The 136,889-nt window shown below is 43.8% G+C and overlaps 6 protein-coding genes, 1 long non-coding RNA gene and 1 other non-coding gene across 14 annotated transcripts; 5 read left to right on the forward strand and 3 right to left on the reverse strand.

Annotated features, from left to right (window-relative positions):
• Positions 1-299: 299 nt before the first annotated feature.
• On the forward strand, positions 300-8,650 carry GPR61 (G protein-coupled receptor 61). 2 transcript variants are annotated; one of them, XM_032487271.1, is made up of 4 exons: positions 300-609; positions 3,392-3,509; positions 3,745-6,113; positions 6,612-8,650. In XM_032487271.1, exon 3 carries the CDS (start codon positions 4,331-4,333, stop codon positions 5,684-5,686), a length of 1,356 nt encoding a protein of 451 aa, XP_032343162.1. In that variant the 5' UTR covers positions 300-609; positions 3,392-3,509; positions 3,745-4,330; the 3' UTR covers positions 5,687-6,113; positions 6,612-8,650. The 2 variants fall into 2 exon arrangements, with proteins under 2 accessions (XP_032343162.1, XP_014410781.2); XM_014555295.2 differs by having other exon boundaries at positions 3,745-5,937.
• A 1,370-nt stretch (positions 8,651-10,020) lies between these two features.
• GNAI3 (G protein subunit alpha i3) lies at positions 10,021-48,340 on the forward strand. The gene is made up of 9 exons (XM_006179955.3): positions 10,021-10,276; positions 31,324-31,366; positions 31,477-31,618; positions 35,502-35,659; positions 37,586-37,714; positions 41,618-41,747; positions 42,164-42,317; positions 45,956-46,168; positions 46,259-48,340. The coding sequence occupies exons 1-8, from the start codon at positions 10,159-10,161 to the stop codon at positions 46,144-46,146; spliced, it is 1,065 nt and encodes a 354-aa protein (XP_006180017.1). The 5' UTR covers positions 10,021-10,158; the 3' UTR covers positions 46,147-46,168; positions 46,259-48,340.
• Positions 48,341-55,476: 7,136 nt separating this feature from the next.
• Positions 55,477-63,578, reverse strand: GNAT2 (G protein subunit alpha transducin 2). The gene is made up of 8 exons (XM_006179956.3): positions 63,461-63,578; positions 61,708-61,750; positions 61,263-61,404; positions 60,388-60,545; positions 58,420-58,548; positions 58,032-58,161; positions 56,208-56,361; positions 55,477-55,667 (listed from the first exon to the last, which is right to left on the reverse strand). Exons 1-8 carry the CDS (start codon positions 63,576-63,578, stop codon positions 55,477-55,479), a joined length of 1,065 nt encoding a protein of 354 aa, XP_006180018.1.
• A 6,520-nt stretch (positions 63,579-70,098) lies between these two features.
• AMPD2 (adenosine monophosphate deaminase 2) lies at positions 70,099-82,057 on the forward strand. Of its 5 annotated transcripts, XM_014555296.2 has the most exons (19): positions 71,169-71,516; positions 74,010-74,171; positions 75,379-75,509; positions 75,719-75,849; positions 76,492-76,560; positions 76,650-76,761; positions 77,001-77,187; positions 77,435-77,576; positions 77,688-77,777; positions 77,994-78,123; positions 78,290-78,484; positions 78,573-78,704; positions 78,928-79,091; positions 79,331-79,457; positions 79,548-79,711; positions 79,969-80,089; positions 80,376-80,549; positions 80,743-80,853; positions 80,976-82,057. In XM_014555296.2, the coding sequence occupies exons 1-19, from the start codon at positions 71,426-71,428 to the stop codon at positions 81,183-81,185; spliced, it is 2,643 nt and encodes an 880-aa protein (XP_014410782.1). In that variant the 5' UTR covers positions 71,169-71,425; the 3' UTR covers positions 81,186-82,057. The 5 variants fall into 5 exon arrangements, with proteins under 5 accessions (XP_032343160.1, XP_006180020.1, XP_014410782.1 ...); XM_006179958.2 differs by lacking the exons at positions 71,169-71,516; positions 74,010-74,171 and adding an exon at positions 70,152-70,572; XM_032487270.1 differs by lacking the exon at positions 74,010-74,171.
• Positions 82,058-104,826: 22,769 nt separating this feature from the next.
• On the reverse strand, positions 104,827-104,898 carry TRNAD-AUC. The gene has a single exon. It is a non-coding gene; the product is annotated as a tRNA-Asp (tRNA).
• Positions 104,899-113,330: 8,432 nt separating this feature from the next.
• Positions 113,331-119,117, forward strand: GSTM4 (glutathione S-transferase mu 4). Its single transcript, XM_006195809.3, is given in 9 exon segments — positions 113,331-113,894; positions 114,161-114,192; positions 114,194-114,231; positions 114,665-114,729; positions 115,031-115,112; positions 115,212-115,312; positions 116,099-116,202; positions 116,282-116,390; positions 118,921-119,117. Coding segments are annotated over 9 exon segments (657 nt in total). The 5' UTR covers positions 113,331-113,858; the 3' UTR covers positions 119,011-119,117.
• A 969-nt stretch (positions 119,118-120,086) lies between these two features.
• On the reverse strand, positions 120,087-124,235 carry LOC116665921. Its single transcript, XR_004322759.1, has 4 exons — positions 123,685-124,235; positions 121,720-121,836; positions 121,090-121,244; positions 120,087-120,208 (listed from the first exon to the last, which is right to left on the reverse strand). It is a non-coding gene; the product is annotated as an uncharacterized LOC116665921 (long non-coding RNA).
• Positions 124,236-125,905: 1,670 nt separating this feature from the next.
• On the forward strand, positions 125,906-134,720 carry LOC102506036 (glutathione S-transferase Mu 1). 2 transcript variants are annotated; one of them, XM_032487277.1, is made up of 9 exons: positions 125,906-125,911; positions 129,031-129,097; positions 129,359-129,434; positions 129,870-129,934; positions 130,237-130,318; positions 130,419-130,519; positions 131,314-131,409; positions 131,497-131,607; positions 134,187-134,720. In XM_032487277.1, exons 2-9 carry the CDS (start codon positions 129,062-129,064, stop codon positions 134,274-134,276), a joined length of 657 nt encoding a protein of 218 aa, XP_032343168.1. In that variant the 5' UTR covers positions 125,906-125,911; positions 129,031-129,061; the 3' UTR covers positions 134,277-134,720. The 2 variants fall into 2 exon arrangements, with proteins under 2 accessions (XP_032343168.1, XP_006180023.1); XM_006179961.3 differs by lacking the exon at positions 125,906-125,911 and having other exon boundaries at positions 128,822-129,097.
• Positions 134,721-136,889: the final 2,169 nt, after the last annotated feature.

The following is a 136,889-nucleotide window of genomic DNA, read 5'->3' on the forward strand; positions in this document are numbered from 1 at the left end:
TTGGATCACACCCTGGAGGCCAGGGCGCTGCCAGACCCAACCCTGTGGCTCTGTGTCTGCACTGACTGGCCTACTAAAAAAGCACCTTGGTTCTGATGTCCCAGGACCATGCAATGGCAGGGCTGTCTGGAACTTCAGGGATCATCTATGCTATCTCTATCCCTGAACAAATAAGAAACCAAGGCCAGAAGTGGCAAGTGACTTGCCCGAAGACACACAGCAGGAAAGTACCAGGGCCAGGCCTCAGACCTGGATTTTTTGACTCTGAGTGCTCTTTTTATGTCATCAGGCTGGCCAGGACGGTCTCCCCTGCCTACCGTCACCTGCCCCCTCTAGGCTTTTGAGCTATCACTCCAGCAACCTGAGAGAAGTGGAGGGGCTGGGCCCACTCCTGGGCACCTTGTCTGGGGGTGCCAGTGCCTGGCTCCTGACTCCAGAAGTGGCTCCAAGGGGCTGGGTGGGAAGCAGGAGGCCATTAGGACCCAGAAGCTCTCAGAGCATCCTGCTCTGCCTCTCACCGATCACTGCAGTGGTTCAGGCTTCAGCAGCCTTGGAGAAGCATCAGCTGAGAGGAGCTATCACATGGGAGCCGGGAGCTGCTCAGCAAAGGTAGGAGTTGCCGACTAGGCCAGGACCGGGGCCAGACCCAGGCCTGGTGGTGAATGCTGAGGTACCCTACAGAAGGGTACAGCCCACCCAAACTTACGGTGGGCAGTTTTGTCAGGGGATGGGTTCCCAGGTATCCCAAAGGTGGTATTGGGGTGTGAGCATCTCTGAAGCCTAGAGATGGGGGTTGATCTCCCACCAGCAGGAGTACTCACATCCCGCACACAGACAGGGTTTCCCATCTCTCTTGCTCCATGTCATAGAAATGGATCCTATATCCTAGGAATGGGTCCTTTGGCATCCAGGCTGACAGGCAACTCTGCTGGGGAGAGGTGCTCTAGCCCCCTGGAAATCTTACCTGGCTTAAGAGGGGCACACTGTTGTCTGAAGAGGGGCCCGGCTTGGGGCCTTGGCCTAGAAGCTCTGTATCTGGGAAACAGGTGCATGTGAATCCCAACAACACCTCTGTGGCCTTGGGCTGGGCGCTTCTGTACATCTTGCATCCTGAAGCAAGGCTATTTGTAACTTGACCATTCCCCTGCTGGAGACCCAGACCTCAGCCCCCAGGGTGGCAAAGCCTTCCAGGTACTGAGAGGTCCCGGAGGTGAGGGAAGGGTTGTTGGAAGGAAGCGGTGGAGGACATGAGCATTTGAGAAGGCCCAGTGATATTATCTGGGAGTGGAGTGAGGCTCCCTGGGCTTCCCCTATGAAATCATCATACCACCACCCTCCCCTCCTTTACCCTGGTCCATCAGTGAGGAAGTTCTGGGGAGAAGGTATATTGGCCCATTGTCAGTAGGTAAATGGGAGTCCTGGAATTTAGGAATCAGTGTGGAGATACTGGCAAGGCTGAGAGGGCTGTGCAAAAGAGAAATGTCCAATGCCTTCTTGCCTAGGGCTCCGTCGTGGCTGCAGAGCGCCCCTCCATCTCTATGTGGAAATCACTTCTGCTTCCCTGTCTGGGACCCTGGGTGCGCCCTGCAGTTACACTCCTGCTGTCCATGCAGACATGATGGGTCTTTACTCCTTTAGCTCCTAGGGCCCCAGAGCCATGTCTTCTGGGCCCCACTCCCAGGCAGAAGGGGTGCGGGTAGTCATGGTATAGAGTAAGGGGCACGGATGCCTCCCCTGGTTTTTCTTTCCACGTCTTTTTCTGACAGATCATCTTATGAGAAGAGATGGCCCCAGTTCTGGGCCTTCTCTTTACCTTCTCTGCAGACCCTGAGTCTATGTGGTCATGTTAACTGCGAAATGAACTGTCTGCTATCTCTGGGTAGAGGTATGTCCCTAGGTAGTTGTCCAAAGTTAGGGCTGCCTCAAGTCCAGAAGAGAGGCCCCTAGCTGGCACACAACTGATGAACTGAGTGTTCCTGGAGTGTGTACTATGGGGCAGGGATTCAGTTGATCAATTTGAGTTTGATTCAATTCACAAAGTTGTATTGAGCACTATTGTATGCATGGCATGCTGGAAGTTAAATTAGCGAGGTTGGTTGTAATGCCAAAAACCAAGGGTAATTGTAAGACAAACTATGGAGGGGGACGGGGGCCCATCTGCCCAACATGTGCCTCTTTGTTGCAGTCAGAGAATTAAAAGGTTTTTAATTGAGCCACCACCAGGCCCTCCGTAACCCAGAAACTCACTGAGCCATCAATTGTCATCATATATGGAAACTCTGGAGGTCTGCCAGTCCAACCTTCCCATTTTACAGATAAGGAAACTGACTCAGGAAACTGACTTGTCTGCAGAAAGCCCATCAGACTTGGCATGTCCGTAGTTTGCTTCTAATTTTGATACCTTAGCACACTGTAGTGAGGGAATCTGGACTGCAAAAATAGCAAATGGAAATTTAAAAAATTAAAATTACAGCTGACCCTTGAACAATGCTGGGATGAGGGGCATTGGCCCCTCCAAGCAGTGGAAAATCCAGGTGTAATCTATAGTAGACCCTCTGTATCACAGTTCCTCCAAACCCACGTTCCACATCTGTGCATTCAACCAACCACTGATCAGATAGTGTAACACTGTAATATTTACTACTGAAAAAAAAATCTGCATGTTAAGTGGACCCCTGCAGTTTAAACCCATGTTGTTCAGGGGTCAGCTGTACATTGGGCAGCTTATTTCAATTCCATGCAAACTCAGCATGGATGAGACACATCAAACAGCTTTGATCTGCCATTTGATCAGGTAGAAATGAGAGACCCTGAACCCCTAGATGTCTTCCTTTGCCAGTTTCTTCCAATTTTCCTCTCTGCTTTATGCTCATCCCCTTCTACCCCCACCTCCACCCCACATACCTACCCTGCTCTTACACACATGCCTACTCCTCCCTCCTTGTTCTGGGACTGTGGTAACAGACCAGGAACAGGAGGGTTTTGGCCAGGGGTCCTTTGATGGTCAACTCATGACCAGAGATCTGGGGCCCTGGGGAGTGGGAGGATAGAAGCAGCTCCTCTCCCACCTGTGGGGACACAGTGACTTGGGAAGTTAACGAGTACATGGGGAAGGGCAGCCTTCATGTGACTTATGCCCTTGTGGCTTCGAGAGCAATGGAGGCTGGATGAGTTTCCTTCCAGCTGGGACGTTTTGTTCTCACTGCTCCTTCTCAACACTCCCCAAGTGGAAGCTCTTTGTCCAGGGGGTGGTGGTGTCACAGCAAACTAAAGTGCAGTCCTTCCACTTTTCAGATGATCTCTCCCTAGTGGTAGCCCCAGTGCAGTGAGAGACATGTTTAGAGATGGTTCAAATTCAACAACTATTTACTGAATATCTATTATGTTCCAGCCAAGGTGGAGGGCACCAGCAAGTGCAGCACGGCATGGTGGGCTGGAGTGCTGGCCCTGGAGCCAGGCCACCTGGCTGAGGACCTGGACCTTGCTACTAACTAACTGTGTGAATTTTGGTAAGTTATTTAATCTCTGTAGGCCCCAGTTTTATCAACTGCAAAATGAGGATAAGAATTGTATCTACCTCATAGGGTTGTATATGGATTAAAGTGAGTTGAGAGCCTAGAACAGGGCCTGGCATGTGGAAAGCACCATATACTTCATTGTTCATTATTAGTACTTTTATTAATAAATCTCACATCATCTTCCAAACACAGTTGTGAAGTAGGCATTATTCCCTTTATTTTACAGATGGCTTTATGAGGAAACTACAGTTCAGAAGCATCACAGAGTTAATAACTCCCAGACCTGGGACTGGAAACCAAACCTTATGCTCCTTCTCCCCAACAGCTCCTGCCATTCTGAGGAGACCAGAAACTAGGAAATTTACATAAGCAATCTTAAACTGGGGCACTATCCTGAAGCTCAGCTGGACCCTGGGAAAAGGAAATCGTGGATTTAGAATCTCTGGATAACAGTCCTTGAAAGGGGAGAAGGGTGTGGAGAACAGAGGAAAGAAAGTGGAAAAGAAGGGGCTGGGCACCACTCAGAAGGTGGAGTGTTGAGTGGGCGAGGCTCCTGCATCTCTCACTTTCCTGCTTCTTTGAAGTCACCAGGGTGGACTGGGAGCTAACTCCTGAGCCCTCAGTCACTGGCCTTGAAGGCTGGCTATAAGAGCCTGCCCAAGAGGCTCCAGCAGGAGGCGCTCTCCCCTCCCTCCTCAACACACACAGAAAACTGGGAAGCCTGGGCCTGGGCTTGCCAACCCAGGGTCACTGGACTAGGATGGGGGATGGGCCTGTGATAGGAGGTGCCCTGGGTGTCCTCTTTCGGCCCCATGGAGTCCTCACCCATCCCCCAGTCATCAGGGAACTCTTCCACTCTAGGGAGGGTCCCTCAAACCCCAGGTCCTTCTACTGCCAGTGGAGTCCCAGAGGTGGGGCTGCGGGACGTGGCTTCAGAATCCGTGGCCCTCTTCTTCATGCTCCTGCTGGACTTGACCGCTGTGGCTGGCAATGCTGCTGTGATGGCTGTTATCGCCAAGACACCCGCTCTCCGAAAATTTGTCTTTGTCTTCCACCTCTGCCTGGTGGACCTGCTGGCCGCCCTGACCCTCATGCCCCTGGCTATGCTCTCCAGCTCTGCCCTCTTTGACCATGACCTCTTTGGGGAGGTCGCCTGCCGCCTCTACTTGTTCCTGAGCGTATGTTTTGTCAGCCTGGCCATTCTCTCGGTGTCGGCCATCAACGTGGAGCGCTACTATTATGTGGTCCACCCCATGCGCTATGAGGTGCGCATGACACTAGGGCTGGTGGCCTCTGTTCTGGTGGGTGTGTGGGTAAAGGCCTTGGCCATGGCTTCTGTGCCAGTGTTAGGAAGGGTCTCCCAGGAGGAAGGAGCTCCCAGTGTACCCCTAGGCTGCTCACTCCAATGGAGCCACAGTGCCTACTGCCAGCTTTTTGTGGTGGTCTTTGCTGTCCTTTACTTCTTGTTGCCCCTGCTCCTCATCCTTGTGGTCTACTGCAGCATGTTCCGAGTAGCCCGTGTGGCTGCCATGCAGCACGGACCGCTGCCCACGTGGATGGAGACGCCCCGGCAACGCTCTGAGTCTCTCAGCAGCCGCTCCACTATGGTCACCAGCTCGGGGGCGCCCCAGACCACCCCGCACCGGACGTTTGGGGGAGGGAAGGCAGCGGTGGTCCTCCTGGCCGTGGGAGGACAGTTCCTGCTCTGTTGGTTGCCCTACTTTTCCTTTCACCTCTATGTTGCCCTAAGTGCTCAGCCCATGTCGACTGGGCAGGTGGAGAATGTGGTGACCTGGATCGGCTACTTCTGCTTCACTTCTAACCCTTTCTTCTATGGATGTCTCAATCGGCAGATTCGGGGGGAGCTCAGCAAGCAGTTTGTCTGCTTTTTCAAGCAGGCTCCAGAGGAGGAGCTGAGGCTGCCGAGCCGGGAGGGCTCCATTGAGGAGAACTTCCTGCAGTTTCTTCAGGCGACTGGCTGTCCCACGGAGTCCTGGGTTTCCCGACCCGTACCCAGCCCCAAGCAGGAGCCACCTGCTGTTGACTTTCGAATTCCAGGCCAGATAGCCGAGGAGACCTCTGAGTTTCTGGAGCAACAGCTCACCAGCGACATCATCATGTCGGACAGCTACCTCCGTCCTGCCCCCTCACCGCGACTGGAGTCATGATGGGCTGATGGACACTTGGAGGGAGATGGGGCTGGGGGCTGGTTATGACTGCAAGGAACTCCTTGTGGGACCACCTTTTCCCAGCTAGCCGGGGCTGGGGTCTCTGCACACAGCTTTTGCTTAGTGTTTTCTGGGTCAGGAGCAGAGCCAACAGGATGGATGAGTGGCAAAAGCCTTGGACACAGCTTTGACCCTTGACTACTGGGGGAGGGAACCTGGTGAGATGGTGACGAGAATAAAGGGTCGTGAAGGTGAGATGATGCCTTTCAACCAGTGAACTTTCCATGCCCCAGAAAACAGGGAAACTCTAAGGGTAGGAGTTGGAAGATACAGGACAGCAGGCCAGGCTTGGAGTTATTCTGGGGACCCCTTAGGATATTTCATTTTTCAGTGTAATTGTCCAGGGCAGAAACTGCACCTAAGCAAGGTAAGAAAATGACCCATCTTCTCATTTCCTTGCTAGGTTTAAACAGAACTAAATTATAGCCAAGTGTTTCCATTTGAATTAATACATCTTTTTCTAGTTTTAGACCTGAGATTTCCTTAAAGTGAGAGGACTAGCTGGGAATATTCCTTTCTTCAGTTTGGCCAGAAGCAAGGGGAACTAGCATTCAGGGCACACAGAGTAGAAGGTAGGAAAGCTGACTGCAGCTCTCTTCTACTTTCCAGGAACAGCCCTTCTGTTCTATTTTTCCACCTCTCTTGCACATGGGAGATCAAGTTTGGGGCTTAATCTTAGCAGAGGCAAGAATAAAGCAGGATGGCTCTTTCTCCTTGTCTTTTAGGATAAAGAAGTAGAGAAAGATTGGGGGTTGCATGGCTGAAGGTGGGAGTTAGCATTTGAATTGGTAAGGTGGTTGGATACAGACAGGGCCCTAATCACCCTGACCAATAATACTGTAAATCTTTTTTTTTTTTTTTCCAGAACTGGCCTCCCTGATCTCTCTCCTCATGGCAGTGATCCATCGCCAATCCCCTGGACAATCGGGTACAAGAGACTAACGTTGGGAACTGGAAAGGTGGGGTTTCCATGGTCCATTAAATGCCTCCCCTACTCCCATTCATCGCTCTCAAAATTAGCTTCAGTGACAAAGACCTAAATCTCTCTCCTATCTGTAGCCCAGGGTTGGAGAGGCAGAGGAGTTGGGCTCAACTGTTCACTGATTGATACTGTAGGCACTGTGTTGGTTGTTACTGGTGGGGGTATATTCAAGGGAGAGGGAATAACTGCAAACTGGACAGGATTCCCATCTGGGACTACCTGTCCATCCACTTCCCTCAATTCAATCAGGTAACATTAAAGGGGTCGAGGCAGGACCAGACGGTGGTGTGACCTGTATTTGAAAAAATTCCGGGCTCACTGAGCATCAAAGGGGATGATGGGCTGGTGGGAATGGGATAGTTTCCCCTTTGAACAGCCAATAAATAATTTTTATTATAAAAAGTTATGCTGATATCAACATTGACTCCTTTAGTTCAACTCAGTGCATAATAGTTGAATACTCTATTCTGTGAGACTCACAGAGGATGTGGAGTCACTGCCTTCCAGGAGTTCATAGTCTAATTTGATCAGGTACCTTGTATTTTGACAGAGCATTTACATCTGGTGAAGTACTATAGGATGTGTTTAAGAAATATATTGAAGAATATGTTCATGGCTCTAACTTCTGAGAGTTCAGCCCATTGCAGCAAGATGCCTATATGGAGGCTTCCTGCAGAATGGAAGGTGTGCGGGTTGTCAATGAAACTCTGGTTGAAGAAAATAATTTACTAAATGAAACTGGGCAGCTTTCCTCCTTTAGATCTAGGAAAATCTCCAGGTTTCTTTCTTCCTACGACTGGACTTCCTCTAGTCCAGTGCCTATTATACTGAGGAAATCCTTTAAATAGTATATACATCGAGCAGAGTCTTTTGTGATTGAAAAACATTTTCTCTCCCTTTCTCTCCTCCCTTTTAAGATACACTTACAAGGGAGGAATCTCATTTTCAGACAGAGGGAAAACTTTCAATCACTGATGAGCAAGCATTGCCAGCAGGTGGCAGTGTGAGTCCAGTGGAAATAGGAAAGAGGTGTGTAAGGGGGGAGGGGCATTAAAAATTGCCTAGCAGCCATTTTGTTAATTTATTTTGTCTTTTCCTTTGACTTTGCCCTCCAACCCTTTCTTCACATACATCAAAGGAGAAAATTTTAAGTGCAAGGATATCGCTAATTCAGGCTGAAATTTCCTGACACTGTGATCTCACTGGCGTTTATTACAGAATTTGACACATGCTGATTCATTTACCATTTATTTTACCCTAAGTTGATCATGAAGGAAATAAAATTTTCTCTTCTATTATGCTGAGAACTTGCCCAACAATTTCTGTCATGACCACCTTCTGGAGTTCTCTAGTCACCAAGGTCTCTTGATAAAGTTCCATATGTAATTCCTAGCTGTGAAAGCTGTTCCTGGATAAAAATTTGATCTCTCAACCACTAAAGAAATCAACAGGTTGAGAACACCATGCTCTCAAGTTATTTTTTTCCTGCACCCTGTGATGCTAGGGAAACCCTCAGTCCTATAGGAAAACCTTCTGTTGGTCAGGTCTCCCAGGTAACATCTTATAGTGGCATGGTAGAAAAGGGGTAAATTTGGAGTTATACCTTCTTACTCACTGTGTGAACTTGGAAAAGATGCTTAATTTCTCTGAGCCTATTTCCTCATCTGTAAAAATGGGGATAACATTACCTACCTCACAGGGTTGTTGTGAGGAATAAGAGATGACACTTGGAAGCACCTAGCCATGCCTGGCAAATAGGTACTCAATAAATATTGGTTTTTCTTCCCTTTCCTCTTGCCCTTTTCCCCCATAAGTATTGACTATGGGAAAGCAGTCCCTTTTATTCTAACAGTCACTTGAGAAAGAGTAGGAGACTTTGAACTTTGAAGAACTGGAATTGTAAGTTTTGTTGGACAAGTCTGTTTAAGGTGGCTCTCAAGAAATCCCTCTAATGACCATCAATCATCATATAGAGCTTTCTGATCAGACCTTATATTCTAAGGTTTAGATTCTATTAGGAAAATAATTTTTAAAATATTTTTATTTATTATTGTATTACTTAATTATTTTTATCTTGTTGGGGGGGGATAGGTTTATTTCTTTTTAGAAGTACTGGGGATTGAACCCAGGACCTTATGCATGCTAAGCATGCACTTACCACTTGAACTATACCCTCCCTGTTAGGAAAATAATTTTTAATCACAGGGAAAGGTCTTGGGGGCTACAAGAGTTCCCCTCCCTAGACTATATGGTGAGAGTATCTGTGGGGCTATATGGAAGTAAAGATAATTTAGGGCCACCTTCACCCTAGTATCTAGGATTCAGAGTGAAAAAGGCTATCAGTCTGAGGCTTTCAGAGGGTATGTCAACTTTCAGGCACTGCTATAGATGAAAGGCAAATTTTACTAGAACTTCCCTTTTCGTGTGATACTGCAACAGGAAATTTTAGAAGGAGATTCACAGGATGCACTGCTTTGTTTTGGGGTGTGGGACCTTGGTTGGCTGTTCTTGGTGTAAGTCCTAAGCCCCTGAAGCAGGACGATCTGTGAGCACTAAAACTGGCTTGTGTTGGAGAAAGGGAGCATGGAAATTTTATGGAGGGATTACATGCTTACCTTTCAGGTAATACAGGATCTGTTAGCGACTTCAAGTGGTCTTTTGCCAACGTAGGGGCTGGGCAACTCTCAAGCACACAAGGTACCTCTTGAGAGCAGGAGGCGGTAGGACAGAGGAGAGGGCAGAAAGAGATCGATAAAGACGTAGGCATGGTCTTCGGTCTTCAAATATCTCAAATGTGGAGGGTGGCCGGGGCCCAGGCTTCATAATTGTCATTCCATAGATCTGGCTGAGACTACCCCGCCAAAGAAGTGTCCTACACTTGGGCAAGGGCCCCGGGTCTCCATAGCCAGAGATCTAAGGAGCTTTACTGGCCAGGGAGAAACTCCCAGCAGAAACACCGGAGCAGGCTGTGGGCTTTTATTTGAGAATCCCTACTTCCTACCTCCAACTAAAGCTGGCTGTATAACCTCGGGAGGGTGCCATGAATTGGAGAAACAAGTCGCTGGTTTTTCTACATTTATCCAAATAAAGTAGCCGAAAAGGTGGAAAGGGGACAAAGTTCGAACCGCGCAAGGCGAGCTCAACACGGCCTCTCTACTTCAAGGAACCGCCGCTCAGCCTCACCTTCCCTCTTTCCGTACTTCCGCTTTCGGTTGCACCTCCCCTACCTCAGCTAACGAGGCCCGAGCCGTAATAGCCGCCGGGCGTTGCCGGAAGTGTCGTAAAACGACGGATATCCGGTTCCTTCGGGTGCTCCGGGAGCTGACGGAGAGGGCCGCCGCCCAGCAGTAGACGGTATCTCAGCCGGCCGAGCCGCAGTCTCCGTGGTGTGTGAGTGAGCCCGGGCCCAGTCCGCTCTTCCGCCGCCGCCATGGGCTGCACGTTGAGCGCCGAAGACAAGGCGGCGGTGGAGCGGAGCAAGATGATCGACCGCAACTTGCGGGAGGACGGAGAGAAAGCGGCCAAAGAAGTGAAGCTGCTGCTGCTTGGTGAGGGGCTGCGGGCGGGGCTGGCGGGGTGTCCCGGAGGGCCCAGGCCTTGGGGAGCTCTGAGGGGGGTCGGGGCGGGTGGTAAGGACCCCGAAGGGTCTGGAGGGCGTGACGGGCATGAGGCGGGGTGTGAGGTTGGTGGCTGAGGCCCCGAAGGGCGTGATGAGGGGTGGGGTTTTGGGTTTGTAAGAATTAGGTTGGAGAGAGGGTGTGACTCCATGCTGGAATTGCGATTAACGAAGAGAGATTGAGAGTGTGGTCCAGTAGGACGTTGAGACTGTTAGGAACATGGGAAGAGCTCATAAAGGATGAGCTGATATTAGGGAAGGTTTTGCACGGGAGGGGTTGGAGTGAGTTGGTATGGAGATTGTATAATGGTTTGTGAGTTTGGAGCGTGGTGATAACTTTATGACAGAATAGAGCTGGGAGGCTTGAATGATTAATATAAATAGAGAGGGGCTGGGACAGAGCGGTCACTTAGGACCCTGTCGTTTATTGGAGAATGGGCATTTTGAACTGTCGGTAAGGCGGAGGAACCCTGAGTTATCCAGGAACACGAAGGTGTGTGGTCGAGATAAATGACAGGGTCTCAGGTATAAAGGAAAAGAGCTTGGGTGCAGAGCCTGTGTGTACTTATCCAGTCTTCTATTATTTTTATTCTCTTAAGATTTTATAACTTCTTCCCTTGTTTTTATAAGGAGGAGGTGGTGTGAGCTGAGGAAATATAAGGACTGGCTTGTTTGAGGTTTGTGGCATAAGATGTAATGGACAGTAGATTTACACAGTGGGAGTTGCTGGAGGTTGCTGGGGATGATGTGCAGTGGGAATGCAGTTATCTTAGGATAAATTATGGAATTGGACATATTTGCTATAAAAAGTGTGAGAATGACAGGCTTCTGGTAAGCTGTTTTATGTTTTTTCATTTCTTCAAACTAAAAATATTGGCTTCAGGAATTGCTGTTTATTTTACTTGACATTCATTTTTAAGTAGCTTTTATGTACAGTCAGATGCATTTTACTCAGCATGATTAGTTTTAGAATTTTTGAGAGACTGGTTTTTAGAGGCTCAGTAAACCATATAAAATACCCCGGTATCAGCTTACCAATAAATCAAGCCTCATTTCTTCACTATTAGTATTTTCTAGGGATCTGTTAGGGAAGAATAAGTAAGAGTAATGGTTTCTATAAACAGTAGAACTTTACTTTTTAAAACAATTGATTTTTGAGAAAAAGAAGTTGCTTTAGGAGAAGTGCCAAATTTTTATGGTGTAAAGCTCCAGAGAACAGAATGCACCACCGTAACCCGAGGTTTATTTTGTAGTCCAGGATGGTCTCAGGGCCCATGCTAGTCTCTTAATGTTAACATGTTTGATGATTTGTAGATTGCAGAAGCCCTGGTAACAGCTTTCTGGATAAAGGGAGAAAGTTATGCTTTGGAGCTTGAGCTTTCAGTTTAAATACCAGATCTTAGAAAATGTATGAATTCAAATTGAAGTTCCAGACTGCCTCTCTCTGTGTAATAGCTGTCATTTGTGAATGAGCATGATCACTAGCAGACAGTAGGTGCTTCTTAAATATATGCTATTAACCAGCATGAACTAGCTGGTGTTGAACTTTGCTCCTTGGGGGTCTTTCAGATGTTCGATATAAACCATAATACTCAAGGCATTAGCATTATCTCTGTTGATCTATTGGTTATGAAAGTAAAGGTGTATTTTCATCTTCTGTGATTGTTTTGATTGACGTTCACCATCAGAGATCCCCTCAGGACATTAGTTAGCCTATTGTGGTATAGTCATAAACTGTGAGGCTTTCTTCCAAATGGCAGGATTTGGCAGGCAGAACTTAGGCAAACAGAACTTGTCCAAATGTCTAGAAAAATCTTTATTTAAAAAAACTTTATAAATATTGCATTTAATTAAAAACAAAATTAAACACGTGGTCACTTAGGGAACTTCAAAAGCAGTAAGTAAAAAAGTACAGAAGCATTTGCTTTTAATTTTTATCAATTTTGTTTTAAGTAAGATTTTTTTCACTATTCTTGAATAAGTTAAATTAACAAATTCAAATAGGTTGCAGAGACAGATGCTCTTGGTTAAACCATATCATAACACACATGAAATTAAAGTTACCTTCCCTGCTGTTTCTGTGACCAAAATGCACCTATCACAGCAAACAAATAATTTTCTCTTTACTGTAGAATACCTCCTTTGATGTACACGCAAGTCATTTTTACTTCATCACTGCAGAACTATCAAATTTACTCTTAAGTTGAGATCTGTTTACTTACTCTTGTCTCTCCTAGCACATAATAGTTACTCACTTAATATTACAGTATTTCCTTCCTTGCAAGGATGTGGTTTAGCTTAGTGATTAACAACATTAGCTCTGAAGTCAGACTGTTTCAAATTCTAACTTCCATTTATCAGCTATAAGCTTGGTAAAGTTATTTACTCAATTTCCCTCTGCCTCAGTTTCCTCATCTTTAAAGTGGAGAAAATAGAGGTACTTCTTAGAATTGGTGAGGATTGAATATGATAATAATGTGAAGTAGAACACAGCCTGGCACAAAGTATTAGTGTAATGAATATTAGCTATAATTATTAATATATCAAAATCAATGTTACAGATTAAAGGTGCTATAGAAATTCAGATTAGTTATGGAAGAATACTGTATTATAATTCTTTGGTTACCTTTGGTTTAAATTTCTTTTAGATGCGTTATTGAGAAGCTCTTGATATACCAAATTAGTGTTTAATCATAACATTCTATAGAAAGACAAAAGTATATTATGCAGGGCTTCCTAACCAGAGTGCTGTACATAAGAAGGCATACAAGTATGCTGTTTGCAAGTTTTTTATGGTTTTGAAATTTTAAATCATTTTTATAACTTCTTAAAATTTTACAGCAGTTGAAATGATACTTGAACATTTTGGTATGCTTGCATCAGTAAACTTTCTGAATTTGGCAATTGAAAATATTTGGCTTGGAAGGTTTATACCGATTAGTATTTAAATCACTTGTAATATTTTGTATTTTATTTTTCATGTCATAAAAATATATATTCACCAAGTCCCTCCAGCTTACTTCAGTAAGCCTTATAAGTATTATCATTTTCAGTGTGTGACATGATACTATAAAAGTTGAGAGACATTGGTATAATGGATAAGAGCACTGCTTTTGGAGTCACGTAAAACTGAGTTCAGTTCCCACCTCCATTTACTAGTTGTGAGACCCAGAGCATGTAACTTAACCATATGAATATTAATTTTCACATATATAAAGTGGGGATGTGATGCCTATTTCAAAATATGAAGTGAGATAACATGTAAAATAATTAGTAGATAAGTATTCAGTAAATGATGACTTTTGTTATGATGTTTGTAGAACATCATACAATTACAATTTTAGCTTTCTTTTTCAAGGTTTTTTAGGCAGATACTTGATTGTTTTCAGATATTAATGTACCCTTTTCAAAGATCATCAGAGAACTTTAATACCACTCTTGTGGTAAGAGGAATTAAACATTATAATTTAGTTTTATAAGTTGTTATCTAGTCCTGCGCTTTGTCTAGTTCTCCATTTCTTGATAGTTCCCCTAGTAGATCTTGAGAAAACACTGTTATACAAAATGAGATTAATGCTCTGTTCTTTAGGATTTGCTGGTAGTGGTATGGCAAAATTAAGTTGCTTGCGAAGAACTGGAACCATATAATTTACTTAAGCCCTATATTTTATAACTGATTATTTATATTTAAATATCTGCATATTACTGCCTGAATATGCCTGTTATTGAAAATCAGACTGCCCTTTGATAAATACACTATTACATTATACTTCATAGGATGCTGTTCGTTAATAATGTTTGCCATTTATTTGGCATAAGATTCATAGATAGTTGTTAGATTTCTCGTGAAGATGCATCTTGTGCCTAGGCAAAGGAAACTGGCATAAAAAATAGAAATTCACATTGCAGAAATAGCTTTTGTTTCTTATAAGTACTTATTATTCTTTGTGTCTTTTATTTATTTGTATTCCTCATTCTGCAGTCTGAAAGTGTGGTATTCTTTTCAGGATTATAATATTGTAATCTTGCCTGAGTATGCTAATTCTGTAGTAAGTACTGTGATGACCATAGAGTTGACTGCTCAGTACTTAATAGGTTTGAAAGAGCATGTGACTTTTTAATCAGGCAGCAACTATGTTTCTTTAAAAATAATTTTTAGCACTTTAAACTTATTTGTACTACTGCAAAAAAGTCTTAGTTTTGGGGTACTTGTCTTTGACAAAAGCAGTTCCTCTTTTAGAGAAGGTTGGTAAAGCCTGAAGCAGTGTGCTCTTTACTCTGTCCCTTCCCCGTGATGCTGAGCTGCTTCATCCTCTGGTTTCTTGGAAAGAAAAAGGGAGTGAATGAGTCTCTGCAGATATTTCCCCCTTCCCCCCAGCTCTCTTCTTTAACAGTTTCTTTCACAGCATGCTTTTTTTTTTTTAAATCTGAGGTGTGTGTACCCCTTAGGGCTTCAGAAAATACAGGAACTTCCTAAAATTGTTAGCAAAATTTGTGATTATATGCATTTTTTTCTGGGGAGCCATATTTTTCAAGTTCTTCCGTAATACTGCCTTATCTCCCTAAAGTTCCTCATCTTTGGACCAGGAAAATCAGTAGCTGGTCAAAAATCGAATGTTCAAAATGCAAAAGAAAAAAAAACCTAGACATTGTGAAAAATCTTTTATTTCCTCTTCTAGAGGACAGTTTTTTGCTTGGAATTTTTGAGAAATCTGTTTTCTGTACTTGAGATAGCTCCTCTTTCTCCATTTCCCCTAGTGAATTAATGAACTACTCACTTCCACTTACCTCAAGTCAATATATCCAGTACAGAACTTGCCTCCTCTCTTCTTTCTCCTAAAACCACCTGTTGTGAACTTTTCTGTTCCAGCATTGTCATTTTCAAAAATCATCCTTGCTGAAAACTGAACCCATTTTTTAAAGTTCTTGCTTGCTCTCATCCTTATAACCAGTCAATTACCAAGTTCTATGACTCAGTTGTTACCAGATTTGTGGATTTCGTGGACCATTAAAATTAATTTTTTTCATTGTTGACTGACTTAGGATTCCTACATTTTATTTTTCTTAATAAATACATCTTAAAAATTCCCAAACTTCATCTATTATGATTACTATTTTAGTCTGTTTCCTCCATGAAACCTTTCGATGTTCTGAATTGGGTATGATCTGTCCCTCTTTAAAACTTCATAATAATTTTTATGCTTCTTACAGTCTGCCTTTATATTATGGTTATTTGTATACTTAGTTGATCCTAACTGTATGGTCCTTGAGGGCCCTGAGAGCTAGGCATTTCTCATCTTTAGATCTTCTGTGCAGCACCTAATATAACACTAAGTTGTTTTGCCTGTAAAGAATAGAAACTCATTCATACTTGTTCCAGTCAAGGAGAGTTTTAGTGAAAGGACACAGTAGGCAACTTCATAGGTGTCAGACATCCAAGGATAGATAAGAAATGAAATAACAACCAGGTTGCATACACGTGGATTGTGATACATGCTCCCTCCCCCCATTTCTCCTAGTGTAGAATGGTCACTTGCTCTGCTTTGTTGGTAAGTCACCTCTTCAGATCAGCTTTCTTTGCATACTTTTTTGCCCCTACTCCCTCTCCCCCAGTCTTCAGCTTTGGCTTACTTTGGCATCTTCTCTGGCTTACACACTGCCTAACCTGGTAGTTCAGGTAATTCATGTCATCTGACTCAAGTTCCCAGGATTTCCATTCCAGGTTCCTGGAAAGAATATCATATTAGCTTATCTTTTTCAGCTGCCCACCACAATCTAGTCAGCTGTGATCGGAATATGGCAGAGTTGATGGGGTATCATGAGTGTGATAAGGCTGGCCCCTTCAGGGACTGAGTGGGTCAAATTCGCTATTAAGAAGGCATGGCTAGAAAGTTAAATGATTAATAGATGACAGTGGCTACCACCTAGTAGACACTCATTAAATATAAGTTGAGCATAATGGAATGAGATGGAAATATTGAGGAACTAAACATATCATTGCTTTAGTTTTTCTTTAAGTCACAAGAGCATGCCTGCTAATTCTCAGTATTGTCATTTTATATGATTGGGAGATGTAATTAAATTCAACTTGAGATAGGGTGCAGGATTTTAAACTCCCATTATCAACACAACCAACTCAGAATAGTTAATGTCACCTGCATTTAATTACCTTTGATTTTAATTCAGGAATTAGTTTTATTAAATGCATATAATCAGTTCAGGGTCTATGCTTCATCATCGCTGCTTTTTTCTCACTAATTTTCCCACCTACCTATTTTTATGAGCACCAGAAAATTGTCCAAAGCTAAGGGAAGAGGTAAAGTGGATAATTTTGCTCCTTGTTAGTAACCTTGATTAGAGATTTTTGTTAAGGAATAGTTAAAAACATTTGGCAAAGAGATTGCTCACAGATTTTAGTTACCCATGCTCTGTCTTCTCCTTATGTTTAGTTAGTTTAGTTTTATTGGGGGTGGTGGGGCTTGTCATGGGAAATGGGGAATAAGAGATAATTTAAGAATTCAGGAGCTAGAATAACAGCAGTAAAGACCAAAAAATTAAAATGTGGGTATCATAAGAAATGTCTAGAGCAGTGGACACTAAATTTGTTCAGATTACTAGTTTGTTTTAAATTTTGTTTTAACAAAAAATTATTAACAGAATACAGTAGACTAGCACCATGAAAATCCATATATTTAAACTAATAACTCAGTTCAGAAATAGGAGATACCACATAATGTAGGGCAAAAAGCAGAGACTGAATATGGGAGGAGCAGTCCTAATCTCTGAGCTTCACATTCCTTTTTCTGTACAATGAGGCCCGATCTCTGGGGTCCCTGTCTGTGAAGGTAATATTATCAACCTGATGGAGTATTTTAGCAAGTTATAAAGAGGGCTATTTTATTATTTCTCTTTTTCTTGAGTTTGATTAAAAGTAGTTTTACATAATAAAGCTGTTTAGGATAGTTAAAACTGAAGTTAAAAGCCTGAAAGACAAATTCATAAAGTGCCCATAATGTAAATAAGTGTTGAAGAGAATATAAAAAAATTGTTCTAGTATTTGATTTCCCCACTAATTTTAATTGTCTTTATTTTAGTATAATTCTTTATTGGTGTTGAGCAAGTTAGAGTTATCTTTAAGCCTTTATCTATCCAGGCTATCCTGTTACCTGCTTAACAATCGTCAGTATCATTTCTGTAATTCAAGTTGCTTGAACTGAATAGCATTGTGTTAGGATCACTGTTAAATTGTTCTAGTTTTGATGCAGTGCTGTATGTAAATGAAATATACTATTTTCCATGTCTAGCTATTAAATGGTAACAGAAATGAATGTATCTGATAAGAACCAAGCAGAGGATACCAAAAAGACCAAATTTGTTTGACTGTACCTGACTAATGGAGTAGGTGATCTTACAAGAAACAATTTTCAGAGGATATGATCTTTAGACCTGAATTTCCTTTGATTTCTAAATTAGACTGGGAAGATACTTAAAATTTAAGACTGTTAAGGATTAGCTGAGATGTTATTGTATACATTGTTCCATTACTATATTGCTGCTGTGGCCCTCTTTTGGTTACCAAGTCTAATTCTCAAATGAGTGGATGTTTTAATATTCATACAAAAGTCTTTTAGTTTTTTGATTGATGTTAGTATTTTTCATCTAAAAACTTTTTTGTTGCTTAACTTCAAAGTAGATGGTATTCTAAATTTTTTTGTAGCTGCTCATGTAAATCTATAGCTGTAGAGTAAGTCATGTATCACCATGATCAAAACATACACTTTAGGTATATTTAAATTGTTCTTGTATCTCCTGCTTTTATTCATGTGGCCTACTGTTAACGCTTATTACCCTGGTGATATAGGGACCATTTAAATCAGACCTCTTTAAAATTAGCAAGGTAGCTTGATTCTTGTCATCTTGTAACTAATGTTCCTGTAATGGTTGATTGTGCAACCTATTTAAACCGGGTTAAATAATCAAAATTTCCTTTATCCTTTCAAGTTGGATTTTATTTTCTTGTTTTTTGGGGTTTTTATTTGTTTGTTTGTTTTTTAACTTTTTTTTTAAGAGAGGGAGGTAATTAGGTTTATTTATTTATTTTTAAAGGAGGTGCTGGGATGAACCCAGGACCTCATGCATGCTAAGCATGCGCTCTACCACTTGAGGTATACCCTCCCCTCTCAAGTTGAATTTTAAAATTCATATACTATTCCATTGAATTTGAAGAACTTATGGAAATATTACATTGTATTTGGATTTCTGTTTTAGTTATGTATTGATAGCCCTAGTTTTTATATTTTTTAATTTAATGTATAGTGTATATTATGATATGACTTTGAAACTTACCAGTATGATTTTGGAATCATTAGTTTAAAAATATTTTAAAGGCAGTTGAGAAACAGCAGAACTCCTCTTTATTCACTGCTCTTGATCTAATGTGGAAATGAATTTTGCCCAGGACCTTGGAAGTTACATTTTACAAATGACTAAATTATAGAAAGATTGTTTTAGAGTGACATTTCTTTCATAGAACCTCTCCCCTCTATTTCCTGAAGACAGAACATGGGAATCATTAACTTCAAAACAGGACTTTGATGTAATAACAAATACTATAATGATATATGTAGGTATGTAGGTCTGATGTATATGATGTAATAGCATAGTCTTAACATTTCTATGAAAGTGATTTTGATGTTATGTATTTCTGAAAATAAAAATTGAACTATTTCAGTTTAATGATGTAAATTTTTTCCACCATTTTGCAGCATTAATAAATCTTCAAATATTTTGGTTCATCTCAGGTTATTAAAATGTAATTTCCTTCCTTCCTCTTCTTCCAAAAGAAGTATATTTCTTATTCTTTTATTTTTGTTATTATGGTTGCAGTTAAAAGCCACATTCATGGCCTCATTGATATTTGTAGTTCTTTCAGCTTTTTCTAGACTACTTAAAAGTTTTTTTAGTAAACTTTTGTTTTGAGATAATTTTAGGTTTTTAGGAAATCCGCAAGGATAATGCATAGAGTTTCTTACATTGTTCACCTGATTTCCCTTAATGTCGACAACTTACATAGCTGTGGTACATTTGTCCAGACTAAGAGATTAGTATTAGTGTATTAATGTTAACTAAACTTAATACTTTATTTGGATTTCACCAGTTTTCCCACTAGTATTCTCTTTCTGCTCTAGGATCCAATCCAGGACACTGCATTGCATCGAGTCAAGGCTACTTTTTATTAAGCTTTTTGGTTTTCAGTGTTGCACTGCTCAGAAAGAGTCTCATTTATTAACTTATTTGTGATTAGGTGTCTCTGTCACACACACACACACACACACACACACACAGACACTCTCCCTCTCTCTCTCTCTCTCTCTCTCTCTCTCTCTCTTACTTTCCTAGCCTGGAGATATAAATGAGAAATAGACAAAACTCTTAAGCAGTTTAAGTTGTGGAGATACACAAATAAAGAATGGTAATATATGTGGAATGTGGTTAGAGAAAGAGTAGCCAAGTTTGGAAGGAGGAAGTGGAGAAAGGAGAAAGACGTATCAGGGAAGTCCTCTCAGAGAAGGTGACATTTGAAATGGACCTTGGATGGTAAATAGGAACTTTTAAGGCAGAGATTGAAGAGAATCACATCCAGAGGGAATAGTATAGACAAAGGCTTAGAAATATGGGCCAGCAAATAGATTTGCCCTGGAATGAAGAGTTGGTACGGAAAGAGTGTAGAAAATAAGGCTGGAAAGGTGGATTTGGAGAGTGTTGATTTGAACTTTTAGTAGCCGTATTTTAAGTCACATTTTAGATATATAGAAAGAAAGAGAAATATAGATGTAATTTGGGAGAAATCATCTAGAGACTTTGCATTCTCTTCCCTCTTATAACCTGCCTTTTTTTTTTTTTTTTTTTGGCCATTCCATTACTAATTCATGCTGTAATAATGGTTGGTAAAAGGAAATACATATATGAAACCCAGGCTTTTTTGGGTTTTAACTTAGAGCATTGGTGAGCATTTATATGGTAAAGGGAATAGAAATTTTAGGCATCCTTATGGATGTAAGAACTGAATTTGAATTGAAACTGAATTGAAATTATAGCCAACTGAATTTATAATAGTTTGTTGTTAGTGAATTTTTAAAGTTGGTACTAATTTATGTTCAATTAAATAGGCATGTAGAAAACCGCTGTATGCTGCCATCAGTGTTTGAGACTTAGGTAGGGATGAGATTCTAACATTTTTTAATGTAAAAATTTGGGATATTTGGGTTTTGATGAATGGATTTAAATTTACAGGTAATTTTGTAGGACATCTCCACTATATATGAATCATTATTTGTATGGGTTAAATGTGTGTTTTACATTTCTGTCTCAGAAGAAAATTTTAAATTAGAGCTAGTTAGAAACTTACCTATGCAAAAATAGTCTTCAGTCAGGTTACATGTACATACCATATAATTTGGCATTAGCATCACAGTGGCTTTTTGTTGCTCAGCTTTCAAGGAAGTAAAAGGAAACTTACTCACTAGAGGTCAAAATTAGAACATTGCAGCAGCCAGAGGATAATCCCCCTTCTTGCTCACAAATGACTGATCCCTTAAGCGTTCTTTTTATATTTCACAAAAGTGAGGAAGAAACCCTACTTCTCCCTCTTAATTGGCCGATTGCCTAAAGAGAACACATGATCCTTAGCAACACTTGAGTTACCTTGTTCATATTCTCAAAGTGAAAAGATTTTGAAGAGAGCTTCTTGGCTAAGTGAGCTGCCTCTTTTTTCCCCCCTTAATCAAACCAACATCTTCTTTAGGTGATTTATGAGCCTTAAAATGGCTATTAGCTTTCTACTTTATGATTTATAAGGCTTGTAAAATGATAGGATCATGTCCATGAAAGATGTGAAACTGAATAAACCATGCACTACTGTGTAACCTGGACATATTTTAGTGTTAGGGCTTTTTTTATATCACCCCTTCTCTCATTGCATATTTACCTTCTAGAAATATTTAATGAAAAAGTAATTGCTGTCAGGGAGGGACACATAGATGACTTCAGAAATAACTGGTAATGTTTCATTTTTTATGCTGGGAGATAGGTACACAGATGTTTGTTTTGTTACACAAATAGCCCTATTGTATTCAGTGTTTAAAAAGTTTTAAAGGCTGAAAAAGGGGGAAATTGATTCTAATTAACTTGAAGCTAGTTCCATTCAAAGTTTTTTTGTTTTTGGTTTTTTTTTTGGTTTTTGTGTTTGGTCACAGGGAACAGAAAACTCATTCAGACTAGCTCATAGAGTTGGAGAGAGTGCAGCAAAGTGGTTCGGTTATACACACACACACACATATATATATTATATATATGTATTTTTTTTCAGGTTCTTTTCCATTATAGGTTGTTACAAGATATTGAATATAGTTGCCTGTGCTCTACAGTAGGTCCTTGTTGTTTATCTGTTTTATATATAGTAGTATGTATCTCTTAATACCAAATTCCTAATTATCCCTCCCCTCCTTCCCCTTTGGTAACCATGTTTGTTTTCCATGTCTGTGCGTCCCATTTCTGTTTTGTAAATAAGCTCATTTGTATCATTTTTTAAAGATTCCACATATAAGTGATACCACGTGATATTTGTCTTCCTCTTTTCCTGTGTCTTCTAGTGCAGATTTCCTCAGATAAGCTGACTGGTCCTGCTCATCTTTTGGAGCTAGGTCACACGGGGTGTAGGTCCTCTGTCAGCCTGTGCCAGGTATTTACTCATGGTCCAATAATCACACAGAGCAGGTGTAGCCTAGATTCTGTAGGCCATTGCCTGCTAAGGAAGTGAAATAGGAATTTCTCCAGAAGAGGTTATGGTCAGGCAGATACTCTGAAGTTCTAATATATCAGTTAAGTTTTATCAAAAATTTCTTAGTGCATTTTAAGCCTCTTTGGTGATTGGTATGTGAATGCTTCCTAGAAAAATCTTTTTCAGAGAAGAGATGCATTATCTCTGTCCCAATCACAACTCAGTGCCATCTTTTATTCTTAAGATATTCATTCATTTCGCTCATTTACTGAACAAATTTTTAATGAGCACTCACAATACTTCTTGCGCTCTTTCAGATATTGGGGTATAGGATGGGCAGGACAGATTCATAGCAGTTAATTTCACTGATGTGGATGATGGGTAGAAGGGAGCTGGGACAGGGTTTGAGAGTAAGGTTTAGAGGAATAGGGAGAATAGGAGGTTTGTGAATGAGTCTAAATTTATTCTCAGATATAGTTGTGGGGTGAGAATTGAAAGCTTAGCCAGGAATAGGTGTGGGGCTGAGTAAAGATAGTAGAGGAATGGAAATCATCTGTTTCTGTTAACTGCCCACATTGAAAATTCCATCTATTACCATATGACCCAGGAATCCCACTCCTGGGCTTGTATCCAGAAGGAAATCTACTTCAGGATGACACCTGCACCCCAATGTTCATAGCAGCACTATTTACAATAGCCAAAACATGGAAACAACCTAAATGTCCATCAACAGGTGACTGGATAAAGAAGATGTGGTGTATTTATACAATGGAATACTACTCAGCCATAAAAACTGACAACATAATGCCATTAGCAGCAACATGGATGCTCCTGGAGAATGTCATTCTAAGTGAAGTAAGCCAGAAAGAGAAAGAAAAATACCATATGAGATCGCTCATATGTGGAATCTAAAAAACAAAAACAAAAACAAAAACAAACAAACAAACAAAACAAAGCGTAAATACAGGACAGAAATAGACTCACAGACAGAGAATACAGACTTGTGGTTACCAGGGGGGTGGAGGGTGGGAAGGGATAGACTGGGATTTCAGAATTGTAGAATAGATAAACAAGATTACACTGTATAGCACAGGGAAATATACACAAAATGTTATGATAACTCTCAGAGAAAAAAATGTGACAATGAGTGTGTATATGTCCATGAATGACTGAAAAATTGTGCTGAACACTGGAATTTGACACAGCGTTGTAAAATGATTATAAATCAATAAAAAATGTTAAAAAAATTAAAAAAATAAAAAAAAAATTCCATCTATTGCAACTGGCATTTGCAAAATGTGATTAGGCAACCACTGAATCTCATAGAAACTCAAGCCATTCATCCCACAGTTATTATGTGTATACTCTGTCCTGGATGGTGCTGTAGATTTAGGGTAGAAAGACACAAAAAGAAGGCACTGTTTTGTGCTTTTGAGGAGTGTGCTTTTGAGTTTAGGACCAGTGGAACCCTAAACAGGAGCCAACTCAAATAATTAAAATAATTTGACCAAGTAATAGTGTTACAGTGTTTGACACTAGCATGTAGGTTGGGCCTGGTCAGAGTCACCTTGAGGAAGAATTACAAAGATGTGAAAGCGTTTTCAGATTCTATCAGAAAGAGTTTCATTACCATTTTAATCAAAATCAAGAAAACCCATTTGTAGCTTATAAGATTAGGAGCTGTCAAGTTAGTCAATTTTTTTTTTTTCCCCGAGTAGCTAGAGTTGGCGAGAGATAAAATGAGGTGAAGTGGCTGGCAAGGACAGTTTGGGACTTAATTTTGGAAATTAACCTCTGGGACTGATGCTGAAAGGGAATAATCTGTGCCAGCCAACAGAGGTGAAATAATAATTGTGTTCAGAGGGAATGGGGGAGGCTTCAGCAAAGAGTTGAAGTTTGAATAGGATTTTCAAGAATGTTTAAATGCAGAGGCTTGGCATGTTTAGAGAGACACTGGGTGGGTGAAAAAAATTATTCTTATATTTTAGGTTAAGGAAACTTGCTCATTTCACAAGAAAAATAGATCTAACTTTTCCCATGAGACCATAATTTCTAAACTTACTTGTGTTTGAAGTCTTGGTGTCTAGCAGTTCCAGGCACATACAAGACAAGGTTTCTGTTATTTGTTTTGTTTTGTTTTTTTAAAGATTGAATAACCATTTTTATTTGCTCTGTGACATTTCCCATCTGTATTTCTGCTAACCATTTCTTTTACTGAATTAGGAATCTGGGAGCTGGTTATTGTATTAAGTATGGCACTTTGAAAAGCATTTTGGATGAAATGTAGTTTTTACCTTAACCTGAATTTTTATTCTGTTAGCTCCTTATGCCTCAAGAATAGAAAGGAATCAGTGGGAACAATAGATAATCTCATTATTGGAAGTAGCATGAATGGTGCTCCTGTTATCTTTAGTTATAGATATTCACATTTTTTTAAAAGGACAGCAATCCAACTTGATTGTTCTGCTGATTTGAGACTCTGTAACTATAGAATATCCTTGAGGATAGGAGCTTGGCTGCCGGACAGCTCTTACTTCCTTACTGTTGCTGCACTCTTTAGTTCTTTCTGCCCTTTGTCCCTTCTTGATCAGGAGTGCATAATTAGAGAACATGCTGATCACTGTATTATGGTAGTGTTGTGAATTGTTAGGTTAATAGGAAGATGTGAATCCATGGTTTGATTTGAAGCCTCTTTGTGTCAGAATTAGAGATTTAGTCTGCTTTTAGCATTATAATTATTATAGACTATTGGAGTGTAGCCATAAAACCCATCTAGGCCAAAGCCCTTCACATTTTATGTATAAGGAGATGGCATTAAGTTAGGTGACTTGCCCGAGGTAACACAGCTAGTCGTGGCAGAGTTAGGACCAGTCTCCTCTTCTCCTTCTCTTTATTACTACACAGTATCCTTTTTTTTTTTAATTTAAAAAATTTTTATTGAAGTAGTTTACAATGTTGTGTCAACTTCTGGTGTACAGCATAATGTTTCAGTCATATATATACATACATATATTTGTTTTCATATTGTTTTTCATCATAGGTTCCTATAGGATATTGAATATAGTTCCCTGTGTTATACAGAAGAAACTTACTGTTTGTCTATACAGTATCCTTAACTAAAAGAATTTTTTAAGTGCCTGAGTTGTGAATGAAAGTTGAGAATAACTTAGAAAGAAAAATCAAATTTACTGACTAAGCTTTCAATCTGCTGAGATAGAGAGGCTGTCTATGCCTGTTCCAATCACATGTTCTCATATGTCTGATTGTGGAGGCCTGTAGAGAAACCATGAGAGTGCCTTGGTCTAGCACTGGCTAGAGAGTTAACCAACAATAGTGGCATATTGGGATTTAGCTGTGCAGACCTCTAGAAAAGGGACTGTGCTCTAGTTACAACCCTGGCCTTTAAAAGTTTCACAGTTTCTCCACAGAAACAAGTATTTAAAAGGAAAAGGAGGTGTTTCAGGTGCCACTGGAATAACTGCTAGTACACGCTGGTAGTGGTACAAAGACCTGTAAGGAAGCTTCAAAGGAAAGCTGTAGAGACACAGATGGGTGAGAAGTGTGGGGAAAGAGGTAGTAGACAGGAGTATCTAGGGCTGAAATTACATTTAAGGAAGAAAGTGTTTATGTTCTTCTGGGTGGGGCAGAGAAAATGAATAATGCTTTGATGTAGTTTACTGTAGCTTTTAGGTTATAAGTTGCTGCTTAAGTGTATGAATCAGGTTCCATCTGTGGTTTTCTTATTGTGAAACAGCAGCTAAGTATAGATACCATTTCTACTGAGATTTTGAACCATCGGTATCCAAGGAGTTTTTCTTAAATTACACTCTTTGGCCCTTAACTGGTATGTACTGGTAAATTTGGGTCTTAAATTACTTGGTGGTACTCAGAACGGAGAAAACAGCATTCATGAATAATGGCCAGTTAACATTTATTGAATACCTAGTATGTGCCAGGCACTGCTCTAAACATCTTCTATTGATCCTTGTTTTACAGATGAGGAAATTCATTGTGCCTGAAGGCACAGAAATGTAAAAGAGCATCATATACTCATGTACCTTCTTTGGACTAGCTCTAAGTTTTCTTTGAGTCAAAATGAAAGAGAAAAAAGAGAAAGTATCAGGTGACACAGTGTTCTTGAGTATCAGCCATCCTTTAGAGTTAATTTTTAAAATCGGTGTGTTTGTGAGCTGAATGTGTTTACTCATATAATGATTTATATTAGCAATTCACTGGCCTTTACAAAAAATCTTGCAAAGAAATCATCACCATCTCTTATTTTTCACACCCATACTGTAATATATGTTATGGGAAGAAATAGGGAGACATGTGATATGGTAACTGCTTCCAAGGAGCTTCTTGAAAATAAAATTTAGAACGTATTTAGGTAAATACAGTGATTCCACTGTAGAGTATGTGCTGGTAAATTGTTTTCTGTCTAATAGTATTGGAGATTATGCGTGCTGACCTGTACACACACTTCTTACTTGTTTTGATTGTTTATAACCTGATTTTCTAAATTAATTCTACCACTTTATTCTCTGCAGATTGCCTTGCTTCTTTTATTGAGAACAAGACCATCTAACAGCCACTTGTCTCCCTTTTCTCTCGAAAATCTCTGTAGCTTCAACCTTCATCCTTTCTTCCTGTTTATATAGGTTGTCCTTTAGGTGTATATCATTTTAAGGATAAATCTTTTAAGTTAAATGGATCCCATTCCTTCTTGTCTCTGGAACCTTTCAGGCTTTTCTCCTCTATGTATCGTACTCCCTACCCAGTTGCATCCCTTCTGCCTACAGAGTCATCTTCAGTTCCTCCCTCTCCAAGCCATAGATCTGTCTTTGCAATTGTGTTACATCTGTCCCATTCTTTATATCCTTACTATTGAAGATTGAAGATGGGCAAATGAATCTCTCCTTAAACTTGTGACGAATTTTGAAGAAAGATAGGTAGAAAGATGTAGATAAAATTAGGAAGTTTCAAACACCGCATATGTATTGGGAGAGGAAGGTGAGACAAGGGAAGCTGTTTGGGAAAAACCTAAGAGTGAGATGATATTAGAGAAAACTTCCTACTGAAGCAATGGAGCACAGAGTACTGAGGTAAAAATGAACTCCAATCTATTAAGAAAGGGTTATAGGAAATGTTAGAAGAATTTGGAGAATTGCTAGATAAACTGATGATTTTTTTAACACCTTTATTGTGGTATGGTTCCTGTACAGTAAACTACACATATTTCAAATGTACAGTTTGATTACTTTTGATAGATGTATACACCAGTGATACCACTACCGCAATCAAGATAGAAGATAGCTAACCTTTCCATCACTCTCCAAGAGGTGCAGAATAAATTCATGATTTTTCAATAGTGCCACTTGGAGATGATGAGAAAGAAGAGGGACTTTGAGCTAGAAGTTTGAGAAAATTACAGCAGTAACATACAGTAGGTGTAATGTCAGGCTCAGACATGTTAGTAGAAAGGATTAATTTGAGAAATGTATAAGAAGATTTTGTTACAGCTTGATGTAAGGAGAGAAGACTGAGTGAGTTCCAGATGACTCTTAGATTTCCTACTTGGAAGAAAGGTAAGGTGGTGGCACTTTTCATGGTGACCTAGAAACTCAGTGGGTCAAAGACTTGGTGTCAAGCGGTTCATTCTTTATTTGTATGAAATGCCATGGAACACCCACTGAGACAGATCCTGTAATCAGTTCTGTGCTGTGGTCAGTAAGAGATGCCTTCTTTTAAGAGATGGCACTGGATGCCTAATAAAAGCTGAGTAAATACATGTTGTGTGATAATAAAGAGAAGGACAAACTGGCATTTTATGAGGGAGCCTTGGGGAAAAAAGAGGGAGAGGTAGGGCAACTTTTTTTTTTTTTTAATCAGCAACTTCATAGGGTAGAACTTAATGAGATGGGTAGAAATCAATTCTGAGATTAATAAACTTATAATTTCACTCAAAATAATCCAACGTCAGTGGTAGAAATGCTGTTTTCAGTGTTTAAAAAGTGGTGCACATTAATTACTTCATCAGTCTCTACTTCTTGTAGTTAATTTTGTAGTTGTTGCTAATGTGGGATAATTTGAGAATTCTGTGTTTTAAAGTATTTAAAATATAACTGGTATGCTTTTGTATTCTCTTCCTCAGAATTGAATCATTAATTGTTTCAAGATATGCATAGATGAAATCACTTCTTTCTAATAATGTCATTAGAAAGTTCTTTGTGTGCTACTTGAATGAATGTTAACTATTTTAGTGCTACCCTTGATTATCAATTAAGTGGTAAGAACAGAGATAAAATCATATATAAATGTCTCTTGATTCTGTAAAAATGTAGATGTCTGGAATTTTAAAATTATTTGAACTTTATTTTAACTAACATTTTTAGTTGATAGAGTTGAGAAATACTAGTAAAGGATCATGCTTATTAAACATCAGTCATTCATCTGTTCAACAGTGTTTATCTGCATAACCAGTTTATGTCAGGCCCAGTTCTGGGCCCTGGGAATACTAGCATGAATAAACCTTCATGGAGCTTATGTTTTGTGGAGAAGACGGGAAATGAACGAATCTGTAATAAGAAGAAGTGATAAGTGCTTTGAAAAAATATAACAGAATGTGATCGAGAAGGGGCTATTTAGGTAGATTAGTCAAGAAAGACTGTTCTGAGGGAAGCGGAAACTGGGTAAAGAAGATCTTACAAAAACTTATTTCGGATAGGGGGAATAGTAAATGCAGAGACCATGCATGAGTCAGAATCTAGCTCATAGAGAACCAGTTCGGTATGTTGGAGGAAAAGCAAGAAAGCTGGTCTGACAAGAGCAGAGAAAACAAAGTGGAGAATAATAGAGGTTGAGGGTGCAGAGGTAGGCAGGGTACCAAGCATATTGGGCCTTATTATTACCAATGGATTTTGTTTTGAGTGTACTTGGACACCATAGGAGAGTTTTAGGGCAGAATTGTGTGACAGAATCTTTATTTACATTTTGCAAAGTTCATTCCAGCTACCAGGTGGAAAACTGACCATGGGAAAGGCAAAGTCTGAAGCACTGGACCATTTAAAAAACTTTTGCAATGATCTAAGGTGCTTGTGATCCAAGGTGCTTGTGATCATCCATTGTGGTGCAGGAAGAAACTGTTAGAACTACATTCATATTTATTTTTAAAACTTAAGCTTTACTAATATTCAATATACGTATTAGTCCTGGCACCCACATTCCATCTGTCTGTTAGCTACATGTCACTTACTAGTTTTGACCTGAGAACTAGGTGAGTGCTGGTGTCATTTACTGAGATGAGAAAACAGGGTTGGAGCAGGGTTTGTTTGAGGGTTAAGGGTGAAGTGGGGAAGCAGTAACTCAATTTGGGGCATTTTAAGTTTGAGATGCCTGCTAGAAATCTAATGAGATTTATCAGGTAAGTGGTTTAGATGAGTCTGGAGCCAAGGTTAGAAGCTGTGGTTTAGATTAGAGATCTAAATTTGGAAATCATTAGCATAGAGGCAGTGTACAAGAACTTTGGAGCCAAACTGTGTGAATGCAAATTTCAGCTTTGCCGCTTACTCACTGTGTAATGAAGGGCAAGTTAACTGGACATCTCTATAAAATGGGAATAGTGATAACATATACCTCACTGGGTTATTGTGAGGATTAAATGAGTTAACACTAGCAAAGTGTTTAGAACAGTGTCTGGCGTGCAGTACTCACTAGATACTAACTGTTGTTATCAGTTTGTAAGATTGGATGAGATTTTGTGGAGAATGAATGTAGATAGAGGAAAGGTCCCAGGAAGGAGCCCTGAAGCAATATAACGTTTAGAATTCAGAGAGGGAGGAAGTTGAGAAGGAGTAGGCTAGAAGTTAGACCAGTAGTATATGGGATCTAGGAGCTTGCCTAGTGAAGAAGATATTTCAAGGGGAGAGGTCATTAATTTGGACAAATTATGCTTGAGAGATTGAGTAAGATGAGAACTGAGAATCGACCATTGCATTTGTTGAGATAGAAGTTATTGGATACCTTGAGAACTGGGTTCAGTAGAGTGGTGAGTATGAATACTTGGTTGGAGTTGGTTAAGTAGAGAATTAGGGCTACAGAATTGGAGAACATGCATATAGACTACTCAGGGGTTTTGCTATGAAGATGAAGAGAGAAAATGAAGTGGTAGCTAGAGGAAGATTTGTGGAGTCAAGGAAATGTAGGAAGTTGTGTGTGTGTGTGTTGATTTTAAGATGGAAGACAGTATAGCAAGTTTGTATACTGGTGACAGTGACTCAGTGGGAAGAAAAAACTCAGTGATATTTGAGTGATACGGGATAAGTGCAGCAGCCAAGACCTTGAGTGGGTAAAATGAGGTGGATAAGTGCACAGTTGGAGAGGTTAGTCTTAGACATTGACAGAGATAGTTCATTCACTGATGAAGGTAGAGAATACTAGTGATAGATTGATGTGCTTGGTTATGGGAAAATGAGATACGTAATTTTTTCAGAGTGCTTTACTTTTTCCAGTAAGAGAGAGGCAGGGTCATTAACTGAGAGTCAGAAGTGGAAAGGGGTTTGTAAGGTTTGAGGGAGCAGGTGGCGTCAGATAGGCATCTTGGAGAGTGGGAGAATGAGTTGACTAGGGAAATGCAGATAGAATGTCAAGGAGGTCAGAGGGCCCATCTGACATTTGTGATTATTAATGTGATTCTAGCTGGCTGAAGTGGTCTTGAGGGGGAATACAGTGGAAAGGTGGTGGGCCTCCTCTGCTTCTGTTTTGAACTCTTTAGTCTCATGGGTGAGAGTGCTACTGCTCTTGGAGCATTCCTCAGGTCCCAGGGGGTTGTCAGAGGAATTAATTAAAGCCAATAAGCCAAAAATTTATCATTTCATTTTTGCCTGTGTTCAGTGTCTGTATCATGTGTGATGCTTCATGTAGAGGGTGAGTTCTGAGAGGTGTTTATATTGCCATATCTCTTTTAGAGTGCCTGCTTTACCTAAGTGATATCAAGTGGGCCCTGGGACACTTTCAGTGAATTATTATTTGGTTACTGAGTAATATAAAGAAAGTAAAATCTCTAATGGAGAAGCTGAGTAGTTTTTCCTCACCTTTCCCTAGGACTTGTGGTTTCCATTAATCTAGAGTTATCACTCATGTTGATTTCATACTTTAGTGTTAGATTATAGATGAATTCAAAATCTGGTTTTCTTTTCTTTCAGGTGCTGGGGAATCTGGTAAAAGCACCATCGTAAAACAGATGAAGTAAGTTGTTGCCCTTTATAAGACTACAGTTCCTCATAATGCATAAAAGTCCATAGTATCTTTTCATTTCAGGTCCATGGTAATGATTTGTGGTTTTCTTCTTTTTAAAGAATCATTCATGAGGATGGCTATTCGGAGGAAGAGTGTAAACAATATAAAGTGGTTGTCTACAGCAATACTATACAGTCCATCATTGCGATCATAAGAGCCATGGGACGGCTAAAGATTGACTTTGGGGAAGCTGCCAGAGCAGTAAGTGTTTATCATTTCCTCTTTACTTGCTCTTTTTCAGTTAAGCAAAATTTGCTTCAGGTTTTAAGGAAATAAATTTAAGCAACAAGATAAGATATAGCAAAGTACTATTGGCTGCTTTCAGATATTTAGGAGATAGTAGATTCCTGCCACAAAGATGAGTCTAGGAAATGGGATTTTGTGGATGTACTGTAGGTTTCTGTGCTGTTTTATTCACTTGTTTCTTTTACAGAACTGTTGACTTATTTTATAGTAGTAAATGATAGTAAATTGAAATAATCTAAAAGAGGTTGTCATGATACGTAGTTTTGCTTTCACAGGCGTAGAGATTAAAGGCAAGTATCAATCTCTCCAAATAAACTTAGTCAGAACATGAACACTATCAATTTTAGAGGCAATTTTCTGGTATTTAAGAATACTATGTCCCTGTACTATACTGAACTGTAGGCTATAGAATTGGATTATACCATGTCCTAGTATAGTTCTTGCACATGTCAGATATTCAAAAGTTTTGTTGATTGATTATGATACTTAGTGGGCCTTGAAAGTCTAGTTTGTAAATTAGGGTATGTGATGAAGTGGGGAGAGAGTCAAAATGAAGGTGGGGGATTTTTTGTATCATTATCAGCTAAATTCCAAGAGGAGGCTAGGAATGTAAAGAATGCTTTCCTAGAACTAAGGGAGTCATCAGCTGTGTTCAGTGTCATACTTAGGTGCTATGGGCAATAAAAGGAAGTGACTTGGGAGATGACCTGGAAAGGCAAAGCTGGTATGTTGGTGAAATAGCTTAGGAGCCCTTTTAAGCAACTTCTCAACTTCTCAAATGCAAATTAATATTCAGTAAATAAGTGGGGAAATTGTTGCAGAGAAAAATAATAGAAGCATGGTTATAATTGGATATTACTAGACTGGGAAGTCTAGAAGTGCTGTAAAGGAAGGGGAGCTAGAGTAAGGGTTGTAAAATCATTGGAGAGAAGAGGAGCAAAAGAAGGGAAGAGGAGATGTGTGAGACAAGACTTCTGTCTTTTTGGGAAAAGGTTCCATATCACAACAATTAGAGACTTTATTTTTCTAAGCCTCTGAGCAGGGAAAGTGTGATAGCTAAGGCGAGAATAAACAGTCTATTTGTCTTACTCCTTTCTATCCCTTCTCTCGCTTGCTTTAATTCATCATCTTCTTTCTTCTTTTTTTCCTCTTTCCACCAGCTCTCTCCTGTGTTCTATTTTCTTCCTCCCTTTTCTCATTCCTTCCTATCACCTGTTTTTCTGTTGTATTTGCTGTATCCAATAACTAGTCAGTAAAACTATTTATTCTCTTTCCTCTCTTTGTTGGCTTTTTCTCCATCTCCATTTTTTACTTCTTCTCTTAGTTTCCTCCTTTTTTATTTCTCATCCTCTGACCTCCTTTATATCTCTTGACCATCCTTCCTCCTTTCATTTCTTTCCTCTATCAAATTAGTTGTTATTAATCTTTGGGTCCTATCACTCCTTTCTCACCAGACGCAGTTGACATTTTCTGTCTTAGTCTGTTTAGGCTGCTGTAACAAAATACTACTGATTTGATAGCTTATAAACAACAGAAATTTATTTCTCACACTTTGGAAGGCTGGAAGCCTGAGATCAGGGTGCCAGCATGGCTGAGTGAGAGCCCTCTTCCAAGTGACAGACTTCTTGCTGTGTCCTTATTTGGCAGAAGGGGAAGGAATCTCTCTGGGGTCTCTTTTATAAGGGCACTAATCCCACTCATGGGGGCACCACCCTAATGATCTAAATTAGCATGTCCCAGAGGCCCTGCCTCCTAATACCATCACTTGGGCATTAGGATTTTCAGCATAGGAATTTTGGGGAGACACAAACATTCAGACCATAGTCTCTCTCCTTTCATCTTTCCTTTATCAAATCAGTGTCATTAATCTCTGGGTCCTAGGCACTCCTGTGTCATCAGATGCAGTTGACATTATTTCCTCTCAGGCTCCCTGAATCACCTAGCCCTTCAGTATCCACCCATCCTAATCTACAACCCTGTATAATTTTTTCAGGGTTCTGTTTTTTCCTTTAATATGTAATGATTTATATTTATAGCTCCTCCCTTTTCCTCTAGTTTTTTATATTGGCTACAGAGTGAATGGAAAGGCATAGAGCTGTGTGTGGGATAGCTTGCTTTTTCATATCTACTTAAGGGTAAATATATGAAGTTCACTGTGAAGAGGGGCCTTTTTATAGACCTATGAAAAGGGTTTATTGTGGGCAAGCAGGAGTAGGTCTGTGGAAGGGGTTAAGTGATAAAGGAAAAGTGTTTCTTCCTAAAACTGTTAACAAAGTCAGGACAGCAAAAATATGTAGCAGTAGCATTCTATTTAAAAGTTTCTAAAACTAGAATTGTGGTATTTTAAAAAAACAAAGTTAATTCTTATTGAGGTTTTGAATACCTGCCTGAGTAGAGGTCAAATTTTAGAACCAAGGGACTGTAAAGTTTTCAAATGTTAAACAAAGTGCTGTACCATATACATAAAAGGACATGCCCACTGTTGAGTATGTTGCCAATTTGTGTACTTTTTCAACTTTCCTCGTTTGTTCCTTTATTTAAAATTTTTATCTCTGAAAAGAGGGGAGGGCAATATAGATACTAGATAAAGTTTCTTAAAGAGGGTTGGGTCTAAGTATTATTGGAAAGGATCTCAAAGGAAGAGAGTATTACTTGGCAAAAGCCATTAAGGCTGAAGATCCTGAGTTGGGCAAAATTAATTGCAATGCACTAAGATTAATTTTGTTTTGTTGAGGTGGATGCATAAGTTTTGAGAATACGCAAGTCTTAGGAGTTTTTGTGTATAATTTGACCTATGGTCTGAAATGCTTTTTGCTTGCTAGTGTCTTGTCCTAATGACAACTTGTAATACCGCTGATTGCTCCACTTCCCCCACTACTTTTTCTTTACTCAGCAAATGGTTTTTTTAGTACCTGCATTTTTATAGTTATTAGGCATTCTCCTGAGGCAGGTAAATATTAGATTTGAGGTGGGGAAATCATCCCATGAGACCTATATTAAAGTATCTCAGGGCTGAGTAGAATAAAGCAAAGCAATCAATCACAATTCTCATACCCTTTTCTGTCCTCTCTACTTCCCACATATTTTAGGTTTGAAAACTGTCACCACTGAGAAAGCTATATCTATGACACTTGAAGTTTTGATCAAATCTGTCTCTGTAACTTTCTTTTTCTCCTGCTGCCTTTTTTTCTCCTCTCTTATTTAGCAGATTATTATTCCTTTGGGGAAACCCAGAGACTGAGTTTTCCCTGAGAGATTTATTTCCCCCACTAGGCTTCCAGACTTCTTAAATGCCTCAGTCTCTTCTTCTTCCTGTTCCTCTGTCTGAGCTTAAGAGAGAAAAAGAGAATATGATTTCCTTAAACTTGATTAATGTTTTACTCCCTATGACGTGTTTAGACTTTACCTCTTACGTGCTAGTCTTCTCATTTTTTTTATTGTAGGCTTCCTTTAACAGAATGGGGATGTATTACATGTATATGTCTCACAGATCTTTTTTTTTTTCTGCCAAAAAAAAAAAATGAGTAACCAGGATGGAGATTTGTAGGCCAGTCAGAAGAGATCTCTTCCAGGGGATGGTGGTGTGTGGAGAAGTGGAAGGGGGAATGAAATCATTCCTCTGCTCAGCTCTGCACTTCTAACTGTAGTGGAGTGAGAAGGGGTCAGACTTCATTGTAAATTCTCTCAGACTGCACTGCCAGGAGAGGTCTCTTTAATACTTCTTTAAAAATAATAATAACATATAATATGTGTGTGCATGTGTGTTTTAAAAAGACTCTTGTTAAATCTTTAAGAAATGGAGAATCATCTATCTCTCTCTCTTAACTGCTTTCTTCAGGACGATGCCCGGCAATTATTTGTTTTAGCCGGCAGTGCTGAGGAAGGAATCATGACTCCAGAATTAGCAGGAGTGATCAAACGGTTATGGCGAGATGGTGGGGTGCAAGCTTGCTTCAGCAGATCCAGGGAGTATCAGCTCAATGATTCTGCTTCATAGTAAGTAATTTTTCTCTGTGAAACTATGACAAAATAACTTAGTGACCCTAGAGAAATTTCAGTGCCCGTTCTTCAGGAAATGTTTAAGGAACAGACACTCTTAGAACTCTGTAGGATCCCTTTACAAAGATTGTTTCAGTTTAGGGTTATAGGCCCTTAGTCATTTGGAGAAAAGTAATTCTTCTTGGAATGTAAATGGGAGATTTGGCATCATGAAAGTAGCTCCATGGTCATTTATAGTAAGCAAGTGAAAGAGGAGAGAAATCTACTGCAGCTGGGTCCTGGGTCTCTTCCAACTCAGTAAATTCCCTCGTCATCAGGGCTTTACACTGATTGCCAGCTAGCGAGGAAAATGACAATTGTGGTATCCTTTTTATGCATACACTCTCTGTGGCTGGCCTGCACTATGAATTTCTCTGGTACTAGTCACCACTTATAAATCTTTTGCCAGATCACAATAGTAGACTTTGTATCAAAAGAGAATGTTGGGAGTGAAGCTGAAGCATCTGTTTGTTAAGGATATTTTCTTGAGTGTTGTATAGTTTTAGAGGATTTGTAATTAATACTTCAGTTAAGCTATTATATGCTATCCTATATTGCTTCTTTTACAGTGAGCTTACTTATAAGACCTATATTCAGAATGTATGGGTTTTTATTCATAACGTGCTTTTGGGGGGCTTGGTGAGTTCTTGTTACCTGTATTCATCTCTGTACTAAATGAAGGAATTTTTAAGCATTAAGATATTTTTCCCAATATTATATTTTTCTACTTTTCCTATCATTCTAGCTTAAATAGTTATAAGAAGAAATTAAATGATGTTTGAAAAATTTAGCTTATTCTTTAAATGAAAACTTGACTTCAGAAACATTTCAGGACTCTTGCCCATCTCTCAATAATATTTTTTAGTTGTAGATATATTGGTAGTTTAAATAATTCTCCCAGTAGTCTTCAAAGCTTACTGTAATTTTTTAAACTGTATATTCAGTAAGTTCTGAATCCTCTAACTACACCTGAAGATATATGATTTATAGAATTTTTTCCCCATAATTGTTGATCTAAGCTTGACTGATTCCTTAACATTAATGATGGTACTTGATTTTATAGAAGATTGTTAATGATTCTCTTATAGTGGTATCCCCTATTCAAGAAAAAAATCTTTAGGAACCGTGAAATTGTGAAGAATTTAATTTAGTTTTGAAGCAGTTTTTTTCATTATTTCACTGAACAAATTAAGTTTCTTTGGAGGTATTTACAATTTGTTTTTGGCTTGAATTAAAAAAAAACCCTTTTCTGTTTCGTGAGTCAGAACAGGAAATACTCTTTCTTACTGAGTTTAGTTCTTTTTTTAATTTTAGTAGTCCAAGTAGCATTTTCTAATGTTCTAGAGAATGTTTAAACATACAAATAACCCATTAACTTTAAACATCTGAGGGCTTTTGTTTTGGTTAGGTTTTTGTACTGTACAGTGTGCGGTTGATTTAGTATTAAATTTCAGAAATCTTTAATAAAGAGTAGCATTTCCATTTTTTTTTTTTACAGTTTGATTTTGGTAGAATTAAAGCAAACCCTCCCTTTTTTTTGAATGGAAGTTCTAGGGATTGAACCCAGGACCTCATACATACTAAACATGCACTCTACCACTGAACTATACTCACCCCCAATTTTGGTAGAATTAAAACCTCTTCTGTGTAGTGTATGTAGTGTATATTGTATATTCTGTATAGTGTATATAGTGTATATTGTCCTGTGCTTGGTTCACATTTTTTTCTCATTATCATTTCTGTGACATTGATGATCTGATTTGTTCTGCCACTTTAGAGAGGTTCAGAATCTACTTTTGGCAAGAAACTAATTTATTCAGTTGACTTGCTGTGCACATGAGTGGCTTTACTAGGTAAAAATAAATGTGTATTTTACTTATTTAGTTACCTAAATGATTTGGATAGAATATCTCAAACCAACTACATTCCAACTCAGCAAGATGTTCTGCGGACAAGAGTGAAGACCACAGGCATTGTGGAAACACATTTCACTTTCAAGGACCTGTACTTCAAGTAAGTCATTAGCCTTTTTCTAGATATACCAAACACAAGTATCTTTCCTTTAGTTAGTTTCTCTTCATCGGGATAAAGTTTCTCTAAGCAGTATTCCTTGATTTAGAAACTTATCATGTTCATCAGCCAGTGTTTGCCTGTTTTAACTGAATCGGGGCCCAAACATTTCTTCTTTCCCCAGATAGCATCAAATATTTGTGTCCATTTGGAGGAATTTAAATTCAAAATTAAATTGTAACGTATCAATAAAAGCAATCATATGATTACCAATTTATTTTATTTTAATTTTATTCTTTTCAGCTGCTTTTTTGTTGGAATCACCACAACAGGTATTGAATGTTTGTTGTGTAGAAGGGTAACAACAATACTAAAAGGATAGAAAGCCAGTGTTTTGATTTAGTTATGTGGCTTTGCTCTGGCATTTTGATATTAAAATAGAAATGCTTTTTTCACCAGTGTCAGTCCTTTCTTTTTGGATTGCACTTCCCTTTAAGTTTAATGGAACAGAGCTAATATTGTCATGGCCTTTGACTGATTTGTGCACAGTATCATGTACAACTAAGTTCTTAATACAGTGCAGAATGGAATATTGATCTGGGAAATAAAGATATTTTGGGGAGTTATGACATATAAATAATTACTGTTTTAAACAAAATCCTCTGTACAGCATCGGCATTAGTAATTCTGAAATAGGCTTCAGCTTGTCTCTGTTAATGGTCCTTTGTAAATAATAGAACTGTCTTTTTGGTTCCTGTTTTCTGCTTTTGTGACCTTTGAGATAGGAATAAACTTTCCCTCTTCAATATATGATATATCCTTTTTAGCTACCTCAGTATCTTTGTTTGTAGAATGTGATATTCAGCATTGTTGCATGCAAATGTAGCTTCTACCTGAGATACTCTGTTTTCTTTTCTCTGAAAAAAATTGCTTCACAGGATTTGCAAAATCTACACTGAGTTTAGGTATTACTAGATACTAGTTGATGTCTTGTTATCTGTTTTTTAATTTAAAAAATTATACAGTTTTTAAAAGTTGCTTTCCAATTACAGTTATTACAATATATTGGCTATATTCCCCATGTTGTACAATACATCCTTGAGCCTATCTTATGCCCAGTAGTTTGTACCTCCCACTCCCCACCCTCAACTGGTAACCACTAGTTTGTTCTCTATATTTGTGAGTCTGCTTCTTTTTTCCTATATTCACTAGTTTGTTGTATTTTTTAGATTCCACATATAAGTAATACCATAAATATTTGTCTTTCTCTGTCTGACTTATTTCACTTAGCACACTGCCCTCTAAGTCCATCCGTGTTGCTGCAAATGGCATTATTGCATTCTTTTCTATGGCTAAGTAGTAGTCCGTTGTATATATATAACACATCTTTGTTACCCATTCATCTGCTGATGGACACTTAGATTGCTTCTATGTGTTCACAATTGTAAATAATGTTGCTATGAACATTGGGGGTGCATGTATCTTTTTGAATTAGTGTTTTTGGGGTTTTTTGACTATATACTGAGGAGTGGAACTGCTGGGTGATATGGTAGTTCTACTTTCAGTTTTTTGAGAAACTTCCATACTGTTTTCCACAGTGGCTGCACCAATTTACGTTCCCACCAACAGCATACAAGGTTCCCTTTTCTCCATATCTTCATCGACATTTGTTATTTGTAGGTGTGGTTTTGTGTTTTTTTTTTAGTGTTAGCTTGAGGCTTTGAAATCTTAATACAGCAATACAGATTTGAGACCTGGTGCAGGAAAATAGCAGTTCTGCTGAGTATTTTTAGACTAGAAGAGCTGCTTATCATTAGTGCTGATGAATTTGTTTAACGAGAGTGGCAGAGGCTCCGTAGATGATCAGCTGTGAGACTGAGTGAGGTGTCCCTGGGTGCTGTCAGATTAGTAATCAGTGTGTAATTTATGTTGTCGCCTTTATTTATTTAGTGTGGGAAAATTTTTTGTTGATGTTGTCATAAATTAATCTTTAGTTAGATAAATCGTACTGTTCTTATGTCAGGATCAATAGCCAGATCTTATAAAGGTGCTGCACCCACTTTATTGTTGGCATGTAGATATCTGATTATGAAGTACTATCACTTCTTCCTTTTCCTCTTCTCTCTAGGCAAAACCACTATCCATTTATTCAGTCATTTATTGAGCATCTGCTATATGCAAGGCATTGTGTAATTGCTTACTTGCCTCTCAGTTATGAGGTAATGTTTATAAAATGTTGATATGTTAGTGAATGGTACTGTAAATGTTAATATGTGCTAAAAGCCCACCTTGGGAACTTCACAGTGTTCTATCAATTTTATGAACTTTATAGAAAGAAATGGAGGAGCAAACTGAAATTATTGGTGTACCAGTGTGTGTCTCCTCTTGAATGATGAATGGTGAAATATATGATGTTACCTTTCCTAAAACCAATAATATGACCTTATATTAAGGCCAACTTGTGACAGATTGCCTCATTTCAGGTGCCATGATTAATGGTTGAAAAGAACTGGGTAAGAGTAGCCAAAAGAAAAAGTTGGGTCATGAAAAATTGAGATGACTGTTCTCTTTCAAATATACATTGAGAAATTACTCAACTATGTCTTATTTCTGTCAACCTCTAGAGGCAAGATTCTCTGGAAATAGACCCCTAGTCACTGTAGATCTGACACACTGAACCAGCTTGGCAGAGTTTAACCTTTGAAAATGTTATCATTGTCATAAAACATATGTCTTAAGAGTATCTAACCATTTGTCCGCATACCTCCTCAGACCCTAGTACCAGCTAAAAGACAAGGCAGTGCAGGTTCTCCTTTTACAACAGGAGGTAGATAAGGACACTGCTGTCAGAAGTTCAGCAGTTGACTCAGGATATCAAGTAGGCCACCCAGAAGGGAGTAGTGGACTAAAACTAATCTGGAGTGGAACATAAAGTGTGTGAACAATTGAGACTTTGTTATTAATTATGTTAAAATAAGACTTGGAGTTGGGAAGTACTGGTTAAGTTTTGTGTTTAGATACTGGGTTTGTAGAGTCCTACCATAAAATATAATTTACTTTTTTCCATAATTAATCTAATATGTCTTCCTTAAAGTAAAGAAAATAATCTCAATTATACCTCAATTTTTTTTAAAGAAAGAAACAAAAAGTAAGGAAACAAACTTTTGAATTGGTAGAGCTATGGAAGTAGAATGCAAGTTGAGGATTTATATTTTTTCATTTTTCTTTTTTAACTAAAGAGATAAACCATTTTGAGAGGTAGAGTAGTGCTGTGGGTAAGAGCTTTGGTGCTGGAGTTAGAGTTCCAGTCTCCATCTCTTGTAGTGGGCAAATTATTTAACATCTGTGCCTTAATTTCTTCATCTGTAAAATGGGGAAAATAATACTGCTGACAGGAGTGTTACGAGGGTTAAATTAGTCACTGTAATTTAGGGTGTTTAGGGTAGTGTCTGCCACCAGTAAACACACAGTAAATATTAGTTGTTATTATTATTGTTACCATCCTAAGTTGTATTACTCAGCTTTTCATTTTTCCTGTCTTTTTTCCCTCCTTTAATCCATTCAGTGCTTACTCTGCTGACTTTTGGCACGTCTGATATAAGCTTTGATTGTGAGGAAGCTCAACTATTTATCTAAAATGAGAATTTTTCATTCTTAATTTAATTTTCTCATTATGTTCTCTTTTACATTTAACCACAGATAATTATTTTTATTATGTTTTATCTGCTCCTTGTTTGTCTTTTTTTTATTATAAACAGGGTTTTGAATGTGCAATAGTAAGAAATCACCTAACCATTTCAGTTTAGGAAGGGGTGTGTGTGTGTGTGTGTGTGTGTGTGTGTGTGAGAGAGAGAGAGAGAGAGAGAGAGACCTTGTTGAAATTGTGCTTTCTTTCCCCGTACTCAGGATGTTTGATGTAGGTGGCCAAAGATCAGAACGAAAAAAGTGGATTCACTGTTTTGAGGGAGTGACAGCAATTATCTTCTGTGTGGCTCTCAGCGATTATGACCTTGTTCTGGCTGAGGACGAGGAAATGGTATGTTGGAGCTTCTGGTAAATAAAAGGTCTAATGTAGGCAGAAAATGGAAAATAACCCTTAGGAAGACTTTGTGCATCCATTTACTCATTGAACCAAAACTTAATATCCTTACTTTTTCTCCTTGTCAGTGCGATTAGATTTGCAAAACATTGATCCATGTCCTATTAACGCATAAGAGATAGGATAACACATTGTGTATGTGGGCAGGATTAAGTCCCCTTGTTAGCCAGTCCTTACACCCACCTTTCAACCTCCAAGAATTACAGAAATGAGGGCTGACTCAGCTTTTGTGTTATCAGTGTCTGACTTGTTTCTGTGATTCAGTGCTTTTAAAACCTGTTGGTCTGTTTTTTTCATGAAGTTCATCTACTTTTAGTTTGCTACTGACCTGTCATCCTTTATTTCTTTTTCAGAACCGAATGCATGAAAGCATGAAGCTGTTTGACAGCATTTGTAACAACAAATGGTTTACAGACACTTCAATCATTCTCTTCCTCAACAAGAAAGACCTTTTTGAGGAAAAGATAAAGAGGAGTCCATTAACTATTTGTTATCCAGAATACACAGGTAAGGGATCATGAAAAATTTTGTTGGAGGTACACATGTTAGATCCAAATTTTAGTGATCTTTCTACAACTTGTATTTTGTTTTGAACAATGTGTGGTTCTCCTTAGGGAAAGTGTTCACTGGTGGTGGTATCAACATTAAGCATGTGATTAAGACCCGTTAAGTCTAAAGTGCTATTCCAGACATAATTGAGTTTACAGTGTTTATTTTATATTCCTCTCCATTTTTTGAGGCAACTAGAGAAAGATAAAAATCAAAATTTGATGTAAATATATTCATAAAATACAAGGGTAAAATACAGATTCTTGTTATACTCGGGAATCTGACGTTAGTTGTAGAAAGAATTTCCTTTTAGTATAAAGAATTTCCTTTTAGTATAAAATGTTCATTAATAGAAGAGCAAAAGAAGTGGTTACCTCAATGGGACCAATGTAGTCTTTTTCTAGAGGAAATGACACTTGGAGTGAGATGTAACAGGATGAACTAGAAATCATCAGGCAGATGGGGAAATAAAAACATTTTAGAAAGAGGGAATAGTGTATATGAATAATTATGAAGTTAAAAAATGACATGATTTGTTCTGGAACCTAGGAGGAGTTTGGTATTGCTGGAACTTAAAGTGGTGGGGAGGAGTGGGCAGGGATGGCCATGGAGGGCATTGTGTCTCATGCTGAGACAGTGGGGAGCTACTGAAGGATTTTCATTGGGGTACATGATGTAGTAGAAACTGTGCTTTAGAAAGATTATGTGATGAATGGCAATATAGATATTAGGGGAGTTGAAATAGGACTCTCTTAGGATGCAGATAGAAACTTCTGGTGACGATACAAGGATATATCATATTAGTCACAGAAAGAATGCAGATGGTTCTTAAGGATGCAGTTAGAATTAGGAAATAGAAAGCTGTCAAGAACTCTGGAAGCACCTCTTTCCCCATCTCTTTTTCTCTTCTTCTCTCTATATCGTCTATTCATTCGCTCCTTACTAATTTTCTCTGCTACTCGGTTTATGTGAAACGTTGGCCCTGCTACAGTTTCTATGTCTCTTCCATTTAAAACTAGGCTAGACTAGGGTTGGTTGCTGTGAGGTTCAAATTCCTGAGAGAGAGATTCTGGCCAAGGTGATGTCACAAAAACCCTTTCTGTAGTCAGTCAGTCAAGGTCAGAGATAGAAACGTGAGTGCCAGGGCTGTACCCTGTGCCCTTTAGATCAGAGTTGAGTATTTCCAGGAAAGGAGAACTGTTTTTAGTTGAGCAGACATTAAATGCTTGGTATAACAAGGTGAAAGGTGTAGCTAGGGTAAGGAAGTGAGAAGAGTCAAAAGTATTCCAGAGTTCTGTCTTGATTGAGGGCTGGTACTGTGATCTGAATTCCTACTTAGGAATGTTGGTTTTGAAGTATCTGTGGAACATCCAGATGGAGATATCTAATAAGTAGTTATATATGTGGCCTTGGAGCTTGGGGAGAGGTTATGGGTTAGTAACAGGTATTGAATTGGGGTCATGTGTAAATAAAACATGGAAATGGATGAGATGACCTAGCACGATTATACAGAATAAGGAGAGAAAAGAATAGAATGAGAGTACCAGCTTCTGTTGGCAGGAGAGAAAGAAAAGTTTGTATAGGATACAAAGAGAAGAGTCTGGAAAGCCAAAGTATCAAGCTAAGAGGATAGTTTGAGGAGTGGTGAACAATGTCATGTGCAAATAAATAAAATAACATTTTGAAAATGGCCCCTTGAGTTAGCAATCAGGAGATTGTTGACTGTTATGGGGAGCATTATCAGTGGAATGATGAGAGTAGAGCCAGAAACAGTGAGTTACTGAGTGGGAAGCGAGGAAATGAAGACAAGTATAGCCTGCTTTTGAGCAGCTTAGATTACAGGGGAAGGAGGGATCTGAAAATGTTTATAGACTTACAGGTCAGATACTGAAGCAAAAAAGAAGTTACACAAAGTGGATGTAACTGATGGAGCAAGATTTGTAAGCGGGTGGGAAAAGAAGGAATCAAGAGTAGGTAGGATAAATGGATAAACATATTGTGTGGTATGTCTATACAGTGTTCATTGGCACTGAAAAAGAACAAAGTACTGATAACGCTACAAATTCAATGAACCTCATAAACATACTAAATGAAAGAAGCCAAACAGAAAAGTTCACACTTTTATATGATTCCTTTTATGTGATATACCCAAAATAGACAAATCTTTACAGACAGAAAGCAGATTGGTTGGAGATTAACAGGATATTGGTGCAAAGGGAAATGGGGAAAGATTACTTAATGGGAATGGGGTGTTTTTCTGGAGTGGTGGAAAAGTTTGAAACTAGAGAGACGTGATGATTGCATAACATATAAATAAACTAAATGACACTGTATTGCAAACTTATGTAACTTTCATTTCAACTTTTGAAAAAAGAGTCTAGACAGAGCAATTGAATTTTGAACCAGAAAGAAGACATCTCTAAGACCAAAGGTACAAATGAGTGCAGATACAGGTAACTTTTTAAGCGAGGTTGTGGGCTAAAAAATTGAGATATAGTTTAAAGTCCTATGACCTCTGTTTTCTTGAGGAAGTTAGAAATGTGGTCATCTGTTCAGAGTGAGAAGGGAGATGAGAGTTGGGTAAGTTTATAGAAAGTAGCCAAGTTCTAGGATGGGAGAGAAATCTTACTTAAGACAAGTAAAAGGATTGACGTTAATGTTCAGCAGGGAATCTTCACACATAACAAAGAAGCCTCAGGCTATTTCAAGCATCTACCAAACGATCTTCCTTCGGTTCTTTAAATATTCTGTTTAAATAATAGTCATTTCTTTCTTAAGCTTTTGTTACTTAGTCTTCTTTACATACTTACGTGTTATTTTTTTTCATGCTTAATGTCACTGAAAACAGCCCCTAGTTCAGAGGAATGACTGTGTGTATTGTCTTTGAGTTTCCCTCAGGCTGTTCTGAAGGCTCACAATAGACAAGCTGGTGTAGGAAGCAGGCAATTAAGAGTGCTAATTACAAATGTTGTTGGAAATAGGGTTTACTTTTGGGTCCTCTCATTTGAAAAAATAACAGATTTATTGAAATACAATTCACATACCATAAAATTCACCATTTAAAAGTGTACAATTCAGGCCCCTTTCCCTTTTTGCATCTACTGGTTTACCTTTGGTTATTTAAATGATTGCCTTAAGACTCTGAGGTTAAACTCCTTAAAATTGGAATGATTTTGAAAAGAAGTCCGGCTTACTGTTTTGAATTGTTTATTTCAGCATCACTCCAAGGAGCACACGTTCTCTGACCTTTTAAACAATTGTGTTCTTCTAGAAATGCATCCTCCCTAGTTTCCTTTTATACTTTCTAGATTTTTTTAGCTAAAAATTCTGAATGAAAGAGAAACAAAAGTTTTTTTTTCTGAATCTTTGTGATAATTTTGTTTTACTTATGAGTAAGCGAAATTGTTACGTCGTCATCATTACTCTCAAGAAGAATATGATTATAGAGAAACCTAATGATTATAGAAAAGTAGAAATCTGTTTATATTCATTTGGGTCATATTCCCTCTCTCCATAAGTAAATGGTGATGGCCTGACTTAGTTGACTCTAGGCAGCTGTAATAATTTGAACTGAGGATATTGGGTGTCTGCTTCAGGTTCCAATACATACGAAGAAGCAGCTGCTTACATTCAGTGCCAGTTTGAAGATCTGAACAGAAGAAAAGATACCAAGGAGATCTATACCCACTTTACCTGTGCCACAGATACCAAGAATGTGCAGTTTGTTTTTGATGCTGTTACAGATGTCATCATTAAAAACAACTTAAAGGAATGTGGACTTTATTGAAGAGTATGGATGTTGATAAAAGGTAAAGCTTTAGACAGTTTATTTAGAGTGCTGTAGTGATGTCTCTTGACTTTGTAAACTTTTTCTAATTACAGATGTTCTTCTTTTCTAGTTATTACAGTGTGGAGTGTTGAGACCAGACTTCTTTTGCTGTCTCATTGGGCAGCTGCAAGCATGAACGGGACCAGGGAATGGCAGCAGCATGCAGAATCTTAGCACTCTTTAGCACAATCTTCTGTATTAGGGAACTCTTAATTGACACGAGATGCTAAAGTCAGACATTGGAATTGGAACAACTGTAAAGTATGATTCAGTCATCAATACATCACTTGGATTTCACAATCACAAATGTTTAGGGCAGATGTGAAGTTGAGGTGCTGCATTCCAGAACTTCAATATGTAGCTTATTTTTTTTTCCCTTCTTAACAAACCACCAGTAGTTCATTTTTAAAGTTTTTTTTTTCATCAAGGGAAGAATAACTTCACTAAATTTTATTTCTTTGCAAAAGAATCTTTATTAAAACACAAACAATCTTAACTATGCACATGATGTGACCAGATCATCTTGAAAATATTCCTCTTAGTAGGAACTGTTTGTTTTTAACTCTTGGTATGGTCAGAATATAGTATTTCCATAATTACTTAATTCTTTACAATTATTGGGGCTCTACAGCTTTTTTGGATGAAATTTATGTCACTATCCTGTTCCAAGTACCATTATGGTTTCTAAATAGTAATTACATTGAAGAGTTCTGTAATAGGATTCTAGCTCTCTCTTTTTTTTTTTTTTTAAACTTATGTTTTTTTTTTTAAACTTACGGTTAAAGGTTGACCTGGTTTAAGCTGATTACCAAATTACTAGATAAATGCTATACAGTATGATAAAGTCAACTTCTCAGATACAGCTGCACCCAGGGCAGCTGTCAATTAGAAATGCAAATTACAAAATTTGAAACAGAACTAGTGACTTTGCTGCTACGTATCTGCTAAATTGACCACTTTGAATCTTGCTTGTTTGTCTCAGTTATAGGGAGTTTTGTAAAAGATGCCCCTTGTTTTCCATCTTCCATGACCTTTTCTGTTGGGAAACATCTAAAGTGTATTAACAGTGCATGCTTTTACTTTGTCAATGTGGTGCCAAATCCCTGTTTGCCATTGTTTTCATTGTAGCAATGTTAATTGTAGTGATCCTTAGTCAGTACCTTCTTTTGCTGAAACTATTGATTTTGGGACTTTTTTCCACTTTGCCGTGTGTACAGATTTTAATCTGTTATAGTTGGCAGCAGTATTAAAATGGTGAGTAAAGAGTCCAGGTTTGTTCCTGTTTGTAACTAGTCCTTTCTGGAAATATTTTCTTCTGTTTTTTTTTAATTTTAATTTTTTTTTGCCCCTGCTGAGTGTGCTTTGGCCTTTGTCTGAGAATGGGTTTAGGTAGAAGGGTTCCTAAGGTCTAGTCTTTTCGGTGTAATAGTATTGTTGAATCTCGGCCTGACTGAAGGTCTTATGTCATATCTGTGTAAGTGATCTGTAGTCATAACCCATTTTCCAGATTTACATTTTGGTTGTGTAGAGAGCTTTACTCAACTCAGCCTACAGGTCCTTTTGTACAATGTACAGCAAATGTCATCAAATACTGAATGGTCCATTGGAGGAAGGCAAATGAAGAGAATGCATGTTGAGCATTCCAGATCAGTTAAGCAGTGCCTTTTGAGATCCAATCTTTTTGGATTGGATTCCATTTCATCTTTTGATGTGACCTTTCATTAGTTTTTAAAAAAAAGGTTGGTGGTCATCAAAGCTGGTTCAGAAAGCAAGCCACAGCACTTCAGTGCCTTTATTGATAGGTTTTTTTTTTCCTTTTTGGGGAAAAATATAACTATGCAGACGGTATAATTGTATTATCTAACAAAAACATTTTTTTTAATATTGGGAAACTGGATCTAAAAGAAAGAAAGTTATCAGCTTCAATTGGTGATTGACTTCTGCCCACAATGTAAATAGGGTTGATAGTTCTTACTTGTTCGTTTTGAGTATATCTTTTTCTCATTGTATTCTGTAATGTAGGATCATCTGGAAATGAGAACTAGTGGAATGTTGTTTTGACTGTAGTCTTTCTCTAGTCCAGGCTAATAGGCTGGTGTTGTTGATAACCCAAAATAAGAGATAATCCAAAAAAATTAATTTTACTTTGAAATGCATTTTGTATTTTCATTTGAACACAGATGTCCACTTTTTTGCCTCTACACCATTTACATTTGTCTTGTGTTTACAGGAAGATCACCTCCTAACCCACCATCCCAAATAATTTAGCTAAATGCACATTCCTTGATGACACAGGGACACAATTTCAGTCAGTGGTTTTCAGATATGCCTTAAGTTAAAATCTCCTGGATCCATCTCAGAGATTGACTCTTGGCTGATAGGCTGGCGTTCGATAATTTTGAAAAATAATTCTAATCATGAGCCTTACAAATCACTATTGTATTTTGAAATAAAAGGTCTTTTCTTATAGCAGAGCCATAATGTAGGGATGAAACATCGTATTGACTAGCCTGGAGGAAAACGGTTGATATTTGTAATCAAAGAAATGTAAAAGTTGCCTTGTGTCTTTTCAGTGGAGAGTACTGGAGATTTGTGATGGATCATGTTTCAGAATTCAGGTGGCCAGGCTTTGGACCATCTAAGAAATCAGCACATTTAAGAAAATTAAGTTTTAACAAATAAAGAACAGTAAATAGACCCCAGCAGGAAGGACTGCAACAATAGCTTTGTCAATAGTCACATCTTCTCTACCTGATTAAAACCCTGGTCTTTACACTAGGCTATGTATAAAGAGGAAGTATTCTGCTCCTTAATGGCCAGTCTTCTCTAACCTTATGCTTTCATTCTTGTAGCAGATTTCACCTCCTGGCATGAAAATTCCAAGAACTTTTACAGTTATTCATAAGTGGATCTTGAGATGACTTTTTCATCTTGAACAGTTTGAATTCTAAACCTCTAGCTCAGTGTATCATACTGATGGATTGTTTTTCATAAGGTGCTGCATTCTAAGAATAGATGGACCAAATTTTTAAAAACTCTTTTCTTGCCTCGTTTATTTTTTATTCTCTATTATGTATTCTATTTGTGTTTTGTTACATGCACCTTTTGGACTATTTAAAAATAACTGCTGGTTCTTCTAGTTTATTTGCCCACCTTATATTCTTATACCCTGGTCTCTGTTCTCTGATTTGTAGCCGTGACTTTCTTTGGACACTGTTTGCCTGACCTGACTAGTTGCTTTACATATTTATCCATTAGCTTAGCATAGTTCTGGAGTTTCCTGCTGCAGAGCTCCTTGCTATATTGACAGTTACATGTAAGTTAGTCTCTCATCCAGTTAAAAAAAAATCTCCTTTAGTTGACTTTTTTTCCCTTTCAAATGTTAAAAAAACAACAGTCCTACTCTACTCATTGATATAAACCTAAAATATTACTAATTCCCTTTACTCTTACTACTTGTGAAATCTTTCATATGTGATACTGACTTTAAGAGCAAAATTAATCTCAATTTCCCTATACTGCCAGGTAATTTTTATGTTCTATTTTAGGCTTCAGAGTTCAAATCAGAGATCTGCCCTGAAACAGCTGCAGCTCTTCACATAACTGTGACCATCCAAGCCCAAGAGAAACCAAGGTTGCTTAGAGGCCTGTAACTGAAAGTTGGTCTTGATATTAGCTATCAGGAAGTAAAAGATTTAAGTGAGGTGTACTGGAGAACTAACTTCCAGGATGGTCAAGATCCTTGTTCCTTTACCTTTGTTTAGGTTTTAAGTAACCTTTTGTGAAGTTCTGCTGAGGAAAGCATACTTCAGAACAAATTAGGGCTGGACAAGTCTTCTCAGGAATAAGAGATAATATGAAATATTATGTAGCAGTAGATACCTGAGGTATAAGATTAACATATACAGATTCTCTGGCTAAACTCTACTCAAATAAGATGTCTCAGCTGGGTTTTGGGAATACATATTTTTAAAATAAATTCCTCAGGTGGTTCTCCTGCAACTAACCTGGGCCAACATTTGGCAACAGCTGAATAGACAATATTAAAGATCAGCACAAATAGTAGGCAACCTTAAAATCACTAGTGAGCCACTGAGTTATTTTTTGCCAATAAAGTACAAAGCACCTTTTGTACCTAACTTAAAGTGCCTTTCACCCAAAAAATTAGTACGAGGACAGTTTGGTCAAAGAATGTTCTTACATTTTAGATACGGAGTATTTAGTTTTTAAACAAAGTCTAGACAAAACAGGAAACTTGAGGTTTTCAAATACTTATTTCACTCCATTTATTTATTCAGTAAAAATTGAAAGACACACCAGTAAAGATAAAATCTTGACAAAGGTAACTATGTAATAACATGAATAATTATTTACAGTTGGTAGATAAAGAGCAAAGCTAGCTAGCTCTAAACTATAGAATTAAAGTCTTTCTGAGAGGGCTTGGGAAGGGGTAGGTAAAGCGAATGATTGAGGAGTCAAACATGGTATGGAAGTGCTTTTATGCGCAGTGGTGTATGTTTTTTCTTCCTGAAATCTAGAGGGAGTGAAATGGTAGCAGAAATAAGCAAATATTAGTAAATATACTGCTAGGATGCACCATCTCAATTTATCAGCATTCACTAAGCTGTAAGATCTTTGAAGCTGGAGTATTAAATTATGTAGAACCTGGTTTATCTATCTCCTATCCTGTAGTCCCCACCCCACCTTGCCATATTCGTTTGTTATCCAAACATTTTAAGACAGATTCCCAGTATACATAACAAATCACAAGAAATTACCTGTTTTCTAACTATTCATCCTTGCTTATGTAGGATAAAGGGCCTGAGACCTCTCAGCATCTTATGAGGTTGGAGAGTTGTTTGGCATGCTGGGTTCTGGTCTTTCCCCCTCTTCCAGCTAGCTGTGAAATCTTTTCAGTCTCACATCCCTCTTCTGTTACCTTAAGATGGACTAAATTATTCCTTCCACCTATCATGTTCTATTGTTCTGATCAAATAGAAGTAACATATTTAAGTGTTTTGTAAGTATTCTTTATGATAATCAAGAATATACCCACTGCAAAAAAAAAAAAAAAGTAATCTCCTAAGACAATACCAACAGATGTATTCGTTGTAGCTGGCTGTCTTTTCTCAGCATCACTTTTCCCATATTCATTTTGAAGACCTGAAATGAAGTTCAGCTGCAAATTGCTCTATATTTTGTGAAGCAGGGGGAAAAGGTCTTTGTTTTACATTTAAATCCAGTTCTTTATTTTCTAGTCAAACTAGTGGTTACTTTTCTATGGCCAAAAGGCAGAAAAGTTCTCTCCTGCAACCTGCAGTGTGCCTGTCTGACCTCACAGAGACGTCTTCACGCTTTGACCTGGCAGGAACCCCAGAGGCTCTGGCACATTTGCAGCCCTGGCCCAACACCGTAGGCCTCCTGGAATCTGTGCTCCGGGGGCTGTGCCGGGTAGAGAGGGCAGTGGAAGGTCAGAGCTCTTCGCCCTTCACCACCTTCTCCACCCAGCACGGCCGGCACACTTTGGTCTTCGGCACATCTCCAAGTATAGAATGGGTTTTGAATGCTGTTATTTTTTTTTACCGTGGGGATGGGGCCACCCTGATTTGGGTTATTTGGGGTACATGTAAGTGAATTTTTTTTTTTATCAGAGTAGGAACTGTTATAAGTAAATGTGTCTTTTATATTGCTTTGAAGACTGCACTTTTGTGCTGCTTTTATCTTTTAATCCACAGAAACATAAAAGCACATTTCCAAATATATTTTTCCATTTTTTTATTGTGGTAAAAGATATATAACACAAAATTCGTCATTTTAACCATTTTTAAGTATATAGTTCAGTAGTAGTAAGTACTTCACATTATTGCACAACTGTCACCACCATCCATCTCTAGAAATTTTTTTCATCTCCTCCAGCTGAAACTCTGTACCCATTAAACAATAACTCCCCATTCCCTTCGCCTTCCAGGCCCTGGTGACCATCATTCTTCTTTCTGTCTTTATAGATTTGATTACTTTAGATACCTCCTATAAGTGGAATCATGCTATATAAAAGAAAAGCAACTCATCAGATTTACATGGAATGGAACCTAATTTACCTTTGGCTTACTGTCATTGTCTAATCATGCAGTGCATGGGAAGTGTATTACAGTCTGCCCTCTAAGGATGAGAGCAGGAAGTTATACCTTCAACAAACAAATTTAAAGCTATTTATATTTTTACTGTTTTATGCTAGTGTCACATTCCATTTTGAGGCCAATTTTATTTAGTTTGGAGATGACTTTGTTAAATATCTGTGATTTGGAGATGAAGTAATTTTAAAATAACCAAGAATTTGGGAGTAGAAGCACCTTAGGAGAATGAGAAAATTGACTTTGACTTCATAGTGTATGGTGGGCTGTTTGTAGCGTGGTGTCTATAGAAAGACCACTGGCTGTGGATTCAGAAGACCTGTTTTGGAGTTGTAGATCTGTGACTTCTAGCACTGTGATCTTGATGAAGACACTCCATCTTCCTTGGCCTCAGTTTCTTATCTATAAATGTGCTAATGATGGACCTGGAATATTTTTAATTTTCTTCTAGCCTTATTCTAAGAATTGAGATTGCAGGACATGAAAATAGGGTTGAATATGTTTCTGACCTATCTTGTTTCAAAAAAGAATTTCTGCTGACTCATAAAATTCAGCGGTATAGTGTAAATTTAAAATGAAGCAAAAGAAGACAGATACAGACCGCAGAGTGGGTATATGGCTTGATTTGGTTTTAAGCTTTCTAGCAGCTATTTTATGCAAAGAATTTTTCATGCACATAATCAAAATGTCCACGAGATAAAAATAAGCCAATTGTGTAGGAGAAGTACCAATGCAGTTTTTCTCTAGCTCTGATAGTGTGAAGTCTGGGAATTATCTCTGGGCCTGACAAACATTTAAGCTGGGGCAAGCATTAATGCCTTTTTGGGAAGCCTATCCAGAACACTTGGAGGGGGAAGTCCTCTTACCTTTACTCAGAGAAGAGTCCAGCATTGGCTAAGAGCTTCAGAAAATTATTTTGACTTTGTTCTAAGCAACAGGTGAATGAATGACCAAGGCCCCAAATTTTTATTCTTTGTAGATTTTTAGGTTCGAGAGCTAAAGAAGAGTTTTAGCTTGAAAACATTGTAAGATGGTAAAACGTTGTTAGGTGAATAACCACATCCTAACTTCAGTAAAGCAGTTGTAGAACTTGCTTTTAAGTACTGCTACTTGCCTGTCCAGCCTCCAAAATACTTTTTGCAAAGTGCATGTGGGGTGGCTTGTGTAGATTTGTTTATAACCACTTAAAAATTGGGATGTCTACCAGAGAAAAAGAAAACTAAAATACAACCTGTTTTATTCTGCTAGACATTGTTCTACCAAAGACCTGTCCCCTGGCTCTGTTTTCATGCTAGTACTATCTGGCAGTTCCTAATTGATCATAAATAACCGAGGAGTCTGGGTTGGGCTTTTATAGTTTGGCCTATAACCAACTCCTGCCTAGAGTCAAAGATTAAGGAAAAGTTAAAAGAAGCAAACAGTCTGGTATGATTTGGGGGGAGGTGGGGCTACCCTACTTGAAAGTGGAATAAATGGGAAAAATTACATTTGGGCGCCGAATAGACAAGATTATAGCTGTAGCAAAGATTCTCAACCTGGGGCTTCAGAGCTTCAAAGATAGAACTGGATTGAGTATGTTGGTTTCCTTTGTAATACTCTGAATTTTACTTTATGCGTTTAAAAATATTCTGAGACGAGATCCATAGGTTTCATCAGACTGCCAGAGGGATCCATGACACCAAAAAGACTCAGAGCCCCTCTATTTTGAGTTAAAGCAAATAGGTTAGTGATCACTGGGGCATGCCCTTTACAATAGTCCCTGAACAGCTCTTGGGTGCAGGAAGTCTTGCCCAGGTTTTTTTCCTTTGACTTATGTTTTTTAATCGACATTAGGCAGAGTAGTTTTTCTTATTTCTCTGGTAACTTTCCCAAGTTGATTTATTTTCAAGGAATCAGAAAGACTATTAAATGAATCAAATTTTAACAGCTGCAAATTTATTCTTCAGTGTATTTCAAGCTCATATGGCTCTACAGTATCAATATTGCTAGTAGTAGCCTAAGTGTGAATGTGTGTTTCTGGCAAGGAGCAGATTTCCATTTTAATTGACACTTTCTTTTATATACTAAATCTTGGATGCCAAGAGCTTTCCTCACTAGTAATTGTAAATGCTAAATCTATACTTGACTTCACCACCTCCAGTCAAGATAAATACAAGCTTTGTTTCCCCTCAAAGGAGTTCAAAGAATAATTTAATTGTTGGCCTGTTTGGGGAGATGTTGTTTTCAGCCAAGCATCACATGGCTTAACTGCAAAGATTTTCAGTGCTTAAAGCAAAATTACATGCCTTTTTTGTTCTCCTGAAACAGCAGTTGAAATGACAATCTCAGGATTGCTCACTTGTTCTAAATTCTATGATAGAGCAGTGGCAGCAATAAAATCATTAATATTTCAAATGGGAGTTTGTTGATGTCCTCCAAGTTTATTCAGAAAGTGTCTTGTACAGCTGAGAGATACTCAGCTTATAGAGATATAGGGAACACAGTCTTTTTGGCAGTTTGGGAGCAGAGGGGTAATCTGTGATTAATAAAGATGATCATTTTTGGATGTGTGCCTTAGAAACTAACAAACTCACATCTTCTATCCAGTGATCCAGATCTCTGAGCTAAGGCACATAAAGGCGTGTTAGTAAAAAGGGGTGGTAGGTTTATTGAAGTTTTATTTTAATTAATTTTTTTTCTTTTTTGCAGACTGCAGGGAAGATCTGCTCTTTTGCTTAGATAATTCATGTAAAAACCTGGTATTGAATTTCATAAATGGCAGCTTTTATGTGGGATCTCTTTTCTGTGACTCTAACCATATAGCTTTTATGTGCCTTCTCTTCCTTCAGTTATGTTTGTGGTCATTAGACTAACCCTGTGAAGTAGTAGAGAAGTAACTTCATTTTATGGAAGTGAAATATTTACATTTTTGTAGTAAGTTGCAGAACCAGTACTGTAACCTGGGTCTTCTGACTCCTGGCCTTGCGTTCTTTGAACTGCACTAGCTATCCCACTTTTAAAAGAGCGTATGAGACACAGTTGCAGTCATACGTACTCCTTCTCCAAGGGAGAATACATTCATTCTTCATGTCATGGTTTAGTGACCTAAAATTTTCTGCTTGAAATCACCCAGATTCCAAGCCTGTTTATAGAATGTATAACTGAGGAATGGTGAGAATTAGAAGAGTCCGCAGTCCTTGAGGTTTTCTTTGATGATAATATCTGTAACTGCATCAAATACAAATTTGACATTCTGTGTGTCTGTAGCACAGGTCATGTGACTGTAGATCTCTTTGACATCTTTTCTCATGTTGAGGTCAAGGAACTGACTCTTGATATAATTCCCTGCATCCTCATAAGAGTTGTTCCCTGTTTTTAACAAAAAAAAGCAAAGAAGTGAGATGAATTAGCCCTTCTTAGTTGCTCACTTACTTTTTAAGTGACTGACTTGATCCTCAAAATACGTTAAATGGTTGTGGTTGGGGGCTTATTTTTGGAGGGCGGGTCCTCTCCTTTATTACACTCCAGTGTTTCCCAGTTGAGCAAAGAAATTGAGGAGAGAGGTGTCTCTGTCTCCCACCTTTGGTTTCTAGCAGATATCATTTTAACAGTCAGTGACTCTCGTGCATCTAATGTCTGCTGTATTCCAGAGACATCTGAATTTAAACCTCTAGCTGAATGCCCATGTTTCTCAGGTTAGACATCCAAACATCACTTGGACATCACAAAGCTCACAAGAGAAACTGAGTATTAAAGGGACAAGGGATCATCAACTCGGCAAAGTGAAGGAGTTACGCTTAACACAACTCTTAAAGACAAGTTCCTTTGTGTCTCCTTGGTATAGGAAGAGGTAATCACCAGTCATTACTAAGAAAGAATAACCGTTTATCTCCAGCCCTTAGCACTTACCATCATACTCTGGAAAACAAATGCTGAGATGGACTTTCTTGATTTTTTCCTCAAAGAGATCCTTCTTATTGAGAAAGAGGACAATAGAAGTAGCCGCAAAGAACTTGTGGTTACATATGCTGTTGAACAGGTGCAATGATTCATGCATACGATTCTAGTAAGAGGAAACACCATCAGAGATATCAGGTTGGGCTTATGGGACATCTGTCTACTTACTGTTCTTGTTCCCCTTGAAGAGACTAGTGTTCCAAACGTAAAGAGAAAGATAGGCAACAGCTTGTCTCTTTTCAGTGTGGTGGAGTAGAGCCAAAGAGGTCTGACTTCCTCTTCATATCATAGCTGTGTGGTTTGGGGGAAATTATTGAGCTTTTCTGAGTCTCAGTTTCCTTATCTCATGGGCTTAATATGAAAGTTAAATGAGATCATGTATGTGTAGTGTCCACGATAGTAGCTGGCATACAGGTGTACAAAAAATGTTACGCAGATCTTTGGCAGCCAGGGCACAGCTAAGGACTTTGATATCCATAAGAGCTGCTGATTGAGAGTTGAAACTGGGCCCGAGTTAACATGTGCCCGTTTACATCTCCAGGATGATTTTGATAGGCTTCTGTTATAGAGTCCCAGATATCAGTTTGGGCAGGAACATAATAAGGATTCTTTGGCCCTGGTGCCAAATGGTAAGGGCTAAAGAATTTCCTAATGCCGCACCACGAGCACTTCTGGCTTATTTCCTTCTCTGATGGCCACTTTGAGTGAGAAGTGGGGCTATAATTCGCAGAGTGCAGGGGTTACCCAGTGACCCAGACCTACCTACCCTTAGGCAGCAGGCCTTTAGGGTCTTGTGTGCTCTTAGCTGACTTGGACTCAGTCTTTTCACCTAATAAAACTAATTTGTAGCCTTTTCTCATTGCTAGTACTCCTGCAAAACCTTTTAAGACCTCATAGACTTCAAGGTTTAAGTTGGAAGAGACCTTGAAAAATGAATGGCCCTGTTACACATTTTGGCCGCAAGATATTCAGAGTGCTCTAATGTGAACTTGAACTACTCAGGAGAAGGGAGAAGAACTGGAGCAGGGGATGGGAGGATAGGAGCTTTGTCTTCTGTCAATAAACTGTGGGCCTCCGTTTTTGGATGCTTATGTGAAGTGGCGGTTTCCATGCCTTTGACATCCTTTGTGTTAAACTTGGAAGGTACCTGTCTGGGCTGACACTTGTCCTGCAGAGCTCTCATCTTGTAAAACCCTACAGGATCAAGAGAACCACCCTCAGGTAGTTGTCCAGCTGCCAATTTAAGTGGCATGTGAGAAACCTGGTTTGCCAGCCTCTCCTTAGTCTTGTTGATACTGAGTATATATTTAGGTTTCTGCATAAGGTTAGTAGTTCAACCGTTCCAGCGTGTTGCATAAAGATAACACATCGTACATAGTTTTTTCTGCTCTATCATTTGCATCTCCTACCCTTTACTTCCATAGGCAGCCTGGGAGAATACTAAGTGTAACTCCTTTGCTTTGCCAAGTTAATGATCACCTGTCCCTCAGTTTCTCTTACGAGCTTTTTGATATGATATCCAAGTGATATTTGGATGTTTAATCTGAAATCAAGCACTCAGTAAACCTGGAGCTCTAAAGTGCTAACCTAGAACCTACAGAAGAAGGGTTTTTCTAAAATTATTTGCCTGAGACATTGATTGATCTACTAGAAGACTGCTAGGCCATAAGTGTTAGCTGAAATCACCCAAACTGGGGCATTGGAGTGACACAAAGCTTTGAGGAAGGGTCATGCAGGAACTGTCTATCAAAGGTGCCTGGTGCAAAGGCTACTCACCACTTCGTCATCTTCCACCAGCACCATATCATAGGCACTGAGGGCTGCACAGAAAATGATGCAGGTGACTCCCTCAAAGCAGTGGATCCACTTCTTTCTCTCTGATCTCTGTCCTCCCACATCAAACATTCTGAGAGAAGAAACAGCTGTTTTCAAAAGTGTGCTCAATTTATGACCCACATGCACTTGGTGTTTACCCCAGAGAGGTGGCCACTTTGGGGCCAGTTAGCAGTAAGATGGGAAGTGGAGAGGAAAGGAGAAGTAGGAGTAATTCAGATTGGGCTTTAGTGAAGGCCAAGAAGCATGCCTGTGCCCTTTTTTGGTATCTGAGATGCCCGTAGGGAAACCATATGTGTATCGGTTGCCTCCTAGGAAACCATGTACTCACCTGAAGTTCAAGTCTTTGACAGAAAACTTGGTCTCGATGATGCCTGTGGTTTTGACTCTGGATCGTAGCACATCTTGCTCATTAGGAAGGTAGTTGGGGGCTGTAATTCGGTCCAACTGATTCAGGTAGCTAGAGAAAAGTGATTGGCATTGATGACATTAAATTTTCCACAGCCAAGGTCAAGAAAGGTGAAGGGCCTTACCCAAAGTCATATAATTAACTTGATGCTAGAACCAGGACTAGAATGCATATTGTTAAATCTAGGGTTATTTTTCTTGTGTCCTTACAAAAGTAAGTGTGGGATGGGCTGATGGACATTTGAGGCAGGGGTTCTGTCCCATTTAAGTCAAGTCAGATAACTTTTCCTTGTGTTTTTTCTGACTGCAAGGTTTTCTAGACCCTTGAATGAGATTTGGTGGTTTAAATGAGTGCCAAAATTTCTATCAAGAAGCAGGAGTACATTCAAAAAGATTTTAGGGACATGTGAGACATAAATCAGTGTGATGCATGGACCTTGTTTATATCATGAATCAAGCTGAGGGAAAAACATTTGAGATAACTGGGGAAACATGAATGAACAGTGACTTGGGTATTTGATGACATTAAGGAATTGTTAAATATTTAGGTGTGATGATTATGTTGTGATTTCTTTTTTAAAGAATCTTTATTTTTTAGAGATACATAATTAAATTTTTAGGACAAAGTAATATATCTGGGGTTCAAAATAATCCAGTGGGGGATAGAGATAAAATGAAACAAGAGTGGCCATCAGTTGATAACAGTTGAAGCCAGGTGATTGATTGTATTATTCTGCTTTTATGTTTGACAGTTACCATTAAAATTTTTTTAAAAATGGAAGGCAGATATGAAGTAAGATGACAGAGGAGGGAAGGAAGGAAAATTAACAAGTGCCTGCTATGTGCCAGGCATTTTCACATTTAAATTCTCATTTAACCTCATGAAGCTTCAAGTTTCATCTCCCATTTTACAGATGAAGGAAAAGTCCAGAAGAGTTAAATAACTTGTCCAGGCCAAGAGGCATTGTGATGTGTTATGAAAAACATTCAATTTTGTGGTCAGAGAGACCTGGGTTTAAGTCCAGCCTCTTCCATTTATCTGTATGACTTTGAACAAGCTAATTTACTTCTCTGAACCTCAGTTTTCATCTAAAAATAGGACTAGTAAAAAAATACTATCTACTGTAAAGGCTTAATGAGCAGATTAAATGAGAAGGTATACCTAATGCACTGAGCAGAGCCTGGGCCTGAGTGAGTGAGTGCTTCGTATAGTGAATGACAACCTCGTTACAAGATTAGGTGACAGAACAGGAGCTAAAAACCCAGGTGTGTTTGACTCCAAAGTTCATGCCCATCTGTGATACCATGCTGTTTGAGGTAGGATTGGTAAACTCTGTATACTTTATCTTTTGGGGGACCAGCTTTGCACAGTTGATGCTCTATAATACCTGACCAGCTTCCTTTGGTCTGCCCTGACAGTTGTGTGTCCCATGTCCTGGCATCCAGTAGAGCCTGGGTTACCAGCTAAAAAATTTCAGCCCTAAAAGGGCCATCATGAATCATATGCCTCCTAGGAGAGAGTGTAGCAAAACTGCAGTGCTGAATTAGTGTTTATGGTTCTGAAAGGAGAGGCTCTGTGTTTGACTTAAGAGGACAGGGGAGGAGGGCTGTTAAACAGAGCACCGTTTTGAATTTTGACTCTTCAGCTTTGTAAGTTGCAGCGAAGCAGTGTAAAGCAATGCAGACTGGTGGGACCTGTGGCAAATGTCCTAATGTAAAGCCATTAAATTCAGAGCATAGTAAAACAGTGCTCAAGCCTGACAAAACAGGTATATAGACTGAATTCAATCTTTGGGTCTCCAGCTTTCAGTGTCTGAAATTTTAGGCTGGCTGCAAGCTCTCCTAGAAGGTTGCTGATACCTCATCCTACCCCTTCTCCAATCAGTCTTACTAAGATGCTGAGTCATTGAGCTGGTACTCTGCAGCTCTGTCAAAACAGGCTTGCACCCCGCCATCTTTCCACAACTTCTTGATGACTTCCACCAGCTCAGGAGGCATGGTGCCCTCCTCAATGGAGTCAGCCAGGTTATTGAGTTGTCGCCCATCATCCTGTAAGACAAACCAGGCTGAGAATTACATGGGAGTAATGGCTTTCCATCAGGCTTTTGGGAATATTGGTGGAAAAAAAGCATTTTGCATTGCTATCAAAGCCTAAGGTAGGGACATTGTCCAGTGAAGATTCTATGTAAGAAAATACTGATTAATTTTTGAGATGTAGAGTGTGGCAATACATCAAGCCCTGGGATGTGTAGTGGAGAGCAGAGGTCCCAGGGGCTTCCTCTGTGATGTTTTCATCTTCCATCCTTAGTCCAAAAACAAGTGTCCTGCCACAGAATGTGGATCCTCTGCTGTAGGGAGATTGGAAGTTTAAAGACCAGATTGACCATGAAATGGACAAGATGGTAGACAGGAACCTGTCACCTTTGCTATTTCAATGATTCAAATCTAGGAAAAGGCCAATACTGGAACTAGGGATTCAGCTTATAAAAATTTCACATCCAGGGCAAGGAAACCAAGGGGAGCAATTTAAGTGGTAAAATAAGATAAAAAGGCAGAGGAAGCAGAGAGCAGATTTTTATGAACATTTATTATAAAGGTAGAAATTGCATGCTTCTCTAGGACTGAAGTAAAAAGATTCAAGGCTCAGCAGGATTTTAGTTACATAAAATTTTTTCTGACCCATGTTTCCTCAGCTTGTTGACCACTGGTTTGTTTCTTCTCATTAGCCTTTCCTTCCACCCTTAACCACACACGTTAATCACATACCACACAGCCTGGTTCAGCATAGTCAATGCCCAGTGTGGACATGGCCCGGATGATAGCCAGGATGGACTGCAGCACGTTCCCATAGATGATGGCCTTGTACTCCAGGCATTCTTCTGGCGAATAGCCATCCTGATGAATAATCCTGTAAGGAGCAGACACCCAGCCCTTAGTTGGACCTGAGAAACCAGACCTAAGGGATTGGGAATCTGGGAGGATTTAAAGGGTCATAAGAACCCAATCTCTCTATTCCTACTGCTGTCCCAAAGTGAAGAGTAAGGGACATGGGACACGGGACATGCAGATGAGGGGCACTGGGAATAAAGTGCTATATACCCTTTACATCCAGGTTCCTTAAGGCTAAAGAGCCCTTTATCCTCCATGCCACTGCTGGCTCTACCGGAGTCTTCACCCTACCTCAGTCCTTTGGGGCTTTGTTCCTACTCACTTCATCTGTTTGACGATAGTGCTCTTTCCTGACTCCCCAGCACCTGCAGGGAGAAATGCTTATGCTTCAGATTTCCACCAATTCTCCCCAACCCTTCAGTAGATGGCCTGTGAGATGTCTAAGCCACTGTTTGCTTGGAAGCCTTATTAGGAGAGAACACACTGGGGTGACTGCCACTCTTAGTTTCTGCCAGCCTTGAGCTCAAGTGCCATTCAATCTGTATATGGAGCAGAGTTCCTCAGCCTCTGCACTGTTGACATGTTGGGCTGGATGATTTGTTTGTGTGGAGGGCTGTGCTGGGCTTTGTAGTATGTTTAGCGGCATCCCTGTCCTCTGCCCACTGGAGGCCAGCAGCACTCCACTCTTACAGTTGTGACAACTAAAAATGTCTCAGACATTTCCAGGTGTCTCGGGGTGGGGGTGTGCAAAATCTGATGGAGAACCACTGATTCAGGGGAATTCCTTTAATACATTTCTATTCTTTGCCTGTTTTTACTCAGGAGGCAGGATTTTTCCTCTTGGGGCAGGATTGGAGAGAGCTGTATCACTTCACTGAAATACTGTCTTTTATCATCTTGAATGATGAAATTTTGCTTTATTGACTAAAATGTCCCAATATCCTCATTCACTCTCCACTCTCCCTAACTCATACCCTTCAACCCCTTAGTCTATACTACGCCTGATACCTTAACCCCCTCCCCCTTATCCTGTGCTTGTTCCCTCTAAGCTTCTTATCCTGAATGTAGAAGAAAGCTGCTTAGGCTTAAAAGATCTTTCAGTCGCCTGGCCATCTCTTTCTCCTTTGTAGCCTCCTGGGCTCCTTGGAGTCTGGGTCGAGCTTATGCCCCTTCAGTATGTTCCTTCAGTGTGTCCTTAGGGCCATGCCACAGATCAGCTAAGATAAAGGAGGTGCCTTAGCCTGGGCAGCTAGTTCTCATGCTCCACATGAGCTTGGAAACCCAGCCCAGCCAGCCAGTCTCCTGCTACAAGGACCCTACCTACTCCAGCTAGCCTACCTCTGCCCTACTGTGGGTGTTTTTTCTAAGCCAGATGTCCTAAATTCTATTGTCTTGGTTCTATTTACAGCCATGATCAATTTCTGACTGACTGAGGTGCTTTTCTTTTTTCAGCACAAACCTGTGATCTACTTAGGAGATCATCAAGCTGATGAGCCTCCCATCTGGCAGGGGCTTTAGAAGTAGCTACTGAAGAGAAAGCCAGGAAGGGACTGCTGTAAAGACTCTCTATTTTATAAAAACTCTAATAATTTTACAGCTATTTTACTGAAAGCAAGGAGGAGGAACCAGTATACGTGGTGAGAACCAGTGGGCCTATCTCTGGGACTGCATGACACTGATTATATGGTAGGACGTCTGAGTCCTTGACTCAGAGTTCTCTGACTGCAGATTCGTTAGGTATCTGCAAGTCCAGAGTTCATGGTTTTTGCTAAGCCATAAGGTGTTAGGTTTGGTTAGATATGGAGATAGGTAGGTCCATCCTGGCCCTTGTACTATTCCTGATTCAAGGAAGAGCAGAACAATTCCAGAGTAGCTTTGGCATTCTACATCTTGTTGGGGTGGCTGTGCTGGGTCCTAGAGCTCCTGATCCCCTAGCCCGAGACTGGATAGGAAGAGAGAAAATGACCTGCCATCCCTCCTCCCCATGCAATGGGCTAGAACCCACCTACCATCCAGGATAAGCAGGAAGGAGCAGTACCTTCTCCTTCACTGGCTCATCTTCCCATCTTGCTCACCCAGCAATAGCAGCTTGACGGTCTTGGCTTCCTTGTCAGCATCCTCCTGCAGCTTCTTTTCTAGCTCCTTGGACCTCTTGGCCAATTCTTTGTCCTCAGCACTGGCTCCACTCCCCATCTTTCTGCCGTCTCCTCCTTGGCTTCTTCCTCCGGCCCTTAAACTTCTTGTTTAGGGTTTCCTATCTGTGAGATGGAAGATAAGGAAACAGTAAATTGGGATCAAGTATCAGTCTTGTAGTCCTCCTAAAAAGCTGGTCTCTCTGGAGCTGGGTGAGGGAGCAGGCTCTAAGTTCTTGTACTCTGCCTCTCTTGCCTGAGACTCCCTACCCCAGCCGGAAACCGACTTAGTCTAGGGATTATAGCATTTATATCTAGCAGTGTGATGGGTCAAGCCAATTAAGAGCTCAATATGACAAAGGGCAAAGACTTAAGTGTTCCTGTAACTAAGGGAATGATCTGCTGGATTCTGACATAGGAGGATAGCATGCCAATACTGGAGTTCTCTGGAATAAGATAATGATTGCCCCATCCTTTTGAGGGGCTGATCTCCTAAAAGTCTCTTCCTTCTAGATTCACTTGCATCTTAGAGCTAGAGATTAGAGGCAAAAAAGTAGGAAGCTCTCCCCATGTTGAGACTCCAGATTATAGGGCTTCAGAGCCTCAAAGTACACTCCTCCATCAGCAGGCAGGTCCTGGCAAGGAATTTTTGTTCAGGCTGTTGCCCCTTCTTGGAAACATAAGAAGTATTTCCTCCAGCTCTTCCAGTGGCCGCTGCACCAGGGAGCTGTTAGCATTGCTCCTTTATGTTGGCTCATCTCTTTGTACATAATTCTGTTATTAGCACTTAATCACTTCATTATTGTCTGCTTTACAAATGGGTTTCCCCCATACTGAATTTCTTCCCCTGGAGATCAGGGACCAAATCTGATTCATCTTTGAGTCCTTCAGACCTTGTGGTATCAGTGGATCTTCAATAAAAGTTTGGTGAAGGGAGGAAGGGAGGAAGGAAGGAAGAAGGAAAGAAAGGAAGGAAGGAAGAGAGGGAAAAGGGCATATGGTAGAGAGAATGGGGCTGCTTACTCGCTACCCACTAAAACCACCAGAGGCCCAGCTTCACTTGGCAAGTGAACTTTGCTGGTATTTAGCATGGGTGGGGGTGGTTTGTGCTGCCTCATGTAACAAAGTGCTTCCTTGGGAAATTGGACTCTAGTCTCTGGTTCCTCAAAGGTTGGAGCAGCCCTCCCTCTGGCTCTCATCCCAGCTGCCCCTTCCTTGGGAGAAATGAGAGTGCAGCCTAGAAATTGCCTCACAGACATATCAAAGACTCTTTCCATTGGTCAAACTTCTCTATGCCAGTTAGTTCAATTTAGTTAAATGAGTTGCTGTGGAGACTTGACAGAGGGACATGTTGCTATTCAAAATGTGATGCACGGTCCAGCACAGATCATCTGGGAGCTTCTTGGAAATGCAGAATCCTAGAACTTAACCCAGACCTTCTGATTCAGAATCTGCATTTTAATAGGACCGCAGATGACTTTAAGGATACTAAAGGTTGGAAAGCACTGCCCTAGGGAGTACTAGGGAACTGATTTTTCCTCAAACTGACTGAATTGTAAGAATCACCTGGGATGCTTCTGTATTTCATCAAATCTTAGATGCCACTGATTGGAAGATCGTTCTGATTTCAAAGATGTTAAAATATATGTTTTTAAAAGAGTGTGTTTTATAATCAGTAAGTTCTAGTAATAATTCTAGTTCCAGAGCCTGAGAAGCTGTATTTTAAACCAGTATAGGTACTTATCAGCATCTGGCAACTTTGAAAAACCCTGATCTAGAACAGTGCTTCTCAGCTTTTGGTGTATATTGGAATTTACCCAGAGAACTTATTAAAAAATACTGATGTAATTGGTCTGCAGTGCAGTCCAGGCAAGATTTTAAAATTTCCCCAGGTGATTCCAGTGTGTAGCCAATGTGGAGAATCGCTGAGCTTGAAGGATTTGACTTGCTCTTTCATTTTAGAGTGGAATTGTGCAACGGTGGCCAAGTAAACAGAGAAAGTGGGAGGCAGAACCTAGGTCTCCCACCTACCAGGTACCCTGAGCCATCACTGATCATCTTCCTTCTTCCCACCACCTCTCAGCTATATATCTGGGTATCTGGCTAAGAAGCCCTGGGCCTGGAGCCCAGACTCCCAGGGCTGATGGAAAAGTAGGCAGCCGCCAAGGTGCCTTCCATTGTGATCATCTTTTCCCAATCAAAAACTGGCAAGTGCTTCCTGACTTAAGGGAAAATGGGAGAGTGTCTTTGAAATTGTGACTGTCTTGGAATCGTGGCTATAAGGTTTCAGTATTCATACCTCAGCAGCCCTGCCTAGCCTACCCACAATATTGGTAACTTACACCTAGGCCCGAGCTGTGCTGCAACCTGCACTGCTCAGAGCAAGGGACTGCCAGGAACTGCGCTAGACAGTTAATGTAGCTCATCTCCGTTAATTCTCAAACTAACTGCAAGGTAAGTGCTCTTGTCCCCAAATTACACACCAGATAACTGAGACTTGAGGGTTAAGTAACTTGTTCAAGGTCCTATAGCTTGGTAAACAAACCAGATGATCTTTCTTTCCACTACTCCACAAATGCAGCTGGTGAAAGAACACTTGGGCAAAAATGATGGGCAAATGCATGAGCTCAGTAACAACAGCACTTGCATTATTAAAGGAACCACTCACTTGTTTCACACACGGGGGAAAATGTTTGAGCTTGTTCCTTTTCCAGCTACCACCTCTGCAAACTTCTCTGCTGCTTCTGCTTGTTTCCTGGCTTGCCGGGCTCCCCATCCCACTATTAAGCTGAGTATGGGAACTCCTACCTCTCACCAGCCCTCGCCTGCCCTCTAATTGCACAGACCAGCTGCTGTGTATGGACCATCCTGATGCCAGTGGCCTTTTGCCTCCTGTCTTCAGCTCCTGTGCCTTTTCTGTGGCTGCTTACTTTGTTACTGCATTTGGGTTCAGTGTCCTGGTGGGGTAGGTAAATCATGTAGGTGCTATCCCCATTTTAGAGGTGAGTGAACTGAAGCACAGAGAGGCAATGCTCATGTTTATAAATTAGTATTGGAATCAGCTAGAACTCAGGTGTACAAGTTCATACCCCTTATAACCAAATTATTTTGAATGAAAGAAAAAAAATCACCATTTTCCAACTAATTTAGTCCTGCTTCTGAGTTAAGGGGAGATCTCCAGATCTGTCATATACCCAGTGGTAGGGATTGTGGGTAAAGCCTTGTCCCAGCTGGAATGGGGGGAGTGGAACATGAAGAAAGAGGAACTGCCTTGGGGACCTTCCAGTTCAAGAAAGAGGTTGCATAAATTCACAGAGAAACAATTTAGTTAAAGGAACAGTGTCCTAGTGCTGGAGAATTTGGAGCTGTTTCAAACTTAGCCTCCACCCCTGGTATGAAAGACAATTATACACACATCTCACTGTCAGACAGATAAGTTCCATAGTAGAAGAAAGAAGGGAACAATGTAAATGAACAGACTTTCAACAGAGAAGCAGGGCAACAACAGAAATGAGGGGTAGGCATTTGGGGAAAAGGAGAGAACATGAGAAAAACACAGCAGCATGAGGTACAAAGTGTGCTCAGAGAGAACTGAGAAGTTTGATATGACTGGACTGGAGTGAAAGAGTGAATAGTGCATGGAGGGGAGGGCTGGGAGATGAAGACAGGAAAGGAAAATCGGGGCTAGCCAGTGAAGGGCTAAAGAGTTTGGCTAAAGTCCACTGAAGACTTATAAACAAGTATGGTTCAATACAGCTGCATGGTGCTATAAACAATGCTGGGGGTGCTGGCTGCTAGAACAAGCTGAGAAAAAGAGCTGAATAGCTTGATGCTAAAAGGATCTAGGCATAAGGTATAGTTTGGGAAACAGTCATGCCAATGATCTTTTTGAGGCTGTAGGTGTTCTCTCCTAAGTCTAATGTCTGCTGACAGCAGTCTGGCCTCAGTAGGATGCTGACATCATAAGTGAACTGCAGGTCAGAAGCTAAGAGAAGCAGTTCTTCAGAGAATTTAGGAGTACATTGTCAGTGGGGGCCTGGGGTTCAGGGAGGGCCATTTAAGGAACCAGCTGAGGTACGGGCTAGGAAGTACAGAAACTGTTTCCAGCTAGGGAAGGTCCTAGAGGCTCAAAGACAACATTAAGGCCCCAACATGAAAAAAGTTGAAGGTCATAGAGGATGACTTACTCCTTCATTTTCCAAACTGTTCTACAGAGACAATGAAACCCCACTGAGATTCTTGCTGATGTGTAGGTGGGTAGATTGATGCTTAGCTGTCATCAGGGCAGACTTCTTATCAGGGACAGCATACCAAAAAGACCTAGATATAGGGGAGGGTTACAGGGTGAAGGGTGTGTTATAGATGGGAATAGGGAGGAACAAGAAGGGACTAGTGAACTGGTTTGCCTAGGTAGGGTGGAGGGCAGGAATTGTCACCTATGAGCTGCTTAGGTAGGGAAATAGGTAGGTAGGTCTGGATTAAGGGGGAGTCCTAAAAAGACCTGGCCCAATGCAAGATACCACCCCTTAAAACTATGTCAAAATTTCCATTTTATCAGAATATAGATGACATTCTACATGGTTACCTAGTACTTGAATTTTAATTTTGAGATTTACTGTATTCATTGTTGAGAGCCCACAGCCTCAAAATTCCTAAAGGCCCAAGACCAATTTAGTCTAGGGTTAAAACCTAGGAGAGTCTGTTGAGGGTGGGGTGTGGAGGCTATTTCAGATTTTTATAGACTTGTTGCTTCCCATTTCCTAGATTATAAAAGAAATGGATATGCATTGTAGACAATTTTTAAAATGCAAGTTAAGTATAAAGAAGAAGATAAATAAAAAAAATAAATGTAACTCATAATTTCATCACTCACAGATAATCATTTGTTAAACTTTTTGATGTGTTTACTTTCTATGTATATATGTCACATGATTAGGGCCATACTGTATGTACAGGTTTTTGCATCCATTTTTTTCACTAACTTTACGTTGTAAACATTTTCACCTTATTGTAAACATTTTCACCTTATTAAGAAATTCTTCAAGAAGAATTTTTAATGGTTGTATTTCACTGTATGTATGTGACATAATTTAAACATTTCCCTATTTTTGGACCTTTAAGTTTCTCAACTTTCTATGTGATAAACATTGCAGTTATGAACAACTTTGTGCATATTTTTCTGGTAGCTCTTTTTAGAAAAACAATTTCCTGAAAGTGGAATTACTGGGTCAAACAATATGAACCTTTTAAAGACTTGATTATATGTTACCAAATGGCTTTGAAATGGCCAGAAGATTATATTAATGTTTACAGCCACCATTAGTATATGTGTGTGTCCCACCTCACTAACTACACCATTGCCTGCTTTAGGATTTTTTTCCTTTTAATCTTTGCTAATTTGATGGGTAACATATCTCCTTGTTCACTTTTTAGTTTTATTGATTCTTTGTGGGGTGAACTTTCCCCTCACCATGTTTATGCAGGCCATGGTTTTTTGAGTTTGTTGAGGGTGAAGAGCAGTAGGCAGGGATCAACGAAGGTGACAGATGCAGGTAGAGAATAGAGTTCAGGGTCCACAATCCAGCCTGAGGCAGAGGTGGGGGAGGCACAGTTTGGGAAGGAATTTGGCTGTGGGGGTAGTGAAAACTGGGAGGAGCTGGACAAACAACATTAGTACATCTTGGTTGAGGGGGACAAAGGGCTCCCATAAGCTGAAGAAATAGGAAAAAGACTAATTGCTGTTAATACGCTTAATTATGTCCGGTGATGTTTTAGAACCTTTGCTCCACAGGCTTCCTTCAGGTAGGATTCTCTGCCACTTGGGAGTAGGGGTGCTGGTTGGTGGGGTATCAGCAGTCCCCCAAACAGCCAAACTCCACTTCTTTCTAGGCTGCAAGGTAAATCAACCTGTGAGAGTGTCAACAGAGAACCAAGGCCAAGACCAAAGCAATGATAATAGGGAACATTAACTGAGTAGTAACTGCAAGCCATGCATTGTTCTAAGCACTTAACTTACATTGGTTCATTGACCCTAACAACCACCATATAAAGTAGGGTCCCTTGAACTCATTTTACAGGGTAAACAGAAGCACACATAAGTTAATAAAATTCCCAGCAGCAGTCAGGAAGTAGGTGGAGTCTGGAATTGAACTCAGGCATTCTGACGTCAGAGCCTAAGCTCTTAACCAACAAATACAGAAATAAATGTGGGAAGGGGAGGCAGAATTGCAGCGCACACCCCGCCTAGCTACACCTGCCTGCGTAAAAAGAGCACAGACCTCGAGTAAGAATGCGGGTAGGACTTCTGCTAAAAGAATCCTGGGACAATAATAAGAGCTATCTTTTCTTGGGCACTGGCTTTGTGCCAGGCACCATGCAAAGGTGCTTAAGTTTAATCTTCACAATAACCCCTTTGAGTGAGGTACTGCGATTACCCCATCTCATTTTACTTGTGCGGAAGCTGACGCACACAGCTTGCCCAAGACGCCACCGGGCCGATGCCGAGCGGCGGCTGCCCACGTGGCGCCGGGAAGAGGAAAAATGGCGGGGGCGGGGCTGGCTTGGCGGGGGCGGATCCGGGCAGGGGCGGGGCCATGGACCTGGCCGGGCCTGGGGCGGCGGAGACGCGAGCCAGCGCTGGTGAGGTTTTGGTGGGGTCGCACCTGTTGCGTGACTCCCCCACAGTGCAACTGCCGGAGTCCGAATCCAAATACCGAGAAATTGTGGGGAGAAGCCCAGAGGAGTTCCGGGTCCCGCTCTCTGGGGAGCACGTGGCTCGCCCGCCTCTCGAGTGCCGGGTTGGGGGTCGGGACTCCGGGGTCTCCAAGGCCAGTGCAGCGGCCCAGGTTGGTGAGGGTCCGCCTGCCGCCAGCTGGCAATTTGAAAGACTGCATTACTTCCCCCATCTCAGTGCCAGAGTAGGGACCCTTACAGCGACTTGGCGGGGTCTGGACCCCAGCTCTCCTCCCCTCCCTCGCTACCCGGCTTCCTGGCGGTGCAGACCCTGGCGAGCAGACGCCCCGGAACCCCTCAGAGCTCGAGCAGTATGGCCTCAGGTGAGTGTATGTGCGTGTGTTGGGGGGCAGGGTCTTTGGGACAGAGAGGTGCAGTGGCCAGGGTGACAAGAGGGTGGGCACAGCCTGCAGACCTAGGGAACATGGCCGGGTCCTCCTGGGGAGGACCTAGAGCGCAAAGCCTGAGTGTGGAAAGACAGAAGGTAAAGTCAGAAGCCGATGGGGTCTCTTTCCCAGACCCCAGAGAAGCCCCTGCCACCTGGCCTCCCTGCCTTTCCAGAGGGTAGCTTCTGCTGGACAGTGGAATTTTCCCAAGACAGGCTCCTCCCTAGTGGGCTTGGATTCTCAGTTCTACCCTATCTTCTCAGAGCTGGGCTACCCCTGAGTCTGGGGGTCAGAGGAGGAAGAGGGTCTGGGCTTTCACGGAGTCCGCCTGCCCTGAGAGGAAAGTGTCCTGCGCTTGGGGAAGCTTGCGCTGGATCTCTCTCTATTATTTTTTTTTTCTCCCAGGCTGGCTGGACCAGTTAGCCTGGACTTTGACTCTTTTGCTCCAGAGCCCTGGCAAGGGCTCCTGAGGGGAATAGTGGAGCGCTGGGGCGGGCCCTTCCCCATCTTGTTTCCTCACCTCCATCCCCCAGACCCAGCTACTGTCAGTCGTCACGCCAGGGACTGAGGAGAAGAGGGGAGGGATAGGAGCGGGGATGGAGGCCCCCCCTCCTGAGGTTGCCTAGACAACATCTGAAATCGTGGCCAGGGCCTCTTCCGCCTGCGGGGCCTCTGCTTCCTGCATCAGTCACTCCCGCTGGGGGCGGGGCAGAGGAAGGGGTTGGATGTGGCAGAGCCAGGCCCAGCTGGTGCGGTTCAGACTCCCCCCGCCGTCTCCGCGGCCTGAGCCATGGCATCCTATTCATCTGGCTCCGGCAAACCCAAGGCCAAATATCCCTTTAAGAAGCGGGCCAGCCTGCAGGCTTCCTCTGCAGTACCAGGTGAGTGTGTGCTTCCTGGCCTCAGGCACTGGCTCTTACCCTCCCTACCTCTCACCCCGACCCCTAAGGAGGGGGGCTTCTCCTGCACCCTCTCTGCGGTGGTGCCTCTTGTTCTCCTCCAGGGTCAGCTGGCTTGGGAGGTGGTGTGGGGAGGAAGGTGGGGTGGAGGGTGACAGCTTTCTACGTCAGGGATGCTGTCCTCTGTAATGAGGAGTGGGCGTGGATGTGGGTGCAGCAAGAAGTGTATTTGCACACGTGTCAGCGGGTGGATGTACTAAGACTGCATGTGGAGTGTGTGTGAATGGAGTGGGGGATGTTTAGGACGGACTGGTTTGCGGACTGGCCACCCTGCTGGCAGCTGTGCCTTTACCAGACAGGCTTAGGCTGTCCTTCCTGCGGTTAGTTCCTTGTTCTGGGTTCCCAGATCTCCAGCCCTCTTAGTGGGGGGGTCTGACGTTAGGGCACACCTATTGTTGCCAGTCGTCCAGGGGCTGGGGGCTCAACTGTACCTTTCATTTGCAGTTTGCTCATTCCTGGTGTGTCTTGTGAGCTTCCTCAGAAGTATGGGGTATCCTTAGGTCAGGCCCATGCAGGGACTAAGGCTGGGGCCACTGCCCACCTGCGTGTGCTCCTACACCCTTTGGTTCGGCTCCCATTCCAGTAAGCATCTCTGCACCATTTGGAGCAGGCAGCGGGGTGCGGCTGTGCCCATCTCCCTGAGGGCTCGGCAGCCTGGGTCTGTGTTGCTGAGGGATATGTACCTGCCACCTGCTGTGCCCCCAGGCGTTTAGGCTAAGGAAAGACCACGCCCACTTTGGTGACCAGGTGAAGCCAGTCTTCCCCCAGCAGCTGTCTGTGTCTATAGTGTGCTTTTTCTTATGCCTACTTCCTGTTTTTCTTAAGCCCTGTAGATGCTGGTCTGAGGTCTGCACTGTTTTGTGTTCTCTGTGCCCAGGTCTGTGCCTCCAGAGGGTGTGTCCACTGGGGCTAAATCTGTGCACCTTTGGGTGGTCACATGATGGGAGGATCTGATACTTGTGGGTCAAAGCCTTGGGTACCTCTCTGTCTGCGAAGGCAGTCTTGGCAGTGAGTCAGGTGGGTAGATGGTTGGCAGGAATCTTGGAGTTGGTGGGAGTGGCTGGGGAGTAGCCCCTCTGGCTTTTGGGCAACCCTCCCTGTGTGTGTGTGTGTGTGTGTGTTTGTGTGTTCCTGTGTCACAGACCCTGGGAATAGGGACTAGCAGACAGCTGGGTCTTCTAGACCTGACCTCAGGGAATGTAGAAGTTACTGCCTGTCTTGTCACCTCTAGTGAACTGTGGCAGTCCTGCACGTGGCATGGCAGACTGAGGGGATGGCTCTGCTTGCTGGAACCTGTCCTGGTCACCCCAGCATTTCTGTGGGAGCCCTGGGTCACCCTGCTAGGAGAAGGGGTTGAGATTAGGGCATTGACTCAGTTCTGCTGACCCAATACAGACCAGCCCTGGAGGTCTGTGGTCGGCCCCCTGGAGGGGGTTAGCAGTCTGGAGCAGTTGTGTAGGATCCGGGTTCTTGGGGGGAAGTTAGGCTGTGTCTTACACCCTGGAGGTGTTCCTCTTTCTGCTTTGCCCTCTTCCAAGAAAGAGATAGTGTTCACCCTCCGCCAATTCTGTTCTCTTCACACCCTTCACTGCTTGTTGCCTTCGCCTATGCGGGGCCCAGAACCTCTCAGCTCCCTAATGGACGGGACTGCACGTGGGAAGTGTTTGGAGGGTCCCAGGAGCTCTTAATCGCAGATGATGGTGTTTTCCAGACTACTTGCAAAGCTGTATCTCTGAGCGCCTTATGGCAGCTGTGGCTAGGCAGGGCAGGACCCCTTATCACCCTGTTGTAGGCAGACTTGAAGCCTTCAGAAGGGAGAGAACTGCCTGTAAGTGGGAACAGTCAGACTCAACTCCTCCAAATTCTAGTCCCAAACCTCTCCTCCTGGGCAGTTTGTTCCCGATGATAGGCTTGGACAGGGTTTGGAGGTCTAAGGGCCATGAACCAGTCCCCTGGGTAGCAGGGAAGCTCCATAACTGGTCCCGACCTGGACTGAGCCTCTTCCTCGGCTGCCAGCCAGCTCCTCTCCCTGGCAGAGGCCCTGTCTCTCCCAAGGGACCCCATAGTCAGGGTCCCACAGGACAGTGGTGAGCAAAACAAGGCCACTGGGCCACGGAAGCTGGCCGGGGGCTGTTGGGTATGGAGATGAGGAGGGCTGCTTGACCCCTCCTACCCCTTGGCTAGCCAGGCCCTACACACTATCCCCTAGGGCACTGCATTTTAAGAAGTCTTGTCCCCTCCCTGCCAACCTGCCCTGCCCATATCAGCCTGCCTGCTTCTCCCCCTTGGGGGCCCCACTTTGGGCTGGGCCCGGGGACTGTAGAGCTTAAGGCCCTGTTCAGTTTTGAGGTTGCTCATCTCTCCCAACTCTGATACTCCTTCCCTTGATTTCTGTGCTTTCTTGAACTTCCCCAGCCCCCTGCTCGCCGTCATCCCAGGGTCTCCCCTGCATGCAGCTGCACTTGGTACAGCCCGTGCCGGCCCCTGAGCTGTCCTGGGGGACTGGCTGCAGCTCCACTCAGCAAACAGACGGGCAAGGGGCACAGGGCTGCTGGCCGGAGCTGCCTGACTCTGCAGGTAGGGGCCAGGGAGGCACCAGGGTGAGTGGGCGCTGGGTCCTGGATCTGGGGCAGGTACCCCTTCTTCTCTTGTCCAGCCTTGGGACAGGACTCCAGCGTATTGGAAAGTGGGCCCAGAGACTTTAAGGCGCGCTACCTGGGTAGAGACCCAGTCCGTCCCTGAGTCACGGTGGAGAGGGAAAGGAGGGTGCCAGAGGGGAGTACCCCCTGGACTGGCTGGGAGAGCTTCCTGCTGGGGAAGGTGGGACAGAGGAGCCCTGGGAGGGTCCTTTGGGGAGGGCTGGGAGCTCAGACAGCCCCTCTAGACTGTCATTTCAAAGCCTTTAGTGCCAGCCTCTTGGTGGAAGCTGAGGAATTCAGCCCTCCCTGGAGAGAGACTCTGGCTTCTGATACTCCCTTCCCCAGGCCCTCCCCAGGGCCTCCGGCCCAGATCCTGGGGCCTCTGAGTGGCGCAGACTGTTTGTGGCAGATCCCTTTGGAGGGGCAGCCAGCAGTGGGAGGGGAGGGCTGGGTCCAGGGCACATCTTGGCCATCTTGGGGTCCTGGGAAGGAGGGCAGGCTTCTAGCAAGGAGGTAAGGTTCCTGCTGCCAACCATGTCCCCCACTTCTTCTCCTCCTCTTTCTTTGAAGCCTGGTTCCCAGGTCAGAGCTGAGTGGCAGAGCTCTGTAGGTCTAGGGTATCAGGCACAGGCCCTGGCCCTCGCAAGGAGGATCTGCTAGTCCAGAGGCAGGTCTGATCCTGGACTGCCTGCCCTTGGAAGCTGTACACTGGGGATCGCTGGTGCGGCCACGAGCTCCTTAATGAGCACCTGGTGCGTGCGTGTGTGCGTGTGTGTGTACATGGACACATGGGTGCCTGCCTGTAGGAGGTACTCACATGGAGGTTCTCTCATGGCCTGATGGAGTGGCTTCTAGTCCAGAATTCAGATTTTTATTCCTGGGGTGAATGAATCTACTTGTTCTAGGGGGCAGACTTGGGACCCCACCCCTGAGCCTGGAATGGGTGAGGGGTCTCCATGCCAAACTGCAAGTGAGGTCCTTTGAGAGCCCCACACAGACTCACTTTTCAGCCTGTGAGGAGGGACTGCCTGCTTTCCAGGCTCTGGCCTCTCTCCGGGCTGGCGTAAGGCAGGCAGGGGCCCAGGGCTTCCAGTGTACCCAGGCCCTGCCCTCCACCCTTTGACCCTGCATCACTGTCTCCACAGAGGCTCGGGGTGGGCTGGGGGCCCCTCCGCTGCAGTCTGCCCGATCCCTGCCAGGCCCTGCCCCCTGCCTCAAGCACTTCCCGCTCGACCTGCGCACGTCTATGGATGGCAAATGCAAGGAGATCGCCGAGGTATCACCTGGCAGCGTACCCTGTGCCCCCTAGCACTGTCCCGACGCATAGTCTGCTCCCTGCACCCCTCCCTCTCAGCTGTCCCCTTACTTCACGCTTGGCTGTGCCCTGATCCCTATCCTGGCCCAGGTACCCCCAGCTTCTGAGCCCTCACCCTATCCCCAGACCCTGAGGACTAGGCCACACTAACCTTCCTTCCCTCCCACCAGGAGCTCTTCAGCCGCTCCCTGGCTGAGAGTGAACTCCGTAGTGCCCCATACGAGTTCCCCGAAGAGAGCCCCATCGAACAGCTGGAGGAGCGGCGGCAGCGCCTGGAGAGGCAGATCAGCCAGGATGTCAAGTGAGCCTCAGCCAGGCCGGCAGCCTCTGGGTGGGGACACAGCCCGGCAGCCTCAGGGTTGGGACACAGCCAGGCAGCCTCGGGGTGGAGACACAGCCAGGTAGCCATGGGGTAGGGACATGGCCATGCAGCCATGGGGTGGGGACACAGCCAAGCAGCCTCGAGGTGGGGACACAGCCAGGCAGCCATGGGGTGGGGGTATACAGCCAGGTAGCCATGGGGCTGGGGTGAGGACATAGCCAGACAGCTATGGTGGGGAGTACAGTCAACATGGGGTTGGCGGGGGAGGGGTACAGAGTATGCTGCCCATCATCCCGTCTCTGTCCAGGTGCTTCCATTTCTGTTCTCTTCCAATCAGTCCTCTCTCTGGGGCCCCCTGGGGAGGCAGCATAGAGCAGTAGTGTGAAATGCAGACTTTGGAGTCAGGCTGCTGGGTTCTGGTTCTGTCTTCTACCCATCATTGTGGCCTGGAATGCGTTTCTTGACTTCTGGGTGTGCTTTCTCATCTCTGATGTGGGGCAAGAGCAGCACCCAGGCACAGGGTTCTGCAGCCCTGTGAGGACCACAGGTGACAGCACATGCACAGCACCTGGGAGCAAGAACCTCACCATCTGCCTGACCTCTCACCCCTCTCACCTCTAGGCTGGAGCCAGACATCCTGCTTCGGGCAAAGCAAGATTTCCTGAAGACGGACAGTGACTCGGACCTCCAGTGAGGAGGGCAGAGGAGTGCAGGGGATGAAGGGCAGGGCCTGTCTTACTGTTGCCTCCAACTCCCTCCCTTGTATCTTCCATTTGTAGGCTCTACAAGGAGCAGGGTGAGGGGCAGGGTGACCGGGGCCTGCGGGAGCGTGATGTGGTGCTGGAACGGGAATTTCAGCGGGTCACCATCTCCGGGGAGGAGAAGTGTGGGGTGAGTGTTCCCATCCCCAGGGTTCTGTGGGCTTCCTGAGACTGGAGAGTTGGGGGTAGAGGCTAGAGATGGTGTTTCTCTTTCTGAAAGCTGGAGGGGCAGAGATTCTGGCTGGGAGCTAGTTGCTGTGCTGGAAACAGAATAGTGTATTTCTGGGGTCAAGATCTCAGGGAAGAGGTGTGAGTGAGCCAGGTGTGGATCTGAGACAGTCGAGAGTGATCCTTTATGCCTGTCTCCAGGTACCATTTACAGACCTGCTGGACGCAGCCAAGAGTGTGGTGCGGGCGCTCTTCATCCGGGAGAAGTACATGGCCCTGTCTCTGCAGAGCTTCTGCCCCACCACCCGCCGGTACCTGCAGCAGCTGGCCGAGAAGCCTCTGGAGACACGGACCTATGAGCAGGGCCCTGACACCCCTGTGTCTGCTGGTGGGACCCCCATACCTGCCCTACTCCAAGTGCCCTGGTGTCCCAGGCTCCCTGAGTTTGGGGCTCAGGAACCCCTGTCTGCTTCTTACCACACCTGGGCTCATTCCAGCCTCTTGGAGTGAAGGGGGTGGAGACAGCTGTCTTACTGGGGCCTCTGATGTCTCTCACCCTCTGCGGGGCCTCTGGGCCTGGCAGCGGGTGGCCTGGAAGATCCCAGGCCCTGACTCCACCCTCTTCATCCCTGCAGATGCCCCGGTGCACCCCCCTGCGCTGGAGCAGCACCCATATGAGCACTGTGAACCAAGCACCATGCCGGGGGACCTGGGCTTGGGTCTCCGCATGGTGCGGGGCGTGGTGCACGTCTACACCCGCAGGGAACCTGATGAGCAGTAAGAGGGTTGTGGGGCGTGCTGGTGGGGAGTTGCGGGGTGCTGCATTGGCTCGGGAGGGTCCACAGGGCCTGGCTTGCTCTTTTCACTCAAGTTCCCACTCCGCTCCAGTTGCTCAGAAGTGGAGCTGCCATACCCCGACCTTCAGGAATTTGTGGCAGATGTCAATGTGCTGATGGCTCTGATTATCAATGGCCCCATGTGAGTCCCTGCCTGTCCCATAATCTCGGCTCCTCTCCGAGCCTGGATTCTTCTAGCCCCAGCCCTGCCCCAGACACCTGTTAACCCAGTCATCTGCTGCTCCCTTGGCAGCCTCAGTTCTGCACTCTCCCGCCTCCTCCCTCTGCTCTGCCACCCAGGCCCTCCCAGGTACTTCCCTGCAGGCCTGAGCCCCTGCCTGGTTCTCCTTCTGTCCAGAAAATCCTTCTGTTACCGCCGCCTGCAGTATCTGAGCTCCAAATTCCAGATGCATGTGCTGCTTAACGAGATGAAGGAGCTGGCTGCCCAGAAGAAAGTGCCACACCGAGATTTCTACAACATCCGCAAGGTAGGCCCTCCCCCCGTGGCCTGACCCTGCACCCCTGCCCAGCCTCCCTCTCCGGGGCCTGGGCCCCGACCCAGCATGCAGTTTGGAGAGTCCTCTCCCATCCCACCTCCCAGGCCCCAGACTGTCCCGGCCTCCAGTGGACTCAGCAGCTCCCTTCCCTGCCCAGGTGGACACGCACATCCATGCCTCGTCCTGCATGAACCAGAAGCATCTGCTTCGCTTCATCAAACGGGCAATGAAGCGGCACCTGGAGGAGATCGTGCACGTGGAGCAGGGTCGCGAACAGACGCTGCGGGAGGTCTTTGAGAGCATGAATCTCACTGCCTACGACCTGAGTGTGGACACGCTCGACGTGCACGCGGTCTGTCGCAGTGGTACAGGGGCTGAGGGGTTGGGCCAGTGTGTGGGCCGTGGGTCAGAGGTGACCTGGGCCTGCTCATCTTCCCCAGGACAGGAACACCTTCCATCGCTTTGACAAGTTCAATGCCAAATACAACCCTATTGGGGAGTCTGTCCTCCGAGAGATCTTCATCAAGACCGACAACAGGGTTTCTGGGAAGTACTTTGCTCACATCATCAAGGTAAGGAGACATGGCTGCCGGGGCCCATGTACAAGGCCAGTGTCAGCCTTAGGCAGCCCTCCCCCGACTAAGTGAGAGCCTGGGTGGCTGGGGGCTCGCCTTGGTGGGTGGGGAGTGTGGGTAAGAGGCATGAAGAGGTCTGACCGAGGCACATCTGGTGGGTGCGAAGACAGGGACGGGTGAGAAGCCTGTGGGTGACAGTTGCCCCATGCGTGTCACTCAGGAGGTGATGTCGGACCTGGAGGAGAGTAAATACCAGAATGCGGAGCTTCGACTCTCCATCTACGGGCGCTCAAGGGACGAGTGGGACAAGCTGGCGCGCTGGGCAGTGATGCACCGTGTACACTCTCCCAACGTGCGCTGGCTCGTGCAGGTGCCCCGCCTCTTGTGAGTGTCCCTTGGAATGGGAGGGAACACGGGGAGCAGAGTTCAAGGGGCCAGGGCCTGCCTCCTGCCCTCCTGGGATGGCTGACCCTCCCCTGTCCCAGCTAAGCACTGGGAGCAGGAGGGGCCTCCTAGTTCTACTCACAGCCTGTCTAGGCCGGCCTACCCAATATGGTTCAGAAGGGCTTCTGTGATTTTGGCTCTGACCTGCACACACTTGTGTGCATATGTCTCACCTGCAGTGATGTGTACCGTACGAAGGGCCAGCTGGCCAACTTCCAGGAGATGCTAGAGAACATCTTCCTGCCACTGTTCGAGGCTACCATCCACCCTGCCAGCCACCCGGAGCTGCACCTCTTCTTGGAGCACGTCAGTGGGTGGCCCAGGGGTGGGTAGGGGAGGACATCCCGCCTCAGGCCCAGCTGTAGCTCTGGGCCTGACCCCAGGGTCCCATGCCAGGTGGATGGCTTTGACAGCGTGGACGATGAGTCTAAGCCCGAGAACCACGTCTTCAACATGGAGAGCCCCCTCCCCGAGGCTTGGGTGGAGGAGGACAACCCACCCTATGCCTACTACCTGTACTACACCTTCGCCAACATGGCCATGCTGAACCACCTGCGCAGGTGTCTGCTCCGCCGGTGCTGGGTCTCTGCTCACCCTACCGTCTCTTCCCCAACAGGCCTTGCTCTGGGCCTACCCGGGGCTAGGGCCACCAGATTCCTGACCCACCTCTTGTCCTCAGTCCTGGACCCAATGGGTTCCTTCTCTCCCCTTGGGGCTCCATGGCTTACCCCTGTCCTCTGGTCCTAGTCACCATGTGGGGACTCAGGAGCCCAGGCAGGCCAGGCTTGGGACCTGACACTGTCTTCATGCTCCCCAGGCAGAGGGGCTTCCACACGTTTGTGCTGAGGCCGCACTGTGGGGAGGCCGGGCCCATCCACCACCTGGTGTCGGCCTTCATGCTGGCTGAGAACATCTCACATGGGCTCCTTCTGCGCAAGGTCAGGCTCTGCACCCCAGCCTCTGCTCCCCGCGGTTCCCCTCCTCCCAGCCCTTCGGGCCTCTTCAGTTTCTGAGTGAGAAGGCTTATCCACCCCTAGCTTGGACCCCAGCCTCTACACCAAAGCCCCAACTAGGGTTCTGACAATAACTGACCCTCCGTACCTCAGGCCCAGCCTGGGCTGTCCGCCACCCACAACGGTGGCCTGTGCTCCCCAGAACCAGGTGCCCCCTCCAGCCTCGAAGGCCGCCTGACAGGCCCGCCCTGCCCTCCCTACTGCCCACCAGGCCCCGGTCCTGCAGTACTTGTACTACCTGGCCCAGATCGGCATCGCCATGTCCCCGCTCAGCAACAACAGCCTCTTCCTCAGCTACCACCGGAACCCGCTCCCCGAGTACCTGTCCCGCGGCCTCATGGTCTCGCTGTCCACCGATGATCCCCTGCAGTTCCATTTCACCAAGGTCAGCACCCAGCGGGCAGCCAGGTGGGTGGGTTTCCTGGGACAGGAAGGCCACCCGGACGTGGTGGGGAGGTCTCACGGCTGGTGCTGCCCTCTGCTGGTGGAGTGCAGCAGGCTGTGTGGCAAGTCCCAAGTCCGTGGGAGGGTCAGGCGGCAGCCCGTTGCACCTGCCTGAGGGAGCCTGGCCTGTGCAGGAGCCGCTGATGGAGGAGTACAGCATCGCCACCCAGGTGTGGAAGCTCAGCTCCTGTGATATGTGTGAGCTGGCGCGCAACAGTGTGCTCATGAGTGGCTTCTCCCATAAGGTACTGCACCCCTCCCACCCTCGGCATCCCCTCTCCTCCCCTGCCTTACATTTGGGAAGGTCCCAGGGGCCCTGGCCCCTCAGAGCTGGTTGCAGCCCTGCCCATTACCCCCACCCCTGCAGGTAAAGAGCCACTGGCTGGGACCCAACTACACCAAGGAGGGCCCCGAGGGTAATGATATCCGCCGCACCAACGTGCCGGACATCCGCGTGGGCTACCGCCATGAGACCCTGTGCCAGGAGCTGGCGCTCATCACGCAGGCCGTGCAGAGCGAGATGCTGGAGACCATCCCGGAGGAGGCGGGCATCACCATGAGCCCAGGGCCTCAGTGAGCCCAGCTCACGTAGTGCCCCACATCTTGGCACCTTGGCCACGTTCTGTCCTCAGACCCCTCCCATGCTCTTGTGGTCTCTGCATGTGTCCATTCTTCTTTGTCCTGTCCTGCATGTCTCTACCTGTATCTGTCCCTGTGCCGCCCCAGGGAAAGTGGTGCCCAGGATCTGCTTTGCCCTTGTCTTGGCTCAAGTGGCATCTGATGGCCCAGGTTGGAGGGCTGCCCTGCTGGTGGCCCTGTCCCAGGATCCTTTGAAGCCTGGCTGTCCTGCGGGCATCTCAGTGTCTGCAGGAGCTAGGGATGGTTGTGGGGGGCTGGCCCCTCTAATTCTTGGGGTCCTGTTTAGGCAAACCCGAGCTTTGGCTGGGGCTTGAGTTTAGGCCACTGCCTTGTTTATGTGGCCGAGGGGCAGTCAGGTGGGGCCTGTACACATGTGTTACGGGCACGAGCTGCTGGGAATCTGGGGAGTTCCAGCAGCCCTGAGGGAGGTAAAATTGGTTGAGTTGCAGCCATGGCTGCCTGGACTCGAGCCCCGGAGGTGCTGGACCACCACCTCCGCCAAGTCACTGCCCAGTCGCTCTCTCCGTCCTTCCCCTGGTCCACGTGCTTCTCTGGTGTCAGCTTCCTGTGCCTCTGTGGGAGGGGGCAGCCGCCCATGCTATGTCTGGGGCCACTGCAGCTGGAGGGTCCTGGATTGGCCACTAGCCCTGGGGGCAATCCCCACTATGGTCCCCAGAGTTTTGACCAGACCTGGGTCCCACCTGGTCCCCTGTGTTGTGTTCTGGACCGAGGCCTTTGCTGTGAAATGCAGTATTTCATACAATCCCATCTTTCCTAGTGCATGAAAAATAAAGATTATTTAAGTAATGAGGCAGGTGGGGTCTCTGTTGGGAGTGGGAGAGCGATGGTGCATGGTGGCTGAGTTTGGGTCTAGGAGCATTGTGGATGGAGGTACAGCAGATTCTGAGGGGAGCGACTAGGCTTGGCTGAGTGTGTTTGTGCATGTGGAAACTGACAAAGGAAGCAGGGTGGGAGGAGAGGCCCACTGGGGACCCATCTGCTGCCCCTAGTTCCCCTGTCCAAACTGCTCCCTTGGAAGTGGACATTTGGCCCCATGTCCAGGGTACATCCCTGTCGCACCAGTTTGAGGAGTAGCATCCCCTTTCCACCTTATTTCCTCCTCACTTCCAGCCTCCTAGGATAGCCTGGTGGATGTGGGAATGTGCACTTACATCCAGACCTGAGGCCAGTGGTTCTCAGACTCTGAGACATCAGGCTCTTTCGGAGGAGCTTGTTTAAAATGCCATTTCCAGGTCCTGCCCTCAGAGATTCTGATTCAGTAGGTGGGAGGCGGAGCACAGAAATCAGCAGGCTCCTGTCAGATTCTCTTGTAATGGGTTGGAACTAGGCTGTGCCTTCTGAATCCAAGCTTAACCAACTTGGCTTCACTCCCATTTAATACACAATTTCTGGAGCACCTCCTTGGGTACAGAGGTTGCTGGAGTCTGTTGCCTGTAAAGGAGGAGAGTGGAATGTGTCCTGTGCTGTGCAGGGTCTTGTGTTGATGATAGAGAAGCTGTTGGCCATGCTGCTGCTGAGTGGGGAGATAAACAGACCCGCTGCTTCAGAAATGATTAGCTCTAGAACAGTGTGAGCGTGTGTAACTGGGGGCTGTGAGGCAGCAGGAGGCTGGCGTCCTCCCAGCTCCGGGCAGCTCGCTCTGCTCCAGCCCCGCCTCTCTCCCCGGTCCGTCTGGGCAGAAGCTCCCCTGCTGCTGCCACCTCCTGATGGCCCCTAGCCGGGCTCGCTCCTGCCCTAGACCCAGGGTCCTTCCGTCTCCAGAAGGCAGCTCTGGCCAGTCTGTTCTAGCCATCCACATGATGTAGAGCAGAACGATAGAGCTGGGTGATGAGCGAGAGGTTGTACAAGTCTGGCTGATTTCTGGTTGGGGAAACCCGCTCAGCAGGTGCAGCTGGCTGGAGCCGGGGGAGGTCGGCGTCCAGGGCTCCCTACCCCACACTGGGCCCTGTCTGCCCAAGGAAGGATGCTTTTCTAAGCTGAAGGGAACTTACTTTTCAAGGACGTGAATGTATCTAATAATAAATTAGGTCATTTATAAGACAAGGAAGTGGATTAGGAGATCTTTCTAGAAAGCTCCTTGAAGGCAAGAACTGCCAGTCTCCTTTGCCAGCGCTTAGGACAGCAAAGACTCCATATTTACTCATTGAATTTGTCATATAATAGAATCCATTCCATTTTCTCATCCCTTGTACATTCTTAGTGTGCTGAGGCCTAGCCCCAAGAATATTACCAATTTAAAGAATTTCTTAGCTACATCTCCACTATTTTTTAAAACAACTTGCTTCTGTTTTTTTTGTTTCTCAGAACTCTTTTAAACATTTATTGAGAGCAAATAATTTAAAGACAGTAAGGCCTTCATACTTTTTCCTAACTGAAAAGAATAATTTTCATTAAAGAAATTTGGAAAGTACAGAAAAATGGCAAGGAGGAAAAAGCCCACTCATAAACCACCAAGTTCAACAACTATTTGATCATCTTCTGTATGTCTGAGACATGTTTATGTTTAAAATACATTTTACATATTTATTTCAGTTATTTTTTAAAAGGCATTTTGAGTTTTCACATATGTATAATTTTGTGTTTTAAAAACATTTTAACATCTTTCCTCATTTCAAGAAAATATTCTTTATAAATGTTAATTACTGTACACTCGCATGGTAGCCTCACCATATTTTATCATCAGGGCTTTTTTCTGTTAAGAATAACTATGGTCTGGGGTGGGAGATAAAGTTCAGTGGCAGAGCATGTGCTTGGTGTGCATGAGGTCCTGGGTTCAATCTCTGGTGCCAAAGAAAAAAAAATAAAACATAAAGCAAACAAACAAACAAAACACAAATTTAAAAAAAGAATAACTATAGTCTAATGTCGTGGCTACTACTGTTTGCTCTGGAGCCAGACCACTGGGGTTTGAATTTTGGCTCCACTGCTTACTGGCTGTGTGATCTTGGGCAAGTTACTGCTCCTCTCTGTGCCTCCAGGTCCTCGCCGATTTCATAGGGATAATAATAGCACTTTCCTCATGGGTTGATTTTGGATTCATTCAGTCAGTCCAATCTCTGGATATAAAACACTAAGCGCTCAATAAATGTTAGATGTTATTATCTTTGCATATAAGGCTTTACATATTATTCCTAGTCTAGATGGCCATGAGTGAAATGACCAGGTTCAAGATAACCTGTCCATCTCTGTCTGTCTATCTATCTACCATCTATCTATATTTACTGCTTCCAGATAGAATGAATCAAAGTGCGTAAGCCGAAATGAAGTCCTTTCCTTGCCCTCTGCTTCCCCCACTCCTCCCGTGCCGTCCTTCTACCTCCTTCCCTCTCTTGGAATCATTTCTTGCCCCTCCTTGGGTCCTGCTTGGGAGGTGCATGTGAAGAAGCAGCCTCTCCCTCCTCCCACTCCTCCCTGCATATTCGGGATCCAGGGCTTCTGCCTCTTGTGTGGAGGAGGGAGTGGAGTGACTGTGGGCAGCAGAGGGAATTTTAAAAACCGGTCTGCTCCAAAGGGCCCTAAACAGGGTGCAATAGAATAGGCAAACCAACTGACCTCGACCAGTCTTCCCTGCAGGGCCGGCCCTGAGTGAAGTCTACACCGGGGACTGTCCCTTGTCAGTCACAAAGCATGGCAACTGGGTGGCACTGAGGGCTGTGCCCAGCCACATTGCATCCTGCCCTGCCCTGCTCTGCTTTACCTCCTGGCGCCCCGTCCTGGGGGACCTGAGGGGACCAGGGGGGAGCTGGCTGTGCCCTCAGATGGGAGGGGTGGTAGGGTTTGGTTAGGATGACAGTGATCCTCATTTCCAAACCCTACATCAGAACATTCACCCCATCAAAGCATTGCCTCATTTGTAAATTTATTTATATAAAACTCCAATAAAGGTTTAAGCATTAAGTCACATTTAATCCAACATTTGGCAAATCACTTTGTTTTGAAAATGAGAATAAAGTTGCCCAAATTAGGATGCCCTGGACCCCCTGGGGTGAATGCTTTTGCAGCTGGACCAGGAGACGGAGGAGCCAAGTGTTCTGGCTTTATGAGCAAATCTGTCCCATCCAAGGGCCAGGGAGGACTTCCAACGCTCAGGAAATGTTGGAAACTCTAAGGAAAAGCTTTAGGGGCTGCAAAATCTGAATAAGACAGTGTCAAAATCAATAAATGTTCAACTAAATGCCTTCAGAGAGTAACATGTCAACTTTAATATTTGTTAAGTTTGGTATCCAGACAAATGTCATTATATTTGAAAACAATTTGTAAGTTGGATTTTTGGCAAGAGTTCCAGAATATTCAGGATGATTGAGGAGAAATCATAGCCAGTAGTAAACTGAATGAGTTACTCAGAGTCAAGTAACTTCAAAAGAAAATTCATAAAAACGTTTTTACATTTTAAGCAAAGAAGGGTTATATTTAATGAAGGATGTAGGTGCAGTTTTAATGTTTGTTGTGGTGAGGGTGGGGCCTCCAAGAATCAGATACAGGGTCTGCAAAGGTTCTGAAAGGACCCTGCCCTGCAGTCCTGATCTGGGCAAGGATCTGCTCAGCTCTGGTCCAACCTGGCCCCTTCTGCCCTCCCGCCTCCCTAAGCAAGCTGGACAGATTCAGAGCACCCACTCCCGCCACGGGCATCTTCTCTATATCTGGGCAAGACCACGTGTGCCTAGAGTTTGTCTCCATTTTGCAGATGAGAAGCTGACCTGGATTGGAAACCTAAGTGTCACACTTACTAGTTGGACAAGTCCCCCCTTCTCCCTGACTACCCAGGTTTGAGGGTGACATGCAAAGGGGAGAGAGTACCAACCCGTCCCCAGCCTGTGTTTTCCATGTAAATACCGGCTGGGCACCTGGTCCTGGGCTGAGTACTTTATAAGTGTGAGTGCATTTTGTGTCCCTGAGGACTCTTCGGGCTAGCGTTCATCCTGATGCCCCTCTTAGAGAGAGAAAATTGAGGATCAGGGAAGTTAAGTGACTTATCCAAGGTGACCCAGCTTGCAAACGGCAGAGCTAGGATTTGAATCTCGAGCTGTCTAGCTGCAAAGTCCTTGTTCCTCCTACTCTGTGATGACCCCTGGGGTGGGTCTCTGAGGACTGGGTGCTCAGGGAAGGGACAATGTCTGGCTCTGGAAAGCAGATGGACCAGCATGGGTAAGGCTAGCGGCAGAAAGGCTATGGAGGAGGCTCCTGTAGCATACCAGGTGTGAATGATGAAGACTCGGGTGGTGGCCACAGGGATGGAGAGAGATTTGTGGGGAAGCAAAGACCAGTGGTTAAGGCAGGGGTAGCAGAACTGGCCACAGTGTTGTGGTTGGCACAGCCTGATAAAAGCCTGAGAATGTGAATGCCCTGAGGCAGGGGTGGACTCCAGTGGGCTCCAAGCCCCACCCCTCCCTGCTGCCTTTCACTTGGCCCAATCCATAAGTTGCCAGGGAAGTATCTGACTTTGTGATCCCAGGGTTAACAAAAAAATCACTGTTTCATGGTACAGCTCTTTCACTTCTTTTTTTTTCTAATTTAATTTTTTTTTTTGATGGAAGTGCTGAGAATTGAACCCAGGCCTTCAAGCATGCTAAGCATGTACTCTACCAGTGAGCTATTACCATCTACCCTCCCCTCTCAGCTCTTTCACTTTATTAGCTGTGATTGTGGGCAAATTGTATGAACTCTGAGCTTTAGTTCTGTTATCTATAAAATGGGGATACCCAGGTCTCCTGCACTGTTTTGTGGTGGACATTAAATACCGTGTATAAAGCTCTATGCAGAGTGATCAGCACACAGAAAACCCTCAGCGCACATGTGAAACTTACGAAACCTTAATGCCCTTCTTGCTTCCTCACCGTCTCTTTCTACCCAGCCCTCCTTCTCACCAGCAGAGCATCCTGCTGCTGCTCTTTGCTCACATCCTAGAGTCAGGGAAGACATTTGCTGGGCACGAGGCATGCGCTGGGGCAGAGGTAGGGGGAGGGGAGCAGAAGGGAGGAGAGGCCCCTTGGCGGTACTCACTGAGGGTCTTGGTGGGTGAACGCCACAGCAGAGGTCAAGATGGAGATGGAGACTTCAAAAGGCTGCTCGGGGAGGCGGCCCTGCAAGCCAGATCCTTGATCTATCACGGCTGGAAAAGACCAGTATACAGGACCTGACTCCCTCTGACCCAGCTCACAGGAGATGTGCAGCAGACCAGGCAAGCTACTCACCAGCTTACAACAGGGAGCCAAAACACCGAGCAGTGGATTTTCTCAAAAGTCACCCAGCAGAGGCTTGGTGAGTAGTGAGATGGAGCTAGGGTTCTGAACGGCCTCTGTTGACCCTGGGCCTCCTTCTCCAATGCACTCACGGGCCCCCGGGCAGAGCCACGCTAGCTCACAAAGGGCCTTCATGTATTTAGAGAAAGATGCCCCTTCTTGAGGAGACATGGCCTCATGCTGAGGAGCACAGCTTGTTGAGCAGAGAATGGGCTGGCTTGTGGTCCATGATCACCCAGCGGCTCTCATCAGTGCAGGATGTTGGTGGCAGACTGGCCCTGGGGGGCCCCTTGGCACCTGCAGCCCGAGGGTGTGTTTGCAGGTGCATTATCACTGATGCCACTGGCTCTTGCACCTGCTCTTGGAGGATGTCACCCAGATGGGTCTGGGAGTTCCTGGCAGCCTCCTCCATGAACTATGTGACAGCAGCATGAAGCTGCTGTCACCTCTGCTCCATCCCATCCTGTCCTGTAGCTAAACAAGGCTCAGTGCCCACATTGCTGCCTGGGTGCCTTGGTGCTGCCATGGGAGTGCACATATTCCTGCCACGGTTTCCCCAGGGCAGTCGGTCTTGGGTGCTGGAGAATCCAGGTTCATGGCTGCCTTCTTCCCGCTCTACCACATCCTGTCCCAGAGCAGCAGGTGTTTTGCAGTGCTGCTTGGGTGCCTGGGTCATGCACAAACCGAGGGCTGATGCTCACCCACTTGTCACCTCTGCATGAGATAGGAAAATGTATGCCCTCTGGGCAGACGTAGTCCTGATAGCTCACAGAATGGATGGCATTTCAGGGTAGAGAAGAGAGTGTCCCCAGCTCCAGGTAACCACAGGCAACCATGCAAGGGCGAGTTCCTTGAAAATGAAATGGGTTCATTTTCAAGGAACTCGCCCAGCCTACATTCACCAAGCAGGGTGTAGGCTGGATTTCAGCCTCCACTTGCCCCTCGACTGGTGGCCCTATGCAGTTTCTAACTTGTCCAGAAGGTGGCAGTACTGAGACTCTTGTGAGAACTGCACCCGCTTCTGCTGGCAGCTCCTGGCTCTGAGGCTGGGCTGGGGGCACCCTCTCCAGGCACTTATGCCACTATCTCATGCAGTGGGCACTGTGGAGCCCAAACCCACCGGCCCAGTAGGCAGGCTGGCTCACGTATGAATCCTCCTGGTGAGCTTTGGCTTAGGCTAAGCCAGGACTCCCTTAGGAGGAGAGCTGGCCGGCTGACGCGGACACCCTTTCTCCCGGACAAGGATTCTAACCCTTTCGCTGTGCTGCTCTAGACCCCCTCCACCTGCCTTCTCTCATCACGGGGGCCATATTTGGTTAGGCCCCCTCTCCTTTTACGTTCAGCAGATCCTGACTGGATTTCAGGCTGCCCCTGCTCCTCACCTGGAACACCTCTTAACTGTGAGATGATTTCTGCAGGAGTTCATTTCGTGTCCTCTGAGTGATTCTTCTGTAATCTCAGAGCTGTGAGGAAGGCCGGTTTGTCCCTGCCATGTACTGGCCATACCCCAGTCCTACCTAGTCAAGGAGTTAGGCTCCTTGCTAAGAGCACAGGCAGAGGCCCACGTGGGCTGGGGTGGTCAGGGTGGGGAGGAAGCTCTGGGGTCTGGGGCACTTGGGCACAGCTCCAAGGAGGAGGTGGGCTTTGACTGGGCTCTGCAAGGACGGGGAGAACCTGCATGGAGGAGGGGCTGGGTTGGGGGCATCTCCCGCCTCATCCTCTGGTGTGGGGTCAGTGACCTCAAGACCACAGGGACAATACCTCCCTGGGGTGGGACCTGGAGGAGTCTCCTTGCCTCTTGGAGACAGGGGCTGAATCAGCTGACATGAGAGGCTTGTTCCGTATTTTGCTCCCCATTTGTGCTCAGAATATACCTCTGGCAGGGAGTGTGGGTCCCTGAATTGAGCCATCAAGGATAATGATAATGATGGTTCACATTTATAGAGCACATTCCTGTATGCCACACACTGTTTAAGGAACTTGACATGTATGCTCATTAATCTTCAAATTGGCCCTACCAAGTAGGTACTACCATTATTGCCATTTATGGAGGAGACAGGCACAGAGTGGTTAAGAAACTTTGCCAGGGCCACACAACTAGGAAGTAGTGGATCCAGGATGCTAACCCAGGAGGTCTGGCTCCAGAGGCAGGGCTTTACCTGTTGTGCCCCATGGCCTTCTTCCTTTGGGTTCTGTGATGAGGCGGCCAAGGAGCCCATGATGGCTAGGCAGGGTGGGGCTGGTCCCTAAGATTGTAAGGGAAGACTGGCCTTGCCAGCCCCTCTCAGTAAATGTCCGCATGTAGGATATGGTTGCAGCCCTGGGACCTGGTCAGCAACCCCTACTCTCTGGGGTGGCTTCCTGGGACTGCCCTGTCTCTGTGACCCAGTCAAAATTAGAGCCAACTCTTTGTCCCCATTTTCTGTCTCGTATCTTCCAAGGCAAAGCCCTATCGATCCCCTGGACTCCCTGTGAATGTCCCACCCATATACCTCTTCTGGCCTCTAGGGTCTTCCTTTGACTTCCTTACTGCCTCCTGGCTCCTGGGCATTGTTCTCTGAAGCCACTTCATAGGGTTCCAACAGGGACGCCCCAGTCTCCCGGCTGGCCCCTGGGGACTGTGGTTTACGTTCCTGGGCAAAAACTCCAAATACCTCTAGCTGTGAGGTGTTGCCTAATGGGCTGTCGCTCTCATGCGAACAGAGATGTGACCCTTGCAGGATGTGGAGTCCCTGGGGAGAGCTGAGGCCGGCGAGGGTTCTCAGGGAAGCCTGGTGGGGCAGAAGCTGGGCTTTCCCCAGGCAGGAGGGAAGGCGCCGCCTGTCTTGCCTGAGACCTGCACATTTAGCCAGCAGAGGGCGCTGTTGGAGCTGTTCTTCCCAGGAATGGGGCGGGGACTCAGGACTTAAACAGAGTATCAAAACTTGCAAACCTAAACTTCAAACCTCCTGGTGACCATGCGGTCTACTAAATGTGGGATATGTCCGGGCTCAGCAGTCTTCTTATGTTGCTGATGATGGGGTTCAGCGCAGGATGTGCCAACATGTGCCCCTTTGGCATGCGGATTATTTTGAGCTGAAAAAAAATATATATACTTACCTCCCTTTGCCTTGCTGTCTTTGGAATTCTTACAGGGATAAATTTGATTTTCTTCTGTTAATCTGCCTTGTGTCACTTTAACTGCCAGCTGAAAATCTAAGAGGGGAATGAGGGGAAAATGAGGGGAAAATCTCTCTAGGCTCCTCTCTCCTCTCTCTCTCTCTTTTTAATGCTTTTTTTTTTTAAAAAAAAAAAACTTTACTTTTAAATTATTTATTTATTTATTTATTTTTATGGAGGTACTGGGCATTGAACCCAGGACCTTGCACATGCTAAGCACATCCTCTACCGCTGAGCGATACCCCTATCCCTTGCTCTCTTTTTTTAAATTGAAGTATAACTGATCTGCAATGTTGTGTTAGTTTTGAGTGTACAGCAAAGTGATTCAGCTACACATATATAACATTTTTCAGGGTCTTTTTCATTACAGATTATTACAAGATGTTGAATTTAGTTCCCTGTGCTGTACAGTAGGACCTTGTTGTTTTATCTGTTTTATAAATAACCCCTTCTTCTCTTGCCTGCACCCTGACTAGAGTAGAGGGGTTGCTGCATCTTCTACAGGGAGGAGGGTGAGCCCAGAGTGGAGGTCAGGCCCTGACCAAGCCCAGCCACCTCCAACAACTGCACTGACAGCCTTGCCTCTGCTATCAGGGCCAGGCCAATGCTGAGAGGCCGGATGCGTGTGAGAAGACTCCAACCCAGCAGCTGGTGCGTTGACGTTTTTCTCCTTGCTGGAGGTTCAGGGATCCCAGGTGTGTCTGTCCCCTTGTGTCATGAAGGCACAGCCTCTCCTCATCCTCCAGCCACTTCTGCCTGAGCCTGCATCACCTGCTTCATGTTTAGTTGGGCAGTTCTCAGCCAGGCTGAAGTCGGCCTGGCATCCTGGATTACCGACGGAGACCGCAGCCCTCGCTGCCCCTCCTCTGGGGGCGTCCCCAAACCCTGATGCTCTACCCAGGGCAGAATCCCTGAACCTGACCACCACCACCACCGTCACCACCATCGCTGCTTGGAGATTCCTGCATCTCCCACCACAGATCAGACCTCTTGAATGCACATAAGGCCCAGTCCCAGTCTTCTGGGGCCAAGCCTATAACCTGCTTTGTGCTCCTGTCAGACCGACTTGTTGCTTCTGTTGACTGAAAGAAAAATGCACAACGTAAGAACTGTGAGTTTAACTTTTGTTCAGGGTCTTACTGAGAACTATAGCTCAGGAGACAGCTACTCAGCAGCTCCAAGTAAACTGCTCTGAAGAAGCAGAGGAGAAGCCAGCTGATATGTAATTTCTGGGGAGGGAATACATGCAGTCAAACATACAGCTTGGGAAAAGATTACTGCTAGTCACAAAGAACAGATATCTCAAGTTAATGATTTTAGTGCTTTTCTATGTATGAGAAGATGCAAGGATCTGGGTTCGTTAAAATTCTTCCTGAGATATGCCTCTAACTAACGGGGCTGCTTATCTGAAACACAGAGCATCCTGTTGTATTCAATTCCTCTGAAACACAGGGCGTGCTGCTGGTCAGTGACTGCAGGGGGTTAATCCTTGCAGAACGGGGCGATGAGCAATGCTCTCCCTTCTTTATTTACAATTTCTCCTCTTTTGGTCATAAATTCAACCCAGTTTGGGGAGGCATTTCATGACGAATTTGTCCCATGATGCTAGGAAGGCTCATTCCTAGGTCAAGCGAAGATTCTATCGATGGGCCACTCAATGGCCTATGACCGCAGTACCCCTTCCAATGGTAGCCGTGAAAGTCTCTGACCACTTGTCTTACTGTTAGGGTCCAGGAAGTGATTCTCCCTTGTTGCTTCTTCCCATACCTAGTGCTGCACTATTACAATCATTTTAATCTTATATGGAACTATATATTTGGTCAATAATTTCAAGTCCCTTAGTCACCATTCTTTTTGTTGGAGGCTCACTTACACATTGGAAAATACAAGAAACAATCTTGTAAAATAGGCAGAATATAAGTAATATAGCTGGTAGCATTAATAAGGTTGTAAGTAAAAATTTAAGTCAAGAACTTCTATTAGGTGCAGCCCAGTATATCCCTGATTACCTGACCTAGTTTGTTCTATACCAACAGCTGCTTTGAAGGGTAATGATATGTTGGTGTTGTTCATAAGGCACTCAGCACAATTTCCTAGTGTTATTATCCTTAGTATGATTTAATTGTTTCCAACATATGGAAACATTTGGCTCTATGTCATTCTTGTTGGTCGTGATCTTCTGTCAATGGTTTTAGGAAGCGATCAGTTTCTCCAATGGAGTTCTGTAATTTCTTACCCAGTTCAGTGGTATGATCTGAAAGTTCTCAGAAACACGTACTTGTTCAAAAGTCCTTTCTGTGAATCTTAAAGATAAAGCATTTTTGCAAAAGCATCGAAGTAAAACAATAACTATCTATAAATGACAAAAGACTTAACATGGCATGATAGAAGATCTGATTACCATGCAATTGACAAAGAAATGTGCTGATTTCTGGGACATATGACATTTTGAGCTAATATCTAGAATTATGACTGATAACATTATGCCAAGACGTATCAGAATTTCATATATTTCTAGCACATTTATGTGAAGAACATTCACCCATACAATGTAACCTAAAAAGGTTTATCATCATTCGACAATGCTTCCCATGTAATTTAATGTAACAAATAAGCCTAATTAGCTTAATATTTGTCTTTGAGATGTTTCAGAGATGCCCCAAAGTTAGCTAGAGGTCAAAAGGACTTCATTTAGAATTTGATTTTGGAATATTTGTCAGAGATATCAAAAGATTTTAAAACACTTGGCGAAATAGTATCCTAGGTCCCTGTGAAACACTTACTCACTTAACCAAAATGATAATAAAGTTTTCAAAAGCAAATACAGAAAGTTACAACAGATTACTCAAAAGAGGAAGAAACTTTACAGTCTATTATCAAAAACAGATGGATATTCCAAGAAAATTTTGTCTTCTTAACAGAGAGAAAACCAATTTCTAGTTTTACTCTACCTTTCTTTTAATGTTAAAATTCATTCACTCAATTAAATTTATTCTAACCTTAGCCAGTTCTGACCACACACAAAAGTCTTCTCTCAGGGTTTCTTCCACAAATCTGAAAGCAGAATGCATAACGTAAGAGCTGTGAGTTTAAGTTTTACACAGGGTCTTACTGAGGACTATACCTGGGAGATAGTCTTTCAGTAGCTCTGAATAAATTTCTCCAAAGAGGTAGAGAGAGAAGCCAGTTTTTACATGATTCTTAGCTAGGGAATATGTGCAGTCAAGCATCCATCATGGCAAAGATTACTACTAATCACAAAGAACAAATATTTCAAGTTAAGGATTTTAGTGCTTTTCCATGTATAGAAAGATGTAGGCATCTGGGTTCATTGAAATACTTACTGAGATACAACTATCTGAGGGCCTGCTTGTCCAAAGCACAGAGCATCTTGTTATTATATTCATTTTCTCTGTCTGGAGCACCCAGGGCTTCATCCTATTCTGGCCTTAATTTCCTGTCTGAAGCACAGAGCGCACCATCAGTCCGCCACTGCAACAAGTTAATTCTTGCAGAACTGGGTGATGCAATCTGTTCTTCTTTGTTTACAGCTTCCCCACCCTTTCTCTGTACATTCTTTGTACTTAGAGGTTCACTAATCTTATCATGGTGTGCAAAAGCCCAGAGTTTTGATACATCAGATCTTCTGCAGCCCAATGATGTTTTTGTGCCCCAGTGCACTGTTCTGAGACTTCCCAGTACATTCTTTCTGGCTTATGGTCTCTCTCTTGGGTAATAGTTGCCTCGTTTACACCACTTCAAGTGTTTAGAAGATCTACTTCCAATGAAATATTCTGGCCTTGTGAAGCTGCTATTTCTTGCCAATAAGAAATACAAAAGATACAAAGCATTCTAAGAAACACCCACTGTGCTTGGTGTGTGAGGACCCCTTGCTGACTGCCAGGTTTGTCTCGTATCAGCTCCCACGGTGTTTGGAAACAGTCTTGGATTGTTGCTGGAACTTCCAGCTTCGCGGTTTTACTCTGCAGCCTTTTCAGGCAGTATGGTGTCCTGGGTAGATAACAGCTGGGCCTTGGGGTTGACTAGACTGAGTTAAATACACTGCAGTGACTTGCTAGCTGTGTGTCCTTGGGCAAGTTACTTAATTTCTCTGAGCCTCAATTTTCTCATCCATAAAATGGGGGATGAAATATGTAATTTAAAGAGGTGTTTTGAGAATCCGATGAGAAAGTCTATGTAATAGACATGTGATTGGCACTCAAAAAATATTGGCTGGGGTCATTAGTAAATGCAAACAGGCCCCTTTTTTTAAAAAAGGAACACATCTCTTTCCAAAGCACCTTTGTCATACTTAAATTGGCTGCCAATAAGTTATTGTTCCCTAAGAAGTCCAGGAGCAGAGGCCAGGGGGAAGGGGTATTCCAGGGTGCAGGGGAGAGGGGCAGCCACATGATGCTAGGGACCTGCCCTCTTAGGAAAAAAGTAGGAAAAAGATCATTTCCAAATTCTGTTGGTTTGAGGAGCTGAGCCCTCGGTCTGGGCGGGGTCAGGCAGGCAGTATTGTTCTGAGGAGTTAGGTAAAAGGCCTGAGGTGGGAAGCCCCATAAAAAAGACCAGCAGGACCCCCGGGAATGGCCACTACTCTCCTGCCAGCACCATCCGGTTCCCTGGCCCAGCCGCTTTATCTCTTTGCCTCTGAAACAGGCTTACTTCTAGGAAAGTGGAACTTACCCCTAAAATTCTATTGGTTCCCTGAGCTAACTCCTGATTGGTCCTTTTGTAGTACTTCATTTGCATGGAGCTCACTCCTGATTGGTTATTTCTCTCACTCCTGATTGGTCCATTTCTATAAAGCTTGTTCCTAATTAGTCAACTTTTGTTATACCTTATTTGCATATAATATTGCAAAGTGTAAACTGGCAGCCTATAAAAGCCTGTGTAAACCTAAATATGGGGTCCAGAGTTTGGAGTTTTAACTTTTTGGGGTCTGCTGGCATAATAAACCTCAGTTCTCCAATTCTCCGAGTGCTGCTTGACCTCTCACTGGATCCGTTGAGGTGTAACACTGAGCTGTAACACATTTTTCTGCAACAGGCTCGCAGCAAAGATGGGATCAAATCTCAGAGGATAACAGAGCTCCAGGGGGCCTTAGATGAGAACTCAGGCCCCAGTGTTGGGAGCTGCTGGAGGCCCCAGAAGCAGCAAGCGGGCGTGGACTGAGGATGACACATGGTTACTGTTCAAAGTGCTCTTCACACGTTAGCAGATTCAATGAGTTTTGTGAAATCTGAACTTTGATTTGTTCACTGATGAATTTCACAAGAGTCCCTGCCACATATTAGATACTTGATAAAAATTTGGTGAGTGAACAAACCCTGGGAGGTTGGTAAACAGTACTGGAATCGGAGGTATAAATTCAAGTAGACAGATTAAGTAACTAGCCCCTGATTCCCCAGCTGGTATAAAGGGCCAAGTCAGGATTCAGACCCCGGCCACATTAAGAAACTGCCTGCAAGCCTCTGGATTCCCAATCTTCCCCTGCCTGTTTTCACAGCATGTCTGACCAGTTTCTTTTCCTTCCTTGTGAGCTGCTTACTTGGAGCTTTCCCTCCCTTGGCTACCTAAGGATATGTGTAAACTCAGACAGACGACCTCTGGGGCACTTAGCTTCACCTGCCCTTGATTTCCCATTTTCACAGAATACAACTTTCCTACATTTCAATAAAGGGTCTGGCTTACAAGTTTTCAAACTATAGATTTTCATGATGATGAGGGTGTTGTAGGGAATTAGATCTCCAGGGTTGAAGGCTGGTGGACTTTCATGCAGTCAGAAGTCCTCCTGGACTGTCCAAGCATGATCTGCATTCAGTTAGGGTATGAGAAATGGGTGTGATGGTGTCTGCACCTGCCCTTCCTTCTGGGCAGCCTGTGAAGGGTCACCTGTTTGAGAAGAGCCTTGGAAAGAAATCAAGGACAAGACCGGGAGAGAGCAATATGGCTGGGTCTCAGCCTCAGTATTGGAGGGGCTCCTCTGCTCTCCACTTCGCCCCCTCCTCCTTCCTCCCCTCCCCACACTTTTCACCATTTCCCCTCCCGCCTCACCTCCAGGACCACTCACCCTCTGGTTGTGGAGCCTGGAGGGCTTTGAGCAGTGTCCTGCCCAGCCTGGGGTTCTCATCAGTCTGGGGCTCTCAACCCTCACCGCCCATCATCAGCACCTATAGGTCTGAAATAAATACCTACAGATGCCCTGTACCACCACTCTCCCCAGATTTGAATTCAGCAGATCTAGGGGAGACTTGACAGGTCTGCATTCATAGACTCTGTCTACCAATGATCCTGATGCAGACCTTGATTGACAAAATGCTCTTCCGTTTGCCAGGTTTCCTTCACTTAGGTTACATGAAAAGCAAATAAAAGGATGTATTTAGAGTTACTGTGCTGATTCTGTGAAAAGAACAGATGCGCTCAGGTGGCCTACTTGGGATTTTCCCCCAGCTTTATTGAAGTAGATATAACTGACATATACCACTGGGTAAGTTTAAGGTATGCAATGTGATGACTTGATATGTGTATATATTGTGAAGTGATTACCATAAGGTTAGTGAACACAACCATCACCTCACATAGTTACCATTTCTGTGCAGTGTGTGGTAAGCACATCTAAGATCTACTCTGTTAGCAACTTTCAAGTGTACAATGCAGTATTGTTTACTACAGTCATCATGCTGTACATTAGATCCCCAGAACTTATTTCCCTTACAGCTGTAAGTTTGTACCCTTGGACCAGCATCTGCTCATTTCCTCTACCTCCCAGCCTCTGGCAACCACCAATCTATTCTTTGTTTCTATGAGTTGGCGTTTTTAGACTCTACGTATAGGTGAGATCATACAGTACTTGTCTTTCTCTGACTTACTTCATTTAGCATAATGGTCAAGGTCCATCCATGTTGTCACAAATGTCAGGATCTCCTTCCTTTTTATGGCTGGATAATATTATATGTGCGTCTATATATATAAACACGACACAGCTTCTTTATTTATCTGTTGATAGACATTTAAGTTGTTTCCATGTCTTGATTATTGTGAATAATGCTGCAATAAACATGGGAGTGCAAGTATCTCTTTGAGACAGAGATTTCATTTCCTTCAGATAAATACCCGGAAGTGTAATAAGCTGGATCACGTGGTAGTTCTATGGTTACCTTTTTGAGGAACCTCCCTATTGTTTTCCATGGCAGCTGCACCAATTTACATTCCCACCAACAGTGTACAAGTGTCCCTTTTTCTCCACATTCTCACCGGCTTTTGTTATATCTTGTCTTTTTGATAATAGCCATTTTAACAGGTGTGAGGTGAAATTTCAGTGTGGTGTTAATTTGCATTTCTCTGATGATTAGTGATGTAAACACCTTTTTATGTACCTGTTAGTCATTTGTATATCGTCTTTGGAAAAATGTTTGTTCAGGTCCTTTGCCCATTTTTTGATCAAGTCTTCCTTCCTTCCTTCCTTCCTTCCTTCCTTCCTTCCTTCCTTCCTTCCTTCCTTCCTTCCTTCTTTCCTTCCTTTCCTTCCTTTCCTTCCTTCCTTCCTTCCTTCCTTCCTTCCTTCCTTCCTTCCTTCCTTCCTTCCTTCCTTCCTTCCTTCCTTCCTTCCTTTCCTTCTTTTTTGCTATTGAGTTGTATGAGTTCCCAGTTTATTTTGGATGTTACCCTCTTACCAGGTATATGGCTTGGAAATGTTTTCTCCCATTCTGTGGGTTGCATTTTCACTTTATTGATTTATTTCTCTCGCTGTGCAGAACTACTTGGGATGTTGAGCCTGTATGTTCCCATTCTGACTACCCCGAGATAACACTTCATTTTTACAACTGATTTTTGAAAGGCAGGAGCCTCTTTGACCCAAGTGTCAGTTCAGTTCTGAGTTCAATTCAGTTCAGTTCCCAGAGCTCTGTTTCGTATGTGTCCCCTGCTCCCCTGCTCTGACCCCAGTGCGATGACCTCGAGCCAAGCACAGCTGGCTCCTGTGGTGACATCCTGATACCTCTGTGTTTCCATCCCAGAGCCTGGAACTGAAAGCAGGTGGAAATCAGTTAACGAGACTTTCCTCCAGGCATGAGGATAATGCAAAGAAGTATCACCCTCGCCATCATCATCATCATCATCTTCACAGCTAACACTGTGTGCCAGGCAGCTCCAACTGCTTCACCTAATTTCCTCTTCACAGCTACCCTGTGAGGTAGGTACTGTTATTATTCTCATTGGACAGAACAGTAAACTAATCTCTTAACATCAGACAGCTGAGCTAAAGAAGCTAGCGTGTCCCTAGAGGGGCTTACTGGTAGCACCACAGGTGCAAATGGTACGGAGATCCCGTGTAACTCCTAGAAGTCTTTAAACAGGGGTTGGAAATTCAGCCTCTATCAACATGGACCTCAGGGCTCCCCACACCTGGGACTCCAGGTCAAAGTGCCTCCCTCCCCATTTCATCCCTCCCCCATCCTTCTCTTCCAGCCTGAGACAAGCCTCTCTGAGTGTGAGTGAGGTCAAATATCCACTTTGGGGAAATCCTACCTCTTCCCCTCCCTTCAAGGTGTGGTTTGACCCCAAAGATTCATATTTGACAGGTGTCACAGTTCACCATTATTTTTCTCAAGGTTTGGGTTGGGGGCTTAAGAAAGCACTAAAGAGGGACATCCCAGCCCAGCTCTGAGGCCCTCACCCTGCCTGGGACACAAAAACAAGCCATAAGATTAAAGAGTAAGCACCTACTAATCACCAAAATATGCAAATGAAGGAGAGTATGCATCCACATTAAATGAAATGACCTCTTTAGACAAGTAGGACAACTTCTCATGAAATTTCATGACAGTTCTTACGTTTTTAGTCTTCAGGACCTCCTTAAAATGCTCAACTAAATGCTGAAGTTCATGCAATAGAATGATTTGCCAGTCAGTTTCAGTTTATGTTTTGATGTTAAGCCATCAACAGAAAAGTGGAAAGGGCATTAGAACAGCAGGAGCTAATTCCAACTAATGTCTAAAAAGGATGATTAGAAAGATAGTTTCTCATGTTTTGTAATTGCTGTAGCTGAAGAATATTTCGGGGGGGGGGCAACTTTTGAGACTGAATTGCATTTAGAAGCTAGCTTCCTAATACCAAGTAAAGAAAGTTGACTTCGGAACAGTTGGGGCTTTTGTTTGTTTTACTTTAGGGCACCTCTCAAATGAACACTTTGTTCATCTCAAAGTTCCCCCAGAGTGGCCAGTGTAATTTCAAACTGTCATTGGTGAAACTGTGTCAGTTAGCAAGATATACCCAGGAGTGAGCATTATAGTGGAAAAAATGAAGGAGGTAGATGCTTGGCTTGGAGCAGGGCGCTGTTCCAGATGGGAAAGCTCCAATGAGAACTGTGGTGTGACCACCCGTAAGAATGGTCAGTGTGACCTGCATCTCTGGGACTTAGTCAAAGAGCAAGCATCACCTATCAGGGGCCAGACGAGCCCTCCTGATTCCAGGCAGACGGAATCAAGGCAGTTCCCAAGAGGAGAAGAAAGATACAAAAACACTGGTCACTAAACATAATTTTAATTTGCCCTTGTTTCTTAAAATACCAGTAAAATATGCAAATGTCTTTGGATGATGATGCATGTATATCTGTTTTGGGCTTCTTGAAATGTTTACATACGGTGAGATAAATGCTCATAAAAAAATAGCTGGATGGTTTCTAAACTTTCTTTCCTCTGGGTTTCTCCTGTGTCTGAAAAAAAGAGAAAATATTGGTTACTCTAATTAAAGATAATAATTAATGAAGATGGTAAGTTGTACCAGATACAGTAATTGCAGAGAGTATCTATACAGAATAAGAGGTAATTTTCTGTTTATTTGGAAAAATTATTATAATTTATTCAAATGAGAAATTTAATATGATACATATTGTTTTATTTAATATACTGAGTTTATATTTTAAAGCTATAGTTAAAAGCTTTAAATTATCATCTATTTTATATTTATATATCTATGTTTGCCTAAATACACACAAATAAAGGAATATTAATAGACCCTTTTACTACAATTTGTTACAAAAATAATGTACGAAAGGAGTAAAATTAGAATTTGGATCTTTCATGTAAAATAACTAAATTATTTTATGCCCAGATTAGTAGAGGTTCCTTTTCTTTACCAAACGATTCTCATAACTTTCAGTGCTCTTCTCATAGTCAAATCATTTTGTTAGAAATTCCCTTGGTTAGCCCTAACCTAATTTTATTTGCTTATATTTTAAAATGCTACCACAGACCTAAATTCACTCTTAAAATATAGACCAGTCCAGAAATTAAATTGGCTTCGAAGACTAAAATAATTGCCCTCATCCGGGCCTGCCAGCTGGTAAAAAGGAAAGGAACGAGCATGTAGATTTGCTCTTGGGGTAGCCTGCAAATTTGGAATATTTTAGAAATAAAGGGTTTTCTTGAAACATAAAAATTAGATGACAAGTTAAAAAAAAAAAAAAACAACCTTTAGCTGATAAGCTGTTACCCAAGGAAACAGCTATAATAAAAGTAGAACTTCATTCAAAGCACCAAGACCCAGAACCTCATGGCAATGCTTTAGCTGACCATTGTGCTACACAAGCAGCTGTAGCCAAGACAGTTGCTCCTGTAATTGTACAGAAAAGAGAGGCCTCGGAGGAATTCAGAGAGGCTATTCTTAATTGTCAGAGACAAACCCCTAATTTAGAAAAGTGGAAAGTGGAAAAATTTAGAAGTGGGGAAAGTTGCAAAGGATAACTTTTGGTGTTCTCAGAATGGCTGATTCATAACCCCAAATAATTTAAAATGGAACTTAGCACAAATGCCTCGTAATATTACTCATAATAGCAGAGATACACTGACAACAATACTAAACAAACATTGGTGTGGTTAACTCTAGAGGTATTGCCAAAGATGTTGTAAAACATGTCCTGCTGCCAACGATGTGATGATCCTGGTCAAATGTAAAGATAGGCTGTGGACAAGGATCGAAGTCTTGAGAGCCCTTCAGTCCTCCAGATGGACTTTCGACAAGTAAATCCGTTGCCTCTTACAATGGATTATAAACACTATGTTCTGGTTATTTTCTGTCTTCTCAGAGTAAATTAAAACTCTTCCTTCCTGGCTCTAAATGTTGTAAAAAAAAAAATAAATAAATAAAACTTTTTTTTGCTTCATTTTGTTTTCTGACCTCGGGGAATTTCCACTTATCTCTCTTACAATGACATTCATTTTACTGGTGCTGTTTTTAAGGAACTCTGTAATGTTTGCCTTTTACCCCCACATCTTACTGTTCTTATCATCCACAGTCCTTAAGAAAAGTAGGGAGAACTAATGGAATTCTAAATACTGAAATTAACAAGCACCCTTAAACTTCCATGGATTAAAATATTGCCAGTGCTTTAAGGTGTATAAGTTTATCACAGTTTATCTCCTTATGAATTAATAAAAGTCTAGTCCAGGTCTTTGAAAATTTCACCTGCAATGTAAGTTCTATCCTATTGCAATGAAATATGATCAAGGGAGTCATACGATACCTCTAGATTTGTCAACAGTTACCAGTTGCATTTCCAAACGACTCTCTTATCATTTACAACAAAATATTAATTGTTCTGGAAAAGATACCTGAGATAAACTGCCCTTGAACTTCGTTAAAAAGGACTTGTTAAGGTACTATTAACTGACTCACCAACGAAACTCCAAAGTGTTGGTCCTTAGGTTAATATTTCCCAGCTCAAAAGATAAACACTTCCTTCTGACTATCGGATGTCCATTCCACTGGAAATTTTAAACTGAGATTCTTAACGTATCTTCCAGAGAATGCTGACTTCAGAAGTGGACAGCTTCTGCTCAAGACTTTGGATTAAGATTAACATTCTGATTCAATTTATATCCATTTAAAAACTAACAGCATCTATTGTATTTAAAAGATGATAATTTAATTACTTTGTTTTCCTGAAAAGGAAAATAGTACTTTACCTTTTGGCTTGTAGACCTATTACAAGGACTGATGGTCATTTTGTTTCTGATAATTGCCTATTTTACAGTTGGCTGATATATCATGTCCGGAGTCTTAAATGTTACTGCACAGCCATTATCACATCAAATTGTTCAACCATTCATCCTGCAACAGAAAGAGAGGAAAATATTAACTTCAGTTTAACTACAGACTAAACTCAATGCACACTCTTCTGCTCTTAGCAAAATCTCAACTTTGGAGGACACCTGGATTTCCTGAATTAATGTCCTGTGGTCTGACTTTGTTCTTGACCCAAAGGGTGGGTGTTATGGGCTGAGAAAGAAAGAAAGCAGTCCTTGGTGTCTGGAACTGATCTTGACATTCAGAGGGAGACCTTAATGTCATCACAAGCTGTTCTGGTGCTCACAGCAGACTCTGTTCTCCTTTTGGACAACTAACCCCACAGAACAACAACCTCACAGTTACTCTGAGACCATGATAAAATGAAAGAAAATAAGACCATAATTTTACCTAATTACAGACAGAAACAAAATCACTGTTACTCACAAAATACCCAATCACAGCACATCCTCCCACCCCAGCTTTCTGACAGCATTAAATTTAGAGGAAGCTTCTGCTTCTTTGGACCTCTCCCAAATTACCCCACCAGAACCCAAATCCCCTAATAGGGTTTTTGTAACACTCTCTTCTTGAGACACTCTGTGGTTCCCTGAGTGTTCCCCTTGGCTACAAAGACGAATAAACCCAACCATGGCTGTGTTCCTGGTGGTCTTTGGCTGGATGGCAGTGACAGTCTCCACCATTTAAAATTCTTGGCTCATATATCAAAACAACTCTGTGTCTGATGAGATACGTTTTGCAGAGTGTTGCTTTCCTTTATAACAGTGGTACTTCTCAGGTGCCTGTGTCTCTTTCTCTCCCACTCTGGCCTCTCTCTTTTTCCAAAAAGCATTTCGAGAAACATAAAAAGACATTACCATCGCTTCTTGGCCTTTTGGCTAAGATCAAGTGTAAAAGACATACATAATTTTAAAAAGTGAGGTAGTTGGGGAAAAAGTACAAAAAAAAAAAAGGAGGAGAAATAGTGCTGAGTCAGAGACCAGATTTACACAAATGAACAATGTGAGACTTTGTAGTCTTTCCAGATGACAAAATCTGGCTATAACTTTCCTAAAAGATAAGACAAATGGTAAAGTACAATTTGTTATGCAATTCTGTGTCTATAAAGTAAAAAACGTGAACAAGTGGCTTGGGGACGGTGCCCCTGTTCCAGTAATGACCCCTTAGAGGAATGTTTCCTGCAGGATCTCGATATAGCAGATACTGTCATGTTCTTTACAAGGCAAAACCCAGTGACAGGTTTCAGGAGGCTATTTCTTACAATATCTCTATAGGGAAGATTTTAGGATCCACCAAGGTGAGGATCGCCTCCCCCTCCTGGCCAGGCTGTACCTGGCCTCTCATAATTTCAATGTAAGGGGCATCACAGGGCTCCTGTCCCAAGGGCTCGGCCTCTCTAACTCCTACCCAGCCTCTGCCCACCCTCCCCTCACTGGGAGGTGCAGTCCTTTCACCATCTGGACGATCCAGGGCCTGCTCCACCTACCCAGCTTTGAGGAGCGCCTGTTACCTGTCAGTGTTCAGGACACCCCCAGGGCAGCTCACTGAGACCAAGGACTGTTGATTCCTTAGCAGGTGCTGTGAGCGGGAGGTGACAGTCAGTCACATGTCTCTTATGTCTTCCTGGGCTCTGAGCCACAACTTCGTCCCTCTTCTCTGATGGAAACACAAACAAAGCAGGACTTGAAACACTTCAGTCTCTTTCTTTGCCTAAGACCTAAAATAAGCAATCCTGGAAAGGACACACAGGTCTTTGAGGACCTTTGTAAGAATAAATCATATCCATGGGCTGTTAACCCCTTCTGCTCCCTCAGCAGGAACACTGTCTCGTGGTGATGTCAGAGGGTCTCCTGTCTCATAAAAGGGGATTTCCCCCGGAGGCCCCCCTAACAGCAGGCAGATGTCAAAATAGCAAAGCTCTGTTCTGCTAAAAGCCACTCTGTGAAGGGTCTCCAAAGTGTGGTCTCGGCTAAGACGACGAGTTTTATTATGTCTATTTTACCTAAAGTCTCACCTTCTGTTGTTTTCTTGGGGTGGGTGGGTGGGTAATTAGGTTTATTTATTTAGTGGAGGTACTGGGGATTGAACCCAGGACCTTGTGCATGATAGGCATGCACTCTACCACTGAGCTACACCCTCCCCCAAGATTCACTTTCTTGGAAGTCCATTTTAATCCAAGGTTACAGCCTAAAGTATCTAAAGGGAAGAATGAACTGCTGAAATAATATACAGAATATTATTTCTCACAGCAGAGTGTTTGATAATTATCAAGTGGCAGAGAGTTCAGACTTGACGTCTTCGGACAAAATCCTGGAATGCGGGTGTTCTGTGTTTCTGAAAAGGAGACAGCATGTTCTGTGAAGCAGCTGTTCAACCCCAGCCCATGAGAGATTCACCCAGGGAGCTTTTAAAACTACGGATGCTACCACATTTGGGAATTTTTATTTCATTTGTCTGTGACGGGGCCCAGTATTGTTTTAAAAGTTCTTCAGTTGATTCTTATGTGCAGATAAGGTTGAGAATTACTGCTTTTAAGTCAATAGAGCTTGAGGAATGTCTGATCTTTTAACATAGAAGTTAAGCAACACAGCCAGGGCGTGTGCCTATTTAGAGGAGCAGGGATTGCCTGTGTCTTTGTAAGACAGTTTCCATCTTCTTGTTCTTAGTCTAAACCATCTAAATGACAAGTTTATTTCTTTCTTTATACTGTAATTGGCTATAACCCTTTCAAGTTTGCAGATCACTGACACTTGATCCTCATAGTCACTTTGTGAGGTGGGTATTATAATCCTTATTTTCCAGGTGAAGAAAATCTACTTTGTTCAGCCTGAAGGCACTGATTAACCAACTAGCCACCTGGTATGGGCGAGGGGTGAGGTAGAAATGCCCCACTGATGGTCCATGTCTGAAAACCCTGTGACACAGCCCACCGTCACCTTGGATAGATGTTCCCCACACTTCTGTGGCCCTTGGCCTTTGGTTCAATAAAGGAACCAGTGGCATTCTGTGACTGTGCTAGAGTGTCATTTTAGACCTTCCACACACTTTGTATAACAAAATATTAACAGATTACACCCATCTGCTCTGGGAAACAGATGATAACAAAAAAGTCAGAATGGACGAAAAAACCATGCAGACTCCATTTCATCAGTTGTGAGATGCATTGTTATTTTATGGACAAATAAGAAATTTACAAAGCACAACCATGTAAACGACAACGTGCTGTTGACTGTAAGACATCCTAATTTTAGAGAAGTTACAATATGGGGGGTAAAAGGTACATCTTGGAATCAATAAAATGGGTACTTCTCACCATGTCCTTTTTTTATGCTCCATAAGGAATGTGATCCATATTTTCCCAGGGCCCAATAGCCCAGAGTTAAAACGGGGTTGCCAGGGCTCCAAGCATGTTCACTTTATGAGTCCTGTTCCCTCCCCAACCCCGTTATTCCTGGGAGTCTCCACAGCACCTCTGCATTCCCACTTGGCTCAGTTGCTGCCCCTTCTGTGAGGCTGCTGGCGATTCTTTGGGACAGCCCCCGACCCGCACCCCAGGTTGCCTCTGAAAGCACATTAGCCGAGCTTGCTGGCCGTCCAGGAAGGCTCCACCAGTGGACTTTCCTGGGCTCATTTCAAACTCCACACCTGAGAAGTGGACTTCACCCTCGCTCCCCCTCCTCATTGTCAACAACAGTAAGAAGGTACATCGCTATGTTGACTAAGGCAAGTTTTGGGACTTTATCTCAGATGCCAAGATCTCTGCACTCCCTTTAGACATAGGGTAGAACTCAGATCATTAAGCGCATGTTGAAATGTATAGATGGACTGCAGGACCCAGTCATCTCTCTGGGTTTTGGAGCCCAAGGAAAGCAGTGCAAACACATCCTCAAATGGAAGGAGGCCTACGTGTGAGGGCAGCAGGGTGCCCCCTCCCAGCACCTGCGCTGACTCTGCTGTCCTCAACCACCTCTGTGATCATGGGCTGTGGCTGCCACGTAGGGTGAGCTGAAGACACTTGCCTCTTCTCTGACCATAACCCTCACCCCCATGCTGTGCCTGGAAAGTGCCTATTGCTTCCTGTTTCTGTGTTCTTCCTCCCTTTGTCCAGAGTGATGACACCCACATCCGAGTGTACCTTCCAAGGTCCTGCTCAAGCTTCACTCCCTTAGGCTTCCCTGACCTTTCCCTCCTGTGTCCTGTGCATGTTCAGACTGTCCTCCAGACACTTCCATCCCAGGTGGCCCTTCTTTGTGGCGTTCCTTCTGCTCCCGACCAGTGCCAGCCATTGGAAATACAGATGGTCCTGATTTAATGATGATTAGACTTTATGATGGTGCAAAAGCCAAATGTATTCAGTGGAAACTGTGCTTGGAATTTTGAATTTGGATCTCTTCCTGGTCTAATGACACATGATATGATACCTTCTGGGTTATGCTGGGCAGCTCCCAGCCAGCCACCCCACCTCAGGGCTAAACAACCCATGCATTTACCATTATTCTGTGCAGGACAACCATTCTGTTTTTCACTTTCAGTACAACACTCAATAAATCACATGAGATATTCAACATTTTATTATAAAATAGACTTTGTATTAGATGATTTTGCCCAAATGTAGGCTAATGTATGTGCTCTGAGCACATTTGAGGTAGGCTAGGTGTATTAAGTGCATTTTCAACTTACAAGGGGTTTATGGGGAGGGAGATAACCTATCCTAGGGTGAAGAAAGTTTGTAATGATGGGAGCTACCAGTCTAATTTTAAGTATTCTAGTTGTCCTTAAAAAGAGAAAAAAAGTAACTTTAATAATATATTTTATTTAACCCAATATATCCCAAATATAATTTCAATGTGTAAATCAACTTAAAATGATTAATGAGATATTTTACAAGTTCTTTTGTCCCTACTAAGTCTTTGAAATCTGATGTATATTTTATACTTAGAGCATGTCTCAATTCAGATCCTAAATTTTCACTGGAAATACTTAACCTATATGTAGATTTCAAAACATTTACAAATTGAAAAAAATTGAGTCACATACCCAAATCATCCCAAATATACCTATAAGTTTTCCAATGACTGAACTGAGTATCAGCTTTTAAAATTAAACTAATTAAAATTAAATAAAATTAAGATTTGAGTTTCTCAGTTGCAGTAGCCACACTTCAAGCTCTCAGTTGCCACATGTGGCTGGTGGACCCCATATTGCACAGGGCAGATCTGAACCAGAGGCTTCTTGAGGGTAGAGATTAGATCTGTACAGCTCACCGGGCACTTTTCACCTAAATCCTTTTAGATTTTAGAGAACCTTCTCCCCAACACCAACCAAGCTCTTGTTTCTACCCCCTCATTTGTCTTTGAAGAGCTTCCAGAGCTTGGTTTTTCAGATCCCTGGAGTTAAGAGGTAGGAACAGACTTCACTTCTTCCCCAAATGGTTCCAGCTAGAGGCTCTGCATTTCCCGGGTCTCAGAGCACCTGGCAGGCCAGGTGGGCAGGAGTGGCTGGAGCCACCCTCTCAGCCACTGGAAGGGAGCTGTCCAGGAAGAATTCTGTGCTCCAACCACAGCTCAGGCCAGTGGACACTTCCATCCTGTCAACGATGGCCCCTCAGGGACAAGGGAGCAGAGAAGACTAAGGGAACATGTTCTTGGGTCAGTCTCTGCAGAGGGAAGCCCAGGGGGTATTTAGGTCCTTTCTTCCAAGCCAGAAGGTTCTTCTTGGAAGGTGGGTGGAGGAGGGTTGAAGCTGGGAGGATTGTTAACTCCATCAAGGTCAGTGTGGGAGAAAGTGATGTGAAAGTTTTAGTGTTAGAAGATGAGGTCACAGTAATCCCTGCAGCTTCTGGGGGAATTACTAATCTTTGAGGCAGCTACTCACATTGCGCACCTGAGTGCCACCCCGCCTCAGAGACCAGGAGACAAAGTGATAGGGACAAGCTGGGAAATTTGAGACAGTCCCAAAACCAGGCTAAAGAGTTTCTCTCTCTCCTCTAACAGGAATAATTAGAGCGTGGACCAGCCCAGTTTTGCTGATCCATCTCCCTCATCCACCTTAATCCAGGTTTTGCTGAGTCATTCAGCTTCTCTTGCAAGTTGCACAGGCATGTTCTGAGCCCCTTTGTTCTTCTAGGTCCCCTCCTTTGCAGCTGTTGAGGAGCTGTGAGCCTCCTTCCGAAACAGAAGAATATTGTTAAGTTGGAGTGAATGACAAGGCTTCCTGAGGGATGGGAGTGGTTAGGGGCATTGAGGGGAGCACAATGGAAAGAGCATAGTCATTGGGGAGAGAAGAGCCAGGCTGCATCCAGTCTTTCCTAGTCATCTGAGCATGAGAAAGTTACTTAACCTCAGTTTCCCCTTTTTGTTGCAAAGAGGTTGGGAGAAAAGCCCAGATTCAGTTCACAGATGCAGTCTTCTTTGTTACTGTTAACTCACTCCACAGAGCACAGCTGTCACTTGTCTCCCTGGGCAGTGTCTTGCCTTCAGTGCCAGTGCTCTAATGGGTTCCAGATCATGAGTCAGGCTCTTCCCCACACTCAGGACCTAAAGAAGAATCTCTACCTACAGAAAGTCAGCTGCTCCTTCCAGCCCAGAGCAGAGAGCTAAAAGAAGATGTGGCCAAAGTTAAGAAAACAATGTATGAACAAAATTAAAATGTCAAGAAAGATATAGGAAGTATCAAAATGAACCAAAAATAAGTCTTGGAGCTGAAAAGTACAATAACTGAAATGAAAAATTCACTGGAAGGATTCAAAGGAAGATTCAAGTGTGAAGAAGAAAGAGTCAGGGAATCTGAAGACAGGATAATTGAAATTATTGAGTCTGAAAACAGAAAGAAAAAAAGATAGAAGAAAAGTGAACAGAACCTATGGGACCTGTGGGACACCACTGAGTAGACCAACATACACATTGTGTGAGTTCCAGAAGGAGACAAGAAAAAGGGACAGAAAGAGTTTTGAAGAAATAATGGCTGAAAGCTTACCAAATTTGATGAAATACATGAATATAAACATTCAAGAAACTCATCAAACACTACTTAGAATAAATTCAAAGAGACTCACACAAAAACACATTATAATCAAACTATTGAAAGACAAAGAGAATATTTTAAAAGCAGCAAGAAAGAAGCAACTCGTCACATGGAAGAGAGCTCCAAACAGATTATCATCAGATTTCTCTTAGACACCTTGGAAGCCAGTGGGTTGATATATTCAAAGTGATAAAGGAAAGAAAAACCTATCAACCAAGAATCCTATATCTGACAAAACTGTCCTTCAACTATTAGGTAGAAAATACGAAATTAATTATTCCTAGATAAATGAAAGCTGAGAGAGTTTGTTAACACTAGACCTTCCCTGCAAGAAATGTTAAAAGGAGTCTTTCAGGTTGCAATGAAGGACACTGGAGAGTATATGAAGCCAAGTGAAGAAATAAAGACTTCTAGTAAAGGTAAATACATGGATAATGATAAAAGCTAGTACTATAGTAACTTTGTTTTATAACTCTTTTTGTTTTCTACATAATTTAAGGGACTAGTTCATTTAAAAATTATTAGTCTATGGCTTTAGACACACATGCATAAAGATGCAATTTTGTGACATCAATAATCAAACAAAAGGGACAGAGATGTGTAAGAGCAAAGGATTCGAATGCTATTCAAATTAAGTTGATATCAATTCAAATTAGTGTTATATTATTGGATGTTAAATGTAATCCCCAACGGTAACTACAAAGGAAGATAGCTATAGAATATACACAAATAAAAATGAGAAGGTAAAGAACAAGTTTCATGGCAAAAAATCAGCTACACACAAAAGACAGTAATGTAGGAAATGAGGCAGAAAAAATTATAAGGTAAATAGAAGACAAATAGCAAAATGATAGAAGTAAGTCTCTCATTAATAATTTATTTAAATGTAAATGAATTAAACTCTCCAATCAAAGGACAGAGATTGGCTGAATGCATTAAAAATGATTAAACTCTATGATATCTACAAGAGACACACTTTACTTTTTCTATTTTTAAAAAAATTTTTATTGAAGTATAGTTGGTTTACAATGTTGTGTTAATTTCAGGTGTACAGCAAAGTGATTCAGTTATATGTACATGTATATGTATATATTCTTTGTCACATTCTTTTCCATTATATGTTATTACAAGATATTGAATATAGGGCCCTGTATTATGCAGTGGGTTCTTGTTGTTTATCTATTTTATACCTATTGGTATGTATCTGTTAATCACAAACTCTTAATTTATCCCTCCCCCACTTTCCCTTTAGTTATCATCCCATTGTTTTCTATGTCTATGAGTCTGTTTCTGTCTTGTAAGTTCATTTGTATTATTTTTTAAGATTCCACATGTAAGTGATATCATATGAATATTTGTCTTTCTCTGACTTATTTCGCTTAGTGTAATAATCTCTAGGTCCATCCATGTTGCTGCAAATGACATTATTTCCTTCTTTTTTATAGCTGAGTAATATTCCATTAAATATACCTTATCTTCTTTATCCAGTCGTCTGTTGATGGACACTTAGGTTGCTTCCATGTCTTGGCTATTGTAAAAAGTGCTGCTATGAACATTGAAGTGCATGTATCTTTTGAATTAGGATATTCTCTGGATATATGCCCAGGAGTGGGATTGCTGGATCATATAGTAACTTATTTTTAGTTTTCTAAGGAACTTCCATACTGTTCTAGATAGTGGCTGCAGTAATTTACAGTCCCACCAACAGAGTAGGAGGGCTCCCTTTTCTCCACACCCTCTCCAGCTTTATTATTTTTGATAATGGCTGTTTTGACTAGTGTGAGTTGATACTTCACTGTAGTTTTGATTTGCATTTCTCTAATAATTAGCAATGTTGAGCATGTTTTTATGTGCCTGTTGGCTACCTGTATATCCTCATTGGAGAAATGTCTGTTTAGGTCTTCTGCCCATTTTTGAATGGGATTTTTGTTGTTGTTGTTGTTGTTGAGTTGTATGAACTGTTTGTATATTTTGGAAATTAAGCCCTTGTCTGTCACATTGTTTGCAAATATTTTCTCCCATTGTGTAGGTTGTATTTTCATTTTGTTTGCGATTTCCTTTGTGGTGCAAAAGACCCAGGATTTTCTTATTCTTCGTTCCTTCTATATGACAGGATCGCAGCTCTTTTTTTTTTTTTTCCCAAAAAAAGAATGGATGGGTGAATGCTAACGTAACAATATCTGTTCTACTCATTTAAAATATTATTATTCTGTTTAATGTTAGTTTAAGAAAGACGTTTTCTCAGTGGAATCTGGTCATGTTTTTCTTCCAAGCTCAGGATGTATAAATCTTAGAATAACTCCTTTATTATGAAAATTATAACTTTTAAGAGGGGCAGCACTTTTGTGTGTGCATGGCCACCATCACCTCCCTGTGGACAAACTGACAAGGGAATCCTCCTGACCTCGAGCTGCATCCTGAGCCTGGATCCAGACCTCAAGCCCCGACGACTGACAAGATCTGAATATTTGGGGAGTGTCTGACACAGGGAAGGGGCTTTGCTGGTCTCTGGTGACACACTCTCCCAGCTCCCCAACTTAGCAGAGATGTGCAGACCTCTGACTCTGTGATTTCACAGGCATTAGATAAAGTCTACCTGTCCTCCTCAATCCCCACTCCATACTACATCTTGAGGTCTGAAACCTTTATTGAATACTGTGTTTATACCTTTCTATCCTTATAAAGTATTAGTTAACCTTAAACTTATTTTTCTGTAGTGTACCAACCTTGCATTCTAACTTGTAAAACCCATTTGTTTTTTAAAGTTCCTTTCATCTCTTTCATATATCCATTTCCTCGTAATATCCTTTAAACAAAAGAAAAGGAGACACAGGCCAACCTATGTCCTATTCTCCTAATTTTGAAATAGTCTTCAACCTTCAAAGCAGAAAGCTGACAAGTAGAACATTTATTCTTGTGGAGGTTGTAACACAGGTCACAGATCACAGAGTGTCATCAAAGACCACCTGAGCCACCCTCTCCACAAAATCACACTTGGGACAGGAGCCAGGATCGGGGCTAGAATTCGTGGACCTGGGCGGCTGAGAGTCTCCTGGACCCACGCTGACTGTGGTCCTGAGGGCGGTCCTCCAGACTCCTGGCTGGCCACCCTCTACTGTAGGAGAGGCACCTCACCCCTCAGAAGACTACTCTTCCCCCTCAGTCACATTCACTCCGAGACCACCACACTCCAGGTCACTGAGCCAGTCAATGTGAGGGACATTTAGTTGGCTTTCGAGATATCTCTGGACTGCTCCAAGATACCTTCTTTGCTGGGCCTGGTTATGTTAACAGAGTCACTATTTAGGCCATAAACCACTTGATTAATTTATATTCGATCATTATCACTTTTAGCCACATGACTGAGGGCTAGGTCCTCCACAGTCCCTGAAAAAAAGCACTGAGACCATATTTCCTTTTCTGCCTCTTCCCCTGAGTGGTTCTTCCTATCCCAGTGATAGTCTGTTTTGGAACACTTGCTGCTGTCATGGATTATAAAGCAAGGGGCGGGGGAGCGTTAGGATGCCTGGGAGGCCTGATCTTCCTGTGACAGGGTCTGATTTCATCTCTCAATTTGAGGAGCACCACTTTGGCCTTAACTTCGCAGTCAAGAGCCTCCCAGAGCTCGCGGGAACTCGGCAGCCGAGGGGCGAAGCTGAGCGGTGCCTGACCGGGACGGGGAGGGGGAGGAGTCTTGCTTTTGCTAAGATTCAGGCTTGTTTCGCGAGCGCACGGCTACCTTCCCCGACTTAGTCCAGATCTGACTGGGGGCGGGAACCAGGCGGCCCTCAGCGACCCGGCGCCGAGCTCGGTTCGGGAGTCCTCGCGGCTGGAGGTGGAAATGGTCTACTTTGCCTACCCCAGGGCGCAGACGCCAGCCCCAGGAGCCCCGGGTGCCCTCGGTCTCAGGAGGTCTAGGAGATTGGGTAGTAGTTGGGGGCGGGGCGGAGCGGAGAGCGGCGAGGGGGCGTGGTCTCAGGCCACACCCAGGCCTGACCCAGGCACCCGGATGAACTTCCAGCCCAGCCTTGCCAAGGAGGACCCACCCCCCACCCCCGAATCTACCGACGCTGACTATGGCCATGACCCTGGGTTACTGGGACATCCGCGGGGTAATCGAGGGGTCCACCGGGGCGGATGGGATGGAGGCGGGCGTGAGGGCGAGGAAATGCTGCGCAGCTGGGGACCAGTTCACCCAGAATCTTTTTCTCCCCGGCTTGTTGCAGCAGAGCCCCTTCCCTCCACCCCTCCTTCTCAGGTGGGCGTGTAGGAGGGGCCGCGCAGAGAGGGGGTTATGGTGTTGGGGGGTAACTTGGAGCAGAGAAAGTCAGGTTATCAGCACCTAACACCTGACGTCTGTTAAGGCCATCTATTCTAGCTGGCTCATGCCATCCGCCTGCTCCTGGAGTACAGACTCAAACTATGAGAAGACTTACACGATGGGAGACGGTAATGACATCCTCATCCTGTTCTGACTTCCGCTCAAGTCATGCCTGTCTGATGCCAAGCAACCCCTGTCCTGGCCGTTTCCTTGCCTCTGTCAAACTCCACCAGCTGGAGCAGGGGCCTGCCTCTTCTGGAACCATTTGAGGCTGCAGCTGGCCGCCAAGGCAGGACATGAGAGGCTACTGCTGGGCCCCTGTATCAGCCGTTGGCACGGATTCCCCTTAGTGCTTGCACAAACCCTTTGCAAGCCTTACTCATTTAGGTTCCAGAGCCTCCTAAGTGTGCTTTCCTCCCTAAGCTGGAATGTGAGACTTAGTGTTCAGATTCCAAAACCATCTGTTCAGGGGGTCGGGCCTCTTGACTCCTTGGTAGGACCTCACAGGAAGGAGTATTTTTCTCTTGGGAGGTTTGGTTTATTGCATCTTCTTTACCACAGCTCCTGACTATGACAGAAGCCAGTGGCTGAGTGAAAAGTTCAAGCTGGGCCTGGACTTCCCCAATGTAGGTGCAGGGGATGCGGGTGCTGTGGGGGAAAGTGGACGGTGTCTCTCCTCCTTTTCCTTTCCCAGCTTAGAGGTTTCAGGATCAGGTGCCTTCTGCTCCACCTCTCAGCTCCCTAGTTCTCTCACTGCCTTTCCAGGATGCTCTATGTCCCAGCTCATTCAGTGATAGTACAGTACATTATTTAGTACCTCCCATGGGCCAGGGCCTTTGAGTGCCAGACTTCATCTCTGCCTTTGCTCAAGAGACGGGGTGCAGGGGAGCCTGGTGGTCCAACCAACCTGCCCTGTTGTTCTTGCAGCTACCGTATCTAATTGATGGGGCTCACAGGCTCACCCAGAGCAACGCCATCCTTCGCTACATTGCTCACAAGCACAACATGTGTGAGTGGGACTGGGGGCGGGGACAGGGGAACAAGTGACCATGCCCTGGGCTTTGCTGGAATGTGATGCTGAACGTGAGCCTCTGTTGTATGGACACAGGTGGGGAGACAGAGGAGGAGAAGATTCGTGTGGACGTTTTGGAGAACCAGGCTATGGACACCTCTAATGACTTGGCCAGAGTCTGCTACAGCTCTGACTTTGTGAGTCCCCTCCTACTGGTTTGGGCTGAACAGAGTTTGAAAGGAGACTGGATTCTTGGTTCCTTCTACACTGATCCCTTTGTTATTTAAACTCTTGGAGCTACTAATCCACCAGTTCAGTCCCTATAGTGTCCCCAGAGTGAGCCTCATAACCCCACTGTGCATGAAGTGGAAATTCTGTCAGTTCCCACCAATGTTGGGATACAGTCCAGACTCCCCAGGGTGGAAATTCAGTACCTAGACAGGGTGTTTATCTTGTTAGATCAGTGCCTCTTCCTTGGCAACTCAGGCAGGAACACGTTTGCCCAGTAGACATCTCGGGATCAGACTTTTTCCCTCTCCCTCCTTTTTAGCGTCTCAAATTCTCCTCAGCTGTCCAGAAACCACTCAGGTGTCCACACCATTTCTGTCTCCCAGGACTGGAACATTCAACTTCTTTTCTGATTCTATTTAGTGCTGCCTGAGGTCTGAGTCCCAAGCTCTGTCGGGTCTCCTAGCACTACTGCTCTGACCCATGGGTGGTGTTTGGAGATGAGTGGTGACAGGTTCAGGGACAGTGTCGGTTTTGCCCTTTGCCTTCCCATCATCCATCACAGATGGGTGGTGGTTCCCAGTAGGAGTCTAGTGAGCACAGATGGGTTAAATTCGAGCGTGGGCACTGACCCAGGTGCCGTCAGGGGACATGGCTGCTCACCTGGCATCTGGGATCAGGCACAGCCCTGGGAGGCCTGCTCTCTGCCCAGGGAGTCTGTGTCTGAGGCTAGTGACAGCTGGTTTCTGCCTCAGGAGAAACTGAAGCCTGTGTACTTGAAGGAGATCCCTGAAAAGATGAAGCTCTTCTCAGAGTTTCTGGGGAAGAGGACTTGGTTTGCAGGAGACAAGGTAAGGGGGTCGGCTTTGAGGGGTGATGAGCTGTCATTTGTCCCAGTTTCAGAGTTTGGTGCCCATTCCTCCTTTGCCTTCCTGCAGCTCAACTATGGATTTCTTGGCTTATGACGTCCTTGACCTGCACCGCATATTTGAGCCCAAGTGCCTGGATGAATTCCCAAACCTGAAAGACTTCATGAGCCGCTTTGAGGTGATTCCCCTGATCCTCCTAATATTTATATCTCTTGTCTTCTCTCTTCTCCCTGATGCTTTCCTATTTGTGGAGATAAGGTGAAGAATACCTAGCATTCATTGAGGACTGCCGTATCAGAATGTGTACTCAAGAATTTGCACATGTTGTATCAGATTTAATGTTTATAACATTCCTCCATCATAGAAGAATTATTACCTCCATTTTACAGATAAGGAATTAAGCTAAAAGTTAAGTAATTGCTGAAGGTCACAGAACCAACAGAGATTTTACAGGGGTCCCAAGCATAGCACCTTGTGTCTGTGGTTAGCAGTCAGTGGCTGTCTCTTCCTGTACTGAAAAGAAAAGACTCAGTTCTTTTCCTTGTCTGGGTTTCATATGGACTGTGCGGATGAAGGAGAACCTTCAGGAATTTGTTTGTAGCTCGCATTAGTAGAGTTGAGACACAGTAGGATTGACATTAAGTACCAAAAACACAGAATATTTTCTCCCCATCTCAAGCGGGCTCTGCAGCAATGGGATCCTGTCTGGGGTTGTACTGAGATTCCCAGGACTGTAGTTAGTGCTGGGATTTGAGTATGTATGTAGGTGTTCTGTGAAAAGATTTTATCTTGACATCTGTTATGGTGGGCACTTCCCTCCCTCCCTGTCTCCCTTCCCTTCTTCCCTCCAAGACTCTGTCTGGGAAATGGGATAGTACATTTATTTTAAGTCACATTTATGATCTGATTTCCCCTCTTCGTGAGGCACTGTGTCAGGCACAGGGGGATGCAGACGTAACAGAGGCCTGGCGCCCACCCTCTGGGGCTCAGAGCAGTTGGAGAACTACAGGAATACCGAGCTGTGTGGTGTGTGTGGTACCATCTTGGTGCTGGAGGAGCACAGCCTGACCTCACCTCACAGCTCATCGTCGGTCACCCTCATTTAACTAATTGGAGAGCAACAAAGCCTGTTTATCACAGAACTGGGGATTTGGGGCATTAGTCCAATAGGTTTTTCAGCCTACAATTTGTTTCCCATCCCCACTTCCCATTATGAAATGTGGTTTCTCAGCTACTTCTCTTCAGCTCTGGTTTTGCTCCAGGCTTATGGCCTTGAGAATTTTGCAAGAGATGAGATAACTACCTGGCAGGGAGAATGGAGACAGAATGTGGGCAGCAATGTGTGGCCTGATGGGATCTGGGCTGTTGGGTACAGGCAGCCTCAGGATATTTGAATCCTTGGAACATGTTGGACATTCTCTGTCTTAGGAACATGGTGCACAGATGCACCTGAGTGTCATCCTGCCGAGCTGGCTGCAGCAGGACTGGAGATGTGATAGGTTTTTGGCCCAGTGAGACTGGGTTCAGGGACCAGGCCAGGCATTTGGACTCTGCCCTTTAAGTGGAATAACTAGAGCCTGGCCTGGCCTTGCTGCTCCAAAGCCTCCCACTGCCTTTCATCCAGGTTTTCCCGAGTCGCAGGGTGCGATCTGGTCTGTTCTGCATGCTGTTCAGGCACTTTCTGAGCCTCTTTGTTGTGCTAGGAGTCCCTCTGCGGGCAAAACTAGCAGCCTGCCTGTGAAAAAGCGGAATTCTAGTGCAAGGTGGGAAGGCTAAGTCCTCCTGTGCTCAGATGGGGAGGGGAGTGCAGCAGAAGGAGCAGCGGATTGGAGGGGAGACAGGCTGTGTTCCAGGCCTATGTCTTACTAGTTGCATTAGCATGAGGAAGGTGCTTAACCCTGTGTACCTCAGTTTCGGTAAAGAGATACTAGAACCTGCCTTGTAGGTTAGTCATGTGGAGGTTCTAAACCCTCAGGCACACTGAGGGTTTGGTTGTAGACGCCCACAATAAAGTGAATATGGCAGTGAAGCAAGTCACATGCCTTTTTTGGGTTCCCAGGGCATGTACAAGTTATGTTTGCACTCTACTGTAGTCTATAAAATGTCCAGTACATTATGTTAAAAAAAACCCCAACAATGTACATACCTTAATTTAAAAATACTTTGTTACTAAAAATGTTGACCATCCTCTGAGACTTCATTGAGTTTACTCTTTTTGCCATAGTAACATCAAAGGTCACTGATCACAAATCACCGTAATAAATACAATTATAATGAAAAGGTGGAAATATTGGGAAAATTACCAGAGGCACAAAGTGAGCAAACACGGTTGAAAGAATGGTGTTGGTTAACTTGCTCGATGCACGGTTGACAGATAGCTTCAAGTTATAAAATGCACAATATGTGTGACTCACAATAAAGTGAGGTGCCGTGGAATGAGGGCTGCCTGGATATCATTATATCTAGTGGGTGTGCAGCATGTAGCACAGCACAGTCTCCTTTTGGGGTAAGTCTTGTTAAGATGATCACATCGGTTACAGGAAATTGAAGAGGTAACTTACCAAAACTTGGGACCCCAGGAGGATTGTCTTTTGCTGAACATTTGACCCCACAAGGAAGGGCTGTACCACGTCCCGAACTTGAGTAGAGCTGCTTCAGCTCCAGTGGGGCAGCTGACCTTCGTCTGACCTTCTTCTTCCCACCCTCAGGGCCTGAAGAAGATCGCTGCCTACATGAAGTCCAGCTGCTTCCTCCCAGGCCCTTTGTACACAAAGAGTGCGGTGTGGGGCAACAAGTAGTGCCCCGGAAGGCAGGAGCCGGAGTGCGGAGCCAGGGCTGTGCTTGCAGCACCATGGGCCTGGAGAACAGCCGGACCTCCCTGCACCCCCACCACCAGATGTCTTGTGTATCCTTTCTTTCCACTTGTCCCCACTCAGGCTTTATTTGGCCCCTATGCCTTTCCCACTTCCCATTCATCCAGGATCTTTAAAGCTCTACGGCACCCTACTCTCCTTCCGTGAAGGCACCTCCTGACGTTTCCTTTCTGCTCGAAAGCCAGCCAGACTGTCCTTCCTTTCTATGGCTGTTTCTGCCATGAGTAGCCTGACCAGACCCCTGGCCTGTAGAGCTCAGGGCTGAGCTCCCAGCAGTGCCCTGAAGAGCAGTATTGGCCTGGTGTGCAGCGTGGTCCCTGCCCAGCCCTGTCTCATCACCAATAAAGCCTTGATCACACCTGCTGTGTCTTATCTTTTTCCCTCCTGGCCACCTGAAATATCCAAGTGGCTCTGCTGCTTTCAAGGAACTGAGAGGTGATGCTGGCAGTGGCTGGTGCATGGAGATCCTGTCTGGTAGTGAGGTGTTTTGGGACTTCTTTGTCCTATTTCTGACATCCTTAGAGCAGGGAGCCTTAGTGAGCTCTCTGTAGAAGGGAGGCCTCTCTCTGAGCCTCCATTCATCCCTTCTTTATTATTAGGTCATGTTTGTGTAGAGCTTAGTGAGTAGGGCCTAGAGTGGTAGGAATCCCCTATGGAGAGAGCAGGATTCTTCTCCCCTTCAAATTGCTAGGCTTTATCACATCTTCAATGTTCTAGGATCTATTTCCATTCTTATGTTAGATGCCATCTAAGTGCCCTCTCCAGGCTGATGTACAACTATCATTCAGAAGCTTCTTTCTTGGTTTACGCTCTCATTTTCTTAGTACCCATGAGATAAATGTTTTTAGTCCTTTCACATCTGAAAATGTCTTGCTAGTTTGGTTAGGTATGGACTTGTAGGAAGAAGACCTTGAGCATTCTGACGGCTTCTAGAATTCAGCATTGCCAATGAGAAGGGTGGTGCCAGTGTGTCTTGAATGTCTGGTAGATGGCCTTTTTTCTTTTTAACTTAAGAAGCTTTTCAGTTCTTCTTGCCATGGTGAGGTATCCAAGTCCTAAGTCTCTGTGGGAGTCTTGGGGCCATTATTTCCCTCCTGTTGCTGGAAATTATATATAAATCAGCCTGTAAGAATGGAAAAAAGTTTAATTTAAACTAAATTGAAGACTCTACCCTGGAAGACACAGATTCAAGAAGCACATGAATGGTGTTTATCTGGACTACAAAATGAGGGAGGCTTCTGAAGGCAAATGCCACAAAATTACATAAATTGTTTGTCAAGAATTCAAATTGGAGCTGGCAAGAAGTAAGTGTGCTTGTTAGGCAAGAATTGTTTTGGGTCTGAAATGATTGCCTAGTTACAAAGGAGACCTTGAGACCATAAGGTTGCAGCTGGCAGATACCGTTTTGAGAACTGCTGGTCTTGTCCTTGAGTCTTGTAAGTTCGGAAAATTCACATTCTCAGTGATTTAGGAACGTGTCTGAAACCACATCTACAATGGCCACCTGGCTCCATTTTGAACGCCTGAACCACAGTTACTCCGTTTTGATTTTTCAATGCATCTCTTCTTTAATGGTTAAAGCAAGTGTAAAATGCATGTTTGAAAGACCACAAAGCAAGCTATTCAAGTTAGCATAGAGTTTAAATTAAATCATGTGTAAGCCAGCATTTATCCCCCATACTTGAGTAAGTGGAAATGTCTTCCATCACACCCTTCTGTGAGCATTCAAAAACGAGATTTCTCCACCTTGATTCACCAGACACCAGTCACTGCATCCTCTAGAAGCTTTATTTGAAAGAACCAAGAACTGGCAATTTTCCAAACGTCTATCAATGGGACAATGGACAGATAAACTGTGGTGGGTTATTATAATTCCACCATTCATATGATAGAATATTGCAATGAGTTCACTACAGTAAAAATAAAAGGGCCACTGCTGCACACAGTGTGGATCATTCTCAGACACACTGTGGACCGAGGGTTTAGAAACAACAAAGTACCTACTACATCATTCCATTTTCCTGAAAGTCAACAGGCGAAATGAATCCAAAGTGACAGAGGTCAGCTGAATGGTGAGCTTCCACATTGAAGAGCACTGTGCACTGCTGGAAATGTTTTCTATCTTGATCTAGGTGGCGATTCCATAAGAGTGCGTATACCTAAAATTCACAGACCATACACTAAAGAGTTATGCACCTCCTGCATGTGATACACATAGATACTGTCTTACTGTTACTTTGCTTGTGTTTTTCTCTATCATCTCTCCCCATAGGACGTAAATGCCTAGAAGGCAGGGGTTTCTGTCTCTTCTTGTTCAGTGGTGTTACAGATGTTTTTATCACACCTGGAAAAGCAGCTTAAACATAGTGGGTGCTCAATGAGTAGTTATTAAGCAAGTTATATTTAATATTATGGGGTTACTTCAAATATTCACTTGACTTTTATTCATTCCTGCTTCTTGGGTAGGGGAGTAGCTGTGTATATACATCCTTAAGTTCTTCTCCTTTGCTCCTAACATTTCACTTAAAAATCTGTACCTATTGGCCATTCACATCTGCACACACTATTAAATATTTACTGGCTATGTAGCATTCCTTCCTGTAGATAAAGTGTAATTTGCCTAGTCAGTCTCACATATTGGGCACGTGGAATTTTCTAATGTTTTGACTTTCTTGACAACACTCTGATTGTCTTAAGTTGATGTCTTCCTCTGGTTTTGTTTCCTTTATTTTGTAGATCCCCAAGCAGACCCTGGAAGGCAAAGAGTAAGAATGGGTTTATGCTTTGAGAGTAGATTATTTTGTTGCTCTGCAGAGAGAGTAATTTACTTGCTGGTGCCCCCAGCAAGGCATGTGGACCTGTTTCTCCAGTACCCCAGGCACCGGCGCTCCACAGTTTCATCTTATGCTAGTTTTATGGGATCACAGGCATACCTTGCAGTTTTCCACCTTTGCCTCTTGTTAATTGTTTGTTGGCTGTGCATGTTTCCACCTGCTGAATGAATACTTGTGATGAATCCCTGTCCATTTGTTAGGTAGTTAGTCAGACATAAGTGGTGAGACCCCGGAAAACAGTATCTGGGGAGAACCCAAAAGAGATTCTGCTCCATTCAAAGCAGGTAAAAGCCGGTAAACGAGTGACCACCAAGAAGGAGCTACAGTCCCCTGGCGGAGCATGCGCAAAGCCTAGGATTCCTTGTCCTCAGATGATCCTACCACCGTGAAACATTCATTAGCTCCTGTTACATATTCTGCCCATATATTAATCTCCTTATAACAAAGAGAATTCTGGGAAAAACGAGCAATTCAGGTACCCTTAAGTCTCAGCTGTCAATCAAGATGACGTGTCTCCGCTGGCAAAAGCAAAGCTTAAAAAGCTAAAATCCTCTGCTTTCGGGGTCATTGCCTCCCTTGGCTTGGCCCGCTTGTCTCTTGAAGTGTGTTTCTTTCCCAAGTAAACCCTGCCAGTACTCTCCTACTGTTGTGTCTCAGTTCTTTGTTGCGCCAATATGCACCGAAGTCGGGGCGGCCCTGCTGTCATCCATGGTAACAAATGAATCTCCCTGTGTAAAACAGTGACCACGCTTGCCTCAAATTTATCCAGTTCCCGGATCATGGTTAAGTGATGAGGTAGTGGCAGTCAACCCTTTCTTTTTTTAAATAGGCACAGTAGAAGAAATCGTAGATCTTGCGCTTCTTACCATGTAGCAAATAAATACAAAAATTGATTAGAATAATCAACGAATATGTTTGTAAAACTCAACATAGCATAAAAAGCTAAAGCACACTGTTTTTTGGAAGGCTTCTTCTGTATCAGACTGGACTGGCTGAGATGTTAAAGGGTCTCTTAAAGCTGGTCCATCTCCTTGATTATTGTCACTATTTTTTTAGAACTTTAAAGGGCAAATCGTGTGTCTGCCTATGTGTTTTGCCAATTTGATGCCATGAGTATCTCTGGGACCCCTTGAATGACAGGTAAACTGTGGCACTGGAGCTGTCACTATGCTTAATCCCATCACCCACATCGATGTGTGTGACAGTTATTAAGTGCATACATATTCAAATATTGTTCTCCCTGTGAGCGTGATAAAAACAGAGGGTCCCAGTTTCTGGGACTTGTTGGACTAATTTTGTTTTAGACTAATTGTTGTTAGACTAATTTTGGCAGTGACTTGTTAGAAATTTCTATACACCCTTTCCAGTTATGTGGATAATTTTGTTTTGTTTTGTTTTGTTTGTTTTTTAAATGTTTTTTTCCCTCCTCCTCAGAGCCAGGGCAGTTCCCAGCAGGGCCCTCAGACGCTTGGCCAGCCCAGCCCAGCTTTCCATCTTTGGTGTGATGGGGTTGCTTCACCTCTGTTCCAGGGCCATCACAGTGGCCAGGTGCTGGAAGGTGGCCTCCAGACTGACTGTCACAGTGGCTGAGGACCGGTGCCCGGCTGCCGGTGCTTTTCGGACACGGGGTCTTCCAGCACCTGCCTGACCCAGCTCCCCCAGCCCAAGTGGGCAGCTAAACAGGACCCTGATATACGGTGGTGTTAGAGCCTCGCCAAAGAGCGACCCCAGACTTGCCCCTTGGGGGATACGTTTTAAAAAATACCTTCAGTTCATCCCGTGTAGCTATGTCAGCAGATCCTGATCAATTGCTGTCCTGGTGCAGGTCAGTGCTGCCTGGCCTGGAACAGTGCTCGGGGGACTCCAAGGAGGCCTGCTGTCTGACAACCAGAGTTACCCCAGTCCATACCCTGTTTCCTGGAGGACCAGGCTGCCAGGCCACGCATCACAGTCTCTGCCCAGCTCTCAGGCTCTTGTCCTGATCTGCTGCCTTGTGCCTGCAGCGACAGCCCCCAGAGCAAGACAGTTTCCCAGTCCTCCCTGCAGTCAGCCCTCCCTGCTGGCTGGTGGCCAGGGTTGTGGGTGCTCGTGACTCCTTCCTGCCGCCTAGAATTTGCAGGGCAGTGTTTTTCCAGTTGCAGCTTTTGACCCAGTATCAGTCTAGTTTCTTCACGTCAACACTGCTGACAGTTCAGATGGCATAATTCTTGGTTATGGGGGGCTGTCCTCTGCACGGTGAGCGGTTAGCAGCATCCCCAAGCCCTCATCCCCTAGATACCGGTAGCTCTGCTCATCCTTGTGACCATCCAAAGTGTTCATAGACTGTGCCAAATATCTCTGAGGGGCAAAATTGCCCCCAGTGAAGACAACCGAAGTAACGGATGGAGATTAGCATTTTTTTTTTAAAGAATAGAATTTAAAAAAATCAGAGTGGAACATATGTCGTTGAGGTACATCTTCCTTGATGAAACTTTCATTTCACTTAATAATATATCCATGTATGTCTTGGGTCATGTGGCAAATGTATTTTTGTGAGGTTTAATGTATGAGACTTCTGGAAAACTTTCAGGTAAGACACAGAGCTTCCGGAGACCCCAGATGGCACCTTTCGCACTAGCTTCCTCCTCCATCTCCCACTCCCGCTCCCTCTGTCTTCTCTCTGTTTCTCAAATGCTCCCCTCTCTGAGCACAGAGGCCTTGACACTGAAACAGCACATTCTGGCCTCTAAGTTGTTATCCCTGACGCTTGGCTTTAGTTCAAAAGTGACAGTGATTTATACTCATCCTCACCTGTGTTGTCCTTTGCGGGTTAGGGCGTCAGGCCACACTCGTCTGTAGTGTGTGACGATTTGTAAAGTATTCCTGCTTTGAGGTTTTGAAAAAATTTCCAAAAATTTCCAGAACCATGTCCTTTTGTGTTATTTTTTCTTTAAGATGCTCTTATTACTTTATTCAAGATCTTTAGCTCTTTAACACATCTTTTGATATTTTGTGTTTTTTCTGTTTGTTGTGTTTAATTGTAACATTAATTAGCCATCACCTGAGAGAAATGTTTCCCCAGTTTTAGAATTTGTTTGACTGATTTCTTAGGTTTCTTTCTCAGTCCTGATTTTCATTAACTTATAGCCTTTCGTTTTTGTTATTAGACTAATTTTGCATTGACATAGCTAATGTTTTCAGAGGATCAAACGGTTTCACAAAAACACACTGATTTTAATGTGGAATTTTTCTTCTTGTTTTTTATTTTCCATATTTTTTTTATCTTGAACTTGGTTCCTTCTCTAAATATTTTCAGCCCAAGTTTGTCTGCCTTTCCTTATTCAAAATAATATAAAGAAGTAAAAAATTTTTGTCTAGTATACAATTTCACAGTAAGTTCTCCTTGGTTATTTTTAATTTCTTATTTTCAGATTAAAAAATGTTCTTTGATCCTGGATATCCTATGATTATGTGGACAATATTTACAAGTCTTTGAAAAAGTGACAAGACGTAGGACACCTTTTAATTCTACTTTTTGTATTTATTTCTAACATATAGTACTTTGCTCTGAGGCTACATCACGTAGAATTTCTGTTACTGTACTTGAGCGTTCAGAAGGTCTGCAGTGCAGCTGGAGGGAATTACGGAATGCAGCCCAGAGTCAGATTAGAGGCAGGCCTGCTGGACTGGTTTTTGGACACAGTACGTTTTGATGTACTGCACAGTGTTCTGTAAAATATTAGGACTTGTCAACACTGTACAGTCAAGACAGAGCACATGCAAATCCAGAAGACGTGGCAACACTGGCACTGAATCTCAGCCAGGCAGCCACTGGCTGCAGTGACCCCCTTGAGCCCACTCTCCACTCTCCGTGGTCCCCACTGCGCCCTCTTGCCCTTCCCAGACCCGCTGCACCTGCTGTGTGATCACCTGCATCTGTGTCTGCTGGGCCAGCCCTGCTCCTCCTCCTGCACAACTGTCCTCTTCCTTCTGGTGGGGCCACCTGTGCTCTTGTCTCCAAAGTTCCTTGTCCTACCAGATATCTCCTGTTTCTCCTGCATTCAACGTCCCTCTCTCTCACTGCCTCTCAGTGTTTCAACACTTAAAACCTGTTTTATATTTTAAAAATCTCTCCCTGTATTTCCCAGCTGATGGCCAGCACTTGCTACCCAGGACTGTCTTACTCACGGTGTCTGCCAGATGACAGCATCTCAATGACTGTCTTATCAAAAAGGAATGGCTGGATGCATGAATGCTCACAGAACAGTATCTGTTCTAAGTAGTTTAAATGTTCTTATGCTGTTTAACATTATTTTTAAAAAGCCATTTTCTCAGTGGAATCTAGTCATGTTTCTGTTCCAAGTTCAAGATGTAGAAAACTCGCAATGACAGCTCCTTAATGTGTTATGAAAAACATGACTAGTCAGAGGGGCCGCACGTTTGTGTGTGCACGGCGGCCTTCACCTCCCTGTGGACGGACCGACAAGGGCATCTGCCTGACCCTGAGCTGCATCCTGAGCCGCATCCTCAGCCTGTACCTGTTTCCCCAAAAGGTAAGGAGGAAAGATCCCAGCCTTTGTCTTACCTGAAAGACAAGATTACAGGCAGGTACTGGAGAGAACTGTGTAGTGAAAGTGTTTAGAGGATTTATTTAGAAAAAGAAAAGTACAGCTCCCACAATGGGGGGCGGGCTGATCTAAGGGGGAGTTGCAGTGGTCTTTGCTTTGCCCTTTCTCTTATACTCTCGCCCAGAGGTGGTCTTTTGATTCTGGGCTCTTGCCCCTGGAATGCTTAGTCATGTTTGACCCCTTTGCGCATGTCCTTACCGATGATGTACACAGAAAAACCCAAGGCGGGTGGTCCTAAACCGCAGTGCAAATTATATTACAGTGAGTATTAGGTCATGTTTCGCTCAGTCCTTCTCGCTAGTGAGCAGTTGCAGCTGTCGGGTTCTAATGGGCTTCTTGCTGGAGCTCATTTAGAAGTAAAGTCCCTTTGTGCTGGAGGCGGGCATAACGCCATCTTTTGGACCGTCCTCCGTCTCCTCTACCCATCTGCCCAGTGCCCCCACTTACCTAACTATCTAATAGACCCAGCCTGGAGCCCTCCAGGAGTGTCTGAGGAGCATCTGCCACAGGGCCCGAGCTCTGCTGGTCTCTGGTGACACTCTCTCCCAGCTCCCCAACTTAGAGACGTGTAGGCCTCTGACGCTGTGAATTTTTTTTTTATTTAAGTCCAGTCAGTTTACAATGTTATGTCAGTTCCTGGTGTACAGCATAATGTTTCAGTCACACAGACACATATATTCTTGTTTGTTATAGGTTATATTCATATTCTTGTTTGTTATAGGTTACTACAAGATATTGAATATAGTTCCTTGTGCTATATACAGTATAAACTTTCTGTTTATGTATTTTATATACAGTAGTTAGTATCTGCAAATTTCAACCTCCCAATTTATCCCTTCTTACCCCCTACCAACACCCAGTAAACATAAGTTTGTTTTGTATGGGAGTCTGTTTCTGTTTTGTAAATAAGTTCGTTTTTTAAAAAAGATTCCACATATAAGTGATATCATGTGGGTGTTTTTCTTTCTCTTTCCGGCTTCCTTCACTTAGAATGACCATCTCCAGGTTCATCCATGTTGCAGCAAATGGCATTATTTTATTCTTTTTTATGGGCGAGTACTTGAGTCTGTGATTTAATGTGAATTAAAGTCAATCTGTCTCCTCAACTCCAACTTCATACATTATCTTGGTGGTTTACAATCTTTACTGAATACTGGGTTCATACCTTTCTATCCCAAGGAAATGTTACCTAGTTTTAACTTATTTTTCTAGTGCATCAACCTTGCATTTTAACTTGAAATCTCATTTGTTTTTTAAAGTTCTTCTCATCTGTTTTCAGATGTCCACTAATTTGTAACATCCTTTGAACAGAGAAAGGAACCACAGGCCAACCTATGTCCTACTCTCCTAATGTTGAAATGGCTTCAAACTTCAAAGGGAAAATTTGGCAAGTAGGATATTGCTTTTTTGGAGGTTGTAACCCAAGTCAAACATCACAGAGTGATTTCAAAGGACACCTGAGCCAGCCTCTCATACAGAAAATCACACAGGGGTCAGGGGCCAGGATCGGGGCTGGAATCCGTGGCCCTGGGCAGCAGAGGGTGTGCTGGGCCCACTCTGACTGTGGTCCTGAGGGCAGTCCTCCAACCTCCTGGCTGGTCACCCAAGTGTGGCCACTCTCTCCAGCAGGTGAGCCTCCTGACTGGCTCCTTCTCCCCTCTGTCACATTCCCTCTGTGACCAACCACACTCCCCATCCCTGTACCCATGTGAGGGACATCTAGCTGGCTGTCAGGACATCTCTGGGGCTGCACCTGCAGGATATCCTCTCTGCTGGGCCTGGTTCTGGATTTACATTCACAATGGAGGTCATAAACCACTTGATTAATTTACATTTGATCATTATCACTTTTAGCCACAGGACTGAGGGGCTGAGTCCTCTGCAGTCCCTGAAAGACACCACTGAGACCGCATTCCCTTTTTCTGTCCTTTGACCTGATGGTTCTTCCAGGCCCATAATGGTCTGTTCTGGAAGACTTGAGGCTGTCAGGGATCATAACAGCTGTGGGGAGCTTTAGGATTGCCTGGCGGCCAGGTCTTCCTGTAACAGGCGCTGTAAACTCCCCATTTGAGGGGTACCACTGTTGGCCTTAACTTGGTAGTAGAAGCCTCACTAAGCCTGCTGGAACTCAGCAGCCCAGGAGCGCAGCTGAGTGGCGCCTGAGAGGGGAGGGGAGGGGAGGGGGAGGAGCCTTGGTTTTGTTTGGGTTCAGGCTAGTTTCCTGAGCGCACTGCTAACTCCCCCAACTTAGCCAAGATCTGCCTGGGGGCGGAACCAGTCCAAGCCCCACTCAAGGCATCTAAGAGCTCAGACCTTGACTCCGGAGACCCCCTGGGTGGGAGGCAGAAACAGATCTTATTCCCTCCTGTCTGTGACTGCACCTGGGAAAGGCATTGCTGAGCTGGGGACGGGTTGGGGGCGGAGTCGAGAAGAGGGGGGCGTGCTTCCGGCCCCGCCTGCGCCTCTAGGTCAGAGGATAAATTTACAGCCCAGTTTCTCCGGAGCCTCTCCACTGAGACCGCCTTCAGCAGCATCATGCCTATGATCCTGGGTTACTGGGACATCCGCGGGGTGAGCAGGGGTTCCACCAGGGCGGATGGGATGGAGTCGGGAGGGGAAATGCTGCGCAGCTGGGGACTGTTTCGCCAGAATTTGATTCTTCAGGGCTTGCTGCAGCCGAGCCCCTTCCCTTGGCTCCTCTGCATCTGGTTGGCCTGTGCTGCCGAGTTGGGGCGGTGCTGAAGGAGCTGGGGGTTAGGAGGCACCCGGGATAGAGAAAGACACCCTCTAGGGACCCTTATATCTGACCTGTGTCACGGCCTTCTCTCCCAGCTGGCTCACGCCATCCGCCTGCTCTTGGAGTACACAGGCTCAGACTATGAGGAGAAGATTTACTCGATGGGGGACGGTAATGGCATCCCAGTGGTCCTGTTGTGACTTCGGCCCAATTTACACGATTCTGATGCTAAGCAGACTATTACGTGGACCCTGTTGCTCCCCTCTGCGGCTCTCCAGTAGCTAGAGCATGGCCCTGTCCCTTTCCAAACCCTTGAGGCTGCAGCTGGCTTCCAAGGCAGGATATGAGAGCTGATTACTGGGCTCCTGTATCAGCTATTTGCATAGATTCCCCGTAGTTTTTGCCCAAACTCTTTATAAGCCTTGCTCATGTAAGTTCCAGAGCCTTGTAAGTATATTTTCCTCACAAAACTGGAATGTGAGATTTAGTAATTCAGTTTCCAGGTCCACCTGTCCAGGGTTGTGGCCTCTGACTCCTTGTAGGTCCTTCCGTGAAGGAGGATTGGACTCTCGGAAGGATTGTTTCACTTCATCTTCTTTATCACAGCTCCTGACTATGATAGAAGCCAGTGGCTGAGTGAAAAATTCAAGCTGGGCCTGGACTTCCCCAATGTAAGTGCCGGGGATGGGTGGTGCTGTGGGGGAACGTGGACGGTGTCTCTCCTCCATCTTGTTTCCCAGCTTAGAGGTTTCAGGATCAGGTGCCTTCTGCTCAGACCCTCAGCTCCCTGGTTCTCTCACTGACTTTCAGTGATGCTCTGTGTCCCAGCTCATCCAGTTCTTGTATAGTATATTATTTAGCGCCTTCTATCGGCCAGGCCCTGTGAGTACCAGATTTCATCTCTGCCTTTGCTCAAGGAAGAGGGTGCAGGGGAGCCTGGTGGCCCAAGCAACCTGCCCTGTTGTTCTTGCAGCTGCCCTACCTAATTGATGGGGCTCACAGGCTCACCCAGAGCAACGCCATCCTTCGCTACATTGCTCGCAAGCACAACCTGTGTGAGTGGGGCTGGGGGTGGGGACAGGGAAACAAGTGGCCACACACCTGGTCTTGGCTGGGGTGGGAAGCTGAGGGTGAGCCTCTGTTGTGTGGACACAGGTGGGGAGACAGAGGAGGAGAAGATTCGAGTGGACGTTTTGGAGAACCAGGCTATGGACACGCGCTTGGATTTCTCCAGAGTCTGCTACAACCCTGACTTTGTGAGTCCCTTCCACTGGGCTGGGCTAGACAGGGTCCCAGCTATACTGTTTCTTTCTTTCTTTCTTTTTTTTTTTTTTTTTAATTTTTGAACTCCATGGAGCTCCTTATCCAACAAGCTGGTCCCTACAGTGTGTGCCTAGTGACCCTATCATATCCCTCTGTGCATGAACTAAAAATTCTGACTAAGATCCCACCAACCTTAGGATAGAGTCCAGACTCCCCAGAGTGGAAATTCAATTCCTAGATGGAGTGTTTACCTTGTTATTCCAGCGACTCCTCCTTGGGATCTCAGGCATGAACATATTTACCCAGTAGGCTGCACAGGTCAGACTTTGTTCCCCTCCCTCCTTCCTTTTAGCTTCAAATTCTCCTCAGCTGTCCAGACTGCTCTTGTGCCCCCAACATTTCTATCACCCCCTTCCTAGAACTTTCAGTGTCTTTCCTGGGTCATTGTACTATTACATCTGCCTGAGTTCTGAGTCCTGAGCTCTGCCAGGTCTCCCAGCACTGCTGCTCTGACCCATGGGCGGTGGTTGGAGATGAGTGGTGATAGGTTCAGGGACAGTGTGGTTTTGCCCTTTGTCTTCCCATCATCCCTCACAGATGGGCAGTGGTTCCCAGTAGGAGTCTAGGGAGCACAGGTGGGTTAAATTGGAGCCTGGGCACCAACCAAGAAGCTGTGGGGGGACATGGCTGCTTGCCTGGCAGCTGGGATCAGGTACAGCCCTGGGAGGCCTGCTCTCTGCCCAGGGAGTCTGTGTCTGAGGCTCGTAACAGCTGTTTTGTGCCTTAGGAGAAGCTTAAGCCAGGTTTCTTGAAAGAGATCCCTGAAAAGATGAAGCTCTTCTCAGAGTTTCTGGGGAAGAGGACTTGGTTTGCAGGAGACAAGGTAAGGGGGTCAGCTTTGAGGGACAGGGAGTTGTCATTTTTTCCAGGTTCAGAGTTTGGTGCCCATTCCTCCTTTGCCTTCCTGCAGCTCAACTATGTGGATTTCTTGGCTTATGATGTCCTTGACGTGTACCGCATATTTGAGCCCAAGTGCCTGGATGAATTCCCAAACCTGAAAGACTTCATGAGCCGCTTTGAGGTGATTCCCATGATCCTCCTACTATTTATATCTTTTCTCTCTTCTCTTCTCCCTGATGCTTTCCTAGTCCTGGAACTAAAATGAAGAATATCTGGCATTCACTGAGGACTTGGTTTATGCCAGGAACTTTGCCTCAATTCTTAGATATATTGTGTCAGATTTAATCTTTGCAACATTTGTACAAGGTAGAAGAAGTCTCACCTCCACTTTACAGATAAGGTATTAAGCTGAGAGTGTAAGTAATTTCTGAAGGTCACAGAGCCAGTACAGGCTGTGCTGGGCTCCCATTCAGAGCGCCCAGTGTCTACGGGCAGCAGTCAGTGGCTGTCCCTTCCTGTACTGAAAATAAAAGTCTCAGGTCATTTTCTTTTCTGGGTTCCACAGCTCTGAATGAAGCAGAACCTTCAGGAGTCTGTATACAGCTGGCGTTAGAGTTGTGACCCAGTAGGATTGATACTAAGTACCAAAGACACTGACATTATTTTCTCCTGATTCCCAGAGGGCTTTGTAGTAATCAGTCTCTGTTAGGGGTTGGACTGACATGTCCGAGAGTGTAGTTGGTGTTGGATTTGAGTGCATAGGTAGGTGTCTTTGTGGAGGGATTTTATCTTGGTGTCTCGTATTGTGGGGCAATTTGCTTCCCTCCTTGTCTCCCTTTCCTTCTTACTTTCCATCACCTGAAGATTCTGTCCCAGATACGGGATACTGCGCTCATTTTAAGTCACATTCACTGATCTAATTTCCCCTCTGCATGAGGCACTGTATCAGGCACAGGGGAATGCAGACGTAACACAGGCCTGGCGCCCACCCTCTGTGGCTCAGTGCAGGTGGAGAACTACAAGAATGCCGAGCTGTGTGGTGTGTGTGGTACCATCTTGGTGCTGGAGGAGCACAGCCTGACCTCACCTCACAGCTCATCAATGGTCAGCCTCAGTTAACCAACTGGAGAGCAACAAAGTCTGCTCTATGACAGATCTGGGAATTTGGGTCATTAGTCCAATAGGTTTTTTCAGCCTACGATTTGTTTCCCATTCCCACTTCCCACCACAAAATCTGCTTTCTCAGCTACTTCTCCACAGCTCTGGGTCTGGTCCAGGCTGATCAGCCTCAGGGGCTTTGCAAGAGCTGAGATGATTGCCTGGCTGGGAGGGTGGGGACAGCTGTGAGCTGCAGTGTGTGGCCTGTTGAGGCCTGAACTGTTGGGTACACACAGTCCCATGTTCTTTGCATATTATAACTTATTGGACACTCTCAGTCTTGGGAAGATGGTGCACAGATACACCTGAGTGTCATACTGCCGTGTTGGCAGCAGCAGGACTGGGGATAGGGTAGGTTTGGGCCCAGTGAGACTGGACTCAGGTACTAGGCCAGGCAGTTGGACTCTGTCCTTTTAGTGGAATAAGTAGGCCTGCCCTTGCTGCTCCACACTCTCCTATCACCTTTCATCCAGGATTTGCTGAGTCACTGGGTGAGACCTGGTCTCTTCGGCCAGCTGCCGAGCCCCTTTGTTGAGCTAGGCGTCTCTCTGTGGGAAAATCCGTGGAAACCCCGGAAGCCTTCTTCCGAAAAAGAGAATATTTTTGCAGAATGAGCAGAACAGTTCCTCCTGGGGTGAGGTGTCAACTGGCTAAAAAACAAAACAAAACAAACACAACAACAACAAAAATCCCTCAGAATTTATGAGCAGTGAGTGTGTTTTATTTGGGGAACTTAGCAATGTCGCCCAGGAGACAGCCTGTCACATAGCTCTGAGGAACTGCTCTGAAGAGGTAGGGAAAGAGACAGCACATATGTGAATTTCTGACTGGGGCCTACAGATAGTCAACCATGCACATTGATAAAAATTACAACTAATCATAGAAAAACCAGTGTCTTGTTAATGATTTTAGTGCTTTTCTATGTATGAGAAGATGCATTAATTTGAAGTCGCTGAAATTCTTCCTTAGATATTTATCCTAATTATCTAGAGGCCCCTATATCCAAAATACAGAGTATTTCATCCTGTTTATCTCCATTCTGAATTCCACTCAGGGCACAATATTGGTGTTTGACTGCCTTGGGTTGTGACTTAATCCTTTTGTATAACCAGATAGTGAGTTAGCTTCTTTGTTCTTTTTGTTTACAGTGGTCAGGAAGGGAGTGCAGCAGAAAGAACTCAAAATGGAGAGAAATTGGTCAGGCCGCATTCTAGCCATATTACTAATGAGCTGTGTGAGCAGGCGGGAGGTCCTAAAGCTCTGTGTGCCTCAGTTTCCCTTCTGATGAATGATGACAGTATAACCTCTCTTGTCGGGGAGTCATGAAGAGATTCTAAATGTGCATTATCATCTCCAGTGGATGCACAGCACCTAGCACAGTGTAGCGTCTCCATATGTGGTCAGTCTTTTTGCAATATTGCATCAGTTACAGGAAATTGGAGGTGTTAACTTTCCTGAGCTGGGAATCTAGAAGACTTTCTTTTGCCCCAACACATGACCCCATGTGGAAGGGCTGGACTAGGGTCCCAAACTTGTGTAGAGCTCCTTGAGCCCCAGTGGGGCAGCAGACCTGAGGTCTTACCATCTTCTTCCCACCCTCAGGGCCTGAAGAAGATTTCTGCCTACATGAAGTCCAGCCGCTTCCTCCGAAGCCCTCTGTTTCTAAAGATGGCCATGTGGGGCAACAAGTAGTGCCCTGGAAGAGTAGGAGCCGGAGTGCGGAGCCAGCGCTGTGCTTGCGGCAGCCAGGGCCCTGGAGAACAGCCTGGACTCCCTGCACCCCCAAGACCATCTGTCTTTTTCTTTCTCCTTCTATTCACTCTAGATGCCTTATTGGCTCCCTTATGTCCCTCCCATTTCCTTTCCATCCATCCTTTAAAGTTTCAGCTCCCAACTTTCTCTTCAGCAAATTCCTCCCCTCCCCCACGTTATCCCTCCTGCACTAAAGCCAACCCGTGATCCTCCCCTTCCACGGTGGTTTCTGGTATGAGAAGCCCAAGCAGACCCCAGGCCCATGGAGCCCTGCTCTCAGCTCCCGGCACTGCCCTGAGGACCAGTAGTGGCCTGTGTGCAGGGCCTGCTTCCCAGTGTAGTTCCTGCCCAGCCCTGTCTGACCCCAGTAAAGCCTTATTCATATTTTCTGTGTCTTTTTATTCCTTCCTGGCTTTCTGGACTCATGACTGACTGTGTTGGGTGTGTGTGCATGTCCATTTTTCCTTCTGTTGTCCATTTCATGGGCCCCATGGGTGGGGATGCATGTGTGGTGGGGACAGGGGACAGAGGATTATAATGTTTCCTGCTCATTTCTGTCTTTGCTTCATGTACCTCTGTTCCTTAGCATGGGGTCTCTCCAGAAGGTGGTGGTGGGGGGCTTCTATGTCTGGTTCCTTCCTTAATTCAGCATCATGTGACACCTCCTGTAGGCTTGTAGTACTCTGTGTCATGGTTCAGGGGACTTTTGGGTGCTGGGGAAAGGGGTGAGCAGTTCACTGCTGGTGTGGGATTCTGGCGGACTACCTTCTCTCACCCCTTCCCAGAGCTTCCCCTGCTTTAGATACCCTCCCTCTGTGCTCTTATAATGTATCTCAGTGAATCCCATCCCACTGTACTATAATTGTTTTACTTGTTTTTCTTTCCAAATTGACCACAAATTCATTGAAGAGAGAATCCATGTCTTACTCGACTTCATATCCCTTGTATCTATGACACTGCCTGGTACATAATAAGTGTTTGGTGAAAGGTGGAAAATTTGAAAGAACTATTTCTAGTTTAAAGCCTGGAACACTCTACAGCCATTATAAGGTATTTGAGCTCTGGATGTAGTTAACAAAATTCAGAAAATTTAAATCTACGGGTCTGGGGCAAAGTCATTAGCTCCCTCTAACTTAAGTATTAATAAGACTGTAGCTGCCCATTAAATAACTTGACCTGAAATGGGCAGGTGTAGGGTGCTGGGCCAGAGCGTAGTCAGCCTATGCAGTCAGGAGGTGGTGTGGGCATTTTATGTTAGGGGACCAGCAAAGCAGCAGGACTCATTAGATGACCATCTGATTAGCAAGTTCCTCAAACAGCGGCTGGAATTTGGAGTTGGGCCTTCTTAAGGCCGAGTCTCGATTCTTAGTTCAAAACAGGGAGAAGCTTTGGAGAAGAGTCCTGTTGGGTATTTGTACACACAGTCACTTCTGGTAATTAAATGAAAAGGGAGTAGTGAGAATAATGTTAAAAATCTTTAAAAGAGAAAGATTAGTAAAAAAAAAATTATATATGTATAAAACTGGTAACATAAAAAAGTCCAGTAAAGCTAAAAGTTAATGAAACTGATAAATCAGTAAATATTTTTGGCTTTGTGGGCATAAGGTCTCTGATAGAATTGCTCACCCTTATCATTGTGGTGTGAAAGCAGCCATAGACATAAAGGAGTGGATGGGGCTGTCCCCTCATAGCCTCATAACCAGGTGGCCTCAGTGTCCCGACTCCTGATTTAGACCCTCAAAGTAAAAGGGGAGAGCCATATTAAAGCTTAAATTGTAGATGTGTAATGTAAAAGGTGATTCTAAAAAAAGAACAAAGTTACTCAATCCTTAATAAAAGAGGGAATCCATGGTAATGAAGACAGTTCAAAATGAAGTTTGAACACATTTGTTTAAATGGGATATTATCTTCTTATTACTATTTTTTGTTTTCTATATTTTTCATCTTGAACTTGATTCCTTTCTAAATTCTAGCAACCCTAGTTTGCCTTTCCTTACTCAAAATATTATAAGCAAGTAGAAAACTTTTGTCTAATGTACAATTTGGCAGTATCTTGTCAATGGTTATTTTTATTTTCCTATTTTTAAAGAAATATTCTTTATATCCTGGATTTCCTAAACTTACAGAGACAAAATTTACAAATAGTAAAAAACAAAAAAGCAATACTAAGAAGTAGGACACATTTTAATTCTACCTTTTGTGTTTATTTCTATACATACAGTTTTGTATACTGAGGCTTCATACAGACTTTCTGTGCTTTACTTGAGAGTTCAGAAGGTCAGCAGTGCAGCTGGAGGGAATTAGGGGATGCAGCCCAGAGTCAGACAAGAGGCAGGCCCGGGGGACTGGACTTTGGACGCAGTATGTCTTGATGCCCTGCACAGTGAGTTCTCTAAAATATGAGAACTTGTCAACATTGTACAGTCAAGAGAGAGCACATGCAAATCCAGAAAATGTGGCAACACTGGCACTGAATCTCAGCCAGGCAGCCACTGGCTACAGTCACAAGCTTCAGCCCACTCTCCGCTCTCCCTGGTCCCACGGCCCCATATT

The sequence above is a fragment of the Camelus ferus genome, chromosome 9, assembly GCF_009834535.1.
Source record: "Camelus ferus isolate YT-003-E chromosome 9, BCGSAC_Cfer_1.0, whole genome shotgun sequence".
In the NCBI taxonomy this organism is placed as follows: Eukaryota; Metazoa; Chordata; class Mammalia; order Artiodactyla; family Camelidae; genus Camelus; species Camelus ferus.

What these genes read in the sequence shown, in the direction of transcription:
- GNAI3 (XM_006179955.3), top strand. Translation starts at nt 10,159, where the DNA reads ATGGGCTGCACGTTGAGCGCCGAAGACAAGGCGGCGGTGGAGCGGAGC. An exon ending in ACCATCGTAAAACAGATGAA is followed by an intron (nt 31,367 to 31,476) that starts GTAAGTTGTTGC and finishes TTCTTTTTAAAG; the next exon opens with AATCATTCATGAGGATGGCT. An exon ending in TGGCTGAGGACGAGGAAATG is followed by an intron (nt 41,748 to 42,163) that starts GTATGTTGGAGC and finishes TTTCTTTTTCAG; the next exon opens with AACCGAATGCATGAAAGCAT.
- GPR61 (XM_032487271.1), top strand. Translation starts at nt 4,331, where the DNA reads ATGGAGTCCTCACCCATCCCCCAGTCATCAGGGAACTCTTCCACTCTA.
- AMPD2 (XM_032487269.1), top strand. Translation starts at nt 70,111, where the DNA reads ATGGACCTGGCCGGGCCTGGGGCGGCGGAGACGCGAGCCAGCGCTGGT. An exon ending in TGACACCCCTGTGTCTGCTG is followed by an intron (nt 77,188 to 77,434) that starts GTGGGACCCCCA and finishes TCATCCCTGCAG; the next exon opens with ATGCCCCGGTGCACCCCCCT. An exon ending in ACACGCTCGACGTGCACGCG is followed by an intron (nt 78,485 to 78,572) that starts GTCTGTCGCAGT and finishes CATCTTCCCCAG; the next exon opens with GACAGGAACACCTTCCATCG.
- GNAT2 (XM_006179956.3), bottom strand. Translation starts at nt 63,578, where the DNA reads ATGGGGAGTGGAGCCAGTGCTGAGGACAAAGAATTGGCCAAGAGGTCC. An exon ending in CGTCAAGCTGCTATTGCTGG is followed by an intron (nt 61,751 to 63,460) that starts GTGAGCAAGATG and finishes TTCTCCCTGCAG; the next exon opens with GTGCTGGGGAGTCAGGAAAG. An exon ending in TGGTGGAAGATGACGAAGTG is followed by an intron (nt 56,362 to 58,031) that starts GTGAGTAGCCTT and finishes TCCTCTTACTAG; the next exon opens with AATCGTATGCATGAATCATT.
- LOC102506036 (XM_032487277.1), top strand. Translation starts at nt 129,062, where the DNA reads ATGCCTATGATCCTGGGTTACTGGGACATCCGCGGG. An exon ending in GATTTACTCGATGGGGGACG is followed by an intron (nt 129,435 to 129,869) that starts GTAATGGCATCC and finishes TCTTTATCACAG; the next exon opens with CTCCTGACTATGATAGAAGC. An exon ending in TCTGCTACAACCCTGACTTT is followed by an intron (nt 130,520 to 131,313) that starts GTGAGTCCCTTC and finishes TTTGTGCCTTAG; the next exon opens with GAGAAGCTTAAGCCAGGTTT.